General features: G+C 38.3%; 2 protein-coding genes across 3 annotated transcripts; one reads left to right on the top strand and one right to left on the bottom strand.

The window, feature by feature from the left end:
• Positions 1-14,660: 14,660 nt before the first annotated feature.
• On the bottom strand, positions 14,661-58,618 carry LOC121302164 (tyrosine-protein kinase SYK-like). 2 transcript variants are annotated; one of them, XM_041231985.1, is made up of 14 exons: positions 58,324-58,618; positions 36,434-36,901; positions 34,304-34,464; positions 28,971-29,109; positions 26,636-26,717; positions 26,138-26,184; positions 25,280-25,348; positions 21,845-21,926; positions 21,522-21,687; positions 18,648-18,857; positions 17,749-17,938; positions 17,467-17,607; positions 16,761-16,873; positions 14,661-15,856 (listed from the first exon to the last, which is right to left on the bottom strand). In XM_041231985.1, exons 2-14 carry the CDS (start codon positions 36,833-36,835, stop codon positions 15,784-15,786), a joined length of 1,875 nt encoding a protein of 624 aa, XP_041087919.1. In that variant the 5' UTR covers positions 36,836-36,901; positions 58,324-58,618; the 3' UTR covers positions 14,661-15,783. The 2 variants fall into 2 exon arrangements, with proteins under 2 accessions (XP_041087919.1, XP_041087926.1); XM_041231992.1 differs by lacking the exon at positions 25,280-25,348.
• Positions 58,619-79,117: 20,499 nt separating this feature from the next.
• On the top strand, positions 79,118-83,824 carry LOC121302152 (GTP-binding protein Di-Ras2). The gene is made up of 2 exons (XM_041231976.1): positions 79,118-79,266; positions 80,956-83,824. Exon 2 carries the CDS (start codon positions 80,986-80,988, stop codon positions 81,583-81,585), a length of 600 nt encoding a protein of 199 aa, XP_041087910.1. The 5' UTR covers positions 79,118-79,266; positions 80,956-80,985; the 3' UTR covers positions 81,586-83,824.
• The last annotated feature ends 52,531 nt before the right edge of the window (positions 83,825-136,355 follow it).

The raw sequence follows: 136,355 nt of genomic DNA, 5'->3' as shown, positions 1-136,355 counted from the left end.
AAAGATGCCATTAAGAAGCGCTGTCCCAAACATTAATGGTCATCAGTTAGAAAAATGAACCACAGCAGGAAGGGGAACCAAAACCGGCAGCCCCAGTTTCTTCTGTTTGTGCTTACATAGCCACAAACGGAAGATTTGAATAAGAAAATACAAAATCTATATAGGTGGAATGAACCATAAATCCACGGAACCGCATGCTGACCACAGTTCAAGTTTAAACTGCATTGTACTGTCAGCATGCGCGCCAGACAGGGCTACGGTTTCAGGGTCTTCAAAAGCATATTTTTATTGAGAGTTAACGGTATAGTCAGAACAGGTGCTCTGTGTCGAGTGTTTTGCTTTTTAAAACCCAACTCTCCAAAATGAAATGTAAATTCAGAACAGATAAAGAAACCTTTTCAGTCGTAATGTCACTTCTCACTGTTTGTTAAATATGAATAGAAATAATAAAGTACACCGGAAAAGTATTTGGCATCATTCACTTATGTTGGAGCATCGTAACTCTTAATAAAGCAAATCAGGCTGGAAAACAGCACAATGGATAAAACTATTAAGAAACGTAGTCAAGAATATACACTGACAATTGCACTTGCTGAAACTAGAGGCCTACCAAAAAAAATGTGGGAATCACTTTGTTTATATCTGCTACCCAGTGGAAATCACAAGGATTATACATACAATGCTTTTATTTAAAACATAAATATCTACAAATAAATAACTAGTACAGCTAGTTCAAAAGGCAAGGGCAACTAATTTTGGTAATTTCCAGTTTTATGTCTGCATGAGAATCTATTATGTCTTGATAATCAGCTTGTGTTAGTATAGCATTGCAATTCCATGCAGTTTGACAAACTCAGATATAACTCATACAAAGACAGTCTGTCTAAAAACATTCGGGGTCCAGTGGCTTTGGAAGAAGATGAAATTACCAAAAGCATAAGGACTGAGCTTCTGTGTTGAAACATTTGGGGTCTTGAACAAAAGAGTAAAGACACATACGGATACTTAAGGACATTTATTAAATATGACTGGCCTGTTCAAAGCTCAAAACTTACTTTGTCTCCTTGAAAACAAAAGTCGTGCCTCAAAGATCATCTGCTATGGAACACTAGGTTTGTAGGTTTGCCTAAACTTTATAAGAGGCTTATCATTGTATGTCTGGAAAAATATGTATGAATCATATCATATTGGCTAAAGCAAGTAAACAGATTGCTCTAGAGACTTTAACCAATAGGGAGGGCCAGAAAGGCTGAATAGAGTTCAAGAAGTAAGCAACACCCTTTCAGCCATATTTAAACTATAATAAACAGAATTCAGTTTGGTAATAATGTTTGTTCGTTTTATATTGTACATTGCTAATGAATTAATCTGTGTGTATTTTTACCTGAATCCAAGTTTAAAACAAACTGAATGTGAGACTGTGGCAAAGTGATGAGTATGTGCAGGTGAGTGCAGTGCAGAGTGGATTAATCACACAGACGAATGATTTACAGGTGCAAGGGTGTTTATTAAATGATTTATAATGTCCAGAACTTTATGGCAAAACCAGTAAACAATAGTAATGATTGAAATGGTACAGCGGCGTTTATCACTTTTCTTTGTTAATCCAACGGGTTTGACCCGAAACCAAAGATCCAGTCTTTTCTCACCAACACAAAACACAGACACAGTTCCTACAGTGCATGAATTAAGTGTTCGTGGTGCATAGACAGTTTCTCAGTGAAAAGTGAGTGGTGATATCCAGGTTTGTTTCTGACCTGTGGCTGCAGCTCCGGATTGTGTTAGTAATCTTGAAACAGACAATACAAACAAACAGCGTTACAAGACAAACTAACAAATACTCACGGTTTCTTTCACAAATAATGGGGACTCCTTCTTGGTTGTTGCTAATCATATACAAAGGAAAAAATCACTTTCACTATGGCCCCTATTTATACCCTCGCTCATGACCCCTAGGTTAACGAGCGCATCCGCTTCTCCAATCCTCGGATGCCGTCTCCTGTCCGAGTCATTGATCTTGGGTGCCGTAGCTCAGTCCCCTTCCTAAATGACTGACTTCCACCTACCTTAAGGAATAAATTGTCGTGCCATTTAGTTAAGGGTACTCTGTTCCTTTTACATGGTGCCCTGACAGGTCGGGAGGGATATCTAACATCATGAATCGTTCGATCTCTGTTACAGAGATCCAAAAAAAAACAACCCTGCAAAACTGGTAACGCTAACAGGTTCAAATCAAGTCGGTAGATTTAAAATGACATACTGTAACTGGCATGAAAAAGGCATCAGGCCACAAAAATGAACAATCATGTATTTTCATGTTTTGTGCAATACCTTCCACTGTGTTTGGATATTAATTTTAATGCAACTCAGAAATATAGAACATCGTAAAGATAGATGGAGAGTCTGAACTACAGTTGTCATGTCAGTAGGTTTTAAAAATTTGTACTGGTAATACATTGGGTCTGACGTACAAATCTTTGTATCTGGAATTCTGTAGCTGTCACATACTTTTTCCACGGTTCCAATGAATACCATACATCTTATGCTTATGTTTTATTTTTTTAATGTATTTTACTGATATTTACTACACTTTTCAAATCTTTAATCGTGGCAAACTTTATAGACTGCTCAGAATCTTTCAGCCAGTCAGAGTGCATGTTTCACCTTCTGTATCACACGACACATCACAGAGAAATCCTATTCATGATGTCATTTTTACTGTGCTGTACTATCCATATCAGTATGGTTGATGGCACCTGCTTTAAAAAATCATACCTTAGACACCTCTCGGAAGTCCATATAAAATGGTAACATCCCAATTGGCCACATACCTCAGCCACCAAACGGTATTATCTTCTCTCTTAGCTAGTGTTATAATATTTGAACTGGAGCTTAAAGACTAAGTTGCGGGGTTCTGAAAAATATTGTGTTATATGTGTTGCTACAACTGTTTAAATGATGTACCTTTTTATTTTCGTTGTTAACATCCTGACAACTTTTTACACTTATTATAAAGTCTGTTTTCAAAAGGTCTGCTCTAGTGCACTGGGGTTTGAGATCTGTCCTCTAAATCACTGCAGGAAGAGTAATTAAAAAAAACAAAAACAAAAACAAAAAAAAAGCGCTCTGGCTTTTCTGTTCCGTACAACATCATGAATTGTTATTGCTGTGTTACCTGTTTGAAACGTGGGCAGTCATTGTTACGCTATCAGTGCACTAGAGCGGCCATTTTGAAAAAGAGCTTTGAAAGAGACTTTAAAGATAAATTTAAAAAGACGCCAGGATGTTAACAATGAACGTTATATTTCTCGGAATCCTGCTACTTACTCTATAAAGCTTAGTAAATCAAATATTTTTGAAATCTTAAATGTTTTTCATAGCATAACATGTGATATGCATATGCAACAGTCATAGCTTTTGGCCACACCATAGCCTTATAATAATCTAAAGTACCAAATGTAAGAAGAAAATCTCTGTGTCAAAAATGATTAACTGCAAATGTACCAAACACAAAAGATCATTATGAATTTACATGGTTATTTTGCATGTATATATGTTACGCTCCCAGGGCAAAAATATGACCCAATCTTTTTGGGGTTCATTGTAGATGATGAAAATATAACCTAATCTGATTTTTTTTAATCTGATCGGTTTTAAGGCTTATGGCATTTTCGAGTCGGTGGGGTTATACTGTATTTCTACTTCGGATCCTAACATATGTTTATTTATGCTTTTTATATTGCACACATGATGCTGTCTAAACAAGAGCTTTAGGTTGTCAGCTTTATAAAGCAAGCATGAATAGTGTAGTATCCATGGTCACCATTAGAGTGCATCTTGTTAAAACAGAGTTATGTTTTTTCAAGCGAGGTAAAGGGCAGCAGCTCCTCTGGTGGCAGAGAATGTAAACCACAACTGCTATAATAAAGAAATCTGGAAAAGGGAATAAAGGACACAGATTCATGTTCTTACATTTATTATTAGGAATTATTAGGACATCTGTTATACCAAATACATTTAAATTTAACATTGTTCTTTAAAGCAACACAGTTTCCAGATTTGAATATCAGCATTTTCTTCTTCATTCCGTGGATACCAATATGTTCTCCATAATTATTAAATATCAAATTTGTGCTGTAAAATGAATTTTACAATAATAAACATTTTTAAGCAATTTTGTAATTATTTTGTTTATCAAAAATACATGTTTGGCTTTTTTGCTCACCTTTTCGCTTTTAATATTACTTTAAGAATTTATTATAATGATAAAAATTATTTATAACTTCTCACTGTAAAAAAAAAAAAAAAAAAACAGAAGCTGAAAGTGACAGTTGAACTGTTCTTTATAAAAAAGACCCTACTGTTAACAAATAATAAAAATATCCTATAACCAGGAGTAACAGGTGGTGAGAATCGAGCCCCTGCTGCACCACAAGCATGAGGTGCTGCTCCCACCCTGCAGCTTATTTTGTATAAAAATAGGATCTGCGTGCCAGTTTTTTTCTTTTCACACAATATTTGGCTGAGATGGAAACATAAGGGTTGATATCACCTCAAAACAGGCTGCTATCTTCTGACCAGACCTAATAAGCAAGGCTAGGCTGTGGCTTCAGCTACCGGTAGAGTGAGGCCAGCTGAGATGACTGTAGACTCCCACAAAGGGTGGCTTGTTTCCGGCAGATGTCCTAGATATCAGGGCAGTGGATCCTACCACAAAAAGTTGCGTAAAATAAATTGTGTTGTTTCTAACCTGAGAAATAGACGGACTCTTCCGTCGGCCAGGTTCGTGGAAACATCTTAAATGAAATGTGGTTGACATTCAGAAACCATCTTTTAAAATGTTTTTTATGGAAAGCAAAATGTATGACTCTGTAACCAAATTTTAAATGTATAAACTTTTAAATTTAAAGTAGGTATTTCTTATAGAATATAAAATAAACTTTATATAACAACTTCATGCAGTGTGTTTAATCCCCATGCATTTTCCATTAAACTCCATCAGCATTTATTGTAAAGACTCCTTTAAATTAAATGGTCCATGTCCACATTTGTAGTCAAATTGTAGAATTGACACACTGTGGCAGAGCAAAGCTCTGCTCTTTAGAAATTGGCAGGGATGGGGTTAACTTCCCCTACCTGCCTGGGTTTATTATGTTCAGGTGGCTGGGGTTGATTAGTTGATTAGGTTGATTAACGATCAATCAGCGCCCAGCCACCTGATATAAAAGGAGGCCTCTGCTTCTCATTTGGGAGAGAGGGAGCTGAGGAAGCAGGTTGGTTTTTTTTGGGTTGTTTAGAAATTTTGAATCCAGTGAAGGCATTGCCCAGCCTGGAAACTGTTATTTTTGTAAGTTTTGCTTTTTATCTTTTTTGTGTTTAAATTGCTTTGTTTTGGCCCTTGTGCCCTTTCATTTTGTGTTTATTTATAATAAAATAGTTATTTTTTTGAACTGCAGTCTGTCTCTGGGCCTCTATCCACTCGCCAGCCTGCCACACACACTAATTAGAAAAAACCAGGTCCAATATGTCTTAAGAAAGGATATACCATTGTCAAAGCTCTGAGCCTCTGTATTCTACATTTTGGTGGATTAAAGGCCACCTTGATTGCTGTGGTCCTGGGTACCTGCAACAAACCTAAAACATCAGATTGTTTGATCGGCAGTAGTATAATATAGGGCCTCAACAAGTCCTCTAAGTATAGGAAGATGGCAGACTGCAGTTATTAAGTACCGGTATCATGATATTCAATGATGCTTTTGTCCAAACATTTTGGAATTGTATAACCCAAGCCATCTGATCAAAAACATTTCAATGAGGGCCTTGGGTTTAAAGGGTGCAAGATCTTCCCTGGTGATAGACATCTTTTGAGATTTTCAAGCTGAATCCTTAATTGACATTTCTATACATTTACAAAAATGAACAGCACTGTGCATTGGTATGATGCATTGCTGTGGGAACCCAGTTTTATGTGGAGTAGTTGTTCATTCAGCAAAGGACGCTCTAGAATGTCTAGGGTGGGCCTCAGTGAGTAACTATTGAGTTTGTCAATCATGAGTATAAGCAGCTGGTCAGTCACAATAATAATACATGTAAAAAGCAATGAGCAGGATGGTTCACTGTCGGGTGTTGATAAAGTTGAAAAATAGACCATTATTTGGTATATTGAGCAACAATACAAAGCGGACATGTGTTGTAGGTATGGTTTTTCTGACATTATCTTTAAAACCATAGTTATCTCACTTTAGTTTTCCAAAACTCATTACCCACATTCTTTGACATCTCTTCATTTGTTTTGAGAAAACAAGCTGAGAATGCCGCCAGCCACGCTCCCAAATAATTTATTTAGACAACGGTTTCCCACATCACTTGTCAGACGAATGATGGCTAATGGCTAAAAGCGAGGAAATTGAGCTCATGGCAGCTACAAAATAACCACTTCAGAAGGGCACCTGCATTCGAAGTAGAAGGGTTGTTTCCGGAAAGAGAGCTACCGGAAAGTAGTCGTGGTTCTGACCTGCTCCTCTCTTACAGTGCGTTACCTCTCCGCTAGCTTGCCATGTCTGCCACTAGAGCACATTCACCCTAGGTCTATTTACAATTTACATGGTGCCTTAAAATGTATTTAATTATGAATAAGTAAATGGCTATGTAACAAACACTGTGTTAATAATCAACAGACAATGTACATTTTTAAAGTGGGAGGGTGTTTTTATTTGCAAAAAGAAGATAAGAACAATTTATAAAGGTTTGATGACACTCATAGAGCAGGTATACAGCTTGCAGAAATAAAGCATTCTGTTACTATTCTCAAACTCTTGTATTTGTTGTAATCATCAATCAATACTCAAACATCTTAAAATGTACTACTGACATATATGGCTGTAACAGGGCAGAAGCCCTGCACATGTAAATGGTGTTCTCTTTGTACCGCTTCATTTCCAAGTGAGAATGTGGTGGGAATTGAAGAAACTGTGGACCTTGATTGGTGCTCCAGTTAAATAATAATTCAGTTTAATAATGCAGGTGTATAAAAAGCTGCACCAGGCCTGTAAGTCCAACCCTATAGACGCTGGTCCTTAAGGAGCGCCAGTGGTTTGCTACCAAAAGCACCTCAAAAAGAGGTGGCTGTGTATTATTGTTATTTGTTTTAGAATAATTTGTTTTCGTTATGTTTTATAAGTGCTTTATCTATATATTTATTAATATCAGTAAAGAAGAGGAACACTTTTTTGATAAGTTCAGTATTGAGCTGTTGAAAGCAATTTGTTTCAGCCAGTAGGCTACTGTGTCAATGTACATGTAACATACTGTAGTCAGTATCTGCAATAACTCACTGAGGGATAGACTTGGTCGTTGAATGCAGAACTGCTGCATTGTTTGTCTGTTATTTGGTGCTATTCGATCACATTTCCCGACACAAGACATTGGACACATCCCAAAGACACAACTTCATAATAAAATGTATATATACCATGTTTGGAAAGTTTGTTTTCACGCTAATAAGGTTCTGTTTTCAATAGCTTGTGGCTGTTAAATTAAAAGTATCTCCCTGTAACAGGGAAGTTCACTGAAATACCACGATGAAGTTTGATCTGGAGAGTTAATGTATACATGATAGCTACTGCACCTTCAAGTAAGACTTTTGGAAAGTCACACAGAAAATTACTAACTACTGGCATCTAGTGACACATTGTGTAATAGAATACCAAGGTAATGCATCTGTTGCTTGTGGTGTGAGTGTAGATTTCTGCTGATTTTGTTGGTATTATCATTTTAGTACTGTTTAAATACAATCTGGTGGTTTTTGCTGCAAACTATAGGACAAAAGGCACAGTCAATAAAATGAATCTCATTGAGTAACTAAACTCTTTATGATAATCATAAACCATAAAGCTGACTTGCAACAGGGATACTAGAATAACTAATGTGAACTATTATTGACAAAAAATAAATAAATCTCACCCAGTGATTTTGCTTTGGTAGTAAGTTGATGATGTGCAGGGTGCACTTGTCATACAGATTTCACATTACATCTTTTTAATTTATTTGAATATGGGATAATGATCTTTTCAAAATGCCAAGATATATTGTAAGAAAGCAGTCTGAGTGGTGCCGCTGTGCATTATGTATCTGTATCTCATGTATCTTGTAGTTTTGAGTTTCGCATGGTCATCTCCTGTCTTCATTTAGTCCTGACTGCCACCTGGTGCTTGTTTCTTGTGACAATATTTAGCTTTTGGAAAATATATGGCAATCTACAGGGAAAACTTACATTTAATATCACTATGGCATCTTCTTCCAGTCATTGTCAAGAATATCAAGATTCATTGACCACTTTGCTACTAAAATATCATCCTTATAAAAGCCCAATAAGACCACGTAAAGGATGTTTGTTTTTTAAAGAAAGGATTACACTTACTTTGGGGAAACTTGTAAAAATCACTAGACAGTTCTTTTTGGTGGGTATTTGGCTAGGGTGTGAAAGTGTGTTTATCTCTTTGTTAACCTCACTGGTTAAACTGTTGCTTCAATACATAGCTCATATTTTCTTTCAGCCCCCTATTCCCTTCTACATCCTTTGCAGCATCATCTTCCTCTAAGAGTCAATGGGTCCACCCCCCTAACTTGGTTAGTTTCTGTTAATGTCCTCCCTGAAGGTGACATATCCTTGGGAAAACTGTCTAAACTATTCCCACATACAAATCCACTAACCCTGGTGAATTCAATCCTTAAATGATGTATTTAAATACATAGGATGATCCATTGGGACTTTCAACGATAACCTCTTGACAAAATATCTCATAGACCATTTCAAATGCCAACGTTTTATTTCCGATGTTACTCTTCTGGCAAAATCTAACAATCTTCACTTTGACCTTGCATTATTTTTGGTTACTGGATGATAGAGACCTTTGAGATATTGGCAGTTTTTGGGTCAAGTTTGATCATGGACATCATAAACATTTTTGTGGCAGTAATTTAACAGAGTCCATTTAAGGCACGATTTTTTTTAGGATTATATAAACACTACACAGCAAGAAACGAACCAAAAAAGAGCTCAGCCTTGTTATAATGTTTCTTTTTTCAGGTTACAAAGGGTCTGTCTTGTTCCCTTTTAATTCAAAGACGACTACCACTACATTAGGTATGGGATATTCCTGTCTTTCATAGGTATTGCTGAGCTCTCTATACCAGAGCTGCCGAAAGGCCTCTTCCTGTGACGATGCACTCGGTCCCGCCTACCGAGGGAATAAAACCATCATTCACAGGAAGATCCTCCTCTTTTTCCCTCTCAAGACCATATGGTAAGTGTTGAGCTGAGCGTGTTGATAGAAAAGAGCTTCTCAGGTCGATTTGAGTCAGTGCCCATGCATTCGTGCTGAAAACCGGCTTGCCACTTTCCTGGAATCAACGACTTAAAAAGACCAAGTCCATTTTGCCTTTCTGACTTTCAGCAGCCTCCCTGCTTGCATGGTAGGCTCCTCTCCTTTTATCTGTCTGTCATATGTGAGCGACTGCCTGTGCAGTCAGTCAGAGTACAAGTGTCCTCCTTGGGACTAGGCCTTGCCGCATCCTCGCTGTCGAGTAGACCCGCCATCTCAGTGAGTTGGATCTTATAACAAATGGTGTACTCTCTCTCCCTTTACTATCTTTCTACCGTGTTTTATTGTCTGCTTAAACTCGCCCACCGTGGCTCCGGCCCTGTGTTCCCCCCGGTACACGCTACGCGCTGACCAGGTGAATCTCTTGACCACGTGGTTAGGGTAGGCACATTGTGTAGCGGCCTCCAACGGTGCTGCGGTACAACGGAGCACGCATAGCCCTTGATATATTATCTCGGGGCACAGGTGCTTAGTATAAGCGGCACACGGTGCCCAGCACCTCAGCGGTAGTGCACAAGAGCACTGCACGGTACATGGTGCACTTAGTGCCCTCAGTACTCGGTGTACATGGTGCTCAGCTCACACAGTGCACGTGTGCACACATGCTGATACCTCTACCAATCTAGTGCGATTACACACGGTACGCAGTTCATGAATTGTACGGTATGTGGTACGCATGGCGCTTGAGATGAACAGTGCAAGCAGTGCACGTGGTGCATGTTGCGCTAGTTGCGTAGACATTGCTCAACCTAGCGTTTAGCTCGCAGTGCTGCATAGTACCCAGTGTAAACAGGATACTCTGTGTGCATGGGGCCCAGCATACATGGTGCACGTGGTGTACGCAGTGTTAATACCCTTGCTGCAATGCTAGTGGGTGTACACAATACATTAAAACTTTAAAACCAGTGTTCAAGGCAGTGTAAGCAATATCTCAGTGCTATGCACAAAGCCAGGCCCATGTCAGGGTCCCATCCCTTTACCGCCTGCAACTCCAGCATCTCACAGGAGGAGAAGCACTCCCTCTGCGTACGGTGCTTGGGCGTACCACATGCCACCATGACCCTCGAAAGGTATAGGGCATGTAGTATCTGTGAGGCCTTTCAGCCCTAACTGAAAGAAGCCCCTTTGGAGAGACCCAGGTTGGTGAGTTCCGCGTCCTCCACGGCTGGACCGTCAGCAGCTCTGGGTGCTCCAGACGACCTGTCCCAGGACCCTGTGTCAGACATTCCCAATGCACAAGCCGCCTGCAGTCGCTCCCCATCTCCACAAGTGAGATGGGTGAAGCGTTCTAAGCAGGCGAGGGACATTATGTACCTCAAGGCCCAGATGGCCCAGGTCCTGGAGCTCTTGGCTAGACAGGTCCAGGCCCCGTTGCAGCCCCAATTGCCATACCCCCCTCCCCCAAGGGAGTGCACAGGGGGTGGGCAGCGTCACCTCAGCTGGTGCAGGAGGATACACTGTCCATAGTGGTCTCAGGTGATAAAGCTTCCTTCTCCTCCGAGATGCAAGTGGGTGAGACCCTTGCTGAGGAGGAGCCTGGCTCTGGGAGTGCCCCTCAGAGGCCAGTACCACCCCACTGTCCAGCTCAGTCTTGGCACTCATGGGACATGCTACAGCTTTTCTGCAGGTCTCCTGGACGCCAGCGGCAGAACCTCGCCGGTCCATGTTCTGGACACTGGCGCTGGCTCCTTGTCCTCAACGGTTCCCGGCCTTCCCAGATTTTATGGAGGAGGTACGCTCCTATTGGTACCGCCCAGCCTCAGGGCCTAGTGTGCTAAAGCAGGCCACACTGCTGGCTTCCTTGGAAGACGTGGATAAGCTTGGCCTGGCGGGATTTCACTTGGTAGACTCCACCATCGCGACCCTGGTTAAGGCCCCACCAGAGGGTAGTCTTGCTAGAGACTGTGCATGCCCGAACCCTCAATGCAGGGTGACGGAGATGCATTTAAAGTGAGCCTATGCAGCAGAAACGCAGGCAACTCTAATACAGCTTAACTAATACAGCAAATGTGCTTAACGAGTATTTGGATGGTGTACTGCACGAGGCCCTGCTCCCTGAGCCTGTGGCCACGGAGCTACACCTCCTATCCAGCATGCTGCTGCAGATCTCTGGTCTCCAAGGTCAAGCCCTCTGCCGGAGCCTGGGTAGGCTGGTTGTGGCTCGTAGACAGCTGTGGCTGACATAAACCAGTCCGTGATGCGGATAAGGCCGTGCTGCTTGACACGCTTATATACCCAGATCATACTTTTGGGCCAGCTGTGGAGGATATACTGCAAAGATCCCACCAGGAATGCAAGACATCCCGTCAGGTGGCCGCGTTGCTCCCATCCCGTGCCTCTGCATGGGGTAGGTCAAGCTGCTGGCGAGAACAGAACAGTCTCAGTCCCAGTCCCCACAGCTCTGCTGGGTGACCTAAGGCATTGCCTTCAGGGCACGTCAACAGATAACTGAGTCCAACCGGCAGGCAGAGTGAATGCAGGTCATGGTCAGTCCACAAACCAGCATCAGAGGAGGCATTTTCATGGCCAGCGCCTTAAATACTCACTCCAAACTGCTCAGCCCCAGCCTCAGCAGCCCGAGCAGGGCACCTGAAGGCTGGTGGCTTCAGACCCCCTTTTTGGCACAACATCTGCAGTACTGGTATTCTTGCACCTCAGACTCCTGTGTGCTCGCCACCATGTAAAACGGCTATGCGCTTCAGTTTCGCTTGGGACCTCCTCCCTTTCGAGGTGTCACAAAGACTTTCATGACAGACCCTCTACAAGCCTCGGTACTTCAGAAAGAAATGGCTGCCGCGCTATGCAAACGAGCCAATTGTCTTGTAGACCCCATCTCCCACGGAAAGGGGTACTACTCTGGTGCCCAAGAAAGACGACGGCTTTTGCCCCATCTTAGACCTGAGGCTTCTAAGTTCTTAAAAGAAAGGAGGTTCCGAATGCTGACGCATCGTCACATCTGGGTGACAAGAACATGGTGGTGAACCAAAGGGATGCATACTTTCATGTTCCCACTCATCCAGAGCACAGAAAGTATCTACACTTTTCCTTCAAGGAAGCACATATGAGTTTGCTGAGCTGCCATTTGGCCTCTCTCTGGCTCCGCTTATGTTTTTTTAAAGTGCGTGGTCGCTATCCTGGCTCCCCTGTGTCTTCAGGGGATCAAAGTAATAAACTATCTCAACAACTGGTTGATCTGTTCCCAGTCATGAGAGGGAGCACTGGCCCACATGGTGGTTGTGACGGAGCATCTGGTCAGGCTGGGCCTCACCATAAACAATGCAGTCGGCTTACACCAGTGTACGGACAACAGCGTTGCAGCTATACAAGGGTGCCTCTCCCTGTTTCGACAGGGATCGCATGTTACCCTCAGATTGTGCCAAATACTACTGGTCTGTTGGCCGCAGCTGTCTCGGCCATTCAGCTGGGTCTGCTTCACATGTGTCCGCTACAAGCGTGGCTCAATGTGTTTCACCTCAATGCCAAACACGACAGACACCATCGGCTGACTGTGTCTTACGCGTGCTCAGCAGCCCTAGCTGGTGGAGGGTTCCCTCTCACCTGCGCAAAGGTGTGCAAATGGGAGTAAGGTGTGCTGGTCATCCCTGCACATAAACATGCTGGAGTTGCAAGCGGTATTCCACGCTCTCCACCACTTTCTCCCAGTGCTGAGCGGTACTCGTGAGCTGATCCGGATGAACAGCAGAACAGTGTTGGCATATGTCAACCACCAGGGAGGCATACGGTCCCCGGGGTTGCATCGCATAGCTTTCAAGCTGTTGATATGGGAATAGGAATCTGCTGTCCCTACGGGCGACGCACATTCCAGGAGTAGTGAATTGGGCAGCAGACCGCCTCTCTAGGAGCGGCCCACATCTGTCAGAGTGGTGACTCCACCATCAGATGGTGGAGCGCATTTGAGAACGGTTGGGGAAGGCGCAGGTTGATCTCTTCGTTTAGGCAGAGACGACTTATTGCCCCCTGTGGTACTCTCTCCACCGCTTAGGTGGTCCACTCGCCGTAAACTCCCTAGCGCACGAATGGCTCAAAACTGTAAAAATGTTTTTGCAGGCACTTGATTGAGACTGTAGCCGCCTAACCCATAAAGCACATGGGAGGCAATATCAGTATACATTTTGCGCTTTTACTTTTTTGCTATTAAAAACGTGTCGCTCTCTATTAAAATTTATTTTCAGATTTCATATTAAGCTTTTTGTGCTCATTCAATCAAACCAAAATGTAATGCTGGTTGCACCACTGGCGGCTGACATATTGAGGTCATGTGACTTTTTAGATTTCTGTTGTACTGCAGAGACAGTACCCTTGATTTTGTATACACAGCTCTTTTCTATACATAGACAGTACCCTTGATTTTGTATACACAGCTCTATTCTATACAGAGACAGTACCCTTGATTTTGTATGCACAGCTCTATTCTATACATAGAGACAATACACTTGATTTTGTATACACAGCTCTACTCTATGTATGTCTGAATTAAGTTGCATTACAGGTGTTGTCGAGTACAAAATGGCTGTAACAATTTCACTGCAACTTAGTTTTAACCTCTGGTCATAACAATGATACAGACCACAGTTTTAATTTATACAACTGATCTACAAATCACCACTGAGATAATATGCACTTGTGTCCCACAGTCTAACAGTGCATGTACATCTCTTGGTGCATTTCTATCTGTTAACATTTTAAAAATGACGGGGAGAGTCTTTTTTTGTGATTTAAGGTCAGTACTAGATCTGCCACTTTTTAGATCAATTAGTAACCCCATTTGGTATACCATAAGAAAGGCTATCCAGCACCAATGAAGTGATCTAATGTAATTCTTTTTTGTTTCTACATCGAAAGTATCTGGATGTCTCATACTTTTTTAATATTTCATTTTCTAAACTGCCCCTTTGTGTTAAAATCTGTTCCTTTGGGAGAAATGCTTTTAAATGTCTTAGTCATGCATCGGTACTTGCAATACAATTCTGTCTCTCTGTCTCTCTCTCTCTCGGAAAACAGACATTGTAACAGAAACATAAGTCATTTTTAGACACATTTTATTTTATCAAAATAAGTTGACATAAACTGTTTGTTTTTAGTCACACACATACATTAGTTGCTGATAGAGCACCAAGCATTTCGTATATATCAAAACACATGCAATGACAGTCATATAAAAGAAACTATCATATCTATATATATATATATATATATATATATATATATATATATATATATATATATATATATATATATATATATATATATTTGCTGTAAAACTTCATAGTTAAGATAAATAGATATAAGACAGCTTAATCAGATATTCAGCTGCAGGTTTTTTCTATTTGACAACGGTTTCCTTTTAAGATCTGTAAGTAGATGTGTGTGTACAAGTGAGCTGACTTTTCCTGTATTGTAGTTGTCTGTTTGTGTGTGTGTGGTTAGATGTATGCCACGACACGACAATTTTGTAAATGAGATGAGATAATGAAATCCAGATTTTAAATACAATTTAATTTTAAAAAGTCCTTTTTTCAAAAAGTAAACTTTTTAACCAAATTAACATTCATAAAAATGTGTGATGCTGTGCAGTATACAGCTGTAATAAAGTAGAGGATAGCAGGTTACAAATCTTTACCATTTTTACTTTTCTGACTGATTGTTAATTTAAACAAATATGACACAAAACAATGTGCTGTTTTTTTTTTTTTTTTTAGCATGATGGTGACAGATGTATAATAAAAATTACTTTTATAAATAACATTACAAACTGCTGAAAGGTAAATGACAACAACATATTATCAACTAAATTAACAATTCTGCATCGAGAGCAGCAGGAAATTGAATTTATTCTTAAGTATGTTTTTACTTTCTCTTAGTATAAATCTATTAAGTAGCATGTTTGTAGCTGTATACTCTATTGTATAGTATACTGTATTGAATGGTAGATAGTACCACATTTGTAAATACTGTACATATAAATCTAAACTTACTGCATTACCTTGTTATAAGCAATAAAGCAGTAAAGTTAAAACAAGCTAACAAGTGGACAGTCAAACTGAAAATGTATGAAAAAAGGGATTAGTCACCCTGTTACTCTTTTCCTGTCAACAGACATATGACACATTAAAACACATATTTACGCCACTCATTGTAAATATATTATCTCAACGGAATCATGCAATCATTTTCAAAGATAGAAAAATTGCTAAGAGGTGATAGACCTAGGTTCATCCAAGTAGTTGATACTATATTCCTAATCTGAAACAGAAGTAATGAAAAAAGCAGTGAAGCAAGAATCTTACAGTATTAACATCTGCTGAAAAGGTTTCTTTTTCTCACTGCAGATACTCAACTGTAAGATAATGTCTCAGGCATTGTGCCCATAAAAAATCAATTATTGCGAAATGTCGTAGTAGTAGTCCCGCAATCTGCGTTCAACAACTACAAATGGAGGCCTTTCTTCAATTCTGCAAAGACAAAAAAATATAACCTTGCTGAATATATAATTGTATCTTTTATCAGAACAAGGCAAGACAAAAAATATGATAAACAATATTTTAATGCTGCATAAAAGAGGACCTGTGATTTAAGTCCTATTCAGTCTACACATTCACAGATACAATAGCACGTACAAACATCCAGTGCTTGAGAACATACAGACCCTAATATTCTGTTTAACCCTGTTAGTTCCTCTGGCTTTTCCCGAGGCACATCAGCATGGCTCTGTTCCTCTGTAACTAGTTACTGGATCCTCAGCTGATGCTATATCCTTGCACTACTAATATGTCACTGTAGATACAAATTGTTTTAATTCTAAACTTGTTACATATTAAACTCATATTATATTCTAGTAGTATTTGCACTTACTGTAAACTGTACTGTATTTAAATATTGTTTTTGCACTGAATTGCCCTTTAACATCTGTAAGGCACCTTCTGCCAAATAAACAACAACTACTACTACTAGGACTACTACTACTGCTACAACTGCCACTACTGCTCCACTACTACTACTACTACTACTACTAATAATAATAATAATATAATAATAATAATAATAATAATAATAATAATATCCAACCCCACCCACTGGCAAAACAACTGCAGTCTAAATGCAATTACATTCTGGAAGTACTTAAATTACCAGTGCAGTCTGAGTTACTGGAATTAAATGATGCCCCAATTTATGGGGCATTCTTTTTTGACAGGATCTATCAAGTGGACAACTGGTAAATTACCACTGGACCGTTGTTGACTGTTGCCTCGGATGTTATAATGGGTGACTGTTTGTAATAGGCAGAGTATATTGCCTAAACAACTGGGAAAAATTGATGCTATACAGCTGAAAACTGATATTAAGTTTCAGACTCACTTGTAAGTCCAGCATTGTTTCATGAGGTCGTACATTTCAGGTGGACAATCTGGGGGAGATTCCATCCTATCTCCACGTTCAAGCATTTGCATGACATCATTTCCTTTCATACCCTAAAAAAGAAATGTATTTTGGATATATAAATAAACCATGTGCATGTTAAGTCACTTTACTTATGTGTTCAAAATAAAATAAAAATAAAACTTTAAATATTATTAATGATGACTTTGTGTAGATCAATTGTATTGATTAGATACCTTTTTTTTTTTTTTTAATTTAATTTTTTTAAACTATTTTCTGTACGAAAAAATCTACTTTAACTTTTAATTATATTGTTGAGCTTACACTTAAATGCTTTTTTAGCACTGTGGTGACGTGATGTATAATAAAAATAAGTTTTATAAATAACATTACAAACTGCTAAACAGTAAATGTTAAACAAAACAACAAAATATAATTAACTACATTAACAGCTTTGCATCGACAGCAACAGGAAACTGAATTTTATCTTAAGTATGTTTTTACTTTCTCTTTACAATATAAACGTATGTAGCATGTTAATAGTAGTATACTTTATATTGAAAATACATACAGGACATTGCAAAACCATATGAACCTATAAGGAAACCTTTTTAAGAGCTTGCTGGATAGACTAGTTTCAGAGACACTGCATTTTACACACATTCCAGTATATGGGGGAACTCACTTTGTATGGCTTCTGTCCGAAGGAAAATGCTTCCCACATCAAAACACCAAAGCTCCATACATCACTCTTGCAGGAAAACTTGAAGAAGTTCATGCATTCCGGAGCATACCACTTGACTGGCCATTTCCCATGACTTTTAGCCTACAAAAACAAGGAAATGGGTAGATTCTGAAATAAGCAAATCTCAGTACTGTACAAAATAGTTAATTTTGCTAAAGTTTCCAGTAAAGTAAAACAAAGGTTATCATTTGTGACTGATTTACAATGATAAACAAGTCTTACTTTGTAGTAATTCTCTTCCGCATTTAGTGCTTTTGAGAGCCCAAAGTCACTAATTTTGGCATAATGCTGGGTGACTAGCAGCACATTTCTGGCAGCCAAGTCTCTGTGAACAAAATTGTTCTCTTCCAGGTACTTCATGCCCATGGAAACTTGGTGAACTAACTCTGTGATATTCTTTTTGGAAATATGCCTAAAGAGATTTTAAGAGGGAGCAGGTTAGCAATACAGTCGACAAATACTCTACACATTGTCACTTTCTGTAAACAATTGTTTTTGTTTGTTTTTTTCCGGGAAAACTTGATGTGAGGAGTTATTATCTAGAACACATACTAAATTTCAACTGGCCAGGCAGTGCAGTTTTTTAGGGTTTTTTTTTGGCATATAATATCTGAAATGTACAGTTATTATATTTTCAAGCATGAATACAGATGTTCTAATATACATAATATACCAGAAAGAAGGCTGTTCAATGTTTTGAGTTATTACAAAATATTTTCTGAGCTTCTAAATTATAGTGTTCATTTTCAATCTAAATTCACTATATGGACATAAATAAAGAAAGCATGGAGGGCATACAGGGACCCATCTGTAAACTGCCAGTGGTTAAGGAAGTTGAAAGTTCATAGTAGACCCTGTTGTTCTCTTGATGATTTTTTTATTTTTACTATAGTTTGCCATCTGGTGGTAGAAACAATGAAGTGCAGCTGAATCAAAGCTTTAAATAAATAAATAAATAAATAAAATATTTCTGCACTGCTGAGCCAGGGGCAAACTGTAATTTGTGTTGCAGGGGGTGGAACATGTGGCTTCCACGGCAGCTAAATAAATAAATAAATTTCTGGCTAGCCCAGCTCTGTGAATTTGCATGGAAAGCAAACCACTAACTAAAACTGACTTACTTGTCTTTTTGCAAGAATTTGTTGAGGGGACCTAACTCTGCAAGTTCCATAACCAGCATCAAATTCTCAGCTGCACAGATTCCAATCATTCGGACGATGTACGGGTTGTCCAGTTGCTGCATCACGTTTGCTTCTCTGAGCATCTCCTCCTTGACCGCTGGATCATTGTCCTCGTTCTTTAGGATTTTTACAGCTACTGCTTTTTCAGATCTGGTAATACATTGTAAAACACATCTTTAAAGTAACTAGCTTCTAATTAAATGTTCTTATTTTATTTTCACTGTCACCCCCCCCCCCCCCCCCCCACACACACACACACATAACTTTTAGGTGTTTCCAATTGCAATATATCAAATATATGAAGCACTTTGATGTCTTGTGTATAAGTTTCAAATCGCAGAAGGCAAAAAAAAAAAAAAATATCTCACAACATCCGTTGTTCACTTCCATTGTCTATATAGATCTCATATCCATTTCTGAGATGTGTTGAATCTTGTGTTTTTTGTCATGTTTACGGAATAATGTAAAGCAGCAACAGACTTCCTGGAACGAAGGCAAGATGTCAGTTTAAAATGAAAATACATGTAGCTAATGGAAGTGCAAAATAGGTATGATTTATAGCATTCTTTTGTTGGCTGCAATTACTTTAAAAAACAATTGGTTTGTATTAATGTCCGCTCTGTGGGTGTGTGTGTGTGTGTGTGTGGTGTGTGTGGTGTGTATATATATATATATATATATATATATATATAATATATATATATATATATATATATATATACATTAAATCCATCTCAACAGAATTGTCTGCTGGGATGGAGGCACAGGAGTTGAAGGTTGACTAGTAAGCAGGTTAGCAGGTTAGTCTCATCTAACTTGTAGTCTCACATTGGTTTCCATGGACGGTTAAATTATCATGAAGTGAAGATGCGCATGCACGTTTGGTAGAAAATCTTGTGAGTGGCATTTCAGGCCAAAAAAAAACAAACAAAAAAAAAAACAAATCAATGGTCACAGAGAAGGACAAGGTAAATCTCACTTTCACTTTTAAGGGCAAAATGCAGAACACCTTTTTCATGAAAACACCAATTTCACGTGAAAAACTCAATAAACTCTTATTTCATAAGCACTATAGTCTTAAGGAATGAAGTCAGTTGAAGGAGAGTCTAAAATGGCAGCAAATAAGTATTGTTTTTGTTTGAAGTATTTTTGTCTTCATTATAATGGTGTTCAATTAAAAATGTAAAAAAAACCCAGCATTCTGCACTTGTAACTGAAATGGTTTCCTTGTGAGAAGGTCACATTCTTGTGTGCAAATTGTTGTATGCATGGAAACCACACTTTCAGGGACGTTAATCTAAAAACAGGATAACATTTTTAATTGATCGTCCATCCGTCCGTCCGTTCCTCCTCCTCTCCCTTGCCTTTCACTTAATTTGCACAACATTTTGAGAATAGGGGAATGGAAACGCTGGAAGGTGTAAAAATCTATATTTGGCCCCCACCCTAGATGTTTCAAGTGGGGGGGGGGGGGGGGGACAAAAAAACATATGTAAATATCTTCCTTGCGGGATAATGAACAAAAGCAAAATGAACTGATCTGCAGTTCCAAGGCTTGTGGCTTTTAACCTAGCTGTGATTGAACTTTTTAAAAATAAATCTCAATGATGTGATGAAAAAAATGTCATAAACCCTTTTCAAGCTTGTTGCTTAATGAGAGGTAAGAAAACCTTAGATGGGGCCAATTTGTAGAACTGTTCAAGTAAGGCAGTGGTAGGATATATTTTGCAGGTTGAAATAATGAATTAAGGGACAACGTTCTACAGTAGAATGGATGGGAAGAGCCAGAGGATGCCTATGCCTGTAGCAGTTCAACAAGCAGACCATGTGTTGGCACCTTCATTAGAAAATGTTAAACCAACTTGCATGTTGATAAAAACTACATCAGGTAAATGCAGGTTTTTCAAGGTACATTGTTAATTAATCTCTCTTGTTCCTTACTGTTATACAAAATACTTGCATTACAACTACAAAACACAAGCTAAAACAGTAAATGTTCTGTGTTTCAAAAACTGGGTCAACCTTAATTCTGCTTTACTGACATTACAAGACTACTGCGCATCAGCTAGCCCAGTGATAAGCCAGACCCCCTTGCAAATATCTTTCCTCCCTACGTCCATTTTATTTGTTTTATTTTGAATTACATCCCAACTTCAGTATTTCTCCTTGGGGTGTTACCACTGAAGACAACAGCCATACAATCACACATTACAAGACTGCACGTTGCATACTCAAACAATACATGAATAACACAGTGCTAAAACCCCTATCAGTAAGAACTGGGATTAGATTTTATTTCAACTACCCAAGAACTATTAAAATTAATGTTCAGGTTGTGAGCAGAACAAAAGAAAAGGGCTTGTAACCAAGAGATCCCTGGTTCAAATCCTGGCTCATTCATTGTGTGACCCTGAGCAAGTCATTTAACCTCCTTGTTCGCCATCTTTCGGGTGAGACATTGTAAGTGACTGCAGCTAATACATAGTTCACACAAGCTAGTCTCTGTAAGTCGCCTTGGATAAAGACGTCTGCTAAATAAACAAGTAATAATAATTATCCTACACAATAACGGCAGTTTAGTTTGAAATACCCAAATATAATCCAGTGCCAAAAAGTTTAAAAAAGAATTGATTTGTATGTAAAAACTATTTTTCATCACAGAACAGCATTAAGCGGACATTCCTGTTTGGTAACAATCAAAAATCAAGGAGGCCTGGTGAATGTGGTGGATATTAATGCTTACTTACACTATGCATGTTGATAAAGCATCTTGTCATTTTAATACATTTTTTAGAGGCTGGTAGTGGTACCTACTTCATCATGCGATAAACCCCTTTCTTCACAGTACCAAAGTTCCCAGAGCCAAGCTCCCTCTCTTCCAGTATAAGTTGCTTCCGGTCTAGATGAACAGTTTTGGGTTTCAGTTCTTCTGGGTCGGCATACGGACTTTCATAAACCGCAGTGTCCATGGGCAGAGCCTCTTTGAAAAGTGATGGTACAATGAAAAAGCAATAATCAGTGCTTAGAAAAGAAGACCTACACATTATTAACACACTACATTGACATTCAGAATTGTACTGGAGATATATTCCAAGCTTGCATTTAAATAAAAATGCAGTCACCATTTCTTGTTATACCTTGTTTTTTATTCCCTGGCCTCATTTCATAGGGGTTGAGTTGTGCAGAGCTGTTAGCACGAACACCCATATCGTTCACCTTCTGCATGGATGAAGAAAAATACATTCAAAAAATCTTCAGCAAATGGAAAGAACGTTTTTTTGCTGTTATGTAGCAAAATCATATGCAACACGCAAGGCACATGAAACAACTTGATGAATTGTTTTGAACAGTAGATCACGCATTAAGCTGGACTGCAAAATATGCAAGCACCAAAGCTGTATTAGAAATTTGAAAAGTGGTGAAATGTAAGTCAAGTTGCAAGTTAATAACCCCATTTCTCTTACAAAAGTTTACCACTGTATTTTGGCAGTTTTACCATGCATATTTACTATAGTTTACACTGATTTGCCATGTTTATTAATATGTTTACTGTATCTTGATATTCTTTATATTGCTTACCTATGCTTTACCAAGCTTTCACTGTGATTTATTACATGTTGCTATGCATTTACTGTGGTAAACTTTTATAAGGGTTACCATAAAAACTTTAAAAAATCATCAGAAATTCCTTGAAAAAAAGGAAACAAATCTTCAGTCAATGGATGGTGCGGTATACGTTCTGTGTACATGCTGCTTTCTGTTGCTTTTAATGTGTGATGGGAGCCTTCCTCACATGCTCAGCGTAAAGTCACACTCAAACAACCCAATAATGGAACGTAACAAACTCTAATTCAGCAAGGAAACCTTCCTAGTTATCATCGTGACAGCGTTCTCCCAGGCCAGTCCCAAGTAAAGAACTGTCATGAGCCGTGCTGCCAGCACACTCAAATGGAAACACACAGGGTGTACCCCCTTGACACACTACAACACCTTTCTTGTAGAAATACATTGTGGTTACTGTAATTCTATTGTTATATCTGTTCTACTGTGCTATGTCAGGTTTTAGTATTGTGCCTTTATGACATGGTACAGATGTTGAGATGGACAATAAACACATAAAGGCCTACCTAGCTTTGACCGTGAACCAACCTTTTTCCTTTAGCTTTTGTAAAAGAAAAAAAAAAATTGTTAAAGAGTTACACCCCAAATTAAGCCCACTGAAGCATGTGAAAATTACCACAGAGTTTTTTTTAAGCACATACATTTTGACAAAATTGGAAATAAAATAAAATACAAAAAGAGCTGAGTATTTTGTATTTTACCGCGTTTTAATGTCTTGTTGTTTAGTAAAAATAAATACATATAATGTGTATAGAACTGTATTCAACCAAAAAAAAAAAAGTTTGGCACTCATTCAGGACCACCTGTTTGAATTTTTGCATTACAGTATACAGTAGAACAGGGGTCTCCAATCCTGGTCCTGGAGGGCCGGTGTCCCTCCTGGTTTTTGTTCCAACTGTACTCTAAATTACTTAATTGGACCAATTAAGTGCTTATTAGAAGCTTAATTAGTTAAATTAATTAATTTAGTATAGAATTGGAATAAAAACCAGTAGGGACACCAGCCCTCCAGGACCAGGATTGGAGACCCCTGCAGTAGAACACATTTAATATAGAAGTAGTAATGGAAGAATGATGAGATTAAACAGGATGCAGAGTAAATTCCTAGAGGCTTCTACACTTTGTTCCTACACAACCTTCACTGCATATCCTCAAATGTGGTTAGATGTTTTCAGTCTAGTCCGACTGGCTCCGGATTTTAAACATTCATAGAAATATTTTAGAAAAAAAGGTATTTACTGATTTACAAATCCTGAGTTTGGTTTGTTTTCTTCTCCAGTTGATTGATTAGAAGCAGCTTTTCTTTTTCAAAGTGAAGTACCATTTTCTAACCATTTGAGACACACAATAGGAAACATACTACAGGCTAATTAACAACTTAGGCTTAAAAACATCAGATATTGAGTATGGGACAACTTACGTTAACAACGCATTGTTATAAAACTGCCATGATAATTAAACGACCCTGTCACCAGCAAACACACGCGATATTATGATGAGGTCAGGATGTTAATGTCCCATAGGACACTCGCAGCTCCTGAAGATGTTTGTGTTTTTCTTGTGTTAAGATGTAACTAGACATTGTGCAGGTTTTGTTGTCTGAATGGTTTTGTTACGAGGCTGAGTGGAACTAGTTGTTTTACAGTATAACCTGCATTACTATGCTATCCAGCTGTTTAACATCTGCACAGATTGACACATCACAGACACTCCTTGATAATAAAAAAATATGAAACAGGTGAACACTGGTATTCTGGACCATAATTCTAAGTTTTATCTACCTTTTGGTATCTGTTTGCTTTTGGGTCAATACCCAAATTATAAAATACCAGTATATACCAAAGTTTATTTCAAATATTCATTATCTCAGTTCTGTGTCATACTTACAACACAATGCATTCTATGCAACACTGACCACCATTTAGCATCCCAGCAGTACACCTGCTTGCATAACAATGTTTTACATTAAATAATAATAATAATAATAATAATAATAATAATAATAATAATATAATAATAATAATAATAATAATAATAATAAAATGCTCATGTCTTTGAAGAAAAGGGCAAGTGCCTTCATCTAATAGATGAAACCAGCAAGTATAGTACAATTCTAGACATGTGAACTTGGCTGCGTCGTACTAGGTTTGTGAGTTAAAGGGCATTCTTGCTGACTACAGTATGATTGCAAAGGATTAACATATATGATCATTTTAAACCTTTACTTTTCCAGTGAGTAGCCCAACAGAAAAAAACAAGAGTGGATTAAAGTGCATTAGTAATAGCAGGGGGAGGCCTCCATGCAGTGTGTCAGGTGGAAACAAGGTGGAACTCTGCATGCACTTGGTTGGGAAGATCTTCACTCAAAAATGTTACGCAGTCTGTTAAAACACTGGAACTGAATGCATGCAAATGAGTATTAATTTGCTAGTAAAAAAGAAAGTAAATTAACTATTTCTTAGCATATGTGAGTCTGCTTAATTTTATCCAATGCACTTTCTAAGTCAAGGGCTTTTCGCCAGTGAGGCCAACCTGCACTTTCCTGGACTCAACATAGTGTACTTGTAGCTGCAGCCAGATACAGCCAAGATGACGCAGTCCGATTTAAATGCCATTCTTGTCTCATCAGAGAGGCTGCCACTGTCTACAGGAATGCTGAAGGTTTTATGCAATATATTTTGAAGATGATTTTGATTCCGCAACAAGAGCATCACTTTTTTATATTCAAGAGTGAATAAGTATTCTGCAGTAATGATTGAAAAATACACATGCTGATTAATAAATATTGGCACAGATTGGAAGAATTAAGAAGAACACCAGCTGCCCCAACACCTTGTTAGTAGCAAACCACACATTAGTAGAAGGGTGTCAGATCAGGTTAGTTCATTGCACACATCTCCTACCGCTTTAATTTTGAGGGAAAGCAATTGTAAATGGTGTGATAGTTGCACCTGTTTGCAGCCAGGCTTTGGAAAGGAGTAGGATTTCATTCTGGAGAAAATTCCACCTGTTCCACCATTCTAGAAACCACAATTTCAAAAAGGAATTATTTTCTAAATGGAAAGGGTTCACATATTTCTATAACCAGCAAGTACTTGGTTACATTTAAAACCCAGAAAATGGACTATAGTGTTAAATGAAGCACAGTTTACATGACTTCTGATGCAAGATTCTTCTTGGTTTACTGATCTGTTAGAAACAAAGTGTTTGTTAACTCTATGCATATCTATTAAACAGAGATGAATACAAAGCTGTCCTATTCACTACAGTACTGATTGTTCACAATTTCCAAAGATTAAAAAAAAAAAAAAAAAAAAAAAAAAGAAGTTGTGTGAAAGAAAATTACATTTTTGATGGATTGCAGTTTGTGTGGCCCAGTAAATTTCAAAAGAACAGTCAAAAAGCAAATTGTATTTTTTGGAAACTATGTCTAATTCTAACAGAATAAAAAGCCACATATTTTATTTGCAAATAAATAGGCAATCTAACCCAAAGATACAGCAAGCACTTTGACAACACACACAAACTGCAAACAGAAACAGACTGTAAAAGACAGATACGTTTGTTATAAAACAAGACTGGAGTCTCATACATTGAATATCGATACAGGTGGAAAAAAATAAAAAATTTAAAAAAACTTAAAATTTAGTCACCAACATGAGTAAATGAAAAATGCAGAGTGGCATTAACAACAAAAACACAGAGAAAAGTAGCAAGATTCGAGAGAAGAAAAAACGCAATTCATGACCTCTACCAATACACTAATGGAAAAAAAAAATCCTGTTGCTAGAGATTAGAGGGATACTTACCCTGGGGTGATTATGAGGAACTGGTGGACAGCTCAGATCTATAGAATCTGTAAAAATAAATAAAGCGGTGAGTACAATTATTTCTTAATAAAAAGGCAGAAGTAAGTATCATCTGAATGAAGATTAAGAAAATAGTACATATTAATGTAATATCCATTAAATGAATATCTGTGCCTGTGGCCTTTACCATGTTTTATTTCCACCTCGCTGCCTTGCGTGTATAGCAAATGCATCAGTGTGGATCATACACACTGAGAATTACTCCACTGCAATAACCAGCTTCACTGGAATGAGTCTTGTAACATTAATGATTTGTGAAGAACTTTTATTCAAGACACTAACCTCAGCGGTGACAGTAAAGTGCCTTTGCTGGTACTTCAGGACTAATGAAGTGGCTGTTTCTGTGTAAAGGCAGCATGTTTCAACATAGAGTCTAGTGAAAAATAAACACCAGCTAATATTTCAAAAGAGAAAGAAAACAAAAGCAGAAGTACATACCAAGTGGCAAGTCAGGCCGGGGACATGGTTCTGTGAGAACCCTCAGCAGTCCATCAGGCTTATAAGAATAGTGCTCTACCAACTGTGGAAATACACCATGGTGAGTGAAGATATTTCTAGAAACAAGAATATTTCACTTACATCTGTGTAAAAACTACTGTCAGCAGGATATCAAAGAAAATACCTTTGCTTACTGTGGCACTATCCTAACACAGTTTTCATTCACTTTTTTTTAAGCTAATGGTCTGTATGATACCTTTCTATTCATCATAGTTAGGGCCCTGTGTTTTTCACTTGTTTTTTAACCTGTAATTTAGTCCTCTAGCCACACGATGTCACTATAGTCTCCATAGTAAGCCACAGAATGAGCAATCATTAAACAATAATCCCATTACATTACTTCAATCATTTGAATTGCTCATCCCATTACTACAAAGTACGTCTTGGTAGATTAATAAACAGAACGTTCTAGATGGCTACTGACATTTATTTAACCCTTACATGCCTGTGAATATGTATAACAGGATTTTAAAAGGACATTTTTTTTCAATATTATTTCAGAGAACTCAAGTATAAATACATTATTAATAGGTTTTAATTTATCATTACACTTTTACGCAAGTCATTTGTTAAACAAATAAATAACATTTCCTTGTTATCTGGATCTCACAGGCACAAACATGTAATTCGTCAGCAGAAAGGGAGGTACCGTTTTTGAATGGATTTCCTGTTTCTGGCACCTATCCCGGAACAGTCTAGTTAATATAACCATTATTGGGATCTGGACATTTGATAGATTCTGTAACACATGTTAGCCGTGTTTCTTTTCTGTTATTATTATAATTATTTTGTTTTGTTTGTGTTGTTTTTATTGGTTTTGTTTTGTTCTTTGAATATAATGTAAAACAAAAAAAAAAAAAAAAACATTCATAAGTGTTAATTATGTTTGCATGAAAGACACAAAAAAAACATTTTCAGTTCTTGTGCATTATATTTTGCTATTAAACTTATGCATCATCAGTTGGTTAACCTGGCCTTCTTTCATGGATTGACGTTGCTCTGTGAAAATGTGTCCATATGAAGAAACACTTTTTTCAGCATCCACAGAATTGGTATCAACTGACAAATATCTTTTAGCCTTTCTTGCTAAATTGGGAAATAGTACTGCATTTCTCCAAAATTCAGTGACAAAAATTCCACTACCATTTCCTTTTGCATATAGTTTATATCCCCCTGTGTAAATAGGGGGCAGGCCAAAGCCCTGCTGATAAAAATATTGTGTGATTTGAAGGTGGTGGTTTGTTTTTATTATTGTGTGTATTGTCTGGGGTGTGTAGAATGGGTGATTTAATGTTTTATTGTTTGGTTTAAATGTGGTCTGGCAGAGGTGGTGTTAGCAGCTCATGTCTGCCAGACAGCTCGTGAGAATACCTGGTCGGCAGCTAATGTTCTTTTGTTTGTCCTTTTTGTTTAATAAATACGTGCACCAGCGCTTTTAACGCATAGTACCTGTGTGTGTGCCAGTCAGCTTCCTGGTCTGGGGATGGCACCACACAGCCATCCTGCCACACCCTCCCTTTCTGATTTACAGTAAGCATCAAACCCTGGAACAGAATCTAACGGGAAGGTTTCTTTAACCAGACTACAAACTTGTTGGTCAATTTTTCATAAACCGTGGAAAGTTTTAACACACTGTTTGTTTATACTGGAATCTGTGCTGTGCCACTCTTGTGCCAGTGCTCGGTATGTACTTATTCATCCTGCAACTTTATTATACGTTTGATGAACTTTACCATTACGGCTTTCAAACCACTGTGTAACATCCACTAGTGTCTAGTCCTTTACCATGCGTTGCAATCAGGGAGAGTGGAGACACCAGGTGGATATTGCTGTGAACGATCTCTCAAAAAAATGCTTTTTGATTGCATCCATTTTTTCTAAAACAGCCAGTCTCAGGGTAAGCTTTTTCATAAACGCATCAATTTCTAGAATGGCCATAATTGTCACTTGTAATTAGGGTGCATGTTCTAATAATCCAGAATGTAATGTGTTGATTCCTTAATTATTCTTTTGATCAGTTTAGCTGGAGTGGCTACACGGACATCTGGAGGTTTAGAACTGAATTGCCAGTTAGTCTTGTTTTAATTTTCCCATGAATTTCTCAGGGCCGTAATCATAGTATCTAACAGCAGTCCTAAAAAATGTTTGTTCTCATCCGCGGCTTTCCTTGTTTTCTTCACAATCAATTTTGTTCTGTTTTCGTTGATATCCTGCTGAGCACTTGGTGAAATAACAAATTCCTTATACAGGGTTTTTATTGGTTTATTAACTTTACCTGCCAAAGTGTATCAAATTTCTTTCCATCTGGTATGGAGAGCTTCCCTGTCTTGTCCTTGTCAATCCTATAATGCAGTACTTTGCCCTCATGTAGCAGGCAGAGAGCAAATGAGCCTTTGTCATCGCGTTCCCTTAATCTGGAAAGAAAGCAATTGAATATTAAAGTATAGCCTGTTGACAACATTCCAGGATATATCATAAAACCGTCTAAGTCACTCGATCAGTACAGTCGCACTAGCAGTTCCAAATTCAGTATCAAAATGCTTTTCATCAGCAAACCAATTCTTAAAAACAGATACTGACCATTTGGTTTGTTGTCTTGTTCTCAATTCATTTCTTTGCAGTTCTAGGTTTTCAAGCTCATTCTCCGATACGTTTATATGCCATTCTGTATTTTGTAGTAGGTTTTCAACAGCAGTAGTTGGATCGGGTGTTGTAGGTGAGGATGGTAAATTGACCCACTCCGGTATAGATATGTGGCCAAATAAATCAAAATGTACATAAATAGACTCAGTGTTTAGGTAGCTTGTCATGTTGTCAGTTTAGCTTTAAGCAGGAATGCAATTTTAAAAAAGTCAGTATACATGTGGATTGATTTTAAATTAGATTCACAGTTGGTGCTGAGGCATCTACCATCTATTAGAGCCCGCTAGAGCTGGAAGCTGATTGGCTGATGGTACTGAATTGTTTTCTAATCGAACAAATATACCAATGCCCTGTTTCTATTTCAGCACAAATTCTACTAAAAAAAGGCTGGAGAGCAGCACATACATACCAGTTCTATGAGATACAGCTTTAAACTTGTGATCCCAGGTGTGTGTCTACAATAGTGCAACCTGGCAAAATAGAACTTTTGCTTCCCGTGTTAGTTAATTAATGACAATGCATCTTCACATTTGTTCCAGTACAGCCAATGTTAAAGCTGCCTTGCATAGCCAAGTTTGAAACACAATGCTACAGAAAGCAGCTGGAAGAATTGATCAAATGACAGTTAACTGCAAAGGGCATAAGGGACTATCAACTGGTGTAAATATGCAGCCTTTCCAGAAAAATAAATAAATAAATAGAAGTTCACTTTATCCTTTCTGCAGGTTTCCAAGGAAATACTGTCCTTTGCTATTGTGATAATAAGATTAGCTTATTACAGAGGAAAAAAGATAGAGCTAGAAGTTATTCAACTACAGTATTAAACACAGAGGAATAAATAATTTTTCCTGCACGTATACAATATATACCTAGGAACAGCAGACGGCGATAGTTTGATGCAAATGCCAGTGAGATACCAGAACACTACTACAGTGGTTGAAATACAGAAGTGCTCAAACTAATTGTCAAGATATTTATTTATTTATTTATGTATATTTTGCTCACCTCATGAGATACTAAATCACATCTTGTTTTTAAGCAGTGTCCCAGAGGACAGTAATCATGCATTCAACCTTACATCTGTCACATCAATGTTATATCTGCATAAGTGGGTATTTTTTGTTGTTAAATAAACATTGGGCAAAAGAAGTAATCTACTGAAAATCTACTGTCCTAGTGGAAGAAGCAATGAAAGGTTCAGTGGGTCAATCAGTAGGTGGTATCAATGGGGGAGAATTTAGATTTGAGGGGGGTTTGGTTAGAGTCCCTTTTCAAAATACTGCATTATAGCATTATATTTTTTAAAGCACTAGTTAGGCTTTAATTTCAACTCTTATACACTTTAATCTGAATAGAGGAACTTTGCTTAGAAGCCCAGAAAGCAAGTCAATTATATTTTCAGCCTTCAGTGTGGTAATATTGCCATGGCGAAATTATTTTTTTTTTTCTGTAATTCCTTTTTCTAAATATGCACATCTGAGTTGAGGTCAACAGTTGCAGTTTTTGTAAGATCAGATAATAACTGATAACAAAAGGATGGGAGATCTTAGTAAGTCTCACATGGACCCTGGAAGGCCCAAAGATAACACTGATAATAAGGTTGTTTATACAGTGAACACAATTAAAATGGTTCCCAACAGTTATCAGGTCACAAATTATGAATGACTATTGAGTACAGTACACATATTCAGGAAGTTGTGGACCTGCTACAAATACATTTACTGTAATGCTACAGTGGTCATGTTTTGCATAAAGATGTTACACAACATCTTTTAAAGGAAATAATGTTGTAATGAGGATTTGTGCAAACAACTTATGTTTTTATATATATATATATATATATATATATATATATATATATATATAATAAAATCGAGAGAGAGAGAGAGAGAGAAAACAGCAAAGCCTTTACTGCAAGCAAAAATATACGGTGCCAATGTTTGCCATAAGAATGCTTATTTTGTCAATAGCAATTTATCTTTCAAAATACCCGTAAAATAGCACACTCATTTTAAACAAAATATATTCTGTTTTCAAAATGTTTCCCAAGGGAGGTAAGTCTTCACTAGTTTTAAGACGAGACTACAAACAGTAACATTCTTTGCCACAAATCAATGTTTTTTTTTTTTTTTTTTCGACTCAAGCAGAAGCCTGTTTGTGAGCCACTGGTCAGTTCAGGAAGTCAATATGCAAAATGTCACTACGGAAACCACAGAAAACTTTTCTGCAGCACAGGCCTGAAAGCACTCTTGAGACGGTTTGCGGAAAAAAAAGAAAAAACTCTCTCTGAAAAACAAGGGTCTTAGATAAGAACACCCCATACTAAATGTTGTACCAAAGCTAACTAATGTACTTTATTGATACAAAAAGTAATAGAACACTTCAGAAAAGCTGTATTTGTAATGGAATTCAACTTCATTTTAAAAGCAGATGACAGCAGATATATTTCAATTTAATATATACAAAACATTTAAAAGGTACAAACAAACATGCAAAGAATGTTCATTTTTGCAAATAAAATAAAAAATAAATAAAATTCAATCAAATCCAAAAATATATCAGTAAAACAAAGTATACTATGGTCTACCTTCTCAAAGCTTCTCATAGCAAATATTGATTATTAGAAAGTAAAAGCTCAACCAATGTTGCTAGCAAAAAACGTAGACATTTAATTCAGTGGTTTTGTCTTAATTTGTTTACAATTCGTTTTAATTGACTTTTTTGCAAATAATAATTTAAAGTAAAAACCTTTGAAAAACGCCCCTATGTACTTCAAGTTATATTACTGTAATTTTTGTTTGTTGTTTGTTTGTTTTTCAATGTGTAGTTTGCTTTTAGTACAGTGGTAATACAGTATTATATATAAAGCAATCCATTTAAAATGATGTAATTTCTATACGACTTGAAGAGGAAATTACATATTGTATATCATGTTGAAATAAAAATTTACATTACTAAAACAATTATAATTCAAACCTGTTTTGACAATTAGACTACTTTGAAAAATGTAGTTTCTGCATACGGGCGATAAATAATATACTATTTTGATTCTACTTATTATATAGTATAATATATATTATATAATATAATATTGTTATTGTGAAAAACAAAATAAAACATTTAAAAACAAGTATGTGAACCTTAAATATTTATTAATAAATGTATTTTGAAGAAAAAAACTAAATGAGGATCACACACGATGAAGTGATAGTAGTGGTTTAATTTATAGCTGTAATTCATTCTGATAGCTCCTTATCTTCCTTGAGCAGGCCCCACTGCTCAGACTGTGACTCTTCATCTCAGGTGCAGCTGACGTGTACATTATGGAGCTTTGGCCCTGCTTCTAAAGATCTGGTCTGTCTTCTGCTTTTCATTTTCTCTGTTTATTTTTTTTTTAGTTGACGTTTATCACATTTTGTACTTTGAATTTTGAAACTGTATTTCTTTTCAATTAAAAGATACAGTACTAGTCACACTACACTTGATACAGATAGAACAAAGGACCACAAATAAATATGTTGCTCTGAGCCTGAACCTGCGGTAGAATGTTTGTTCCTTTTGCTTAGCAACACTGATAATGTTTCAGAGGACCTGGGGGATATTTTTATATATTCTGTGTTACCACCTGGCCTTGTTGGTTTTGAGCTACCTGAGTCTCAAAACCAACACAAGACATATTATTTTGTGATAATATATTCTCATGCCTATATTATTCTATTTATATTACAATTATAGTGTTTATATGGCTGGGGTTTTGTACATTATATACTTATCTAATAAAAATCTTTCACATGTTTAAATATCAACCATGAGGTACCACGAGGTGCTCACCTCTATTATATGTGCTCCGTTTTTATTTAAAAATAAACACAATAACATTATATTGATCAGGGATTGATGGAATATACAGTAACAGGTGCTAGGTTTACATTAACAGACTCAGCTCCTAGGTCCTATTAACAAATGTTTCATATCACTAACACATTACTTTAAAAACAGTGCAGTTTCAAAATAATATAACTGCACTGGGACATATTTTCAAACTATTTATGTATTATAATATTTTTTGAGAAAGAGATTTGTAAATATAGATTGAGGATGGGAACAAAGATTGTGATGATCTGGCAGCTTTACAATTTAATGCAAAACTCACAAGTTAATAAATAAATAGCAACTCACAGAAACTGAAGCAGAGTATGCGGCTCAAAATAAAAGCAAAGGCGTCACTTTTGAAACTGTAGTATTGGTATGTTATAAGTGTACAGTACTGTTCCTGATGCAGACATGATGAAAGGTGGTAGGGGACATATTCACAAAACTGTTTTTGTATGCTGGCAGTAACAGTAAATGTACAGCCATTAGTCATTCATTGCTGTTGTATTCTTTAGAGTTGTGAATAAAGTTATTTTTAGCTTTTGAGTTTCAGTTTTTAATACAGCTAATTTAAATATTGTTGTGTTAAATTCCAGGTATTAACTCCCAGAAATGTTTCACATAACTCATACATCTTTTTTAATATTTGAAGATTCATTAAGCTTCAGACTCACCATTGACCATGAATCTCAAAGTACTGTACGAGGTCTTTATTGTCTTTGGTTAATCTATTTAACAGACATTTCTATTTTTCCAGCACAGATGCTTTTTTTTCAAGCTTTGGCTCTTTACTAGCAATTATTAAAAAATACAATTCTAAGACAAATTATTCAAATTAAGTTAGTTTGTACCTTGTTAATTATTATCTACTTACCACAGCCAAGACTTGTTGTCACAAACCACGTTTTTGTTATTAATAAAGTATTGAAGGTAGGAGTGTACATTTTTGCAACAGGGGTGAGCATACACCCAAGTTCAGATTGTATATCCATATACTCAAGTCAAGATACAGTAATACAGACTAGCTTGAAAACCTAGAGTCTTCCTTCTGAAAATACAGACTTTAGTTGAATGTAATTTACTCAAACTTACAAAAATTTCCCATTGGTTCTTTGTCCATTAAGAAGGCGAGGTTCTGACTCATCCCGTGAGATGATGCCATGAAACCAGGGCATCTTCTGATGGGCTGTGGTAGCAATCAGTTTCTCTAGCTGAGGCCTTTGACTGATTATTGCTTGTTCAAGAGCTTCGCCCTATTCACAAAGACAAACAGAAAATAGAAATGCCTTTACTGAACACTATATTGATACATTTGGTGTGTTTGAATAATTTGAATACAGGGAAATTAAGTGGTTCAAATATGTTTCATAGAAGAAAAAAAGCAGTGGTACATATTGCACAAGGTTCTAAATGCTGCTTGATGGTGTCCACTGCTTTGTCTTCTAGGATAATACACCCTTCATGAAACCAGAAGAGTGTCACATCCAAATCCAAGCCTCTTTGTTCCTGTTGCTAGAGAGTTCTTTTTTTAAAGATCTCACAATTGTGAGTCTGCTTACATTTTTGTAAATTACTTTAAATTTAAATTTGTTTTATGAAAATACTGAAAATACAGTTTAAAAAAAAAAAAAGTATTCATCCTATCTATAGATGTATATACATTTAGAGCTGGTTTCTTAGACCCTGATTTGTACTAATTTAGCCATTGTTACTTTAGGTTGTATCATCAATAAATAATGAAAAGAAATGTATTAACCAACACTTCATACTGTATAAACAGGAATACTGTAAATCAGTCAAACTTTTTGGGAAGTGTATATGCAGCTTTTAATACATTTTATAGTAAGAACTATTTAATTGGTAACGTGTTGTCACTGCAGTGCGCACTTATTGCTATTGTAAGAAGCTTACTCTCTAAACAATGGTCATTTCTGAAGCCCAGCTACTACCTAAATCCAACTGAAAATGTGTGGCATGACTTGAAGATTGCCTTACATCAACACTCCCCAAGGAACTTGACAGAGCTTGAACAGTTTTGTAAAGAAGAGTGCTCAAATAGTGCCAAATCTAGGTGTGCAAAGTTGGAAGAGACCTATCCCAACAGACTCACAGCTGTAATTGCTGCCAAAGGTGCTTCCACCAAGTATTAACTCAGGGGTTATCCAATTATGATCTTTCAGTTTTGTGTTTTTAATATATATTTTTTTCTCAATAATTTTTTTTTTTTCTCCTTAACAGTGTGGAGTATGGTGTGTAGATAAGTGGAAAACAATCCTCATTTAAATGCATGAAACTCTGAGGCATTAACACAACAAAATGTGAAAAAATTAAAGGGGGTATAGACTTTCTATAGGTACTGTATATATATTTACTGGAACTTATCAGCCAAATGCAACAACAGAATGACTAGGTGAACTGCGCTGCTCCAAACTAAACTGCATTGTTAAACAGATTCAGAGCTTGATATACATAAAGTAATTAATCCAATTCATAACTTCTGGTCTGTAATTCGTTTGGAGAAATTCATGAACATTTGAACTGACACGTGGTTGGCTGAGGTTTTGAATGCTATATTTTGGAAATTATAGTTAACTAGTTTATTGATTATTTGAATACACTGCTCGATGCCACTGACCACTTTTGATTTACAGGCAGGCCCTGGTGTCAATAATTTCCTGCTTGACCAATCTTTAAGAAGGATTTTTTAGAGTGAGCAAGAAAGAATAACTAGGTAAGACCTGAAAGGATCAATGTGTGTGTGTGCGTGTGTAGTCTGCTCCAGTGAGTCATGCAACTGCCCTTAACTGTAGTTAAATTCTACATTATCTGACGTGCACTGCATATTCCAAGCTATTTGTAAATATGAGTGCCAATCAAGATCGTAAAGCTGCTGTTCACTGACAGACCACAAATAAAAAGTACAAAAGGTAGGAACATGTAGCTCTTGTCACATTATCTGAGTATAAACATGAACTTGAAACTTGAAGGTTTTAGCTCATATGTTGCCTTCCGATAGTCTACTACACTGCAGGGCTTTGTTCCATCCAGTTATTGGATTACTTTACTGAACCCACTAAAGATCTATTACATAATCAAGCACCTGGTTGGAACAAATACAATGGACTGGATTGAAAGAACCAAGGTTGCCTACCTCTAATATAGATACAACCAGGAACCAATAGCTAAAAAACATTATCACTGGGCAGAGGCATAAGGACTCACCTGTAAATTCCAGGTCTGTTTCACATACTCCCTTATCAGGTGTTCTTTTAAATCTTCGAAGGCCCCTATTTTTGGCTCCATTCCTTTGGGTCGTTTACAAGGCTTTTTGAGCAAGCAGACTAGTCCGTCTGTCTCACGAGAGTGATATTCACAGAGTTCACTTGGACTGTTGTGGGATTTTCCTCCTGCTATAACATAGGTGTTATTCATTTCCCGCTCTATGGTATAGTGGTAGCATGCTCTGTTGTAGGCCACAGACAGAGTAAAGCCTCCTAGATTGCTACGACTCTGTCGGATCAGATAAAGGCCATCGCTCATCCCGCTCTGCTGGAGGTAGCCTTCTGCATCCTCGCGGGTGATGTTACCGTAGAAAAATGGCTGATGGGTCATTCTTTCAGCCATTTTGTCAGTCTAGTTTTTGTAATTTCTAAAAAGAATGCTCAGCTTCTTAATCTTCTGGATGAACACCTAATGGCAAAGGAAAGTCAAATAAGTCATAACATGTAGAGCATAGCCAATTAATCCAGTTCAAGGTCTGATTTAGAATAACCTCACTGTTTAAAAATATTTAAGAAAGATAAGATTAGTAATTTTTTGAGGCCACACAAAATATGTAAATATATTTTTAACTTACCTTAAAATGTATTATTTAAAAACATACACGACTGATATTTTACCTAGCAGATATTGAATGAAGTGCTATACTTTCCCTTTCATTATCATTGCTTTACCAACCTTTAGACTACTGAGCAATAGTATAAAGGTTCTTCCCTTCGTTTCCAACTCAAACAATATGACAGGGTTATATTATGATTTACATTTTTAACAACCCTTTTTTATTATTATGATGATAATAGATTTTGAGTAAGGGTGTTATTTTAAGTGTAATTATCACCATGTTTCTGTAAGTAGATAGACACCCATTGAGCTTACATAACTTGAATAAAACAATTCAATTGAAGAGCTCGTAGGTGTTCTTATGTTTGTATATTTGTAGCTTTGTAATATAATATTACAAACCTGTAGTATATTTGTAATTTTAGCTTTTTCACTTTGTAATAGTGAAAGGCTTGTGAATGTTCTTATGTTTGCTGTTGCATTTGCTTTTATTTTCTCATTGATTAATAACTGGCATTGAAACAGCCTATTTAAAAAGCATGGGAGGATTGAAATCAGCTTATTTTGTAAACAGGAACAGAAAAATTAGAAAATATAGAGCCAGGTAGTATCATGAACCATTAATTTGTTGTAAACGTTCCAATAGTAGATATGTATTGTGTAATGACTGTTGTATTTATTTGTTTCTCTTGTGTGTTCTTCTTTAAATTTATGATTTGGGTTTAAGTGAAGTGGGTTATGTGGGAGTTTCAACAAACATTGCTTATGATTTAAAATGATGAGAGAAGTTCCTAAGTAAGAACTTAACATTTTTACTATTATTATCTATAGATTGTTTTTATTTGACTTGCATGTGCTATTATACAGGGCTGTGACAGGCCGAGGAGCCCTGTACAAAAAGGGGCAGGGCAAAGCTCTGCTGTTAAAGTATTGTTTTGTTTTTATTTTCTAGTATTGTAAAACAAATATATTGTTTATTTATTTTAGAATGGGGTACCTCCACCCCCCAAGCATATTTTGTATTTACTTTGTATTATGATTTATTTATTGTATTTATGTATTTTTAAATATGATGGCATGTTATTGTTTTACAGCGTGGGTGGGAAGCCTCATCTACATTAAAAACCTCATGTAGAAGGTGGCCATCCCCCAAATTAATTAAGTCATTAATTTGTTGCTAATCAGGAGATGGTCACCTGTATATAAGCCTGCAGCTCTCTGCACTCAGTGTGGGTGTTCGAGAGGAGGAACGAGAGTGAACAACAGGAGGAAAAACTGGAGATTACAATAAACACAGCATCAGTGAATACAATCTGCCCAGCCTCACCTGTGTTTTGTTTGCTAGGTTTGTTTTTTTTTTAAAGCTTTTATTTTGCTCTGTGAGCAAGTGTTTGTTTTTGTTAAAATATTGTATTTTATTTTTGTTTAAATAAACGGCTCCGCAGCGCCTTTGCACCGCAGTACTCTGTCTGTGTGTCTCTCTGGCCTGACGTCACCACTCAGGCAACCCTGTCACAAGGGCCTTATAATTGTTTGCCATGAAATGAGCTAAAGAAATGTAATCTTGTTCAAATTATCAACAAATAAGTTGAGATACTTTACATCAAAAGTAAACCAAAAATTTGCAGGTTTACATACTATCACATGCATTTAGTGATAATCCCATTTCAATAACATTTTTGTCTAATGGTTGTTTTTATTTATTTATTTGAAATACATTAAAGTTTTCTTCTTCTTCTTCTTCTTATTATTATTAATAACACAAACTAAACCTGTAAATTCAAACAATTACCAGCCCTGGCTCAAGAAATAAAAACTAAATTGAAAACTAAACTGTTAAATTAATATAGTGCTGTAAACCATCCAGCAAGAAGCCAGTAAATATATGTTCCCATGCCCAACTCTTGCTGATCACCAGCAAAGTACATTTTCCTCACAGCTTATTTTCAAGCCTGAAGTGTAGCGGCCTTTTATCCATATTTTCAAAGCCTCTTCTTATTTTGTGGCTCACCATTGGAGTTACTGAAAGACTAGAGAATACACACTGAAAATATAACCTAAAGTGTAAAAACCACAAGCACAGCAGAAATGGTGTATTGCATTTTTTTTTTCTTATTCGACATACAATGCTGTTCCTGTGCAATGACTTAGTTTCTCCTTTTTTACCCCGTCATATGAATTCCTGTAACCAAGCTTAAAAAAGGCCCCTCCAAACTATATTTGTTTCACACGCACTTCCAATTCAACAGACGGCAGATTTAATGATTTACCCTGACTAAGTCACTGCATATCCCAGCTGTTTATTTAATACGATTAATATGATGGAAACACACAAAGCTCAGAGTAAAACCTGTTGAATTAGTATCTGCTCTAGGAATATAAAACATCATCATTTTACCCACCCCTTTTTAGGATATTTGCATTAATTCCAACTTTATTGGGAGGGCTGTCATGTGCTGAAGCTTTACGTTGTTGCTGGTCTACTTTCTAATTGTATCTGATTCTATGAGTGCAGTATAAAGCATGCTCAGCTATGTTTGATGAGTGCCTAAAGAAATGTAAGCTTACTCCTATTCCTTCCTTGACAGTTTACAACCGATCAAAGTTTTTAATTAGTTTGCTTTTATACCTTACCCACAATACCAAAATAATGTGATAACACAACACCCAAAGAGCGGATGACTGACCTTCTGAGATATGTAACAGTTTGGTTATGTTGCCTTTTAATTGAATTGACATGAACTAAATGTACTGTGATGGACCAGGAATTAGCATGCTGTCAATCCACAATAACAATCAGATGGAATGTTCTCAGACATCATAACTGGTCAGTGATCAGTAATAGTAGTGTGAAGTGATAAGCATACCTCATAGATAAAAACTGTGGTCACATACCAAAACAATACAAGCCTTTTCTTTAACTAATATTAGCAGTTAATATTAACCTATCAGTGCTCTCTAGGATGTATTTTTACACTGCCTACCGAGATAACAGTTCAGCTGCCTATCCCTGTAGGTGTCTGCTGAAGGTCAACAGGCATCTGGGGCACTGCATCTCAGTGAGGTAAAACTGTCCCTGACAATTTTGCCTCTCCAGGCCCTCAGAGTGACAGGCTAATGTAACATAAACTGTGGGATCCCTAGTGAAGACCTGCAACATGTGTTCCCCTGACTCTATGACTCACATTGAGGCACACCATATCTCTTTACCAGATGTGCCATTCATGTATCAGAAATGCAAGTAGCTTCTAAAACATCCCAATGAACTGCTGGTGTCTTGTATTAATTTGCTAAAGAAATAATTAACAAACAAAATAGAAAAAAGTTAACAGCTTTTTATTTTAGTTATGACTAGCACTTTACCAACCTCCTCTCCTCTCCCTCTCCTCTCCCCCCATCCCACATCCCCCACATGTGGCTTATACTATCTTCTCTTTCACGTTAAAAATTTGCATGCAGGGTAAGAAGGAAAGTCTGTGCGCCAGTGAGCAGCTAAACCTAACAGCTAGATCAGCTCACAGTTGTGATGTTAAAGCCACTTGCCAAAAGCCACAACATACAGTTGTTCTGATCATTCACAGAGCCTTAAGAGATCAAATGACTAAACACCTACAACCTAAATAGTAATCTGCAGGTAAAACAGCTCAAATAGATCAAACCCCAAATATACTTATTTACTTTTGTACTCCTTTTTACAAAAAAAGAAATGCCAACAAATAGAACGTCCCAATGCTATCGTTCTAATGCCGCTGATATGATTCACAACAATTTTATGTTTTTTTGTTTTTTGTTTTTTTTTATGTTTTAACTGTACAAGTTAAAACATAAAATGCATTTAAATAACTAAATATCGGAGACCAACTGTTTACAAACACATAACCTGAAAATATGGTCTAGGCTAATATGAATAATATAATGTAATGTATTGTACATGTCCCTTACTGGGTTTCTTTTCATATTACTGAACCCAAATGATCTACATTTAAACAGACATGCATGTCTAACGATTCATGTTCATACTATAGTTATTATACTGAAATATTGCAAGACTGATTCTCAAAATGCAAAATATATAACATATATGTACTATAAAATATAGCTGAACTGTAGCATTCTCACGGTCATCAATTGTACTGGGAATAAATGCATATTGCTTGTGAAGTAAAAAGTGGGATTTGTGGAAATTATAACTTCAGTTTCCTTCCCAAGAAGTAACATTTATCCTAGTTATATCTCTTCCCCATTTTGATGAGCCCTAAATCTCAAATTATTTTTTTATTATTTGATGCCCCCTTAAGAGAAACTGAAAACTGAAAAGCTGCACACTTCTCGCAGCCTCTCTAATACACTCGCCACATTAGTTTTAGATTAGAGCCAGATTCCATATACCCCCCCCCCCCCCCCCCCCAAAAAAAAAAACATCTCTGTATGTTAAAAGCATCTTCAAGATGCATAGCAGCATTTTATCAAATAATTGTATTTTAAGAAGATCCATTAACAATAATTATTTGCATGCTGATCGAGTGGCAAAATCCTTTTTCTTCTGATATAACACGATTAATGTATCATAATATACACCAATGGGAAACTGTATACTATAGAAAATGTGACACCAGAAAGACAAACACAGACATACATGATTAGCTAATAAACACACGTAACTCGTTTGCAAATATTTCACCCTAAATTATCTCAATAGAGATAATGTTTAGAAAACATATTGAGAAAAGGTACATTGTATTGATTAGGCAGGTAACTATGAGCTCACTATAAATATACATATACTAAATAAATAAATAAAGGTACCAATAGTACATTGAACCATTTCTATATTTATGGGAAAATGAGATCCAAAGTGACTATGCAGCACTTTACAAAAAGTGGTTTGTTACCAGTGTCTGTAAGTAACTTAAGCAATATTTTTAGCTATGCTTATGCATACAATATTTAAAACGTTTATACTAGAGAAAAGGGGTGATTTTCTGAGGTAAGCAGCACTGAAGTTATAGCAATTATGTGACAATTGTGTTTAATGTACCTTTAACACTCCTATTATGTTCAGAATTTAGGTACCTCTGTTATGTTTTGGGCCACATTGACCTGATGCAATTCCAAACTAATACAAACAGCCTAAATTGATTAACTGTTTTTATTTGCAAAGGTTTTACTCTTTTATGCTCTTTTAGTCCAAGAGCTGTGATAAAACTTCTTTGACTGCCAACCTGGGAGCTCCTCATTTTGGAATGTCTTTACCAGTGAGATTATTTTGCAATACTGACAGAGAAAATTAGGGTCTGCCTTGTAAATATATATTGTTTTTTTGTTTGTTTGTTTATAAATATTTCCAAACAGGTGCAGCCATTTCCAGAGATAATAATAATAAAATAACAAATTGAAGAAGTTTGTTTTATTCCTGCACACATTACTACATAGATAAATGCCACGGGTCAGTGACCCGAAACATCTTAATTTTATACATGACCTGTTCTAAAAAAAATAAACAACTCAAAGGTTCTGTTTTCTGTGTATGAGTCCATGACCCCAACTTAGGAAAGGTCATAAAATATTATACAGAAAATGAAAAGAAAAATAGCATTTAAGCTAACTGGAAACTCGAGTACATGATTCACATCAGTGCCAGTACATGACAACAGTAGAATCAGTAAAAGGCTGCTGTTTTTTTGCGTTTTGAAGAATGGGACTTTAGATTATACTGGACTATATGGCACCCAACTGTACCAGTACTTGCATCAGCTTGCACTTGCACTGAACTGCTCCATACCTTGTTGTATTCTACTACATGCTCTTAATGGGCTTTATTTGTACAAGCAAATATTTATACTGTAAGTTAAGTGCTCTTAGTCGAATTCAGGAATTAAATGTAATTATTTGCTGTATTCTTTATTTTGCTCTTATTTGAATTTGTTCTTATTTTCTACTAATTTTACTGCACCTTATAACTGCTCTTGTCAACAATATGATATTCTGTAATGTGATATTTTACAATATGATACTTTATACTGTGATATTTTGTAACAATTGTATGCCGCCCTTGAAAAGCGCGTCTACTTAGAAATAAACAAATAAACAAACAAATCGATAATTTCAGTAAAAACTGAAATTTCAACACAACATAACGATTTTTGTTTGAAACATTTACAAGAAAGACAAAGATTTACCTTTTGGGAGGGAACTGAAGTTACAATTTCCCTGAAACCGCACAAGCACCCACGGTAGGAGCAAGGGGACAACAGAAGGGAAGAAACATGTATTTTGAAGATATTTATGTATTTAGAAGCATATTGAAGTATACTAGCCCTTTATTATTATTGTGGGTAAGCTATAGGATCGATAGCTTTTTCATTTTAGAATAATAATGTGCAGTCTCAAGAATGTAAAAAAGGTGATAGAAGGGGGGGGGGGGGGGGGGGGGGGGGGGGGGGGGGGGTGCAATCAATTCAACTGTTGTATACAATATTGTAACTCAGCATTTTGCATGTTCATGGTTTCGTTCCTCTAATACACACACCCACACTCATATGCGTAATAAGTGGGACTGGTTCCATTTACAATGTTAAGTGTTACAGATGTAATGTCAGAAAACGCTTTCCTTGGTCATATGTGAGCATTCCAGTAGCTCTCTCGGTCGCAATACCTGTTTCATTAATCCCCGCCCCACTCTTTTGTCCCGCCTACTTATTTGTAGTATTTATTTCAATTAATTGTATAGCCCAAATAATTGTACAGGATTTATATTCCGCCTTCCTGCTGTGGTAAGAAAGCCGAGTTTCTAGATTTCGGAAAAAAATAAAAATAAATGAACGATAAAACAAATTTTGGTTATTAATAGGGGTTTATTTTGCTAATATATATAATATATAATATATATATATATATATATATATATATATATATATAATATATATATATTTATAGGAAGATAGCTCCAGTTATTCTGTTTAAAACTGTTTACCGAGTAAAAAAATAAAATAAAAAATTCTCTCGTTGATCGATTCATGGTAAGATTGACAGAAGAACTACCGAATGGTAGAACAAATCCCGAATGGGTTGTACTTCAGTTTGGGGTCCTAATATAAACACATTAAATATTCCGAACAGTATTTTGTTTTCTTGATCACTCCAAAAACTTTTTTCGATCATGCTTTTTTTTTCTGTAAATAAACTGTTAAATCACATTTGCTGACTGTCTTGTGATCTCAAATTAGTTTATGTATTGTAGCGTGCAAGGGAGAAGGCAGCAGCAGGGCTGGTAGGTAACGTAATCACACACAAAGACAGATGCTTATTGCAAAGGAGCCGGCTCTTTTGTACAGCGGAATCGGCCCTTTGCTTTAGTGTGAGAGGTCTTAGCCTCGCACTCGCCCTCCGTCTGTGCGTGGATTGCTTCACCCTGTGTGATGCGTCTGCCTGCCTGCTTTAACCGAGATACACTACAGTATTTTATGTAGTGGGCGTGCCGCTGTTTTACTAAGTGTTCCCAGAACCCCAACACGAAACAATCACATTGCGAATATATTCAGTGTTCTATGAAAACATAATATCGTCTGTACCATTTTTCCTGCTATAAATATGTGAAATATCTGTCTTGAAATACCCTACTTGCTGGGGTGTCAAAGAATACTTACTGTCCAAAAACTCCAGCATGTCCACAATTCAGCGGATAGGGTGTTAGCCAGGTCTCGCTCCAGTGAACATATAACCCCTGTATTAAAATCTCTGCACTGGTTGCTGGTTAAATTCCGTTTTCATCATAAAATGTTATTGTTAACTTTTAAGGCCAATAGGGGAATTTCTCCTCCTTAAAGCTCTGACCTGTCAAATTACACTCCTGTCTTATTCTATTGTCCGCCGATGCTGGTCTTTCAAGTGTTCCCTTAACCAAGCTGTGAACAGTGATGGGGCTTTCTCGTCCTATGCACCAAGGTTGAGGAGTTCACTCCCGCTCAAGATTTCAGTTTCTGAGTCCCTGTTTGTTTTTAAATCTCGCCTCAAAACACATTTATTTTAATTGGCATTCTTTTAGATTCTTTGTTTTTTTTTTTTTTTTTTTTTTTTTTTTTAAATTATTTTCTTGATTTTTAATTTGTTAATAGTTTGTATCCAATTCTGTATAGGTCATGAATTTAGTTTTATTGCTATTTTACTTGTCTTCACTTGCTTTGTTAAGCGCTTTGTGATAATCCTTTATGAACGGTGCTATATAAAGTAAACATTATTATTATTATTATTATTATTATTATTATTTTCTGACAGGATGTCAAATTTGATATACAACGTCAGAAATCGGTGGTGATTCTGATTCTTTACAGGACAGTCTCAACAGATATAATTTGCAATATTATTTTTGATTTCATATGCCCCTTTCGTTTTACATTAAAGTTCAGTTAGTCCATGTAAACCGATTCCATTCGAGAACCAAGATTATCCGATCATGTAAACACTACTGGCACACTTAAGGTAACACCTCTGCATCCTGTTATTGCCATAAATCGATACAATGTAAAGAAATCAATGAAGTGGGGACTGAACTACTTAGAAAAACCTCAGACATAATGATATGTAAGAACAAATATACGGATGTACATTTTTGCTCTACTTGCAACTGTGACCACAAAAGATTCGAAAAGAAAGTAGGGCAGTTAAGTCAAAAGTTAGAGTCACCATGGTAACCAAAGCCACCCCAAGAAATGGTGCCAAGGCCAAAAAAAATAAAAGCACAAGCTCTAACGGAAAACGTAGAACATGCCATTCTAAATAGTAAAGTGGCTTTACAGTTGTATGCACGAGCCCATGAATAGATTAAAATTTGTTGAATGTTTTTCAAAGAGACAGACTGTCGTGGTGAAACATTGTTTAGATCTACCTATTTAATTTGGATTCATGTCTAAATAAGCTATCCAAATATTAAAAAGCATCAGATTTTGGAAACGCCAAAGGTTGTATTTAGATCACTTTGGTTTTATTTCAAACCCTTGTAAAACCCCTTGTTATTCAAAATTATTTTATTAGTTTCTTGAGAAAGTTTATTTTTTTAAGGTGAATAGTTCAATTTGATCTCCTTTTTGTACACAGTAATATATGTAATCTGTTTTGAACAGATTTATTGCTACTGTATTGGCCCTATTTTAAACCAAGTACAAAGGTACATTTTAGGCAAATAACGTAACTGTAAAACTAGTATCAATATGTAGTCAGAACAATCTGCTGGTGGACATGTTGAAGATGTTTTTTATATCTGACAAGACAATCAGGAAACTTAAACAGAATACTTCAGAATTCATCAAATTCACAGAGCAATTTCTTGATATCACAATATCATTAAAAAAAGTGAATCTGTCACAACTGGTTTGTATATAAACCCATATACGATTTCTGTTGATTTCACAGACCCTGATTAGCACTAATTTTGGACCAGCAGTTATCTAACATGCAGTAATGTACAGAAAGTGAGGCAGACCAAGCCAATTAGTCTGTGAACCAAGTCTGAAAGTTTGTTTTTCACAGATGTACACAGTTATACAGCTATCTAAGTCCCATTTTAAAATGTCAATTGAAAAGGTTGCATTTCAGGATATTTATTTGTGAGTGTTTATTTACAAATGCTGAATTTCAAGGTTGGTAGCAGAAATGTACATTCACAAACCTTGAGTTATGTCCCTATAATTGTTTCTCTTGCAAATGTATCCGAATAGCAAACGTCCCCACATGGTTATTAATTTCTGTGCTGACGTTCCCTAAACTACTTTGCTTTTAAATTTTAAAAAATGTGTACAAATGCAAACCATGAATTGTTACAATAATAATAATAATAATAATAATAATAATAATAATAATAATAATAATAATAGAACACAGATACTTTAATTCGAATGATATGTGAATGTTAATTTTTCTATTAACCTTACATGACTAGCATGTCATCCCATAACCTACGACCAGTTTACATTCCACAGTCTCGACAAATACCTTCACACAAGGCTCATGCTGAGAGAGTTTCCAGTGACACTAGTTTGATTTTTGAGTGAGAAACTCTGTACCCGTATGCCTTTCTTACACTGGTGCAGAACTAATTAAGAAAATGACACAAGCACATTAGCATTGGAGCAGTTTATTGAGGCACGGTACACAGTGCTTACTAAGAGTCATTAAGATTCTATCTTAATAAAATAATAAATAAAACCACTTACCAACAAACATTTATTGCAACAAACCAGCAAAGTTCAGATCATAAGATCTGTAAACCTGCTAACTTAACCGTCAAATTTACCAAACATATTTTAGTTACTGTATTACATATCACACTTTCATTGAGCAGCAAAGGCTCGGTTCCTCACACTGAGTACTATTTGACACATATTTGTGAGGTTGACACTTTGCAATGTGCTAAAAGTTTCTAATGTTCACTAAGTATTACTCTTGTACTTTAAAAGAAGGAACAAGAAATTCTTAGAAAATGATTTGGGGTGTTCTTTTATCATTTTCTGGTTGGTTTCTATGGTAAGGGGAAGTATTAACAAGGATGGGTTTAAACCTTTAGGGTTATACTGTTACTATGTTATATTCTAAAATGTAATATTATAATAGGGTATTTGTAAGCAATAAGGAATGACAGAGTGTGATATAATACAATTGTATCACGTTTTTACTGTTTTATAGGAATTATCTTTGCCTTTTAAATTTTGTATTATATTGTAAAATGTTATGAAGTACCTTGAGGGCCCTAAGATGACAGGTGCTATATAAATGTAAATACATAAATCAGTAAATGTATGTTGAATTGAATGTTGCTATTTATTTTTTTAGATTCTGTTATCTGGGGTAGTAACAGGGGACATCCATACTAGATTTGTGCTACGGCTTTTACTTATCAAAGTGACTTTCCACTTTGTGGCTGGACAACGTGGAGAACTACTGGGCCAGTGTTAAGAAACAATTTAAAACAATGCAGGGCACAGCAGAAGAGATGATACTGTCGTACCTGGATACATTTATGTGAGGAGAAAGCTATGGTGGGAATTGTCGAGATGCATTTATAAATATTCTGCATCAGATCACACAGCTACGCAGGGGGTGGGACCTGTGGCAGCAGATGCAACTGACCCGAGTATTAGAACGAACATAGACTGGAGGCAGTGGCAATAAAACAGGCATTTAATCACCAAAGTCTCTTTTAAGAGCGACGCAAATATTTTGTAAAAAGCTGAAAGTTTATTTTCAGAATGGGATAGGGAAACGCTGTAGTTCAGGAAGAAGGAACAGAGAGTGATCAGAATGAGTTTTGAATTGATTTGAATACTTTTGCTTTTTTTCACTACTTTACTCATTCGTGTCTGATTCAGACTCATTCAGTATCACATGTACACTTCGGTTTCCCAAAGGGTCAATATTTACATAATTTACATAAATCTCACCAGTCATGTTTATTGCGATAAATTTCAATATGTCTGCCCCCCCCCCCACATATATATATATATATATATATATATCAGTGCCTTGCAAAAGTATTCAGACCCCTGACCAATTCTCTCATATTACTGAATTACAAATAGTCCATTGAAATTTCGTTCTGTTCGATATTTTATTTTAAAACACTTAAACTCAAAATCAATTATTGTAAGGTGACATTAGTTTAATATTTTTAAGAAAAATAAAAAACTGAAATATCTTGCTTGCATAAGTATTCAACCCCCACACATTAATATTTGGCAGAGCCACCTTTCACTGCAATAACAGCTTTAAGTCTTTTGCGGTAAGTATTTACCAGCTTTGTCGAAGTGATTTTGGCCCATTTTTCTTGGCAGATTTGCTCCAGGTTGTTCAGGTTGGTTGGACGACGCTTGTGGACTGCAATTTTCAAATAGTGTCACTGAGATTCTCAATGGGATTGAGATCAGGACTTTGACTGGGCCATTGTAGGACATTCACCTTTTTGTTCTTGAGCCACTCCAATGTTGCTTTGGCCTTGTGCTTGGGATCATTGTCCTGCTGAAAGGTAAATTTCCTCCCAAGCTTCAGCTTTTTAGCGGACTGAAGCAGATTCTCTTGAAATATTTTCCTGTATTTTGCTCCATCCATTCTTCTTTCAATTGTAACAAGATGCCCAGTCCCTGATGATGAGAAGCATCCCCACAGCATGATGCTGCCACCACCATACTTCACTGTAGGGATGGTGTGTCTTGAGGCATGGGCAGTGTTAGGTTTGCGCCACACATAGTGCTTTGAGTTTTGGCCAAAAAGCTCTATCTTGGTCTCATCTGACCACAAAACCTTTTCCCACATCGCAGCTGGGTCACTCTCATGCTTTCTGGCAAACTCAAGACGTGCTTTCAGATAGTACTTTTTGAGTAACAGCTTCTTTCTTGCCACCCTCACATACAGGCCAGTGTTATGCAGAGCTCTTAATATGGTTGACTGGTGCACCATTACTCCACTCCCAGCCACTGAACTCTGTAGCTCCTTCAAAGTTATTGTTGGCCTCTCTGTGGCTTCTCTCACAAGTCTCCTTGTTTGAGCACTGAGTTTTGAGGGATGGCCTTTTTTGGCAGTGCCTGGGTGGTGTGATGCAGCTTCCACTTCCTGATTATTGATCCAACTGTGCTCACTGGGATATCCAAACACTTGGATATTATTTTGTACCCTTTCCCTAATCTATGCATTTGTATTACTTTATCTCTAACTTCTGTAAATGCTCTTTGGTCTTCATTTTCCTTCAGATTCACAGCCTTACCAATGATCCTTCAACAGTGGGGTTTTTATCCAGAAAATGTGACAGCAACTTTAATGGTTCACAGGTGGAGGCCAATGGTAAGGTAATTGTGTCCTCGTTAGGGCAATTTCTTTCATCGGTGCAAACTGGGAGCTTCCACAGCACAGGGGTTGAATACTTATGCAAGCAAGATATTTCAGTTTTTTATTTTTCTTAAAAATATTTCCCAACATAAAACCAATGTCACCTTACAATAATGGATTCTGAGATTCAGTGTTTAAAAATAAAATATCAAACAGAATGAAATTTCAATGTACCGGTCAGGGGTCTGAATACTTTTGCAAGCCACTGTATATATATATATATCATATATATATATATATATATATATATATATATATATATATATGATTTGCCCCCCTTTTGAAAAGAAGTTTGACCCATGGTGATATGTGTAATATCAACCCCACGTGACCTGTTTTGACCAATTTGTTTTATAGACCGGTTTATAGTTTATATTTGTTTTATAGACTCATTTCAATTATTTATAATGATGGTGGATATTACGTTGTATATCCTAGCGAAATGTATACTTTATTATTCATATTTCTAATTCCAGGAACAACAAATCCAACTTACATGCCGCCATACATGCCAATACATTTCAAAGAGCTTTACAAAAATATAATACCTTCAATCCTGTCCTACAAAGCACTCCTAGTTATTTAAAAGCAACATAAAACAAACAAAACTTTTTAAAATGTTAAAATCCTCAGGAAGAACTTTCCGTAGATATTGTGCACAATGACATAAGGGGCAACCACCCAGAGTGACATGCTTTGGCACCGTGGGAAAAGGGAGGAATTTGTTGACCCGAGATGTAAGGAACTGCTAGCTTGGGTCTTGGTCTTGGAGAGCTTTGTAAATTAGTAGAAGGATAATATAACTAATACAAAACCTAATCTGCAGACAATTTCAGAACAGGAGTTACATGGTTTGTGTGCTTTTTAATCCCATCAGCCACAATCTGGACTAACTGCATTCTATTGGTGACATGAGCAAGGAGACTTCAGAAAATAACATTATAGTAATCAAAACGTGATGGACCTTTATAATTTGGGGTCTACTTAAATTGCGGAGAATTTAAATATTAGGTTATGGAATAAAAATTAGGATTTTGTGAACATTTCATTTAAACATTAAATAAACCTAAGTAGATAATATTTTGGAGCACTATAATTGCCTAAAAATAGTGGCACTTGCTTACTTACTAAAATGGAGTGCTGTCATTTGTTAAAGGGAAGCATACAACATCACCCAGAAGTTGTTGCCAACATTCTCTGTCTGTGTGGAGACTTGCTCATACATTGAACTGCACGTTCTGCCTCCACTAAATTGGTTGGAGTGTAAGGCAAAGCTTTGCCAAATGCAGATGCGGAAATCGATTAGAAACATTCCCAAAACTTGGTTACCCAAGGGCAACTGGCATTCTTTAATAAAGGCTATATATGCAGCATGTTCATTGTCATGTTGTTTGTCCAATCCATGAATTTACTTTATTAGTACAGAGTCAAAAGAAAGAAAACGTGCCTATCTGGGTATAAAATTCTAACTGTGTTTAAAAGTAAGCAGTAGGTTGTTTGAAGCGAGGTGACTGTGCTAGATCGTGCCTGTAGTGCTGATTTAACTGGGCTGCAACCAATAGGAATACTTTGTCTGTGCTGAATTTCAAGTTTGTTTTCTGAAAGCTGTTATTTGTTTTATCTGTTTAGCAGCCTCTGTAGTATTCGTTCATGTAATCTGTGACTATGAAGCTAAACAGTGATCGATCGTGTTTTCTCCAAAGTCACATTACAAGATGTGCAAAACAATTTACTTCAATCTGCATGTAGTTTCTTTGGGACATTTGTTGACATGATCCTCAGCCGAAATATACTTTGCTTTTTTTGCTTTGTTGTCCATTTTTGGTATTTTACCTCCAATGCTGAAAACCAGTAGATTTTAGCAACCTAAATCAATATAATGTAGCATTTCACAGGAGGCAGAAAACAGCTGGTTCCTTTTTCTGTCAGCAACACAAGATTCACACACAGGAAAACAGCAACCGTGACAAGCAGCACAACAACAACCCCCTGAACGCACTGCAGTGCCTTCTTATAGGCTTAGCCCGCCCCCTTATACAAATAGATTACCAGGCTTTGGACATATCTCATTGGCCCTCAGCCGCACACCAGAACCAATGGGCACAGATAGCCAAACAACAACCAATGAGGATGCACAGATAAACAATGAAAACAGACCAGGGAAGACAAACAGACTGCAATTCACATGACACGGGAACACACACACACAAAGGTAGATAAGCAATGGAGGAATACAGCGTGGCGGGAATAACACACAGCATGCAAACACAAACAGACAGCAGGGAATACTGTACATAAACATAAATGCATGGATCATTACATTGCCCCCACATCAGTTTCTTTTTGTCCCCAAAAAGTCAGCAGGGCGCAATGCAGCACATGGTCGTAATTGACCACCTCCCCCTTGAAACACAACCCCACTCCCCTCATGTCTGTTTTTTCCCCTCCGGATTGTACGGGAGTGTCTGTTTAACCCCCTTTCTACCCCCTAAGCCCAACTTTTGCCCCGTAGGGGCTCCCTTACAGAGAGCTGCAATGTTGACAATGGCACTGGGCACTCCAACAGCAACGATGTTGGCAGTGGTGGTGGTAATGGCTGTAGCACAGGCCACTCTGGCGAAGAAAATGCTGTTGGTAGCGTTGTGATTTCAGCACAGGGGCACCAATGGGCACAGACAGACAAACAACAACCAATCAGGACGCACAGATAACAACCAATGAGAACAGACCAGGGCAGACAAACAGCGAGTCACATGGTATGGGAACACACACACACACACAAAGGTAAATAAGCAATGGCGGAATACAGCTGGGAGGGAATAACATGCACAGCATGCAAGCACAAACAGACAGCTACAGTAACAAGGCAACATTGACTTTGTCCCACCTCCTGTACAGGTCACAGAAAAGACATGCACTGATAGGCTGATCAGCCTTTGTAGCATTTTTTTAAAATGCTATTTGTCAATGCAATGCACACAGCACAGCGATAAAAAAAATAAATAAATAAATAAATAAAATCTACAGAAAGATATGTAGTTTGTGTTAGCTTGTGGTGTGCAGTAGTTAATTTAAATTAGATTTCTTTTTTTTTTTTTCTCATCGTATTAGGCCGGTATACATTGGCCTCCAAAGAGATGAATTTTGCAGTGACCCCTAAATTTTCCAAAAAAAGCCAAGTTATCAAAAGTGCCAAGTCATTTAAAGTAGAGATATCAAAAACACAAGCCAAGTTTCAAGAAACCATTGGAGCAACCTTGCCCAGCACAAAGCAAATAGGCACAACTGTAAAACCGTAGGGCGCCATGGTTGCCCCAATTGTTTCTTCTAACTTGCATCAAAAACACAAGCTAAGTTAGAAGAAACAACTGGGGTAACCTTGGTCAGCACCACTTTGACAGTTGTGCCTATTAGCTTGGTGCTGACCAAGGTTGCCCCAATTTCCCCAAACTCCACTTTAAATGACTGGGCACTTTTGCTAACTTGCCATTTTTTTTTCACATTTCCAATGTGTTTTCTTTTCAGATATCACTTCTTTTTTCACTTAATGGATAACACCAAACACATTACGGGAATAGCAAAATTGTTCAACCTATAGTGAGGCAATGAATTGCCATTTGGATAGGGTAAATGTAAATAGTAACCTAGTCTGTTGAAAGGGTTATGTAGCGTAGCGGTTATGAAGTTGGAGAGAAAGTATGACTTAAGGTTCAAATCCTGCCTTTATATTATATGTTAAAGTTGTCTGTGCAAAAGTATGTATGTTCAGTGAAAGTGTCATTCATATCAACTATTTTTTTTTTTTTAAAGTTTGCAATATAAATCCTGTGTGAGAATGAAACACAAGACACGCTTCCAATGCAGCTTGCAATGTAGACACCCTAGCTTTCATGCCACAAAGTTGTCACCTCCATTTACAACATTTGCAAGTAGTATAGCTGTAAAGTTACAATTTAAGATTTTGTAAATATTACTTATGTGTTATCCCGATTGCATTGTAATCTTTCATTTGATTTTGCAAACTATCATAATAAGCTTGATTAGTTCATTTAGTATATTGTAACGTTTTCATGTTTAGTAACCCAGGGAGACAATGTTGAATTCTCAAAATGTTTGTTTTATTTTAAACTACAGAACATACGATACAAATATGTTTCTTGTAACTGAAAGCTTGCTTTGTAAGGGAAGTATGTTTTTAGTTGGAAGTGCAGTAAGAAAGTTATTAAATGTTGTTGTCTGAGGCCTCATCACAGAAGCTGAAGTAATATCCTAACTTATGTATCTACTACGTTCTCCCAGTGGAAAAATACAACATATAACATAAGTACACTGTAATGTGAATGCAACTATGTGAAATAGGTCACATGTTCGGAAGAACATCAGCACTCTCACATAGGAAAATACCCATCATAAAATAGCTTATAATATATGTTTCATATTTTGTTTTTATTCAAATACAATTAGCTTTCATTTATTTGACAGGGAAATGTCAGATAAATGTTCTCCTCAAATGAAGATGGCAGAATAACCAACGAGCCTCCAAAAAAAGTTCATTAAATGCTATAAAACTCAAACCTTGCTGTACTGTATAATACTCTACTAAATTTTGAGATTTGAGCCAGGAAATCATCATGTCATGGTGGGCATGTCAGGGTACATCTAGGGTAGTGGTCCTCAAAGTGGTGCTTGCGAGGAAATTCGTGCCTGCAAAGCCAGGCCATCGTGCCCGTGGCAGCTGTTCTTGAATTATGGGTCGTAAACACATTTCTGGCGGGTTTTAGAATGGGAAAATAAATAATGCTTTAAACACATTTTTCCAACAAAAGTGTCACAGCAGTCTGTTGACAATGCTGCTTGCTTATGCTGTGCTTGTACGCACTCAACATATTGTTTTTTCCAGAAGGCCCTCTGCGATACGATCAACCAATGAATATCTGCATTTTCCCTGTGGTAGCCCAATCAGTTAGTTGGATGGGACATAAAATCTGTCTGTTTCAGTTGCAGGTACTAAGAATAAGTTTAACCAATAGGAAATTTAAATATCTGCCAAGTTTTACGCAACTGTCCAATCATAAGCAAGCAGAAGCCATTCACGGTATTCTACATGAAAATTGAAGGCGAGTGAGTAGCCAGTGGTAAAGTGAAAGGTCTGCCAAATGTCAATCAATCATAAGCAGAGGCGGGTGTTAATATGCCAGTTAAGCACTGAATTTCACTGATGTGTGTACATACTGTATATGTCGCAGGAAGGCATTGTTTAAGATAAGTAAGATCAATTTATGCCAGTGACCAAATTACTTTGAGGACCACTGATCTAGGGTGACATCTCTTACATCCAAATGCCCTGGTTTTTATTCCCAGACCCATAAGCTCTTCTTTTAGAAATTCACACATGGAAGTAAAAAATATAAATAGAGACATCAACCCACTGATCTCAGCTGCACATAGGGGTGTTGCAATGTGACAATAAAAAGATAATTGTGATAAAAATTCTGACAATTATTCAACTGTACCATCCAAAAAAACAAATTAAATCAATAATATGGAATTATTTTGGTTTTTAAAAAAATGACTACTGTGAGATTGTTGAAGAGGGGGGGTCCAATTTGTAAAGTATGCAGAGTTAGTGTCTCTGCAAGAGTAGCAACACAACAAATATGTTCACGCATTTAAGAGATCACCACCGAGCGCTTTATAAAAAAGCAACACCATTGAGGAACAAAGTATGAACAGTTTAAAGTTAAAGGAAGTATTAATAACAGTTGAAATGTGTTTAATTACGTTATGTTTTAGCTGGTGTAATTCTTTCAACGTGATCTTTCTGTGCACTATACTTGAACATAACTTTACTACTGGATATTTAAATGAATATGTTACTCACTGTATATCCTTGAATGCCATTTTTTTTTTTTTTTTTGTTTGTTTCAACTAAATATTAGTGTTTTCAAACATCTTAGTTTAACACATATTTGATCATGTAATGTCACAAATTAATAATGTCATGAACAATTTACATTTTGGACTCCCTGTTTAAAAATAAATAAATAACGCAAACACGAGCACTGGTGTAACCCTTGGCCAGATTCTATTTTAATTAGCTCTGTACTGTTAAACAAAATGCATCTCCTGCTTTTTAACAGCAACACCTGCAGCAGTAGGCCATGTATGAAGCCTCAGATTAAATTATTAAGCAGACCAGCTGTGATCCCTCAAGCTAAACAGAGAAAAACTTTTTTTCTTTACGATTGGAGTGACATCATGACAATACGAAACCTGATGACGTATTTTTGTTTTTAAAGAAAACAGGAGAACGAAACAAGTGAGAAGTAATAAAATGCTGCAGCACAATTAATATGCACTATAATAAGAATTTAAATTTAAAAAAGTAGTAAGCAAAATAATGGTTTGTGGAACTGTTAATAATTATAGACATATGGCATGACTGCAACATTGTTTCAAATCCAGTTTTACTTTGTTTTTTCATAAGTTTAACTTTGAGGTGCATATATTATAGATACATAAGCAGTAAGAAAAAAAAAAATAGTATAATTTTGTTCCTGTTGAAATTTGTTGTAGTTGTTCAAGGGTTTTGTTTAAATGTATTACTTGAAAACAAAAAACTTTTGAAATTAATGATGTATGTTAAGATCTCATAAAGTACAATGTGCAGCCCAGGAGCTTCAACTAAAAAGGTAGATTATTTGAAAAGTAATTTATAAAGGAGCTAACAACATGTGTTTTAAAACAACAACAACTCCATAGGACCTGACAAAGTTATAATGTGTCAATGTAATATTTTAACTGACAGCTATTCCACTTTATTTATTTATTTTTTTAATGTCTCCGAACTGTCAAACACATGCACATATGAACCGTTTATCTACATAAGAACCCTGTGATCTAATTGATCTGACAGAAAATCTAAAAATATAAACATAAATACACTCTAATGTGCAGATTATTCATTTATAGTCACAATGGCCTTATGTTAATAATCTTGACAATGGTGATTATTTATAGCCTATGATAACATACAACAGCCTATTTTTTATATTGAACTCACATGCAGTAAGCATTCATTTGTATTTGTATTTGCATATTTTTGTTGTTTATATTATTATCATAATTATTTTCATAAAACAACCATGCAAATGTTACATGGCTTCTGCAGTGAAAACTCTGCACACACCGTGAATTATGTATATTAATATATCAAGCCAAAAATAACACATTTTAACACAGATAAATTAATTATGGTATATTTACAAAAAGTAAAGCTCTGTAGTTGTATAATATAGCAACACTGTCACTATCTACACAAATACATCTGTTTAAAAGTGCAATTACAGCTAATAACCAAGGAAAAGTTAGAAGCTAATATAGTACATGCAGTACAAAAAAATTAAATACAGACACACACCTTCCGTATATAATGTTATATATTCTACTATAAATAATGAACAGAATTGTTTGAGGTACTTGAAAGCAATGGACTAAATAATGTATGAATACAGTTTTGTACAATAATTTTCTTGTCATGCACTCAACTGTAATGATTAACAAAGGGTTTATTTTCATTTGGATTGTAGTACATTCCATGTTATTACAGAGTGCGCTCAGTTCCACTTTTCTACACCTCGTATCACAGAGTTTATCATTGCATTTTCAAAGTTATAAACAAGTAAAATGGCTCCACAGTGTAGGATAATTGTTTTAAAATAGATTGTACTGCACACATATTCTGGGACTTTCCAAGCAAATAAAAACATGCATAAAACTGCCAGGCAATAAGTGACTGTAAGCTTTTACTGTGTATCTAAATAATGTCTCAGCATTTAATGTAGTATAATAGTTTTATTATACCACATGAGTAAGTAAAATACTAAATGAACAGAGTGATAGTGAAAAATGTATTTCCATGTACCGTTTTTGTACTATGCCTCAATTTAAAAGATTAAATTGAATCTCAGTTTTAGATTGGTTTCTGTGACTTTGGGTTTCCTATGAAACCTATATGAAGAAAGATGAAAGAACAGCTGTTGGTTCATCTTGGTAGATTTTATGTGTGTGACTGTTTCCATTCTACTGTTAAATGTTAATATTGTTAGTCTTATCATACAGAGTAAGATTGCTTGACATTTACATTACAGTGTAGACCTAGCAACCTGCAAACTGTAGGCTAGCAAAACAACAATATGTAAGTTCACCCGTTCTTTATAGGAAGAGATATTGTAGGGTTATCCAGTGTATATGATAGTTACCTCCACCCTCCAAAAAAAATAAATAAATAAAATAAAAGCACCCCTAACTTGCAGACAATAAATATCGAAACAGTCCATGCCCTAGATATTTCTTGTGCAAATCATTTCCAAACAATTCAATATTGTATAAATCTCCTTTACCTTTTAAGAATCTCCCAGGCTTGTCTAGTTGCCTGTCTATAGCCAGACAGGATAAACCATGTTCAAGCAAGACAAACTGAACAGGATGTGGGCTAGTTCTTCTTGGATAGCTGAAATTATAACACCATGAGAATGTGTTAATGTTTGATACTTCAGGTTAAAAAATCTTCGCTCTGTCACGTTTGACCTACAAAGTAGTACGTTCTTAATTATATTAAATTCTATTATCAGCTGCTCCTAGAGACCTACAATACAAACACAGCATTAATGTGGATGAACTGGTCTCTTGCTTCCTCATTTTCAGAACCTTGCAGCTACTTCCTTAACTGTTTTTTTTTTTCATAATCTAACTTCCCCTTTTGACCACAGTTTATATAGAAATAAAATAAAAAGCAAATGAGTGCTTACTGCACATTACTGAACTTACTGCCACATTCAAAATCATGTTTAATTCTAAAGCCTATATATTTACAATAGAAAGAATCTGCCAAGGTAACATTTTCAGAGAGAATACAATAATTTGAATGGTATGAAATCACCAAAAAACAACTTAGAACAACATTGTAACTGTCCTTCCCTGCTACAATATAATTTCTTGGTACAGTCAACCAACTTTACACACACACACACACACACATGCAATAAATTCAAATGTTTTTCTGGTTTTTTTAGTGATACAGTTACAGTATCTCCAGGCCATTTTAATAAAACCATTCATCTTTTTAAAAACTACAGTATTACTTCTTAAAGCAATAGTAGGTCTATCTGTATGAAACATACATGGTTAGTTTTGAGGAACAGTTTATAGTAAAATATATTAGTAAAAAATACTCATTTAGTTTAGTGGGTTTTAAACAACAATCCCAACAAAACTGTATATATATATATATATATATATATATATATATATATATATATATATATATATATATATATATATATATATATACACACACACACACAGTGGCTTGCAAAAGTATTCAGACCCCTGACCAATTCTCTCACATTACTGAATTACAAATGGTACATTGAAATTTCATTATGTTTGACATTTTATTTTGAAACAATGAAACTCAGAATCAATTATTGTAAGGTGATATTGGTTTTATGTTGGGAAATATTTTTAAGAAAAATAAAAAACTGAAATATCTTGCTTGCATAAGTATTCAACCCCCACACATTAATATTTGGCAGAGCCACCTTTCGCTGCAATAACAGCTTTAAGTCTTTTGGGGTAAGTATGTACCAGCTTTGCACACAGTGTTGGAGTGATTTTGGCCCATTCTTCTTGGCAGATTTGCTCCAGGTTGTTCAGGTTGGTTGGACGACGCTTGTGGACTGCAATTTTCAAATAGTGCCACTGATTCTCAATGGGATTGAGATCAGGACTTTGACTGGGCCACTGTAGGACATTCACCTTTCTGTTCTTGAGCCACTCCAATGTTGCTTTGGCCTTGTGCTTGGGATCATTGTCCTGCTGAAAGGTAAATTTCCTCCCAAGCTTCAGTTTTTTAGCGGACTGAAGCAGATTCTCTTGCAATATTTTCCTGTATTTTGCTCCATCCATTCTTCCTTCAATTGTAACAAGATGCCCAGTCCCTGATGATGAGAAGCATCCCCACAGCATGATGCTGCCACCACCATACTTCACTGTAGGTGTGTCTTGAGGCATGGGCAGTGTTAGGTTTGCACCACACATAGTGCTTTGAGTTTTGGCCAAAAAGCTCTATCTTGGTCTCATCTGACCACAAAACCTTTTCCCACATCGCAGCTGGGTCACTCTCATGCTTTCTGGCAAACTCCAGACGTGCTTTCAGATGGTACTTTTTGAGTAACGGCTTCTTTCTTGCCACCCTCCCATACAGGCCAGTGTTATGCAGAGCTCTTGATATGGTTGACTGGTGCACCATTACTCCACTCCCAGCCACTGAACTCTGTAGCTCCTTCAAAGTTATTGTTGGCCTCGCTGTGGCTTCTCTCACAAGTCTCCTTCTTGTTTGAGCGCTGAGTTTTGAGGGATGGCCTTTTTTTGCAGTGCCTGGGTGGTGTGATGCAGCTTCCACTTCCTGATTATTGATCTAACTGTGCTCACTGGGATATCCAAACACTTGGATATTATTTTGTACCCTTTCCCTAATCTATGCATTTGTATTACTTTATCTCTAACTTCTGTAGAATGCTCTTTGGTATTCATTTTCTTTCAGATTCACAGCCTTACCAATGATCCTTCAACAGTGGGGTTTGTATCCAGAAAATGTGACAGCAACTTTAATGGTTCACAGGTGGAGGCCAATGGTAAGGTAACTGTGTCCTCGTTAGGGCAATTTCTTTCATTGGTGCAAACTGGGAGCTTCCACAGCACAGGGGTTGAATACTTATGCAAGCAAGATATTTCAGTTTTTGATTTTTCTTAAAAATATTTCCCAACATAAAACCAATGTCACCTTACAATAATTGATTCTGAGTTTCAGTGTTTAAAAATAAAATATCAAACAGAACGAAATTGCAATGTGCCATTTGTAATTCAGTAATATGAGAGAATTGGTCAGGGGTCTGAATACTTTTGCAAGCCACTATATATATATATGTACTGTCGTTTGGACTTTACAACCTGCTGAATACTATGCCCTGTTGAACGATGCCATCTATTTATTTCATAAAGCAATTTAAGCTCAACAGCATTCTTTTTTAAGCAGTTTAAAAAAAAAAAAAAAAAAACTTTGACTACGTACAGGCAAACACTTTTTAACAATGAAAAGTAAAAAAATAAAAAATTCTGCTGTTTACAAAACTGATGCTTAAGTTTAAGTCAGCCTTCATCTGTTTTTATCCGTTAGAATGTCTTCAATTGTCCTTCGATTAACAGTATATGCCTCACTTAGGAGAGAACACGTATGCAACGTCTTGCTGTCTTGCTTTCTTATTTTCAGATGCAGACATGCAGATTTTTTTCTTTTGCTGTGGTGTTAAATGTGGGGTTGACTCGCCATTTTGTCCTCTCTGTTTTGCTTTGGGAGCGGGAGTGTTGATGACATTGGTATGAACGTTCAGTTAACAATGAATTAGGAAAGCGAGTCAAAGGTTAACTGCATAACTTTTTTTGTTTTAATTGGCCATGATTATTTTGCAGGCACTACAATGAGGGAAACTAAAATGCTTATATTTACGTTTTGCTTGGCTTGAGAAGTTGCCCGGTGGCGGACAGTGTGGTGGCGATAAAACAGGTACAAATAGCACTATTTTTATATTGGTGACATTTGTTCAGAGAATAGCTGGCGGTAGTTTTAAAAGCTTTGTAACTAACAAAAATAGGGCCCTATGAATATCAGTACTTTCTCTGACCAGTTTCTGGGGTAAGTTTTCAGGATATATTATCAGGGTTAGGTTGGCACAATAAGCTCATTATGATTCCTTCAGGTTGTCTGTAGAGAATGCATAATAAAGGTGTCAGTGGGCATTCAATGGGACCCAATGGTGGCCGTTAGAAAGGGTCCTCTACAACCTGTGTACCAAACTGGTGAGTGTGTGGGGCTTCCTTGAGTGTAATAGGGATTGGAAAATTGGCATGCTATGGGTTTATATGTGGTTGTCATTATTGAGCTCAGTTTGTGAACTGGGGTGGGCTGGGACTGGGGGATGGTGATGATAGGAGTTTTTAGACAGGGACCTGCATAGCAGTAAGAGGAGCTAGCTGTAGCCAGGATGGACAACCTAAAACAAACTACAACACAGTTTTTACAATTTATCAAATTGTCTAGAGTCTCCTTAACCCCAGTGCTACAGTACAGCCTGTGTTATAATACATATTGGATGGGAGTGTAAGTGTCTTTTATAATAGGAGTTTGGGAATCTGCTGCAAGTGAGGGAGGGATTGCAGTCAAAATACCACACAAGCGCCCAGGTTTTATTTACAATGTTTGCACAATTCTGATTGTAGTAACAGGTAGTCACCTCTAGGATACCAGCAATGGTAGTCCTAGTGCAGGGTTGCTCTCTAAACATACATTAAACAGAAAATGGAAAACAAATCGCTGTTGTAAAACAAAGATAAGAAAATATAGGTTGCCCCAACAGTGGCTGAGCTCTATTCGTACAATCAGAGAGGCCCTACTTCAGGAGTCTTCTACACAGACACATGCTGTCTGTACTTGTGAGATGAAAACCCTCTGAACTATTTCCTTATTTCTTAAACACCAAGGGTGACTTGCAATGATCCATTTAACCGGTTTAACTGAGATTTAAACCTGAAAACAAGTCTTAAAAAAGACTGGTCTATATACACTGAGTGTACAAAACATTAGGAACACCTGATCTTTCCATGTAATAGACTGACGTGGTGAATCCAGGTGAAAGCTATGATCCCTCATTGATGTAACCTATTAAATCCACTTCAATCAGTGTAGATGAAGGGGAGACAGGTTAAAGAAGTATTTTTAAGCCTTGACACAATTGAGACATGGATTATGTTAAGAGTGCCATTCAGAGGGTAAATAGGCAAGACAAAAGATTTAAGTGCCTTTGAACGGGGTATAGTAGTAGGTGCCAGGCATGCCGGTTTGAGTGTGTCAAGAACTGTAACGCTGCTGGGATTTCACGCTCAACAGTTTTCCTTGTGTATCAAGGATGGTCCGCCACCCAAAGGACATCCAGCCAACGGCAGGCCAGTAGTTGAAAACAGCTCATTGATGAAAGAGGCCAAAGGAGGCTGACACGAATGCAGTTAGTCAACTGACAGTCCAGTACAACATTGGTGCCGAAAGACCCATAAAAGATTGCACAACTCGTTGTACCTTGATATGAATGGGGTATGGCAGCTGACGATCTAACAGAGTTCCACTTCTTTCAGCAAAACACCGAAACTACGGTTGCAGTGGGCTAAGGAACGAAAACACTGGACACTGGAGGATTGGAAAAACGTTGCCTGGTCTGATGAATCCCGGTTCCTGCTGTTTCACGCTGATGGGAGGACTAGAGTATGGAGAAAACCACATCAGTACATTCATCCATCATGCTGCATGTCAACATTGCAGGCTGGTGGTGGTGGTGTGATGGTGTGGGGTGTGTTTTCATGGCACACATTGGGCCCCTTGATAAAATTGGAGGAACGTTTGAATGCCATAGGATATCTGAACATCATTGCCAATCAGGTGCATCCCTTCATGGCAGCAGTGTATCCATCTGCTAATGGATTTTTTCAGCAGGATAATGCCCCATGCCTCAAGGCTAGGATTGTCCAGGAATGGTTCCACGAACATGACAGTGAATTTACCTTACTGCAGTGGCCTGCCCATTCACCAGATCTCAATCCAATTGAGCATCTGTGGGATGAGATGGAACGAGCTATTCGGAGTAGAGATCCACTACCAGCCAACTTGACACAATTGTGGGAAGCATTGGAGTCAACAAGGTCCAGCATCCCTGTGGAACTCTTTCGACACCTTGTAGAGTCCATGGCCCGACGAATTGAGGCTGTTCTGAGGGCAAAAGGGGGTGCAACTCAATATTAGAAAGGTGTTCCTACTGTTTTGTACACTCAGTGTGTGTGTGTGTGTGTGTATATATATATATATATATATATATATATATATATATATATATATATATATATATATAATATATATATATACTGTTTTAATTAGATATTCTAGCATTTGTTTTCACTTGAACGTGTATCAGTTGTTTATGTATATATAGTATATTCCAATAAATGAAATACTACAAATAAAATATGTAAAACGTATTAAAAAACAACAAAAAAATATCATGGATTCAATATATTGTTATATTTCCAACCTAATCCATAGGGTGTGCATTGTTACGGATACTAAGAAGACAGAAATACCAGAAGCCCTTTCACAACATACAGCGACAACAAATTCCAGATTAGGTATCATTTGTCCAAAGTTTCCACTCCACTGGGACATCTTTTTGTTCAGTGCTTTAGTTCCCCGCTAGTTTTACAGACATTGCTGCTAAATTGTTTAAAAATGTACAATACAGTAATTTATAAATGCTATGTTAAACTGTATTTTATGTTTCACATAAGCATATTAAAAATTACAAGAGACAATGTAATTACTGTGTAGATTAATTCACAAGGAAAGGTTAATTTGTGGCTTTAGTCATTAATTGGTTTGTAACGGGTCTAAAATGAAGCACTAAGAAAACAATTAATTGGTTTAGTTTGGTATGTTTGAATAGGGTTTAATTGAGACCAATTTAGTGGTTTAACAGGGGTTGAACCAGACCCAAATTTAGTACCAAGATAGTGGTCTATGTATGTGGTATGTTGCAATTCACCCCCATGTTCCTGGTGTACACACGTTGATCATCAGTTGCTGGTTTCCTTTTGTCCTGGTGTTACCAAACACACAACAGGCCATCACCTCCAGGCTTGGAGATCAAGAGCAAGGAACTAGCTTCCCAGGTCCTCTTTTATTGCACATGGCCAGGGCTAATTGCTATTCAATACATCAATTAGCACACAGACACATTTCTCATTTGTATTAATGGGGAAGGCATTCTAATCCTAGTCCTGTTATATTTAACACAAACATATATTTTCCACCTCCAAATGAAAAGAAACATAACACAAAACAAAGTATTTCCCCTGTGTGCAGGGCCTCAGCTCTGCCACAGTCTGTCTGAAACAAAAATGACCAATTTAAGAGCCCATTTAAATTACTGTACCAGACATTTATGGTAATGCCAGTTTGGCAAGTATGACACTTCTAAGACTCTTGAGGTTGTTGTCTAACAGTATGAAACCCAGTAATTCCATTCTTAAGTAGGATATAGACTACTAACACAGCTGGCCATTTCAATAATTTACCTTTTTTCTCCTTATTTCATATCTGATTAATGCATTTAAAAAAAAGTAACATATTGAAAACAGAGAATTAGCGAAGGGTCCTTATAGAGGAAAATATGCAATTATGATGTACTGTCAGCATGAATTAATCAAATTAGGGAATTGGTAAATAACATTTTTGAAAAGGGTAGGCATGCAATACCATGTCCTTTTCAAACGATATAATGTTACGTTGTTCAGCTCTTGCCTAACATTACCTTTTAATATGCCCACTGTATGTCCTAATAGTGTACAATATAATAAAGCAACCCCTGCCTTGTCACCCATACAGCAGTTTGTGTGCGATGCCCTCCTCCTTGTGACCAGTCCTGTCTGAGGGGAGGAGTGCTTAATGAGGCGGGGAATGGCGAAATCTGAAAATATATGCTATAAATGACTGAGTAACATTTTCTTTTGCATTTACTGTATTTCACTAGTGAAAGTGGTTGTGTTAAAAAAAAAAAAAAAAAAAAAAAGTATATCTATTTTTATAAGGATGTGACACAGCCATTTTCTATTATGAATTAAGAACTAAAAGAACATGAATTTTGAGCTGAGATAGCTGAAAATTGAAATACATACATGATACCGAAGAGATCAAATGTATTCATATAAAAAAAATCATGTTTTAGTAACTTGCTACATATTTAACCATTTAAAGATGATTTAGTAAGTTGAATAACAACCACATTTAGCTTTTTTAGTACTCAACTTATAGGTTATTGCTATTGCCATGGATGTCTGCATTAAAATAGACAAAACATAATGGCAAACTAAATGTGACAGTTCTATTAGTTCTGTATAGTAGAGCACAATATAAACCTGCAGTTAAAAAGTGCATTTAGCAGGTTGTGTAAAAATACATTCTGTATGCTGACCTCCGGTGGCTATTACTGCTGCAAAGAATTTACAGTTATCAGCCTTATTCCCGAAGGAGATAAAATCCCTGGCAACGGGGGATGTAGTGGAGGTGGTGGTGCTTATATACACACTTTATATTTCTCCAGGTATCTGGCAAACAGCTTGTCCAATTGCAATTAAGTTTATTAACATTAGTTATTAAGATTATTAGATTCTGGAGCTATGGAGCACAGTTTGTCACACTTACATTTTAGACCTTTATAGAACACATTTTACAACAACAGCACACACACACCCTACCCCTCCACCATTACTTACAATTTTGTGCAACATGAACACACTTGCTGGAATAACAACGTTAGGATGTGTGTGTGTGTGTGTGTGTGTGTGTGTGTGTGTGTGTGTGTGTGTGTGTGTGTGTGTTATTTTTATACCTCTGCTCATCCATTGTACTTCGTTTTCCTGCCAAGTCTACTGTAATAGTTGCATTTCTGTCTGACTAATGGGAAACAAATGACAGCCTCAGCAACTTTCTGTCTCATCTTCAAACAAATTGTGTTGGGAGTCCACAGGGAAGTGCTGGAGCCTGGCCCTGCGGCTCCAGGTGCACACTAATGATCCACCTACAGGCTGTGATGCTGATGAGATACAGATAAGGCGAGAAAGAGCAATTATACATTTCACTGGGGAGATCATTTTTACTGAAAGAGGAAAAGGTTTTAGTTCATGGCTGGTTTCACTATAACCTGTGATAAACAGGAGGTTCATTATGTGGCCACTTTGTTAGGACAAGGGGTTGTGGGGACTGAAAACCCCTCCTGATTAACTCTGAAATGCTGCTGTTAATTATACTATACTGTAGGACGCTCACTACCTCCCTCCAATGCTTATCTATCTGTGTTGTGCTTATTGATTGGCTTCTCAGATGCTACTATCCTCTGCTACACTTTTATTCCCCTATCAGTCCTCTGTCGCTTTAGACTGTCTGGGAATTGATTTGAGTTTTGCTTTTTGGATGCATGCCAACTAGTTGGGCTCCCACTATAATTCCCATTTCAACTGTAGATATATCTTTACCTATTTTACTGCCACAGCAGGCCTTATATACAGCCAATTGCATTCTGTAGTCCAGCTACTGTATAATAAACCGACCACACCCTGTGCATGTTCAATCTTTAAATGTTGTATGGATGGCTTCTCTAGTAGTCAGTGGACCATATTTGAAAAGCTTTTTTACTCCATCACACTTTCCTAAAGGTAAAAAATAAACAACAATTCTAAAACTAAAAAAAAAAAAAAAAAAAAAAACTTAAGATACTTCCACGGTTTGAATGATTCATGCCTGAATTGTTCATTTCTGATTTATTAACTTTATCTCCTAACGATAATTTGGAGTGAAGAGCTTTGAAATTCTAGCCCATTGTTATTATGTGTACATAAATCGCCCACTGCAAAAAATTTTTTGTGTGCATTTTAGTCATATTCAGCAAAATATCATATGCAGCAATCCTTTCTAAACATTTTGGACCTAGTACTTAAAGCTGTACTTTTTTCTGAGAGGACAAAAAATATATATATTATAATCAGAAAAAGGAAGTGGAGAGTTCCTGAGTGATCACCTATACATAACCAACATTGAATTTCTAACTTTTAACTAGTCGCGGTCACCAGAAATGACATGCCTGGTCTCCTTTACACCAACATTTTTGATAACTATCACTGAACTGCACACACACGCAATTTACCACTGTGGTTTCAACCTCTGGAATTCAATAAATATCAATTATATATATATATATATATATATATATATATATATATATATATATATATATATATATATATATATTCGTTATATTGTTTTGCCAAGTCGTTCATTGTTGCAGATGGCTTTCTTTTTTACTGTGACAAGGCCTTTTCCTGCCGTTCACTAGCTTTGTGAAGCATTTAAGATTGTACATGCTATTTTTAAATAACTATATTTAGTTATTGTGTGTTACAGCTGTGTTTCGTCTGTGAACACTATGTACAGGAAATGGTTACAAGTTGCAAGTGGAGGTATGGTGTTGTGTCACATTCTAGCTATAGCACCAGCAGATGGCACGCTAAGACTGAATAATAGCTGCATATCGTACCTACCCCTGAAATTATCTCTCAGCTGCATAAATTGGCCAGTGGCTTTCAGTTTTATTCACAGAGCCTCACAAGATGGACTGGACTGCATGTATCAAAACACAATTTTCATTGCTGTTTTGAATAAACTTGTTACCTACACATTAACTCTCTAGCTACTGCTTTATTAACGATTTCTTATTGCTGCCTGCTGTTAGAACAGGCCTTACTGTCATATATACTACAATACATTGCAATGTTTATAGAGCCTGTATTACTGTTTTAATGCTTACTTAATATTATAGGGTCATTTATGTGTTTTTAGTGCTGGCGTAGTATATAAAGTGAACCGGAGAAAAAAGAATGTGTTGGTTGTTTATTTTTAAATGAATGATTTACAAAATGTTGCATTATTAGACTACATTTTATTTCTAAAGGATGATTTAAAACATCTACTGTATATGTATGTTTGCTTTGGTTTCAAACAAATATGATTTCCAATAGCTGTTACTGGGCTTTGTTGTTTAGAAGTCTAAAGAATAAGCACAAAACAATCCATCTTATAAACCGTGTATATAAACAGTGGTGTATTTAACATAAGGTTCTACATAGCTCCTGCCACAAGGTTTGCAAAACAGGTATATAAACAGATGTACTGCCACCTTTGCTTTACCCATAACTAAAAACAACAGTGCTTGCATAGAGTTACAGCACAGTCGGCTGTTATTGCGAAATGGATCACGTGCTATCTGTCATCGGGGAGAGCCTCAATGTGGTGTAATTGAGTGCTTGCTGCTGACAGCATTAGCCCTCTGCCTGTGCCCAGATCAGCTCAATTCCACTCTAATGCTCACCAAGGGACCATAAAGGGTTGCATCACACACATCTTAGAAAGCAGTACGGTCCTCCTCCTTGACTTTCATTGGTAACAGTGATTGAATACCTTGGACATGTAATGCTTAGAAAACTGCAGTAGTATCCCTGTTCATTTGAACACATATTGATTTAAAGCGGTATTTATTGACCTGCCATTGATTATCAGAGACCTTGGAATCTAGTTAATAAGCTGATCACAGCATTACAAAACGGTACAAAATGTAATGACAGAATAAAGGTTCACAGTTTGTATGAGAATGATGGGCACCTTTTTAGTGCTTTGAGTACCTTGGAGAGATGTACAGTACAGATGAGTTGCACAGCAGCTTACAAAGCACTGCCATTAATAATGGGAGGAGATGATTCACTTGTATACTGATTATATATATTTGCATTTACATTAGTACAAATAAAGGTCACAGAGTACTAGGATGGGAGACTTAAACATTTCCTAATGATTTGTACCTTGAAATATGCTTGTGAAAAGCCTGAAGACAACTCATGTCTGTTTAACACCTTTTCTTCATATCCACCTATGCTTTTTCCTGTACTATCATACCAAGCTAGACTTTAATCTAACTACAAAACAATTATTTCAGAAGCGCTATGTCAACTTAGTCTATAGCTTTCCCCAAGAGACTGCTGCCAAAGTCTTTAATCAATGTTAATTGTAATGGGGTTATAAAATAGTCAAATGGACATTTGTTTGTCCACCAAGTACTGTGGCTAAGTCCAAAAGAGCTCTTATCACAAACCTCAGGTAGATGAGGTAAACAAGAGTGGTGGTTATGAATGACCGGAGCTGGATCTGAATCCATAGAGTTCCACAGCTTTCTAATTCTTCCAAGCTTCAGCTGTGTAGCGTATCTTTATCTATATCTACTTATTGAACAACTCAGGGTGACTAGCTTATCCCATTGTTTCCAATGTGGGAACTGTTATAAAATAACCCTAATAAATTAAAACAGTAACAGTGGTCAGTAAAGGTTTGTAAAAGGTGACAGAATGGTGAACTTTGGTCCCTGTGAAAGATGCTGGGATGTGAAATCAAAGCACAGGCAGTGACAGTGTGATCACTGACCACATTGAAAGTGATTTGATACCAGTCCCTTGAGTTTCTATAGGCAACAGATCTAGAGCAAACCAATTTGGTTTGGGACTTTGGCAGCCACAGTATTGATTTCTGGCTGGCAGAACTTGCTTTCTCTGACTCATAATGATGAAGGCAGTATATGAGGATTTTTTTCCACTTATCTACACACCATACTCCACACTGTTAAGGGGAAAAAGGTTTTATTGAGAAAACTGAAATATCATAATTGGACAAGTCTCCACCCCTCTGAGTTAATTCTTGGTGGAAGCACCTTTTGACAGCAATTACAGCTATGAGTCTGTTGGGATGGGTCTCTACCAACTTTGCACACCTAGGTTTGGTAATATTTGACCATTCTTCCTTGAGGAGTGTTGATGGACAGCAATCTTCAAGTCATGCCACAAATTTTCAATTGGATTTAGGTCAGGGCTCTGAATGGGTCACTCAAGGACATTTACCTTTTTGTTCCTTAGCCACTCCAATGTAGCTTTAGCTGTGTGCTTTGGGTCGTTGTCACGCTGAAAGGTGAACTTAAAAGGTGAAAAAAAAATAAAACGATTTTAATGCATTTTAATTCCAGGCTATAAGGCAACAAAAGGTAACAATTTTGAAAGGGGGTGTAGACTATAGGCACTGTATATACATATCACTTTCTCACACAAACAGATGGTATTAAAACCAGCAAGGAAGTCCAAAAATTCTAGGTCATACAAAAGATTACTAGGCTTGCAAAGTTCTCTCTCTCTCTCTCTCTCTCTCTCTCTCTCTCTCTCTCTCTCTCTCTCTCTCTCTCTCTCTCTCTCTCTCTCTCTCTCATGGAGGATTGTGGGAAGGACTTGCAGAGAGGTGGAACGCCGGTGCGGTAGGACCAGGAAGTTTAAAACTTTCTTTCTTTCTTTCTTTCTTTCTTTCTTTCTTTCTTTCTTTCTTTCTTTTGTTTGTTTTGATAGTTACTTAGTTGTTCTTTTTGGGGTGTGTGTTTGTTTGTTAATAGGTTAGTGGTGTGTGTTTGGAAATCCTGTAATGGAGTCTCATCTAGGAGGGCTGGGGGCTCTCACCCACCAACACGGGGTCCTTGCCTGCCTGAACCTGGCGTTTTGGTGGTGGAGTGTCTGCTGGCAGTAGGAGAAGTGGTGGGATTTGAAAATATTAGGTCAGCGTCAAGAATGAATAAAGCGCTGGTAATATTTTTAGTGGAGGTGTAGCTGGTAAACAAGCTGGTAGAGGAAGACTTTACAGTAAAAGATGAATTTGTTCAGGTTTCCCCTCTAGTAACCCCGGTAACAAAAGTTATTATTTCTAATGTGCCCCATTTTTAAAAAATGAGCCATTAGAAAATAATTTAGCATGTTATGGTAAACTTGTATCCCCAATTAAGGGAATCCCGCTGGGTTGTAAAAATAACAATGTTAGGCACGTCATGTCATTTAGAAGGCAGGCGTTTGTGTTACTAAAATCCAAATCAAGTAATAAATGTAGCCTGGAATTTTAATGTAGAAGGGATGAATTGTGTGGTGTTCGTCAGTTCTGAGATGATGAGATGTTTTTACTGTGGAGAACAGGGACAGCAGAGGAAAGCCTGCCCGAGAAGGGAGGCTAGAGCGGAGACAGAGCAGGATCAGGGCGATGCTGGCGGGGAGGAAGTCGGGGGTGTTGGGGGTGAGCGGGATGAAAACTCGGCTCCCCCAGCGCAGCCGCAGAGCGAGCCCGTGCTGACTGAGGAGGAGGCGATCCAGTTGTCAAAGGAAACTGGAGAAGAACCACCAATACCAAGGCATCACGCAAAGAGACCCAGCCATAGTCTGTCACTGACGGGTTCGGAGGATAATACAGCTACTACTGAGAATGGTGAAGAACCATTCAAGGTAGTAATTAAAAAGAAAAGATTTCAACAGAAGGCTGCAGAGCTGCCGGATGGCAGAGCGCAGCCTGTAAGAACTCTGAACCTGTGCAGACAGGGAGACTGCGAACTCCAGACAGGGCGTCAGTCCCTCCCAATGTGGAGGAAAAGCACACAATGGACGGTGAGCTGGGCGTGAAGCAAGACTTTCCGCTGGCTGAATCTCAACCACCTGAAATAGTGACAGCTGTGGCAGACCGGTGTCGAGGAGTCGGAGGGAGCTGCGGAGGAGGGGATTCTCGGGGGCGAGCAAGAGGACAGCGTGGAAGAGATGGAGGGGGAGCTCTCTGACTCCTTGCTTATCTCAGACATCCCTGATAGCCAACCCGTCAGTAAGAAAAAAATTATACACGCTTGAGCATGTAAATGATTTTATGACAGAAACAAAAGGGAAAAGGGGAGTAGAAATAGAGTTTTTTTCCCTGATTTAAGGTTATTTCTCCACTCCGCTTACGTTATCACAAGGAAAGCAACAATAGAAGAATTTGATCAGCCAAAACGTTATAGATTAAAAAAAAATTGTTCAGAAAATTAAGAAGGTTGTTTTAGTCTGTTAGTTTTTTTAGCCATGATGGAAAAGTGCGTTTTTGTTTCTTTTAATCTAAACGGCTGTAGACAGTATTTTAAGAGGGCACAGCTAGTAGAGTTTTTAGAGCAGAAGCAGGCGGGGGTGGTGTTTCTGCAGGAAACGCACTCTGATCAGGAGAATGAGGAGGCGTGGCGAGCGGAGTGGAAGGGGTTGTGCGTGATGAGTCACGGCATTTGTACTAGTGCAGGAGTAGCCGTGCTTTTTAAACCCAGCCTAGGGGCAGTTTTACTAGATATGGAAGAAATCTAGAAAGGGAGGATTTTAAAAGTAAGAGCTAGGCTGGGCAGTACAGTGTATGTTTTTATTAGTATTTATGCCCCCAGTGGGGGGGGGGGGGATTAATTTTATTTTTTAAAAATTAAAGCAAGTTCTTTTTAATATTAATAATAATGATGTGGTGGTACTAGGAGGAGATTTTAATTGTACTGTTAATTTTAATATTGATGATAGAAATAATGATGAACCACATCCTCAGTCCTCTAGAGAGTTGGTTGCAATGTTAGAGTCCAGTGACCTGGTTGACATATGGAGATGCCTACCCCAGTTCATGACAATACACCTGGTCTCAATATCACACAAACTGTGTATATAGAGCGAGACTAGACTGGTTTTATACTTCTAAAAATGATTTAAATAAATTCATCAAAGCAATAATCATCCCCAGTATTCTCTCTGACCACCACTGTCTATTAATTACAGTAATAATTCAATCAGAACCCCACAGAACTTCTTACTGGCATTTCAATGTAAAATTATTACAAAATGTAAAATTCAAGCAACAATTCAAACTTTTTTGGATAATTTGGAAAAAAGAAAAAGCACAGTATAAAGATTTAAGACAGTGGTGGGACATTGGCAAAATACAAATTAAATGTTTTTGTCAACAATATACTACAAATGCAACCAGGTCACTAAACACAGCCGTGAGAGAGCTGGAGTCAAAAATCCTCCTCCTAGAGGAAAGTTTAAATTCAAAATTTAAAGAACAGACCCTGGAGAACCTAAAAGAGCAGAAACTCATGCTAGGGAGTTTGCTGAAGGAAAGGGTAAAGGTGGTGATTGTGCGTTCCAGATTCATGGAGTTGAGAGACATGGATGCCCCACCAGTTTCTTCTTCAACCTGGAAAGGAAGAGAGCAGCTTTTACAAGGAACTTTATAATAAAAAACTATGCAACCTAGAGGACACTGAATGGCTGCTCCAGGGGTTACCCAGCCTCAGTGAGGAAGAGCAGATTCAGCTAGATGCACCACTGACCCACCAGGAGATGACTGCCGCTGTCAAGCAGCTCTCCAGTGGAAAGTTTCCCAGGATCGATGGACAGCCAGCAGAATTTTATAATATTTTCTGGGATATAATGAGATATAATGCTCCAGGTTCTGAGAGAGAGCCTCAGCCACAAGAAAATGCCTCTTAGCTGCTGTAGGGCAGTGGTTACACTGCTGCCCAAGAAAGGAGACATTTGCCAGCTTAAGAATTGGAGACCTGTGTCACTTTTATGTTCTGATTTAAAGATTTTATCAAAAACAATTGCTAATAGATTAAAAACAGTTATTGGAACTGTGGTACATATGGACCAAACATATTGTATATATTTTTTAACTGTAAATGATATTTGTGATTTTAATGTAGGAATGGTCTCCCTGGATCAAGAGAAGGCTTTTGATAGAGTCGACCACACCTACCTCTTTAAAACACTGGAGGCCTTCAGGTTCGGCCCTGGTTTTATCTCTTATATTCGACTTTTATATTCCAACATTTTTAGTATTTTAAAGATCAACAATGGGCTGAGTCAGCCCTTCCCAGTGTGCAGGGGTATAAGGCAGGGCTGCGCCCTGTCTGGTATGCTGTATTCGCTGGTTATAGAGCCCCTGCTGCAGCTGCTGAGGGTCAGGTTAGCTGGATGGACAGTGCCCTCCTCACCCTCCACACCCTCCTCTGCCACAGTGAAGGTGTCTGCCTATGCAGACAATGTGACTGTGTTTGTGAGTGGGGATGCAGATGTCCAAGCACTGCAGCAGACTCTAAATGAGTTCCAGAGAGCATCTTCTGCCAGAGTAAACTGGGCAAAATGTGACACCTTCCTGTCGGGCAGCTGGGATGAGGGCACCCCTCCTGTCCTGCCTGAGGGGCTGGAATGGAACAGAACAGGCATTAAAGTGCTGGGGGTGCACCTCGGAACAGAGAACTACATGAAAAAGAACTGGGAGGGTTTGTTGGACAGGGGGAGGGGGCGGCTGCAGAGATGGAAGGGACTGCTGGCCCAACTGTCCTTCAAGGGCCAGGTGCTTGTTATTAATAATTTGGTGGCCTCTAGCATGTGGCACATGCTGGTATGCCTGGACCCACCCCAGGGCCTGGTGAAGGAGATCCAGAGAGTGCTGCTGGAGTTCTTTTGGAGCGGGAGACACAGTTTGAGGCCGGCAGTCCTGTACCTCCCTAGTGATGAGGGGGGGGCAGGGGCTAGTCAGCATTTTCAGCAGGGTGGCAGCCTTCACACTGTAGGCAGTTCAGAGACTCCTGTACACTGAGGAGGAGGCTCATTGGAAGAGGCTGGCCTGTTTTCTTCTCAATAGAATTGGGGGGCTGGGGTTATGAAAACACTTGTTTTTAATTGAGACTGCCTCCTTTTTATCAAAGTATTTTAAATTCTTGGCAGCTGGTGAGGGTGGAAAGGGATGTGGAGTCCTTGACAGGGCAGGACCTGTTTGAGGAGCCCCTATTTTTTAATCCACTTTTTCCAGTTAAGTTCCTCCAGTCAATGACGCTCTGTGCCAGTTTTTTAAAAATAGGTGTAACTAGGATGGTCCACCTGTTAAACCTTGAGCTCTCCTGCTGGCTAACTGCACAGCTAGGCTGGCACTCAAAGAGGCTTGCAGAAAGACTAATGGGTGAGTTGAGGGGCTGCCTCTTCCCATGGCTCAAGGCAGTCCTGAGGGAGGAGCTGTCCAGAGGCACAGAGCAGAGACAGCTTTCCTTATTTCCAGGGATGATTGTGTCACCAGCAGTAGGTGAGGAAGGAGAGGGGGGTGGAGAGAATGGAGGGACTTTGCTTAAATTGCAGAATGTGGAGGAAATTGTCTTTCACACAATGAATAGCAAACATATATACAAACTGTGTGTTAAAGCCACAGAGTATAGTAGGCTAAGGGGTCTGTTAGACTCCAAGTGGAGAGATTACATATCTGTAGAGGAGGGGCACAGGCCTGTGTGGAGGGTGCTGTACAAGCCGCCCCTCGCCAAGAGAGTGGGGGACCTGAAGTGGAAGATTCTACACTGCATTGTGTCCACAGGCAGGTTTCTCCATAGAGTGGACCCCAGTATTAGCGAGCAGTGCGCTTTTTGCTCAGCAGAGGAAACTCTCTTTCATGCCTACAGTGAATGTGAGAGGCTGCGGCCACTTTTTAATTTACTGCAGGGATTCCTGAATAATTTAGGGGTTGTTTTTAGTAAGGAGCTTTTTATTTTTGGGGATCTGTACAGTTTTAAAATGACAAACAGGTGTGTTCTTATTAATTTTTTAATTGGACAGGCAAAATTGGCTATTTTAAAGACAAGGAAAAATCAACTTTCTGGTTCTGGACTGACCAGTTTAGTGGTTCAGTTCAGGTTGCTGTTGGTCAGCCAGATCAGAGTAGAGTTTGAGTATTTTAAACTGGCCAGTAACCTGGAGGACTTTCAGGAGAGGTGGTGTGTGGGAGATACCTTGTGTGCTGTCAGTGAGGAGGTGGAGCTCCAGTTTTTGTTCTAATTTTAATTTAATTTTTTTACAGTGTTTTTATTTTGGCTTTAATCTGTTTTAAACAGAGAAAAAACACTGTGTTTCTTATTGATTTTTTAAATGATCCTTTTATTTTGTTTAAAATCTGTTTTTAAGGAGAACATGATGTATTTTAGGAAATTTTTTTTATTTCTGCTGAGGCAGTAGGAATCTTAACTTTTGTTGTGTTTTACCTTTATTTGAATTTTAATGGATTTTATTTGGAATGTTTAAATAAAGGATCTTAAAAGTCAAAGTGTCTCTCTCTCTCTCTCTCTCTCTCTCTCTCTCTCTCTCTCTCTCTCTCTCTCTCTCTCTCTCGTACACACACACAGCACTCTGTCTCCGCCAACTCTCTCTGAACTGGCCAAATTGGGCCCTATTTATGTGAGTTGGCCTCACCCTGTGCAGATATGCTGACCCGATCCTGTAGATTCACCCGGTTTTCTGGTAATTGTAGCTCTACCGGGTGGCCATTTTGTCTCTTGTAGAAGCTCTGGTGTTGGACATTTTGTTCAAGGGCACAATCCCCTCAAAATATCTGTCCTCACATATCTCCCATTGATTACCCTGCCCCTTGGTCTGTCATATATATATATATATATATATATATATATATATATATATATATATATATATATATATATATATATACACACACACACACACATACATTAATTCATACAGGTGATCTTTGACATGCAGATGGAACCAGTGGACAGACCCAGATGGAATGAGATGCGATTGTTTTTTACAGAATGTTTTTATTGGTGCAGATGGAAACATGGCATCATGCCAATCCAACTCTACTGGTGCCAGTAGTATCAAAAATGAATGGTTACATTTTGCGATGTGGGGTACTGTCTACTGAAGTCAAGCTCAGGTGGTTAAATTATTTCACATGAGTGCTTTAGCACACTGACTGCACACTGGCTGCATACTGGCTGCACACTGGCTAGCCCCAGTAGATCTTTGCTGTGATTTACTGCACTGCACCTTGATTTTACCAATAGAAGGCCACCTATCCCCTCCCATGCTACATTTCAAATGAAGAATCCCTGATTCCAGCAATCATGCCAACAAAGAGATGATTCCCATGGGTTTTCTTTCTTCCCACAGTATTCAGATGCCTACTGCTGATTTACCCATTGCTTTCATTGAAAACTACATGTTAAAAATTCTAGCATTGAAGCTCTTGGTACCTTCCCCACCTGAAAACATAACTTATTGTAATTATTAATTCCCCAATAATAACTGTAACTATCTTCCCAGTGCAATGAAGTGACACCTCTAAAACTACAAGGTGAAAAATATCATCTTCTCTGAGAAATCGAAGGACATTAATTTATTTTCAAAACTACAGGTGAGAAAGATATTCCGTGTTGTAATGAAAACATAACTAGTCTGGCACGTTCTCTTATTTCTGGAACAGTAACATGCATCAGAGGTACCTTGCAGAAAATCTGAGAGTTACAGCCCTACTGGTGCTATTGAGTCCATACATCATATTGATTGGCCTCAGAGTCAAAGTCCAGTGGCAACAGTAATTCCAGATTCAGACAAAGACTATTGTTCCTCATTTCCTATCACTCCTCCACTGGGAGTTTGTTTCGGGAAAGTTTAGTTTTCATTTTGTTGGCACAGTGTCTGTGAGTTTGATTTCCTCCTGATCCACACCCACCCCCATCCTATATAGCAGTTCTATTAAAAAATCATTTCACACGGATGGGTGCAAAGCACATGCTAATGGATATTTTCTCTGCTTCGCTGTTTGTGAAACAAATCATTAGCATTGCCAGATATAAAGCTGCTTTACAATTAAAGAGAATGAACTGGAAAGCAGAAGAATCTAATTAATCTCAAGAGTCCCATTTAAACAGTCTATCCTATAATCACCTTTGTAGGAAGTTTGATGATAAATTAAAAAAAAAAAGAAAAGAAAACCTTTTTAAAATTACAAACCAACCACTTAACCAAGTGTGGTTTTGACCAACTGACAACTGTCATTTGATTAAATGGGTCAGTCATGTACAAGCAAGGCAAACTTTACTCTTTCTTTTTTGTGGATTTTCTTTTGTTTAGGGGTAAAGTTGGCATTAATTAATTGCTTAAATGATTGGGAATGGAGACAGTTGTCCTCTCACAAGATTTAACATATTTATTCTAATATCAACATTTAATTTTGTATTTATCAAAGGGACTTAAAAACATTGTGGTAAGTGTCAGTTACATAAGTTACACAATCTAGTGTAATTACAACTCCACAGTTAATTTTGCTCAATCATCTTACATAATGGCAATCCAGTATTTCTGCAACACAGGCTTCAACTTCTATGGATCAGTAAGTGAGAACACTACATTATGCTAATGCAGGCTTATTAACAGCTTTCAATTATTCTCTAAATTCAAACCTAGAAGCTTAATTACACAACTACCAACCTGGTTGCATTAAATTGACTTCTCATTTTCATTTTTATTATAATATTTATATTGCAAAGGATGCATCTCAGTCATTGTAATTCAGCTTTTTTTTTTTTTTTTCAGCTTATTATGTTTGCCTCGAGCCCTTAGCAGGTGTAGTGCAGAAGGGGGGGGGGGGGGGGGGGGGGCGGGGGGGGGGGGGGGCGGGGGGGGGGGGGGGGGACAATGAGCTTTCTCCTACGTCACAAGAGTTATCTCTGACACGCGTAAATCTCCCATCCACATGTGTCTGCGCCTTTAAATATCAGAGAGAGAGAGAGAGAGAGAGAGCAGGAGCAGGGGAGTTTGGAAGGAAACAGTGCAGACGTAATTGTGAGAACGACTTAAGAAAAAGCGAATTTGTTGATTTGGAACACTTGCAATATGAGACCTGAAGACTAAAATCGCCAAAATATATATTTCCCAATATTGTCACAGCGCTGGTAAGTTATTCTGAGTCTTTAATTGTGTCGTTTAGTATATTTTTTATGTCTTATGAAGCATAAAACTTCACAGTATTGTATTTCTATTACAATCTGATTTGTCTAGCACAGTAATTAAGCTTGTGTTACTTCACCGAATCTGTTATCAATATGACATGGTCTTTGTATAAAAAATTTATTTAATAATAGTTTAGCTCGTCATTTTAAAATGTAAGAATTCTACGCAATTCGTATATCAATTCGTCTACCGTATGGACCCGGGCGATTTCTGTGAACAAAGTGTATTTTATTAGACTAGCGGTGATCGTACAATGTCAAAATAAAGTGTTGATTTATGTTTTGTATTAAAACGCAGATGTGTTCAGTTCAGTTGCTTTGCCTGGCTGACAAAAGCAGCGGCTGGTAAAAAGCACAGCAATGTCTGCAGGTGTGATTTAATTACTCCAGACGCAGACGCAAGCAAGTCACTTCCATAAGCGACACATGACCTTTGCATACGGCATCTCTTTCAATAAAATATATTCTGAAATGTAATGCAACCAATGATAGTTATAATACTCCGTATATACAGGCATTGCGGAAAAAATGACACCCGAGTGTGAGGAAAGATGGGATCAGTAACTGTTTTGTAATAGATTGCTTTGTTTATTGTAGACGCAATATTCGTCATTATTTAATTGCACTGTATATAACCTCGCGTGATTGAAATAATTTCGTCTCCTCTTGTTAACCTGCCGCAAAAATATATCAAGAGACCAAATGTGATGTAAATGTCCCAGAGCATTCAGAAAATAAGCTACAGTAGGCTTGTCAACAGTGCCTGTCATGTGTAGATTAGTACACGTCTTTAAAACCGTCCGTTTAACTCTGTTTTGATATTCATTTTGACTTTTTATTCTAGGCAGTTTTTTTTTTTTTTTGGGGGGTATTTCACTCGAGTAAATATAACACTTTACTCCTCTTTCTTATTTCACTCGTGTACTGCACTTTTAGCCATATGGAATTGCAAGATGGTATTGACAGGATGAAGAGATCTGGTTAGATATTTATAAGCCATGTCATTAAATGCTAAATTACCAGAATTGCTACAACTCATTTAAATCTAGTGCTGCGACGAACACGGAATTTTCATGTTGGGATATTCTCTCAATTTAAAAATTCGTTCAGATATTCGTTCGTTTTCAAAAAGTAATAAAAGCAGTTGTATTGTTCAGAACGCAGGCAGAGACAACATAGCAGCAGGGGCAGGGGGCGTGGCCCCGGTGTGTCTTATTTTACAGCAATACGTTACAATGTGTAACACGTTAAAGTTAAAAAAAAAAAAATAAATAAAAAATAAAAATCCCAGGAGTAAAGAATAGGTTGTGTAGCCCTTACGTTACCCCAGTAAATTAATTACAAAACAAACGATGCCAAGTAGCAGTTCAAGTTAAACGTATTTATTTATTTATTGATTTATTTAATAGAGGCTCAAGACCTGCTGTGTTGATCCTGTGTTTTATTTTGCTATTATAAAATGCCTGCAATGAACTGCAGTTCATTGCTGTACTTTACTGTAATTAACAAATACTGTATTTATGCAACTGAGAACATATTAGTAGTTTTTCCATAAGGATTTGAACTCACAAACTTAAAAGTAAATGCACCTTTTGGCATCCTAGGATTCATAGTTGTGTTCTGACTTTCTAGGTTATTACCAAATCTTTCAGAAGAATCATCATGCCTGAGCAAAGCAATGACTACCGAGTGGTGGTGTTTGGAGCTGGAGGAGTGGGCAAGAGTTCCTTGGTTCTGAGGTTCGTGAAAGGGACCTTTAGGGAAAGCTACATCCCCACGGTTGAGGATACCTACAGACAGGTGATCAGCTGTGATAAGAGCATCTGCACCTTGCAGATCACAGACACCACTGGAAGCCACCAGTTCCCAGCCATGCAGCGCCTGTCCATCTCCAAGGGCCATGCATTCATTCTGGTCTTCTCCATCACCAGCAGGCAGTCCCTGGAAGAGCTAAAGCCAATATTTGAACAAGTCTGCCAAATCAAAGGGGACGTGGAGAGCATCCCTATCATGCTGGTTGGGAACAAGTGTGATGAGACTCAGAACCGTGAGGTGGAGACCAGTGATGGAGAAGCCATGGCCAAGAAGTGGAAATGTGCCTTCATGGAGACTTCGGCCAAGACCAACCACAACGTCAAGGAGCTGTTCCAAGAGCTGCTGAACCTTGAAAAACGCAGGACTGTCAGCCTCCAGATTGATGGGAAGAAGAACAAGCAGCAGAAGAGGACAGAGAAGCTTAAGGGCAAATGTGTGGTCATGTGAAACTTGTAGATAAACAAACCTTTGTGGATTTCACATAACTGAACTTTGTTACCATGATGACCACCACCACCACCAACAATAACAAAAGTACTAAATCAAGCTAAAAGGAGATGGGAGCTGTGTTGCTCATCCTATGTATAACCTTATTTAATTTAATGCAGGACAAAAATAAGCATCACTTCCTCTGCCTCTGCACAGAAAGGCTTTGCATTAATCAATAATGCTAAGTGCAACAGAGGAAAAAATAAACTCAAGGGCAAGTTTGACCTAATGCAAAATATCAGCTTTCAGCAGCAAACCCCCTCCCCCCCCACACACACACACTTTTGTTTCATTATATGAACCAGTTATATCAAAGGGGGTGTAGAAGTGATCCATCCATCTGTAAATAATGTAACACCAGTCACTTTTGACCTGAGGAGTAGATGAGATGTTTGAGAAACTAAACAGAGCAACCCTGTTTCTAGAACTGTTTTAACGGAACAGAACGAAACAAAGAACATCTGTTAGATTTAGAACACCTTTTACATCGTTTTCAATAATACTGTGGTAGGTTAGAATAGCAGTACTTGTGAAGGGCTGGTGAGATAAGCATCTGTTTGGAAAGATGTAAATAACTGGTCATTTAGGAGGCGATTTCAGAACTTTCGTTTTCAAATTGTTTTTGGAATGTTTTTATTTTCACCCAAATATATATTTTGTACAACTGCATACATTAAAAAGAATATGTTTTTATTTTTTTTTGTGGAAATAGAAAATTGTGATAAACCACCCTACTGATGCTTATCAGATACAAAAATGCCCAAAATGCAGAGGCACTGATGCTTTACACAATGCCATATGTGAAAGTTGCTGTAATTTTGGATTTTTTGGCAACCAACAATACCACTTTTACATGAAGTGAATGATAAAGTAATATAAGCACATGTATTTGTTTATTTACATGTACAGATTAACATTTGCAACACATTGCATCTAAATGCAATGATAGACAAGGACTATGACTTAAACTGAGCTGTAGTTTCTGGGAATAGGGAACCACAGCCATAAGCTGGCAATAACAACAGGGAAGCTTTGGTAGAAATTAAACTAACAAAGTGCTGTCACAGGCTTATTTTCGACAAACGTTGGTATATAAAATGACGGCAGTACCCAAAAGCAGAGCAGTCTTAGACAGCTGTAAGTGATAAGAAGTATTTGCTGATGTTTAGTCCATCAGTATGCTTTTTGCTGATGACATGCTTAAAGAGAATGGAGTTCTCGATTTAACAGCAATAGTAAATAGATTAGTTACGTGATTTTATAAGCACACTTCCTGAATAGTTAATGTATGAGTTGCCGGGAGTGTCTGTATAGATCTTTTGTTTCTATTGTTTTCTAGTCTAGTCAGCTGCCAAATGTCAATATAGTTCTGTGAGTTCTGACTACCAGTAAGGGTACCAGGTATATGCTTTTACTGAAACAGTCTTAACGTTGGTGAAGCTGCATAGCATTTTTCTTTCCATGTACTTAAGGCATTTCTTAATAGCTCTGTAAAGCAAAAGAGTAGAGTAATAGAAAAATGAATTATTTATGCTGAAGAAATGAAAAGGGACTTGCCATTTTCATAGATTGAGGGGAATAGCACACTAATGTATATATTTTTATTGTCAGCGAGACCCTGTTTATTCAACAGCTACATAATTCTATTGCTAAATTGTATGGTTGCATTGGGTGTCTTTGTAACGTCACTTTAAAACAAAAATAATGGCCAGATACTTACCTGTCTATAAATACTGATATAATTTATGTGCAACAATGTGAAATGGATAACGCTTTTTAAATTATGTAACACAACCCAATTTTATTTAATATACGTATAGGGTTCATTTAGGAAATTTATTCTCCAGGAGAAAAAAATGATACATTTATATGGACTGGGAAAGTGCTCAAAAGCATGATTTCTATAGCTATTTTTTATATTATTATTATTATTATTATTATTATTATTATTATTATTATTATTTTATAAAGGATATGCATTGGTTTTAAAAGCTGAAATGGTGTTATTTATCTGAGTTACAAGGTTTTATTTATATGCCTGTATATAATTCATGTGTGCCTACAAGTTTCTATATATTTTCCAGTTATATCTTGTATGTGTTATGCCATTGAAATAAATTAAGTTATGCATTTAATAAATGTGTTTTGGGTTATTAATTTTTTTTTCTTTTGTATTTACTCCCCCTCTCCCCCACCATGAATCCAAGCCTCAACTGCATCCATTTCTCATGAACGGTGATGGGTGTTATTAAGTGGTGTTGTGTTTTTGAGAAGGAATAAATTACTATTTTATTTCAGATTCATGTCATATGTCCTTTATTACATTATAGATGGATTAAAGAAATGAAACATTAACTCTCCAAATACACAGCAGTGTTACAGAATGCATTTACTAAAATGCTAATTTATCAGTACAAGGTGGATTTCCATGTACCTCAGCACTGTACTGCACCTGCAAAAAGAACAAAAGATTTATTCCACCTTCTGGAAAATGAAATAGGTCACTTACTGTTTATATAATTGTATTGCAATTATTTAGCTCAGCCTTGTTACTCTGCCAACCATTGTGGTTTTTAAGCTATGTTTATAAACACAATCACATCATGGAATCAGGTGAGATTTGTCACCAGGAAGATGCAAGCATGGAACATCTTTTATCTGATTATATGCAAACTGAGTGGAGGAGGGTGTAAATAAAAACAACTTGGATTGCCTTTTGTGTAGGTCTCTTTATTGAATAATGTAAATAGAAGAGGAATTAACAAACACAATTTGTTATATTTGTCATATGAATACCAATATTTTCCACGATTGAATACAACATACACTTAATTGAAATACGTATTTTCTTTTTCACGTGAAAAAAAAAAAAAACCCTGCATGGATAGAATGAGAAAGCAGAACAAAGCATTTAAGATTCAAACATTTATAACAAAGTGCTTCGTCTTTCACTGAACACCCCATTACACGAAATCTCCAACTAGCAAGTGATGCGAGGAGAACCCTCTGCAGGTGAAAAATGCAGTCTACTGTACGTGTAACTCAAATGAGAAACCAATAGGCAGTGTTCTTGCCGGCCTGACTCCTCGTCGCAGGGAAGATTGCTTATATGTGTGTGGGGGGGGGGGATGAGGAAGGAACGAGAATGGCTACTTGAGCAAAACAGCCTCCATTACAGTATGACAGTCTAGAATGAACCTTTACTACAAACCAGCACAGCCTTTCTTGGGTCGTCCCAGGTTGTGCTAATGTTTTTTGGTCCAAAAAAATGATGTTGCAATTAACTGCACATCCAATTATGTGCCTTTCCCTTGTCTTATCAACACACATCCATTTTTTTTTTTGTTTGGCATTTTAATCTACAGTAATCCAGGATTTCAGTTCTACCTATATTGTGTAATTTCACTTGTACTGTTTAACTATAATCAGATAAACAGAGCCCTGGGTGTACTCTTTACCTGTGTAAAATATTTATCAAAGGAGAGGACAGCTGTAAATGAGGCTCTTCCTATAGCCTGTTGGCAGCAATGTAATAATGTTTCACCCCTTTAGTAAAGTTGTTCTCCTGTCTGGCAAGGTTTTATAAAAAGTGATGCAGTTGTAATAGTATGATTTGCTTTAAGAGGACCCCTGTGACAAAGGTGGCCTAACATATTCCCCTGAAAACATACTGCATTTTCTTTAGCCGTAATCCATGGATTGAAGATTGGCTGATCAGACCTATGCTAACATCACTAAAGTCTATTTAATACAGTAGGGGTGCCTTAATGCTGGTGTTGTGAACATCACTAAAACAACTAAATACCATGTATTGAAGACAGCATTATCCCAGTATTAACACCTAATAATAAAATCAGTTGTATAGTGTTTTGCAAGAGCTTTGTCATTAGGCTGGTTTAGTTATAGGATAATGTTTTAAAATTGATACTCCTGACAGTGTGTACAGAGTGCTACTTAAAAAAGTTTATTTGCATTGCATTTTTTGTCACTCTGAATAAGAAGCTGCACACTGCAGCACACAGTGGAGTGCCTGTTTATGGCAACTGGACCTGCGTGATAGCCCAGTAATTGTACTTTAGATCAAGCTCTCAAAGATTTGCACTGACATCAAATCTCTGAGCAAGGAGCTGTCCACAGTGCTGAATCTGCCTCTGATGTGACACGGTAAGTGTTCCCCTAGAAGAATTTAAAATGCCCTTCTCGACATTCAAAAGGGATCTCGACCTCAGTTCTAAGTACAGACACACAAACAGAAGAAAAATCAATAGCATCTTTTAGAAAATGTAAGTAACCTTTGCAAAAAAAAGAGACACTCTGCAGGGACGTCCACTATAGTCGTTTGATTCCTACTCAAAAGGTTGTACCGTATAAGATTGGGGTGGGGGGTGGGAGGGGGGGAGGGGGAGATTTGTGATTTAACAAAAACACTTTTTGATTTTGTCAATCAGTAAAAGCTTATTGCTGATTAAAATAGCGTGGATTAATGTTGTTCTATATGCACAGTATTTTCCATGTGGATAATAATGCTTTTCCTTTATACATTTAAGCTGTGTTTTAAGGCCATGTTACATGTATACCCCTGGTTTTTTCTGTAGGATTGCATTGCTGTATATTTGATTCAATCAGTATTGCATTTATCCATGGCTGCTATGCTTCTCACTAAATGTTTGTAAAACACAGCAGGCTGAAAGATACAAAGCCCTGGTTAATTGGTGGTTACATTATAGATTTGATTTTCTTTTTGGAGAGAAAAGTATATTCAGCATGCCATACTGTTTCATATACTGTGCAAACCTTCCACTATGTAATTTATAAATCCTGCTTTAGCAGACTGTTAGAGTAGATTTTAAAGAAATGCATTGTATGAATAATAATCAACCAAACTAAAAATGTATCAGTAGCAATCACAAATGATGTGAGCTGAAACATTGTTTGTAATAAATATCTACAAAAAAATGTACAGATGTATGCAGGGTCATTTTTTGCATGCAGTGCTTCTCTTCCTGACTGATCTTGGATTTTGTAGCATACTCATTACATATGCAGAGTTTGTGCTGCAGTTAAGTCTCTGAAATGCCCATAAAATCAATCTTGCCTCAACTTTAACGAGTGCAGCAGGATATGGTTACTGCTCATTTTTACCATACCCTTGTTATCATCTGCACACTCCAAAGAAGAATTCTTCCTGCTTTTGCTGGTTGAGCTGTGTTTAGTGCACACAATTTCATTATCACATCAAAGAACCCTACAAAGTAACACAAATTACTCACTCTAGTGGACTCAACACGTGGTGAGTTTTCCATGCAGATAAAATGTAGGACCTTGTGCTTACCTATCAAACAAGCCACACCAACCAGAGTATGGAAATCTAATATAAAAAATGGGCATCACCATTTGTCATTGCCAGTCTAATAATGATAGCCTTTGGAAATATTCCGCTATAGGGACAGTAGCTAACACCTCCCACTTATTCTAGGTTCAATTTAAACATGATATATAAATAATGAAAAAAATGACCACATTCAGGATGTGATCCACCAAAGAAACTTGATATGATTTTTTAATTACAAAAAATAATCAACATGTTACCAGGATCATGGATCTGTAAATGTGTCTGGGACTTTAGATATTTATTTATTGCATTTATATAGTGCTTTTTGTACAAAAGTATCACAAAGTACTGGACAGTACATTTGTATAGCCTGTCTCACATACAATTGCCATAATTAGACCATTTAAATAACAGATTTAAATAAAAGTATACACATAATACAAAAGCAGCAATTTTAAAGTTACATTAAAACCCACTAAGATAAGATTTCCATTACATGAGAGTAGATGTTAAAACTTCATACTGATTTAAACTCGGCTCTCGCCAAGATAAGCATCGACTAAGAAGTAGCTTTACAGTAAACTAATGTGATCCATCTGCATCTCCATCCATTTGTGTTTACTTCCATCTGATGATGTAGATATTCTTATCCTTGATATTGATGGCTGAAGTGTAATGCTGGCTCCAGGGATCAGCTTATTTTACCTCCCCAGTGCATCAGCACACACAATGGCTGCGATGCTGGCTCCCCAGCATATAAGCATTACAGCAGTCTGCAATGAGCTGAGTAGGGTACATCTCTGGGGTCTTCAAGTGGTCACCTTCCATCCTCTGTGTTTCACCAACTAGCCCACAATACCTCAAGAGGGCTCGACTGTGATTCTGGTGTTCCGGCATCACCCTCCTCTGTCCACCACTCAACTCAACCCAGCTTACTTACCTGTACAAGAGCGTTTCTATTGTGCTTGAGATCCCCAACCAGAATCTTTCCACAGCTCCTCTCTGCTGCTTCAGATAAGTTCTTCACTGTGTGACACAACTCTTGGCCACTGAATTTGACATCTATGAACAACTTGGTTGTAGAGTGTGCCAAGATTCCTCAACAACCCACCTGCACTGGATAAACTTGGACTCTCCATCCTCGCTGTTCTGCTTCAAAAGCTATTTGAGCATATTGAAGTTTCTTCCTCTCATACAGCTCATGCACAGCATCCTCCCATGGCATTGTTAACTCTACCAGGTGAACAAGGCATGCTGATCCAGACCACAAGAAAATGTCTGGTCGATGGTTAGTGGTGGCAATCTCAGGTGGAAAAATAAGCCGCTTACCAACATCTGTCAGCTTTTTCCAGTCTCTAGCAGCTTCCAGCTATTCTGGGCAAGGCTTGGTTTTAACACCTTTTCTTGGCGGTTGGTCTCTTGGGCAGAGGAATGTTGTCTTTTGTGTGTCATGTTTTGATGGAAGTGGTTGCATCTTATTGGTCAGGTTAAGCTTGTCTTCCAATGTTAAGGCCAAACATTGCAGCACCTGGTAATGGCGCCAAGTAAACTGCCCTTGGCTAAGACCCACCTTACATACTGTCAATAACTGTTGCTGTCAATCGCCCACTGCAACTTTGGCCCTTGTGTCTCCCTGTAGTACGCTACGCACTGCTCAGGTATGTGACCACGCAGTTAGGGTAGGCACTGTTATATAGCTGCCCAGGGTGTTTTTTAAATACTGTGGAATGTGCTGGGCCCATGCTGCTTTGATACCACAGTGCGCACGGTGCTCATTGACACATAATACTCTGTACAGGTAGTGCCTGGCGTTGCACAATACTGTACCTGATGCTGCACGGTAGTACTCTGTGCATGTGGTGCATGTGATGCGCACTGTACCCGGCACTGCACGGTACTCGGTGTGCATGGTACGCTCGGTGCATGTGGTACGTACGAAACTACAAACCAGTAGTACCTGTTTCTCCATGCTTAGTTCACTCATGGTATGCATAGTACTCGCCGCTGCACGATACTCGGTGCACATGGTGCACACGGTACACGGTGCACACTTTCCCCGGCGCTGCACGGCATGCAGTGCAAGCAGCGCACATGGTACTCGGTGCACATGGTGCGCACTATACCCAGTGCTGCACAGTCCTCGTGCACGTGGTGCACATGGTACTCGCTGCACGCAGTACTCACGGTACTCGGTGCATGCGGTATGCATGGTACTCGCTGCACACGGTGCACACTGTACCCGGCGCTGCATGGTACTTGATGCACGTGGCTCACACGGTAGTTGGTGCACGCGATACGCTTGTGCTTGGTGCAAGTGGTACACATGCTACTCGGTGCATGTGGTGCATGTGGTGCATGTGGTACGGTGCACGCACTACGTGAGGTAGCCAATACATTGTGCGCGCAGTGTTTTACACTTTTGTGCATGGCTCTAGGATCCCTGTGTTACGCACTCCCACTGTGAGTACTATGTGTCACCCTTAGCATGCTGTACGACCCAGCGATGACAGGCAGGACTGGGTTCTATGTCTGCAATGCCTGTGGGACTAAGATCCCGCAGGAAGACAGGCATACCCTGTGTGCGCAGTGCTTAGGTGCCAAGCATGCCACTTCAGCCCTACAAGGAGGGGTCTCCTGCAGCAGCTGCATGGCTTTTCAGCCCTGGGTGCTCACCAGTCACCTGGAGAGAGTTGCCCGGGGGCATTCTGCATCCCCCATAGCAGGTCCTTTCCAGCCACGCCCCTTGACGCTGTCACAGGGATCCTCTGGGGGGGTTCCTTGTGCGCAGATGTCTGTATCCACCCGCAGCCGCTCCCCGTCACCTAAGGCAAAATGGGTGAAGAAGCCTCGGCAGGAGCGAGACATTATGGACATGAAGGCCCAGATTGCTCGCATTATGGAGCTTCTGGAGAGACAGCAGACCCCAGTGGCTCTGGCCGCAGCCCCGCTTGAGGCTCCTTCCGCACCCCAAGTAACATTGAGGGTCACCGTACTGCCCCCTGGCCTCCCCATGGGCAAGCAGGGCAAGCAGGAAGAACAGGCGCTGTGCTCTGACGAGGACGTGCTTTCCATCGCGGCCTCATAGGGGGAGACCACCTTCCAGGTAGAAATGGATGTTGAGGCAGAGCCAGAGTTCCCAACCGACGCCTTGGTCAGTGTACTTGGTCACTAGTGAGCCACCGCTGCCAGGGTCAGTGTCTGCGCTCATGGGGCACGCAACAACATATCTGCAAGTCCTCTGGGCAGCAGCAGCAGAGCCACGACACTCCGTTTTTTGGACGCATGATGTGGCTCCTCAGCCACAGCCCTTCCCCGCCTTCTCTGACTTTATGGAAGAAGTGCACTCCTCTTAGGATCACCCAGCCACAGCGTCTAGTCAATTGAGGCAGGCTCCTCAACTGGCCCCGCTGGAAGGTGCAGAGAAGCTGGGCCTGGCGGGGTTTCCCCCTGTAGACTCCACCATTGTGGCCTTGGTGAAAGCTCCACCAGTGGGAGGTTCAGCAGGGGCTCAGAGTACTCCTCTTACAAGCAAGTCGGGTATGCTGGTTGCATACATGGGCGGCATTCTACGTGATACCCTGCTCCCAGAGCCCGTGGCCACTGAGTTCCCCCTGCTGTCTAGCACATTGCTCCAGATCTCCAGCCTGCAGAGGCAGACCCTAAGCCGGAACCTGGCTAGCCTGGTGGTTGCGTGCAGAGAGCTGTGGCTGTCACAAGCGCTGTATGCCTGATGCTGATAAGGCTGCACTTTTGGACGCGCCTATATCGCCAGGCCATACCTTTGGTCCAGCAGTGGAGGAGATCCTGCAGCTGTCTCACCACAAACGCGAGGCATCTTGGCAGGTGGCTGCGTTGCTCCCTCCACTCGCTCGCTTTCAAAAAAATACAAATTACATCCTGTCACTTTGGATGAATCTCCATAGAGAACCTTGCCTTTAAGTTCTAAGAATCGTGTGTGCGTAGAAAGCCTCAAAAAGGCAAACAATTACTTATTTCCCAGCTAACTTATTTCCTGTGACACCAGTATTCTGAACAAGCTGCAAGCAGGATACCAGATGCTTTGGGATACCAGAAAAAAAGTGCACTACAATAATCAATTCTAGATGAAACAAAGGCATGCATTCGTCTCTCGGCATCAGACATGGATATAAGTTTGGCTATATTACTCAAGTGGTAAAAAGATACTTCAACTTCCCTAATATGAGTCTCAAATGATACATCAGGATCGAAGATGACCCCCAAACTCTTAATTTCTAGTTTAAGTTCTGAGGAGAGACTGCAAGAGTCAAGCTCATGTAATCCTGCATTTCCTTTTACTTGGTTCTGTGAGTCCATTAGCATAACCTTTGTTTTATCTGAATTCAACAGAAAATTCTGTGACATTCAATTCTTGATGTCTGTAGGGCAAGTAGCTAATAGCACCCAGGCAGAAGAAATTCTTGGCTTTAGGGACAAATATAGCTTGGTATCATCAGCATAGCAATGGAAGGTCACTCTGTGTCTGCGGATTATGTCACCTAACAGTAGCATATATAATGAAAACAACAAGGGACCTAGAATGGAGCCCTGTGGAACACCATAGACAACTTCCAATAATTCCGATTTTTACCTCCACAACAGAGAAGAACTAAAACCTATCGAAAAGACAAGATTAGAACTAGGATAGGACAAGGCCAGACAGTTCTATTGTGCTTTCAAGACGACTCAGTAGGATGGAGTGGTCTACAGTATCAAAGGCAGCACTTAGATCAAGAAGTATTAAAACTGATGGAAAGCCCTAGTCAAAGCTTAACAACACTCTGACAAGGGCTGTCTTGGTGCTAGGTGCAGCATAAAAACCAGACTAAAACTTCTCGAATATATCATTAAGTGTTAGAAATGTTTGTACTTGAATTGCAACAACTCTCCCTAGAACCCTATCTAAGAGTGTTAGGTTGAAGATTGGCCTATAGTTATTAAAGACTTTAGGGTCCAAAAAGTGAACCATTTATAATTTTTAAAATGTGGGTATAATAACAACAAGAACATATTTTAATAGTTTTGTAGGAATAGGATCAAGAGAGCATGTAGTAGCTCTCATATATTGAACTAGCTCTGTCAGTTCCTGCAAGGTAATCAAAGAAAAAGACTCCATAGTAGCCTTAATAGGTGTCTCTGGAATCCCATTTCTGATGTCTAGTATTTTATTTTTAAAGAGATGTAAGAAGACATTGCAGCTGTGAGAGGAGCCATTGTCAAGGGTAGGACTACTAGGGATTAATTAATTTATCTAGGGTAGCAAAAAGAAATCTATGATTATTTTTATTTGTTTCAATTAAATTAGAATAATATGATGATCTAGCCAATGCCAGAGCCTTCCTATATTTAACCAGGTGGCCCTTCCATGCGTTGTAATGAACATGCAATTTAGTTTCCTGCCATCTCTTTTCTAGTTTACGACTCTCATAATTCATTTCAAAACCACAGTGAGCTTTTTTTTTTTTTAAAAGACTTTCTCCAAGTTTTGATTGGTGCTACTCTACTGATAAGGACTCAGAGAGTGGCTCAATACTGAGCTCAATACATCAGAAAGCTTAACAGCAGTTGAAGAATTAATTACCCAGGATTTAAATGTACGGTCCACAGTCTTTGTAGATACTGGCAGATTCAGCTAAAAAAGAATGGCAAGATGATACTAGGATCTAGGGTTATGATGTGCTTAACAGCTAAACCACGAGAAATTACCAGATCTAAAATATGGCAACAATTATGCGTAGAACCTTTGACATACAGGATATAATCTAAGGAATCCAGTAGCCTCAAAAATTCCAAGGAGTTAGAATCAGAATCAATGTCCACATGAAGGTTAAAATCCTATCATATTTGACTGTCAATATAGATAGCAAATCCCCAATTTCAGTCAGAAATAGCGGGTTTGACTTAGGTGGTCAATAAATAATTACAATATGGTAATAGACTGTTTAATGTCAAGGTTAAAACTTCAAAAGATGAATAGCCTTCAACAATTTCCTGTTTCATTTTAAGTTCACTGTGGAAAATAGTGAGCTTTCTGGAAAAAAAAAAAGAATAGTTAGGTGGAGAAACCTCAATCAAGGAAATATTCTGATTCGATCCAAGTCAAGTTTCAGTTAAGATAGTTATATCAACGTTGTAATCCTAAATAAAATCCCTAATTAACGAAGCCTTATTAGACAGAGACCTGACCATAAATAAACCTAGGTGTAAATTGGTCCAATCAAAGAGCATGTGATTGAGCAGGGGTGATAGGAATTTGACGAAGGTTATTGTAGCACACACCTCTGTGTTTACTCACTGGGTAGTGGGAATGCCAGGATACTTTAACCTGAATTTTTCATGCCTCTTTAGATTCCCCCCCGTCTCCAGTTCCTAGTTTAAATACCTTGTTAGGTGAATTTCGATGTTATCAGCTAGCCTGTTTGCCCCTGACCTATTTAGGTGAGGTCCATTTTTCCTGTAATATCTACAAGATATGTATTATCTACATCTATCTATCCAATTGTCATGACACCTGGAATTAACATTGTTTTGTTTAGCTTAAGTTATTGAGAGTATTATATTCTAGGGATATAGATGATTTCTGTCTGTTCATCCATCTGTATGTTTGTCACACTTGCATATATTTGGATAATACCATACCTTTCTGTACACAAAGTTTTTTTTTTTTTTTTTTTGTGTATTATACAGATAGCTCAAATTTTGAATTCACAGTCATGGTGCGGGAATGTATGTCATACTGTACTTGTTCATTTAGTTATTTAAGCATCATTTAAATGTGCTGATCCACTGAGAGATTCTTTCTCTATGTTATGCATCCTGATAAGCAGGGCTGGAGATTTTTCAGAAACCACATTTTGAATTACAGCCTTGGAATAACAATACAGTAGGATTAACATTTTTCCTTGTGTAAGTATTCTCATTAAAATGTATATTTATGCAAAAATTAGGCATATTTGTTTCCAGCATTGTTTCAATGTAAAGGCTGTTTACAGGGATATTCTATTAATCTATTTAAAAGATCAAAAGATTTAAGTGAGTCGAGATCTAATAGCTTTGTGGTAATTATCCTTTTGACTGCCTGCCCAAAGACATTTTTATTGCTACTTGTTTAGTTTTATGAAGAGCCTCAGCATTTTAATGTGCTGATAAATGCTAATTAAAACAAAATGCTGGCCCAATACCATAGGTGAGTATGAACCTGATCAGAATGTAAAATATCTATACGATGCATTGAATATAAAACCATGGATGATTGATGCTCAGCTGCTTCAAGGGAGACATCGGTTCTGTAACCTTTGCTGGGGGATTACACATAAATCACAATATATTACAAAAAAATCCTGTGACATCTGTAGACAGCCAGTGATGTCAAATAAAATCTTGATGAACAGTCACAGCTCTAGATTAATAGGAAAATAAAGCTATGGGTGTTTTTTTTCCCCTTCTTGGAGAAATCTCTTAAACATAGAGGAGCAATCCCCACTAAAAAATCATTATTAGACTGTGAAATTGGGATCTAGGAAATGTAAAATTGTCATCTGGTTAAAGATATATTTAACTACATGTTTATGTATAACATGCTTGCAAATTTGTGATCCATATTCATCAGACATAAAAAGTTAAGCTGCAAATACACACTCAACCTCCACTTCTCATGGTAATAAGGCTTAATTACACTAAACAGTTTATGTCAGTTGAATGGGTGGAATAGAAGGAAATGTGTCCGTGTAAAAATGTGAACACTGTCATCTGTTTGTGAGACACTCTCCAACGTTCTTAAAGTACCCATTGATCTTTCCCAACTCCTAGATGCTACAGCTCCCTCTGGTGTTGTGGCCAGCGACACGTTCTTAAGAAAGTTACAATTGGACACCCTGATTCTGATAGTGTGGAAACAAGCTGCCCTACCCTGTCACATGCATCGGGTTAAGGATCTCCTATATCTCCTGAAATTGCAAAAAATCTAATACTCTGAGGGGATCCGGAGAGTAATTCTTCAAGCTATGGTAACCTTTTCTGCTGTTTGTTGACCAACTCAGGCTGACTGTAATCCCATAATCTTACAATCTCCTGTCACTGACTCTCTCTCTTGTCCTTCTTCTCTTATCTTCCCTTCCTTCTATTTCTTCCTATTTTTATTTTTTCTTTAGTTTCTCTTGAGATTAGCTCGTTTTTCAACTTCCATTCCTACATATTCATGAAAATTAAATTAAAATATATTTAAATAAAATGCACCAGAACAAAGGTTCAATAAATTTGTAACACATAATCAATTATTTCTTTTTTTTTTGTATTTGATGTATTGATGTTTTTTTAAATGTATATACAGATGTATTAATGATTTTGTTATTTCTTCTAAAACAGTGAACATCTAACATTAATTAAAGAAGAGAAAGACAGGCTCTGCAGGAGGGTACCAACAAGGCAGCACTGAGAGCTGCATACATGGCTTAGTATCAAGACGTTAGGAATTAGTTGCCCAACAAAAGGTTGAATTATTCCTGTATAAAGTCTGGAATGAAAACTCTGGGGCATAAGACAATGTAAATCGCACATGGAAACAAAACAATCTCCAAGGAGACCAGACGATGACACACACACACACACACACACACACACACACACACACACACACACACACACACACACACACACAAAAAGAAAATGTGTCCTCCACAACTCTGCCTAATATCAAAACCAAAAACACAATTAGAATTCAAGAAGAAATACTGTACAGATTATGTTTTTTTTTGTTTGTTTTTAATATTTTAAAAAATATTTTGATCAAAATGTTACCATTTAATAATTACCATTGGGAGTAATTTGATACTGGCACCAAAAGTTTGAATTCACAACACCAAAATATAAAAAAAGAACACATTTAAAAAGAAATCTGCACTGATCTTTTACTATCCCTGTTGAGGATGAAATCCCCTGAGAAGGGTACACTTCGTGTTTCCACATATTTATAGAACCACTTACCTAACTGTCATAAACTCTGTATTAACATTACTTATCATAACTTATTCAGAAACAAGGGGATATATGGAGATGTTCATCCATGCGTCTGTATTTCACTCTTACATTTTGGATGGATCTTGATAGCCGCTTATCAAATTGTGATTAAACATGTCATTGCCAGTTATTATTCTATACTATTTGGTAAATACTGTTAATTTATATATAAGCAATATTTTCAAGAAATTGTAAACACCATGAAAAAAATAGATTTTTTTTATCAGTGTATCAATCCCAAGGGGGTGTCTTATTAAAAGAAAGTGTTCTAGCTGTGGTCGCATTTAACATACAGTAGCTACTCTGTTAATAAAGGACCCAAGCCTGAAGTGCTGTCAGTATTGGAAAGTATTTATCCAATTAAATGTGAGATTGTTGTTCGTGATGCACTTTTCACCTATGAAGGGCTTGTGTTCTTGTGTCTGCTGTGTATTTGACCACATTTGTGTGGGTAGTATACATTTCTGTTCGCTCTTCACTTCTTATACATGATTTGTTTTTTGTCACGACTAAGTGGGTGGGCCTACACTATATAATCAGCTTTGTAGTGTTTGAAAGAGTAGCGTGGGCATGCAACTACAAGATCATGCATCTGCTGCAATTTAGGGTTAACTCATTCTACACTTTATAGAACCTGCAATTTATTTTGCTTGAATGAATCCCTTCTCAGCAGTCAATGCCAATGCCAAACAAAAAACACATTTGTTATAATATACTTGTTATAGCCTGATTTATTCAGGACAAAAACTCACCACGTAAAACAACCGCCTCTGAGTGCCATTACTGCAGAGGATATCCCCATGCATGGACTTTTCTTTCACCATTTTTTTTGTGATGTTTTGAACAAAAAGAGTGAGAACCAGGACACTTACAAGCAGTTAAACTGCCTTTTCAATGCTTGTCTGACAATGAGAGGTCCTGTATTAATTTGCTTTCTATGGTGTCCCAGAAATTGTCCCGTGTGAACCAGGCTTGAAACTCACCACATAAAACTACCTACATTACAGACAACCCCCTGTGTAATTGAACAAGGCATGACAGATATTGCATTTCTGGGCCTGGATGCCATGGAAAGCTAATTAAAACATGAACTGACATCTTGTTACAACTTTGAGGAGCTGGTATGAATTGCTGCTGGTCACATGAAAACATGCTGGCTAGCTAGACAGAATAAGCAGGAGGCAGTTTAGTTGCTAATAAACATCTAGGTTCTGATTTGACAGTTTACTCATTGGTGTAGAAGCTTTGTTGAAAATGCCGTTGATTTCACAGAACAAAAAAACAGGTTATAAAAAAAGCACACATGTGGCGATTCACCAAATATCCCCTGCTTCAGAAGTATTTAGAGAGATAGAAGCATCCGGCCCAAATTGGGCTTTACTTGTCTTGCTTTGAGTTTGAACATAAGAACATAAGAACATAAGAAAGTTTACAAACGAGAGGAGGCCATTCGGCCCATCTTGCTCGTTTGGTTGTTAGTAGCTTATTGATCCCAAAATCTCATCAAGCAGCTTCTTGAAGGATCCCAGGGTGTCAGCTTCAACAACATTACTGGGGAGTTGATTCCAGACCCTCACAATTCTCTGTGTAAAAAAGTGTCTCCTATTTTCTGTTCTGAATGCCCCTTTTTCTAAACTCCATTTGTGACCCCTGGTCCTTGTTTCTTTTTTCAGGCTGAAAAAGTCCCTTGGGTCGACACTGTCAATACCTTTTAGAATTTTGAATGCTTGAATTAGGTCGCCACGTAGTCTTCTTTGTTCAAGACTGAACAGATTCAATTCTTTTAGCCTGTCTGCATATGACATGCCTTTTAAGCCCAGAATAATTCTGGTCGCTCTTCTTTGCACTCTTTCTAGAGCAGCAATATCTTTTTTATAGCGAGGTGACCAGAACTGAACACAATATTCAAGATGAGGTCTTACTAGTGCATTGTACAGTTTTAACATTACTTCCCTTGATTTAAATTCAACACTTTTCACAATGTATCCGAGCATCCTGTTAGCCTTTTTTATAGCTTCCCCACATTGTCTAGATGAAGACATTTCTGAGTCAACAAAAACTCCTAGGTCTTTTTCATAGATTCCTTCTCCAATTTCAATATCTCCCTTTTGGCATAATGAAGTGACACAAGAGATACAGTACCCATTTGGATTTTGTTTTCCATTCCTTCCTGTAATTCTGTCAACCACTGGTGTTTTCTAGCTCAGCCATTCGACACACGGAAGCTCTTCACTTCAGTTATCCTAGTGCCATAAATAAACTTGATAAGAGAGTCATTTTCTTCTGTGACAGAGGTAGAGTCTGACTTAGATTTGAAATACTTTTTTTTTCCTGGTAAAACTCAGATACAGAAGTGACACTAAGAATAGGAGTTGGCAGGTGGCGGTTGGGGGTGCAATGGCAGATGCTCCAGTGCTGTCTGTTCCTGGGTGTCTTAAACAGGATAATGCCACCATAATGCTAGGTTTAAAGCTCCTGAATTATTCTTTCAATATGAAGAATGACATGGCCAACTGAAGTGGGATGGGAGGACAACTGCAACCTACCTGCTGCTTGTACAACAAAAGTAGATTTTTTTTTTTTTATTTAACTAGTAGCAAAGCCTCTTCAATTTTTATGAATAGAACAGGAAATACAAGAAAGACAGATTCCTAGAAATAACGCCCTTTGTCAAAGGGTCTGATGTCACTTGATGGATTATTTATTGTGACTGTTACATTAAAATGAATTAGTGTCACAATGTATGATTGCTAGATTGGAAGGTTGCACAATAGATTTGTTTTCTAACTTTCGGCAAACAAAACATTTAAAATGACAATGTATTTTCACCCTGTTGGAATATTTTACCAACCTGCCCTATTATTGGAAATTTGTTTCTGCACACATCTTTCCCTTTAGGTTTTTCATTTTAGTGACCTGAATGTGAACTTCACCCAGATATAGCTATCTAGCCTGAGAAAAGGTGTGGCATATATTTAGGCGTGGTACCCATTACAAAACCTCCAAGTATTGTTTTTAATCAAAGTTTCAAGCTACCGATGAATGAAAAGGAGTGTTTTCTGGCAGGATGCATGATGGGAGGGGCTGCTCTTCACATGCTGGAAAGGAAGTAAAATGTTACAGTATTTCTGAGCTGGTATCAGTAGTACTGAAAAGACAAAAAATGAACTTATATATGAACTGTATATCTATTTGGCCGATCTGACTGCACAGTGGCAAATAAACAAACAAACACAAATAAATAAATACTGTAAATGAATAAAATAAAAACACAATACTACGAGGAGGTACTGAACATGACAATGGACAAAATAAAATCCTAAAAGTTAAACATTCAATTACATTTCAGAAAGAAGACATCCACTTAATAGTAAAAATAACAGTTTATTGGTTGTGAAAGATATGCCTGATGGCGCATGAACAATTGACAAACACAGATACATAATACATTCACATTACAATTGGCCCATGGCCTTATCCATTGGAGCTCGATAGCCGCCCCTATGCTTGCCGAGCTGAGATGAATGCAATACAGTGATTAAGAATGGCTCAGTCAGAGGGCAGGACAAGTGGCACATGGGGCCACCTTCCCCCAAAATAAAAAAGGCTGCTGCCAATTTTCTGCATAGTTAACCATCACCCATGTTGAGGAATGTGAGTAATGTCCACTGATAATGTGTAAAATGAATTATACAACCGATCAATAGCCCAGACTGATAAATGCAGGATAGAATGATATAATAGAATAGAGCATGATTATTACTTTGGTCCTGCCTGGTTCAAGGAGCTAAACGCTGCCCAATACTAATAGGTATGATATGAATGCATGATGAATGTGGATGTCAGCTGCAGGACAAGTGGCACTCTGGCCACCTTCCCCCCAAAAGAACGAGGCAACCTAAGCCACCCCACCCTGCAGATCTAAACCACTCAGCGCTCAGGTAAGGAAAAAAAAACCCTACTCACCAGAAATAGGGGGAAACCTTAGGGAATCCATGGTAGAGGGTTACCCTTTCTCCGGGTTCTAAAGTAATGACTCCACTAATCCAGTTAGCCACATAACATGTTTTGTGCTGAAAATAAGTCTGCGACATTCTTCCGAATGTAGAGTATGCACTGGAAGTTCATCTCCCCATAGCCTTGATTAGGTGAGGAGTGATGTTCCTAGAAGAAGCAGAAGTTGTGGCGCTGATACTGACCGAATGTTCGGAGTAGTTGTCGGGAGGAAGCCCAGCGTGAAGGAGACACCGTTGAAGGTGGTCGCAGAACCAGTTCCTGGACACGACTATCACTGCTGGGGTGAGAAACAAGGGATCCTGTTAGCTGGCCACTGTACGCTGTGACAGATAACTGAAAAGAGCAGAAACAGGACAAATAATACATTGTGTTTTGGATAAATAAACATGCACACCTTTCTTTTCTCGGTCTGATTTTGAATGTTTTAAAAGTAAGGAGTACATGACCTGGGATTGGTGATGGAGATCCCCTATGCAGAGGTCCAAGGATGAGTTGAATGACTGGCTTTGGCATGGGATCTCACCTCATCGTAGGAATACGCAGAAGGCTGAAGCGAACATTGCTTCCAGCAGGGCATCTTTGTAAGGAGAAAAGCAGCCTCAGTGTAGAGTGTTGATTATGGATTCCAGGACTTCCTTAGTGATCGGCAACTTGGAGGATGAAGGTTTGAAGCAGTTAGTTGAATCCCACGGAGTAGCATTTGTATCCGAGGAAGATGAGATGGGGGAGGGATACTGATTCTGAGCAAATGAAAGTGAAACTGTAGTCTTGACAAGTATCATAAGAACATAAGAACATAAGAAAGTTTACAAACGAGAGGAGGCCATTCGGCCCATCTTACTCGTTTGGTTGTTAGTAGCTTATTGATCCCAAAATCTCATCAAGCAGCTTGTTTCTTTTTTCAGGCTGAAAAAGTCCCTTGGGTCGACACTATCAATACCTTTTAGAATTTTGAATGCTTGAATTAGGTCGCCACGTAGTCTTCTTTGTTCAAGACTGAACAGATTCAATTCTTTTAGCCTGTCTGCATATGACTTTTAAGCCCGGAATAATTCTGGTCACTCTTCTTTGCACTCTTTCTAGAGCAGCAATATCTTTTTTATAGCGAGGTGACCAGAAATGAACACAATATTCAAGATGAGGTCTTACTAGTGCATTGTACAGTTTTAACATTACTTCCCTTGATTTAAATTCGACACTTTTCACAATGTATCCAAGCATCTTGTTAGCCTTTTTTATAGCTTCCCCACATTGTCTAGATGAAGACATTTCTGAGTCAACAAAAACTCCTAGGTCTTTTTCATAGATTCCTTCTCCAATTTCAGTATCTCCCATATGATATTTATAATGTACATTTTTATTTCTTGCATGCAGTACCTTACACTTTTCTCTATTAAATGTCATTTGCCAGGTGTCTGCCCAGTTCTGAATCTTGTCTAGATCATTTTGAATGACCTTTGCTGCTGCAACAGTATTTGCCACTCCTCCTACTTTTGTGTCATCTGCAAATTTAACAAGTTTGCTTACTATACCAGAATCTAAATCATTAATGTAGATTAGGAATATAGCAGAGGACCTAATACTGATCCCTGTGGTACACCGCTGGTTACCACACTCCATTCTGAGGTTTTTCCTCTAATCAGTACTTTCTGTTTTCTACATGTTAACCACTCCTTAATCCATGTACATGTGTTTCCTTGAATCCCAACTGCGTTCAGTTTGAGAATTAATCTTTTGTGCGGGACTTTGTCAAAAGCTTTCTGGAAATCTAAATAAACCATGTCATATGCTTTGCAATTATCCATTATCGATGTTGCATCCTCAAAAAAATCAAGCAAGTTAGTTAGACACGATCTCCCTTTCCTAAAACCATGTTGACTGTCTCCCAGGACCCTGTTACCATATAGGTAATTTTCCATTTTGGATCTTATTATAGTTTCCATAAGTTTGCATATAATAGAAGTCAGGCTTATTGGTCTGTAGTTACCTGGTTCAGTTTTGTTTCCCTTTTTGTGGATTGGTATTACGTTTGCAATTTTCCAGTCTGTCAGTACCACCCCTGTGTCAAGAGACTGCTGCATGATCTTGGTTAGCGGTTTGTAAATTACTTCTTTCATTTCTTTGAGTACTACTGGGAGGATCTCATCCGGCCCAGGGGATTTGTTTATTTTAAGAGCTCCTAGTCCCTTTAACACTTCTGCCTCAGTTATGCTAAAGTTATTTAAAACTGGATAGGAACTGGATGACATGTGGGGCATGTTGTCAGTATCTTCCTTTGTAAAAACTTGTGAAAAGTAATCATTTAATATATTTGCTATTTTTTTTTCTTCATCTACGATTTTGCCATTTGTATCTCTTAAACATTTAATCTCCTCTTTGAATGTTCTCTTGCTGTTGTAATATTGGAAAAACATTTTGGAATTGGTTTTAGCTCCCTTAGCAATGTTCATTTTTATTTCTCTCTTGGCCTTTCTAACTTCCTTTTTGACTTGCGTTTGCAGTTCTGTGTACTCTTTCTGCGTACTTTCTTTTTGGTCCTTTTTTAATGCTCTGTAAAGTGCCTTTTTTCGCTGAATATTTTTTTTTAATTGATCTATTAAACCATTTTGGCAATTTAGTTTTACATTTAGATTTGTCTACTTTAGGGATATAATTGTTTTGCGCCTCTAGTACTACATTTTTGAAGAACAACCATCCTTCTTCTGTGGGTGTTTTCTCTATTTTACTCCAATCTACTTCTGTTAGTCTCTGTTTCATACCTTCATAGTTTGCTTTTCTAAAATTGTAAACCTTAGCTTTAGTCATTACTTTTGGGGTTTTAAAAAACACTTCAAATGAGACCATGTTGTGGTCTGAGTTTGCCAGTGGTTCTCTGACCTCTGTTTTAGTTATTCTGTCTTCGTTATTTGAAAAGACTAAATCAAGGCATGCCTCCCCTCTAGTGGGTGCCTTGACAAATTGTGTTAGGAAGCAGTCATTTGTCATTTCCACCATTTCTATTTCATCCTTCGTGCTACCCACCGGGTTTTCCCATTTTATTTGGGGGAAGTTGAAATCCCCCATTAGTATGGCTTCTCCTTTGCTACACGCATTTCTAATGTCATTGTATAACAGATTATTGTGCTCACCGTCTGAATCTGGCGGTCTATAGCATGCTCCTATTATTATGCCTTTTGAATTTTTGTCCGTTATTCTGACCCATATTGATTCGGTTTTATTTTCTTTGTCCAGGTTTAACACCTGGGCTTCAAGACTGTTTCTTATGTATAGCGCTACCCCTCCTCCTCTTCTGTCCTGCCTGTCTTTCCTATACAGTGTATACCCACAAATATTATATTCGTCCCCATCACTCTCAGATAACCACGTTTCTGTAACACCTATCACATCATAGTTACCTGTTAGTGCAGTAGCTTCAAGTTCTAGAATTTTGTTTCTGATACTTCTAGCATTTAGATAAATACATTTAATGGTTGTCTTACCTGAGTTGTTGTTCTTGTTTTGATGCGGTCTCCCTTCTGTTTTTTTGTTGATTTCTCCCCCCTTCCTTTCTAGTTTAAATGCTTCTGAACCTGCTCGAGGATCTTTTCTCCAAGTAGACTAGTTCCCTTGTTATTTAAGTGCAGTCCATCCCGTCTATACAGATAGTCCTCGTTGTAGAATGTGGTCCAATGATCAAGATAGGTGAAGCCTTCCCGTGTGCACCACGTCTTCAGCCATGCGTTTTGATTAATTATTTCCAGCTGTCCATATGGTCCTTTGCAAGGTGCCGGTAGTATACCAGAAAATACCACAGTTTTGTTTTTCTCTTTTAATTTCCTTCCTAGCTCTCTGAATTTGTTTTGCAGGGATTTTGGTCTGTCTCTTCCAATGTTGTTTGTACCGATGTGGACGACTACTACCGGGTCGTCTCCTGTTCGTTCTAGGAGCCTGTCCACGTTCTCAGTGATGTGCTTGACCGAGGCTCCCGGAAGGCAGCACACTGTTGTAGTAAGGGGGTCCAAACTGCGAATTGAACTTGCTGTGTTTCTCAATATGGAGTCCCCAACAATCATGACCTCCCTTCTTTTTGCTGTCTGGTCACCACTGTCAATGGGATCCTGGATGTTGTTCTCTTGTTGTTGGTTCTGCTCATCAAAATTCTAAAGTGACTCAAATCTGTTGGTTGTTTTGATTTCTGGTGGTTGTGTTTGACGGAGTTTCTTTTTTTCCCTGCTTCTGCCTACCTGAACCCAGCTGTTCTGACCTTCTATCTCCCTGGTGGCTTTCAGTCTGTTAGGGGTGATGCAGACTTCCATGAATTGTGGGTGTGCCAGTTCCTCAAGATCCTGTTGCTGTCTCACTTCTTCCAGCTCCATTTCTAGCATACTTACTAGTTTATGCAAATCCTGGATCGCGCGGCACTTTACGCACACTTGGTTTAGCTCCGCTGGGTTTTCTCGGATTTCCCACATCAAGCAGGTGTCACAGATTACTGGCTTGAAGACCATGTTGAGGGTTTTTTTTTTAAGTTTAGTTTCTTCTGCAGCTGTCAACCTGCTTTCAAACTGCTTCTAAACTGCTCTGTACTTTTCCACGCCTGTACTTCTCCCACTCGCTGTCTCTGGGAAGACTGCCTCGTTTAACTGCATTGTTCTGCTGTGCTGTTGGCTCCTCCCCTCGCCCGTGTCTCAGAACGGCGCTGAATTTGAATCAGTTGCTCCGATTTTCAGATTGTTTGTTATCAGAAAAACACACTCGGCTGTTTGACTTTGAGCTGCTGCTGTGTTTCCCCAATGTCCTCTGTTTTCCGATTAAAGCAATTCAAGATGCAATTTCTCCTTTCTGCTTCTAAACTGCTCTGTACTTTTCCACGCCTGTACTTCTCCCACTCGCTGTCGCTGTCGGCGTATGGTGTAAAGGGAGAGATTGTGATTTTAAAAACAATAAGTGATGAATTCGATAGTGGAAGATTCGGAAGTGAGGCATGAATGTGACATGAAGCAGAATTTGGTGTAAGACTGCCACCCTGTCTTATAAGCAGCTCCGGTGTATTTTAAAACTGATTGATTCGTTTTGTGAAATTGATTGATTGACTGCAGATTCAGATATCTGGATGTCGGAAGATGCTTGATTTAATACAGTATGAGGGCCTTGAACTGTGTACATGGATGCTGTAGGGGGTCTCCTGAAAACAGAGCGTGGAATTTCTGGAAATTAAAATGAGTCAGCAATTAAAATTTTTGAACCCAGAACATGCTTTGCCTGGATTCTAAAGTTCACCAGCACTGAAACCCGGGTGAGTTTTCTTATAAGTTTCATAATTGTAGGAGATGATCTGCCCTTACTGATGATAGCTACTGTGGAAAGGTTGTCACAACTAAATGTTATGACCTTTTTGACCATTTATGCCCCCAAATTACGGATATGACAATAATAGGATACAATTCAAACAGTGCGGAAGATTGTTCTGTGGAAGGTAGGGACAAGAATTCGGGGGACCAATTCCCATAGAACCACTTGCAATACCACCGAAGCCCCGCGAGGGGGCAGCATCTGTATAGAGACCAAGAGAGTCTGCAGAAGTAAGCAAGTCGTTGAAAAGTAGGGAAATACCATTCCAGATGGAGAGGAAGAGGGACCATAGTTTAATATCTGCCCGGCACCCGGCATTGATGTTGACATGGTGTTGCAGTTCGACAACAGAAGATGCTAATTTTATCAGAAAAGAAACAAATAAACGTTCTTGTGGGATGATCCTTGTAGCAAAATTAAGATGACCCAGTAGAGAGAGGAGTTCGCGTTTTGTACAGGATTTTATGTCCTGAAAGGTTTTTAAGACATCTAAAATACTACGTAATTTGTCTTGGGGGAGACGTGCCTCCATTTCCTTGGAGTCCAGTTAAAGACTAAGCATATCCATTCCTATCCCCAAAACCTACCTATAGTCACACATACAATAGATACCTATCGGAAATCCTGAGGTATAGCCTGAAGAATAATTGGCAAACCACACTATTATCTGAAATGGAGGCGCAATTCTGTTCTGGAGTCTAGTACTGGATAACAGAGTGTGATTGTTAAGCTTATCAATGTAACTTCATTCACTACAATATCATTGTCACTTAGTTCCTTTGTTGATTTGGTGAGTGTCATTTTCTTGTTTGTTTTTTTTAAAGTGTGCTTTAAACTTTGACAGTCAAACATTTAAGAACAGAAGGAAAGAATTTAGGATGAATTGGAAACTTCTTGTCTTTCCGAAAGGAGACTCCACTGATCAATCTCATACGTTACCAGTTTGACCAGTTAAATAGGGCTCTCTGCCTATTAACCCCTGTCATTTCTTTGTTTGGTACACTTACCTGGCACTATGGATTTGACTCCTTGATCCGGTAGTCGTGTTTCAGCTCCTGAGAGCCCTACTCCTGTTCAACCCAGCCACAAGAGAACGTCTCGGACGCCTCTTCAACGCGCTGCTCCAATTAAAAAAAACTATTTTTTAAAATATTTTTTTATAAAATATTTATTCTTATTCTTAAAATAAACAAATCCCCTGGGCCGGATGAGATCCTCCCAGTAGTACTCAAAAACATGAAAGAAGTAATTTACAAACCGCTAACCAAGATCATGCAGCAGTCTCTTGACACAGGGGTGGTACCGACAGACTGGAAAATTGCAAACGTAATACCGATCCACAAAAAGGGAAACAAAACTGAACCAGGTAACTACAGACCAGTAAGCCTGACTTCTATTATATGCAAACTTATGGAAACTATAATAAGAGCCAAAATGGAAAATTACCTATATGGTAATATATTTAGGAAAGGGAGATTGTGTCTAACTAACTTGCTTGATTTTTTTGAGGATGCAACATCGATAATGGATAATTGTAAAGCATATGACATGGTTTATTTAGATTTCCAGAAAGCTTTTGACAAAGTCCCGCACAAAAGATTAATTCTCAAACTGAACGCAGTTGGGATTCAAGGAAACACATGTACATGGATTAGGGAGTGGTTAACATGTAGAAAACAGAAAGTACTGATTAGAGGAAAAACCTCAGAATGGAGTGTGGTAACCAGTGGTGTACCACAGGGATAAGTATTAGGTCATCTGCTATTCCTAATCTACATTAATGATTTAGATTCTGGTATAGTAAGCAAACTTGTTAAATTTGCAGATGACACAAAAATAGGAGGAGTGGCAAATACTGTTGCAGCAGCAAAGGTCATTCAAAATGATCTAGACAAGATTCAAAACTGGGCAGACACCTGGCAAATGACATTTAATAGAGAAAAGTGTAAGGTACTGCACGCAGGAAATAAAAATGTACATTATAAATATCATATGGGAGATATTGAAATTGGAGAAGGAATCTATGAAAAAGACCTAGGAGTTTTTGTTGACTCAGAAATGTCTTCATCTAGACAATGTGGGGAAGCTTTAAAAAAGGCTAACAAGAAGCTCGGATACATTGTGAAAAGTGTTGAATTTAAATCAAGGGAAGTAATGTTAAAACTGTACAATGCACTAGTAAGACCTCATCTTGAATATTGTGTTCATTTCTGGTCACCTCGCTATAAAAAAGATATTGCTGCTCTAGAAAGAGTGCAAAGAAGAGCAACCAGAATTATTCCGGAGATTAGACAAAGGGGCTTTCAGAACAGAAAATAACTTTTTTACACAGAGAATTGTGAGGGTCTGGAATAAACTCCCCAGTAATGTTGTTGAAGCTGACACCCTGGGATCCTTCAAGAAGCTGCTTGATGAGATTCTGGGATCAATAAGCTACTAACAACCAAATGAGCAAGATGGGCCGAATGGCTTCCTCTCATTTGTAAACTTTCTTATATTCTTATGTTCTTATGAAATATCAGTCATGGAAAATTCCTCGGCTTCTCAATATTCTGTACTCTGGAATATTTCTTACACCGCTGGTGCTTCCCACAAGGACCTCCTTGCTAATCAATCAGAGGCATCAACCTCCCATCTTCATTCGGCAAGGCCTCCACCGTTCAAGCAGCCCAGTCTGGGTCCGATTCCCCCAGCATCAGCCTTAAGTTCCCCACGCATGCAGCTCTGTCTCTAACGCGGACAGCCTTCAAGCCCTGCAAACAATGCAAGCTTCAATCTCTGGGCTGGACACTCAACTCTCCCACCTTGAACGCCACCCCATACGTCTCGGTCCCTCTGCATCGGCTTTCCTCGCCACTCCATCTCCTCTTCCAACTGCGGCTCCCTGTTCAAGCCCACTCAATTCCGGCCCTTCTTTTAATCTTTCCACAGGAATAGCCAGCTCTGATTTCCTCAACCCAGCTTCCCTGCTGCCCAGACCAGCCTTGGTATCCAGCAAACTCCGTACTCAAATCCAAGAAGGTGGAGACATAAATCTAGTCCTTTTGCTTATCTGTTCTCTCGAGGTACATGACAACAGAGTTTTAGACTGCAGGGAAGTATCCATCGTTTTGAAAACTTACTTTGGCAGAGTTTGTTACAGCATTCAGTCTGTACAGAGACATTCTCTGTGACGCTTTTCCCTCACGCCGTTAGGAACTGGACATCTATCTTAGTCTTGTAACTGACCAGTTTTCACAAAATTAACCTCTGCCCCCTTTCAGCGCAGTCTGTAAACCAGCAAATGCAATCCCACATCTTGCTTGAAGTTCCATACAGCAGTTCCTTCCAACCTCAGTTTTCAGTTAATTTACCTCGCTAGTCCCAGGGTCCTTATAATCCTTCTCTGCTCATTCAATCAGCCCAATCTAATGACAAGCGAGGTTCTCTTTTCTGGCAGGAGACAAATATGCAATAACTTTAATAAGAACGTCTGTGCATATTCCCAGTGTAACTTTCTTTCTGTAGCTTCTGCGGCGATAGCCACAGCAAAAGCTTCTGTCCCAGACGTGCCCGAACTGTGTCTGTGCAGAAATGACTAAGCCTTCCGTCCACCCCCATTAATACAGTAGCGATGACAGTGGCTCTCGCAAATCACCCTGATAGAGTTTTTGTTAGTTATATTATTTCAGGTCTGAACGATGGGTTCACCACTGGTATTTTAACTCCGCCCTCTGTTTCCCACATTTGCAGTAATCTAAGATCTGCACTAAACAATCCCGATTCTGTTGAGATTTTACTTAAGAAGAAACTTCCAAAGGGTTCGTGATCAGCCCATTCCCTAAAGCCCCCTTCTACTCATTCCATATGTCCACTGGGGGTCGCAACTCGCAAATATTCAGGAAAGAAAGGGTTAATCATCACTCTATCCTCACCTCATTCAGGTTCTGTTTCCAGCATTAGCAACCTAATTCCCCCTGATCAGTTTTCGCTACACTATACCAGAATCGATGATGCTATCCATTTTATCAAAACAGCAGGTCAAGGGACCTGGCTCTCCAAGGCTGATATTTCAGATGCATTCAAAGTCATCCCCATTCATCCTTCCCAATGGCATCTATTTGGAGTTCAATAGAAACAACAATTCTATTTATCAGTTCGCCTCACGTTTGGTTGCAGGAGCAGTCCTTACATCTGAAGCATTATCTGAAGCATTGTGTTGGATTCTACTTAATAATTTCAAATTGCCGTTCGTGCTCCATCTATTAAATATAGTTTTGTTAAGTGCGATTAGCTGGTTGTCAAAGTTTTGATTTGGTCGCAGCCTAACTATGGTAAAGAAGGGTTTTTATATAACCATAAACCATAAAACTACACTGACTTTTTTTAAAATCAGGCTCCATCTTTGATACAGTCCATATTTTAATAAACCAACGCTTGAAAGTCTTTATTGACAGCATATTTTGTCTATACAATTTAACCTTTAATTTTTTACTTTCTTTTTTGTTGCATGAATACATATCAGGTCTATTTCTCTTTATCACGCCGTAAACAAAACCTGATAGATTGTTAAAGGTCACTTTTGTGACCTTTCCAAGTTAAAAATGAGCACTCTAGTTACCTGCTGGTCACAGACATCCCATTATTTACAACATTCTGTTGTTTGTGTTCCCAGTTCTCTGATAAGAGGCAAAGGTGCCAGATTTCCTGCAGTTTTCCACATGCTTACTCTGTGTGCCACCCTTTATAGAACCCCAGGAGAGGGGACCTGATGGAGGCAGCAATAGGTTTTGTCATACAATGAGTCTCATTTGTCATTTTAAATGACAAAGTATGCCCCCATTTTCCATAATTACTGTGCCACCCTGTTGTACTGAATTTGGGGACAGCTTAATTAGTTAAATATTTACAATAAAAGAGGAAGTCTGGCTTCTTTTGTCTTACTCTTAGTGGCAAGAGAGCAAGTGCTTTCCAGAGGTGACTAATAGATGCACAAAGCTATTTTATAGGCTGTTTCTGTGGCTGCCTGAAATATAGTGATATAGTTTCTTTCCTGAGAGCAACTAGCTGAATCCTTAAATATCTCAAATATACAGTATAGGAATTATAGAAGCAGCCATAAAACTATTGAATCAAAGGAGAACTGTCTAAATAAATAATACCACTATATGCTGTACCAGTACATAAAACACCACAGTACCTTTTCTAAAGTGGACATAATGAGGAAGATGTATGCCAGCCCTCCCCACTTTGGCAGCTGTGGTTGCCATAGCGATAACAGTGTAGCCAATATAAGCAGCATTGAGCTGGGAGTAAGAGAAAACCATGACTCATTCTATTTGCTCTACTTGACTTCATTGGTAGCAGAAAGGAAGTAGTACACATCTGGCCTGGGATTATCTTTGATATCATTTTTTGTTATCTCTTAGTAGTGCCTGCTTGGAAAATATATATGGCTTTTGTCCACTGTTTAAATGCAATTTCACTTCAAACAAATGTTAACATATCCAATCTCCCTTCCTTAAAGTGCTACAGAACAGTCTAGTCTTTAGAAAAAAAACAAAAAATCAAAATATTACTTTTTTAACATAGTGAATGCTTTTTTTTTTTTTTGTCATTATTCAGTTGGGGGTAGCCAAGAAATATAATGCATGATTTAATATTCCAATCTCTTATTAATACATTTATTTTTACAAAATCACTGTAGTGTGTTTTATACACTCAGTTGAATAAAAACAAGTAAACAAAAACAAATGCTAATTTGTTAACAAAGACATTACTTCTGCGATTCATAATGATTTGCTCTGAACAAGGAGGGACTGCTGATAGCAATAGTTAAGCTTTTTTATGCAGCTTTTTGGATAACTCTGTTGATCTGCTGAGCTGTATGGGGAATTGGTGCAGTGAGGAGATAAAATTATTGGACATTCCAAATTGGGGAGAAGATTGGGGTTAAATAATTGGGCATGCTAAATAACACACACACACACACACACACACACACACACACACACACACACACATTATATATATATATATATATATATATATATATATATATATATATATATATATATATATATATATATATATATATTCAACTGAAAAAACTAGGGTGGTGTTAATATTCCTTGTGCACTGGTCAGGTTGATTGCAGAACAAGATGCATATGGTTCTCAGCTGGAAAGTCTTTTTTATGGAGAATTGATTATGAGTCTTTCAAGCTGTAAGTGTTTATATGCTGTGAATCTAAAAATAAGTTACCACTCATTCTCTGATGGCAATCAGCTGAGGTATTTCTCTCACCATCTATTAGGCTCATTGTTTGTAAGAACAAGCACTCAGAATTCATCACTGTGCCCAATTAATCACTTACCTGAAATTCTATATCAAACAGATATGAATACCAGTGTAAACAGTGAGTCTGTACAGGAGAGTGCAGCTAATAACAAAAACTTAATGGTCAGTGGTCAGGGCTTAATGGGTGTTCCAAACAAATGCAGTCAATTATTTTCATATAACCATTCCATATGGTGCAAGAACTACACTGGACTTTTTCAAAATCTGGCTTTTTTTTCATACATTATATTTTAATAAACCAAAGCTTCAAAGACTTTTCTAACCTGGTTTATTTTCTGTCCATTTTTCGCAGACCCTGATTAGCTCTCATCTTGGATTGCCAAATGTTACTTTAGATAAGGAAGAACAAGATTAGCAGTAATTGAGGAAGACAGCTGTTGTTGTATTTGTAAATTATATACAATTCTCCCTGTATGGTTATAACATAAGGCACATATATTTGCCATAAATGATAAAATACAAACTGAGCACAACAAAAATTAGCCACTCGTGTTTTCATGTACTACCTGATGTGAGTGCAACTTTAGAGCAGGCTCACTGATTCCCTCATATGAGTAAGGCACATATCATTACCAATGGTCTCAAAATCTAAAATGGTATTTTGTTTCCTTTCTTTATTGCTGGCAATACACTTTAGCTGTTTACTGGATGGTGTCTGTTCTTTAATTGCACTTCAATCACACTTTATTATTTCAGAGAAACATATTGCAAGGCAACATCTTGAGAGTATGCTTGTATTATTATTATTATTATTATTATTATTATTATTATTATTATTATTATTATTATTATTATTAGGTGCTTATACAACTTGTTTATCACTTCAGTCCTCTCAGCAGCATTACCACAGACTTCTCCACAATATGAAAGCCTGGTGCCTCCTGCAATTCTTGAGCAAATAACAACTTTTTCAACCCACTCTGCCTTCCACTCCAAACAGTCTACAAACCCTGGCAATACAGACACCCTTACATCAATCCAGCCCTTATATACAGGTCATTCAAAGGGCTGGAATACTAATCTGGCCATACTGAAAGTTTGATTGATTAACAACAAAGGCTTGCATCGCTCTACAAAATAATCAAACAAATATTTCTCAGATGACACGATTTCAGCTGCAGTGTTTTGTGATCTCTGCCTTTATTTTAGCTATTAAGAAAATATTATGGGTGGGTATTGCTTAGTATTACGCAATAGAGTCTGAAGAAGAAGGCTTTACCGGGTGTTAAAGATGGTAAAGTCCCCCTATTGGGTTATATTGCTATTAGAAAATTGTTGTTTTAAAACAAATTAAACGTTTAAAGTAGTTTTTTTGTTGTTGTTTTTCGTGATATTATGCAGTATTAGTTTTTAGTTGCTACAAACACAAACGTTTTCCTCAGTATTTCATGATATTCCTCAGAGTTCCATGTGTGGTCTGGCAGTCTTTAGCCTTCATTATGGCAGTTGAAATGATTAATTCTGAGGTCTTTACAATATTAGAATTGAGTTCCTCAGTATTTTTATTGTTTTGACATACAGGTACCACCTGCTTCGCTACTGTATATCTTCATTTTAATTAGATGAGAATGGGGTGTTATAGAAAAAGTGTGCTATACATGTTGAACTAAAGCATCCTTCTTTTTTATTATCTGAATGTGCACAGTTCTAAAGACAGCATTTAACCTTAAAACATTATATCAGAGGTTGCTGCCAACTTGGAATGATGATGAAAGTTAATCAAACCAAGAAGCATATTCACCTGAGCCAGACCTTCTCTAACTCTTGAGGCAGGATTCCAAGCAATCTTGCTCAGTATTTTATGATATTTATAGTATTTTTCATTTGCTTAGTTAGCAATTATTATCGTCTAGTGTAACCCTTGTTTTCACAACCCTGAAACAAACCAGCAAAGTTTCAATAAACATGTCATAGCTGTTTGTGACAGTTTTTAAAGTATAATATATCCCAATTACCTAGGCAAATTATTATTTTTTTTTTTTAAATAAATTAAATCCTCATCTTGTTTTTCCCACAGCGAAGATGTTCTAATTGACATGTTCTTTCCCAGATAAAAAGTTGGAGACTGTTAAGCGAAGGCTCCAAGCAGCTGGTTGTCTAGGGAAGACAATGTTTGAGGTGGAAATTGCCAATTAGCATCTAAAAGAAAGAAAAAAAAAACTTTTGCTGAAAAAGTGTTCTATATTGCACGTATAGGGCAATATTAAACATCATTATATCGGTATTTCCTAAACCAATGTCCAGAACGTTTTCGGCAGGTACCCTCATAGAAAACACCCATGTACTCTCCTCCTTCATCTGTGCAGACATAGACAGCGCTTTAGTCTTTCATTTGGGGAGGTTATTCCACACTTTCTCCCTGCATTTATTAAACCAACAATGTACAAGTAAGATACACACACATTATATATATATATATATATATATATATATATATATATATATATATATATATATATATATATATATATATAAGGTATAAACCACGATGGGCCGTGCGGTTCCCATGATATATACCACTCCTGGGGTGATGACAATCAAGCCAGAAGTGGTCTATATCATCGGAACTGCATGGCCCAAAGTGGTTTCTACCGCTTCTAACATGGCTACCTGTCATTTGTGGAAAGAAAAATAATAAAAATAATTAACATACATTTAAAGAAAAAAACAGAAACTTGTATTGTGTATATATCCACAGTGTAATATAGCCCCAAATATAATTTAATTTAATTCATTGTTTTCTTATTAAAATTAAATTGTACACGTTAGTTTATTGTGAATTTCTGCATCGAAAGTGTCATCTCACTAGAAACTGGAGGACTGGATACAAGTGATGATGGGCAGAGTTTCAAATGACACTAAGGAAGTAAGGAGAGCAGCTGCAATGAAGTGAGTTTGTAAACTTGTTATATGCGAGGCACACTTATTCATCCTTTTGGATCTCAAAATATGTTTTTGTTAGTTGTCGGACACCCTCTCGTCCATGTCATGTCAGATTAAGTTGACGATAACCCAGACTTTACGCACCAATCTGACCACGGTGTCAGGGGACAGTGTCTCAGTTTCCCACAGATACTTAAAATCCAAGTCGGCAATTCAGAGGGTTGTGTCTGGCCTTGTCGTTACCTGCTTTCTAAGATTTCCTGACTGACAGGAATACATTATTGCTGGTTTTAAACTTGCTTTCAGCAGAGATGTTAAAACTTCTACTGTTAAAATATGTATTTAGTCCAGTTCAGTATGATAAAACTAGAGACTGAATACTGGTCCTCAGTTGAACGTCTTGCACTGGCATAAAATCATCTTATGTTGTTGATATTTTTTGGATTTTGGCTCTATATTTTTTTCTTTAAGTACATTTTATATATATATATATATATATATATATATATATATATATATATATATATATATATATATATATATATATATAGCTTGTTACTAGTGAGTCTGAATACTAACTTTCATTCATTGTGTTGAGTTTGAAAAATAGTCAGACTAATGGACACAAATAAAAGCTGTAAACCGGATTCATTCTCCTGAGTCTTTGTGAGAACTTGTACTCTGTAATAGTTTAACGCACAAAACAGACCTCAAAACCACTCATGGACGCTACATATATATTTGACATTGTTTATTTTTTCCAACATAAGGCAGCCAAATAAATGATGTTTAACATAGCACTAGCTTGTACTTTAAAACATCCATTCATCCATTATCATTAACCGTTTAATCCTTTTACATGGTGAGCCGGAGCCTAACCCGGCAGACAGGACTACACCCTGAATGGGATGCCAGTCCATCACAGGGCACCACACACACACACACACACACACACACACACATTGCAATTTAGAGTGACCAATTAACCTGAATGGTATGTCTTTGGACCTTGGGAGGAAACCAGAGTTCCCTGAGGAAACCCATGTGAACACAGGGGGAACATGCAAGCTCCACACAGACAGACCCCTAGGCTGGAATCGAACCCAGGACCCTTGCGCTTTGAGGCAGCCACCCACTTTAAAATACATTATGCCTATTTACGCGAATTAGAAAAACAGTAAGGATAACGAGCTGCATTGTTTTTTAAAACCTTTAAATCCGTTAACCTGTTCTGCAGCCCTACAGTACCTACTCCAATTTCAAACACCATTTCCATCACTTCACACCAATTTAAATCAATTATTAATACTGACTATTAACCTTCTAAACACACACTTACTATCGTACTTAAAATCAAGGGTATTCAACATATTTCATAAGGTATATTTGCACAAAAGAAAAAATAACTGCACTCTTACTGTAAACTTTCAAATATCTACATAGGGCTCAGATCGGCTGGAAGAGTGGATGTCAAACCAGCCAAGCATTGTCTCCTCAATGACACTGAAATGCAACTAAATCCTGTATTTTGGGCCTTGGTGATATTGCAACAGGACCATCATAGCCTTGTTTATCTCTGTATCTTGAAACTGTCTTTGATAAGCAAAACCATTCATTTTCATCAGAATATTAAAATACTTTTTCATATTTAGAGTACAGTAAGCAGGCAGTTGAGGTTTTCTGCTTTCCTTGCAGACACTTTTTTAGAAGTTCAAAAGACCCGCTTTCACTGAAAATGGAGTGAAGGACTGGAAAAATCTAAAGAAAAAACTTCAGAAACTTTCATAATCTGGCACCACAAACAATGTTCTGAAAGGTGGCATTTGTTCAAACAGTTGAAGGAAGTAGATTTTGACTGTAGCATCACAGTTCTCAAATTCTTACAAACGGTGGTGTGTGAAAACAAACAGTATGGTACGAAAATATTTTACCAGAAGTTCTGCAAATTCAGATTCAGATCAAGCTGTTTTTGTGTGTGTATATATATATATATATATATATATATATATATATATATATATATATATATATATATATATATATATATATATATATAATATAACAGCAATTCAAATAAATGTAGAAATGTAGAAATTGCGAAGAGGATGTTCCAGGCAAGGGAATGTAAGTGTATTTTTATTTTTTTTTTAATGTTTCCGTTCCTACTAGTGTTATCAATATTTCTTTCCCTCCCAATCATGCCCCGAATGTCTCAGCAGCCGACGAGCCTCCGGCTGAAGTAAATAACGACAAAATTTTTCAATACCACCATTTTCAATATTTATTTCCCTCCCAAGCACAGACTTTCAGTTTTGCTTCTTGCCAGCAAAGCTCCTGCCTCTCTTAAATTTTGTTTGGTTTCTTCGTCACAAATTGCAAAAGGTTTCATAAAGCAAAAAATTGACTGCCACTTTCGCTATATATCAGAAAATGAGTACCTGTTTGGCTCCGGGCAATACAATCCCTGTCAGTCAGTGTTGTCCTTCCTCTGGGGCGATAATTTTCTGATATGTGACGCAAAGGCCGGTCCATATTTGCAATAAAAGAGCTATATCTGCTTAAAGTATGGCTTTTGATTCTTTGGCAACAACGCTCACTTAGTTTTATTTAAATCTATTATTGTGTTTGTGATATAATTTACTATGTAGTTAATGATGTAACAATCTACTATTACTTTTTATTTAAACCTTCAGGCATCATGGTATTGAGTATATTATCCATTTATTTTTCCTTATATCCTTCTGTATTGTACATGATCAAATTTTATTTCTTCTAAAACTACACATTGTAGGTCATTCATGTTCATTTTTTTATGTTTGATAGATGATACTCAGACACTGATGTTGTTCAGGAGAAGTTAAAACATCCGGTGTAAAAATAAGGCTTGCATTGTTGTTGAATGGCCACATGGCGTACGTTCAGTAATACAGTGAAATACCTGTGGCAAGGAGGGTAGATAATTTACCCTCTAATTAATTAGTTATAGACTGTGCCACTTGCAAACAAGGGTGGGAGATCTATTAACAATGAAACCACAAGAATATATCCCCACTGCAGATACTCTTCAATTAAATGAATATAGAGAGACTTGAAATAAAGAAAATATAACAATTTTATTTACAAATTCACAAAAGATAAAAGCATGAGGCAATGATGACCAATCAGCAAGGTTGAAGCATTTTAAACTAAGTTTCAAGATAGTATAGATGTTATTCTGGTATTGCACAGTATAAAATTAAGGAGCTTAGTAAAGGGGGGGGGGGGCTTTCTAATACTCAAGCTCCAAATACAATCTCCATTAATGAATGCAGAAATGGTTCAAGGAGTCTCATATCCTTAAAAATAAGACAGAGTGATCAGTTGTTCCAAATACACTCCATTTACTGTCAAATGGCAAAGGACAATGATTAAAAACATGCAAGTGCCCCAAACAGAATAAACTGCAAAATACTTTCTAAAGTGCTGGTTTTAACTGTAATCTTAATTGTGTGGTATTACTTAATGCCATAAATATAATTGTAAGCAAGTAGGATATATGTGTTCATTATAACAGCTAGCCAGAATCGTAAATCAATAGACTTCAGTTGCACTCGTATTATAATAAAAGAAAAAAAAAAACAATCAATCGAATAAATTAGTGTAATTAACAATAAAACTCGTGCACCACTGGACTCGCAAACATGCATTGCCAGGTGTGATGAGTGGTTTGTGCACTGCAACCCGATTATGGTATCCTGCTCTATGGAGTTCTCAGCAGACCGTTTTTGATGAAACTGGCTGCTTGCGTCCCAGGTTGAAATTTGTAGTAAATTGATCTGCAGTTGCTCGCTTGTTTTGCCTTGAACTTCGAATTAATGCACGGACATCACGATCCTGGAGTATGCACTTCCGCCCACTGTTGTCCTTTGCTGATGATGTCTTTCCCTCGGAGTTCCATGCTGACATCACCTTAGACATTGTTGCTCATGTAACATCAGCAAGTTGAGCTGTCTTGGTCAATGAAGCTCCTGCCAAATGCGCCCCAACAATCACCCCTCTTTCAAAGTCACTAAGGTCTCTTGCACCCATGCTAGCCATAATTATAGGTAATCAGGCCTGTCCAGCATTTTTATACATGACCTTAAGCATTCTGGTATGTTATTTGCTTAATTAACGCATAAGCCACACCAGTGTGGAAGCCCTTGCTTTCAATATGCTCGGTGTCCCTCATTGACCCAGGTGTTTCCATTTGTTTGTCCACTACCTGTACATACATTCACCAATACTGGATTGTCTTGTTATCTCAGTAGTAAATGGCACACACAGGAAATGACAAACAACTCTCATGACCTTCGGGGATCCTGTGCCACCCACTCGTTCAGGCTCTAGCTCAGTGGTGGGCAGTTCCATACTTGCCAACATTTGGAAACTGTTCAGCGTCCCGCTCATCTCGGGAGGGGGGGTGGGGGTCATATGCATCATACACGTAAGAGTCATCATAGGCAAAAAAAATTATCATGTAACAGACGTACTCCCCCCCCAACTCAACACGACGCGACCATCGTGACAGTAAAAATAGACATAATGAATCGTTCTTACCTTTGTATAAGTTAGTGATCACCAGATGTGTCAGTCGCACAAAGAGCACAGTGTGTGGTTTTCATTACCTCTACTGTGCATAATAAATGATTTTATGGGTAAACATCGGGACTTTCCTCCTATGCATCAAGACGCAGGACATTTGCTAGGAAATCGGGACTGTCCTGACCATATAGGGACTGTTGGCATGTATGCAATTCCGGTCCTGGAGAGCCGGAGTTCCTCAAAGTTTTTGTTCCAACTGTATCCTAAATAACTTAATTGGACCAATTAAGTGTTTATTAGAAGCTTAATTGGTCCAATTAATTAATTCAGGGTACAGCTGGAACAAAAACCAGGAGGGACACCAGCCCTCCGGGACTGGAATTGCCCATCCCTGGTCTAGCTGCTCACTCCTGTAAGTAACCACCCCTCCTTATATAGCACCACCAAGGGTGATGCTCTGCAAGCACAGGGATCAATAGGGTCCAAATGACTTATGTTTTACATACCTTTGAGTTTACTTACCTGACTCGTCTTTGAGAAGTTATGAAGAGCTACTCTAGCTGATAATCTTGCATATCAAAATAAAGTGTTAGAATCAAAGCACAACAATTCTGTATTATTTTATACAATGCTGTACCTGTCTCTCCCTACATATTTAAAGTATAATACATGAGTCACTTGGTGACTAAATATATTGACTCAAAGGGCCAATAATGCAATGGAAATTCAGTGATCCAACAGTGAACAGCAGCAAGGTGTAATTGTGAGTAACCTAGGTGATTTTTATTGATACCAGATAACACCAACAGTGGTAGCGCTTTTCAAAGGGTTGTGATGTCACTGTATTTTCAAATAGTCTCAAATAGATCATATGACAAAGGTCTTGACGTACTGTGCTATTTTAAGCAACATACATGGCAAATGAGTCCTATACATATTTGAAGTACAGAAATAAAATATTTCCTTATAAAAGTTATTTAAAAAAAACTATTGACATGTCTTAACAAATACTAAGCAGATTACCTAAGGATAATTTAGAGTATAACTGATAGTATCCAGAGAATAACACAGTGTTTTAATTATTAATATACAGTAGAAAAATATATCTCACAGATCATCCTATGTATAGTACAGTGATAGGTCATTGATGTTAAGGTCAGATCGAGTTTGTTTAAAGGAATTAAACTGTATATGATTAATTGAACATTCTAGGCATATTTGCACTTTGATCTTTGTCAAACCAAACAGGATATAATTCTCCTTAAAATAATCTGAATTTATCATTAATTTCCTAATTTACCTTATTACTAATTTTAAGGGAAAAGTAACTGATTTTTTAAAAAATGTGATTCCGTTGGTGGTGGAATCTCCTACTTCCATCCCTTACTTGTGGTTTAACACTTCGTCAGCAGCAAAGGGTACAAATAATGCACCCCTGCATGTTTAAAAACTCTTTGAAGACCCCAGGCTATTGATGACCTTTATTTTGATTCCAAGCATGCACTTGCCAACTCGAGAAATGCATTTGCACTCCTTTCTGCCTTCTGGTGGTTGCAATTTTTTTTTTTTTTCACAATCACAGCTCCTGCTTACTGGCAGAACAGATTGTTGAGAGTTGTGGGAGAGCTGGGGGAGATGTAGAAATGGTGTATAAATGTCTAAAATTACTGATGTAGCCCCACATATTCATTTTTTAGCCAGTAGTCACTTTAATGAAACGTTGTGTTTATGTGTATATAATACATTAGGTTCCAGGCACTGTATTTGATAACTGCCTTTTTAAAGTATCCTGCATATTACCAACCTCAGTACAGTATTTTAAAAATATGATACTATTTTCTCTACCTTCAGGAAGTTGCAAAAAAGATACTTTATAGGCTACCACACGCAGTTCCTTTTTATTTGAAGAATGGATTGTTGAGAGTTGCAGGGGAACTTGGATAGATGTAGAAAAACCACTTCTAAAATGGTTGATTTAGACCTACATATTCATTTGTAGCCCTACAGTATATAATCCAATCTTGAGCATCTATGTGGGCATAATACATTAGTTTTCCAGCAATGTGTTTGATAACTGCATTCTTTACAATGTCCTGATTATTACCAGATTATACACCATACTAGGCTACCAATACTGTGCATCCCTGTTGACTTGTAGAGTCAATGCCTGAGAAAGACGACAGGCAATTCAGAGTAAATGTGCCAGGACACTGAACCATTGATAAAAGCGGTATTTGGATTGGCATTCTTTTTTTTTTATATGTATGCAAGTTCTCTTTGTACATTACGTTTTTTAAGCACAGTGCAACTGCATATTGAAACACGGGTATATGTCGACAATCTTTTATTTATTTATTTATTTTTTACAAGATTTTGTACATGTTGAGTTTACAAGTACAGTATAATATTTATTTTTGTAGTTTATATTTATGTTTGCTGCATTTTAAACATATGTAGTGTCAATAGCTTGGTTTTGTATTAAAATATCTAACAAAAAAAATTACAAAACAACATTTATTAAAAAAAGTAATATAAGTTAACTAGCAGGTGTGCATCCCTGTGATCGTGTGGTTTGCAGTGCTCAGGTGTACAGGTGATACAGGTGCTCCAACAACGACGGGCACAAAGTTCACGGTTCAAAACAGTTCTTTATTTTCTTTCTTTTCTGCTTAAGACTGTTAAATAATAATGCTTGCTCTACACAACAATGTGTATTGTCAGCATATAAACCACAGGGTTCAGTCCCGAAATAATAATACAAAGAACAACACATAGCACAGACACGATCACTTCTCCTGACAGTGAGTGCTCTGAGTGCAGGTGCGGTGCAAGGTAATCGCAGTGACAATGGTGCAGTGTAGTCTGGGCATGATGCTGGCATGTAGCGACAGCTCCCGGTTCGTGTTAGCCGTCTAACAGTGACAAACACAGACAGTTAATTTCCGCAAACCAACAAAACACTTAACACTCACGATACACTTTTCACTGTCTGTTTCCTTTCTTGGTCATTCTCATAACCACATCAAAAGGAACAGATTACATTGTCACATCCCCAATTATACCCTTAGTCACGCCTCCTGCGACAGCTAGTTGAGTCACGTCTCCTCCAATCCATGAGGACTCCGTCCCCTTCCTGGATGGCTGGCTTTCGACTGACCCTGGAATGAACTACTAGACCAACTAGTACGAAGTACTCTGTTCCTGTTATACTACTAGACCAACTACTAACTACTAAACCAATTTAGGTATCCGTGGTATCAGAGGCTGCTTATGACAAGAATTTGTTCAGGACATGCTTCACATTGCATTGCATTCCTTATGCCAAAAAAAAAAAAAAAAAAAGCTGGTGACCAACAAAAATAATAAACACCATCCACAATGGACCTGTATTACTAATTGCTCCCCGCCATCCCCTTCTGCCCACCACCACCATACTGACACCTTATAAGTGGAATAATGGGGTGCTATTTTAGGGGCCATTTAATAAAAAAAGACTAGCTCTCACTTTAAGCCATCTTACTAGATCTGCGGCAGATGGATAGACCTATTTTAACCTAGGCAGATCATAAATACTGCTCTCACTTAAATCATTGTTCACTGGACAGGAGCAAGGGCTGCGTGGAGTAAGCCCTGGGACTTGAAATAGGAGTTGTGCTTGTAACTTTAGGAAGATGGCATGCTTTCCCCTTGACTCTCTGAGAACATTCCTGACTGAGGACATGGCCAGCGTGGCTGGGCCACAGGTTGGGAAGTGAATGTCACTTGCCCCCAGAGGGAGACCACTGTGTTTTGGAGGAGGAGAAGGGGAGGATGATGGAGGAAAATGAAAAATGCAAGACAAAGAATGTGTTTGACCCAGGGCTTAAATAGACAGGTGTAATTGATAGATTGGCTGAATGAAACTAGGGAGGAGCCCTGACTTCTGCCTCCCGAACCATACTTTCAGGTTATAAAATTATTCAATTTTTTGAGATTTTTTATAACCTGGACTTTATTAATGAACAGTGGTGGCATTTAGATCTGCTATTAATTTAGATCATTTGAATATTTGTATGCATATCTCCAAGTCAACGGCAATAGACTCTGACAACATATTGTGCAACCTTTATGGGCAGTGGGGGTGGAAGCAGAGCAACAGGTACGGAGGCTTTGTGCTTTTACAACAAAAGAAGTTAACACTTTTCAGCAGTTTAGGGTTTTGCAACAGTCAGTGAGCAGATTGAAGATACCTTGTGTTTTAAAAGCATTAATGTGATGCTCCCTAGATATGCAACTGGGAGCATATTGTATTCTTATTGGTTTCCACTGTGCTGCTGGAGGCATTATCAAAATCCAATCTACAAAGTGTCTTGGTTTATTGTCGACATACAGTATTGGATTGATTTAGGGGTCTTCAACTTAATGTTATTTTAATAACCTTTCCAGAAGCTTAACTGTTTTACTGAAGAATTACTCAATATGAAGAATGAGAAGAGTTTTCCAGAATAACTGCACCCTCTAATGAGAAAAATGTAAGCCTCTACAGCTAGTGAATGATCTCAGAAATGCCATTGGAAAGACAGTGAGTGAAAGCTTTGTCAGCACAGTGTAATTTAAGTCCAAGAGATATGGCTAACAAAATAACACCAATACTGCTGTTTTATTCTCTTTACTTAGCACACTGTCAGACTCTCGCTATTTCAAATGGTAGAGTTCACAAAATAATTCTCTTTTTTATCATGCAGATTATATTTGAAAACTGGAGATTCTGAGACAATTATTCTTGTGATCTCGATATTAAATATTCTTTGTGTTATTTCTTTCCAGGCCCTAAATAAGTCACTGTATACATGTACTCTATTAGTATAAACAGCACAGAAACTGACCGATGTTTACAAATGTTTTTGGTAAAATAGTCAGACAGGAGCGCGACATCACCAATATGAGACACCACGCAGTACCCCGGGGTATAGCTATATTTTGGTCTCTCTCGTTCATTTTATATCAAGAGAATATTGCAAATAGCTCTCACATAACTGGTAAAAACACAAAATACTGTGTAATTTGTACAGACAGCCATATTAAATGTAAACATTTACCGTTTTATTCATAGCTAAAGTAAATGCAATACAGTCAGTTTATTTTAATTTAGTGTTAACTGATTATTGTATTTTGATAATGGTTTTGGGGGAAACTGTTTCAGTCTCAATTTATATTAGCAAAGACAAGCAAGTGCAGTGGGATAGCCTACTTAATGATTTTGTTTAGAGTTTTAAAAAAGTTTTAGATAAGTAAAGTTTTTTTTTTTTTTATACAAACTCTTTGTAACTACAATGGAGGCTTACTTGTGCAATGTCATGTGAACTGTAGACATAAATCTATAAAACATACAGTAGGTCTTCTTGTTAAATATATAGCTATGGTTTTACTATATGTATTTGTGCTCCATGCCAAAAATTAATAATTCAATAAAGATGTTGGATTTGCACAAGGTATTCCAGGGTACTGCGTTCAGTCTTATAGTTAATAATAAAAATAATAATATTATTCTCCTCCCCTGGTTAACTATGCTGTGTTTTTATATCTTGGTATGACCCTCAGATTTTCAATATATGTAACTACATGTACAGCCTCCAGTTAGTCCTTGTTTGTTGCCATAAGTAAGGCATGTGACTTTCCTTCCCAGAATCCTACAGGAAAATTATGCTAGTGTGATCAAGTGTTCACAGGTTTTAGGGATAAAATAAATGTTACTGTCCAATTAAGCCTTCTGAGTTTCATGCACAGTGAGAGCTCAATGACATAACATGCCAGATGCCTGCAACACAGTCGTCATGCCAATAGATACAGTATATCTTGTAAAGGAGAGCACACATTTTAGATTTTCTTTTTGTAGCACCTACTTGGGGGCTGAGACAAGAGAAAGCACCTACAGTAAATGGCATTAGATCAAAATCAGTAGCCTGACTGCGCCACCGATGGAATTTCGCCCTCAGAATTTTAGTAATTTTAATTAACACATCTGTGATGAGTCAAAGGGATTTCGGTCTGTGATTCAGCCTCCCGACAGTAGATGGCATCAAACCAACTCGGGACTTCCCTTACCAAGATCTCGTGACCATGGCAAAAGTCATCTTTTGAGGGGCGGCACCTTGGTGAGGGGCGGAAGTATGAGTATGTAAATTCCAGCCACTGGAGTCAAGTGAAGGATAAGGACACTCAGTTGGGGATTGGTGTTCCACTGACTACAGAGGCGGGACATTACATACTAAAGGGAACGTACTACTGTGTTCGGGGTTGGTCCGAAAGTAAAATAGGAGGAGTAACGGGTGGAGGGAGAGACTGGTTTGGTGCAGCGGGATTTAAAAAAAAAAAAACACTAACATTTCTTTTGTCTTTTTTTGTTTATGTATGGTTTACCACGAAGACGATAAAAGACGAGTTATCACGATCTGTTTTGGATTTCACCCCTGCACTCCTTCCCTCACACCATTTTGTTTTCTTTTGTTATTTAATTATTTTGTTGTGTATAGATAATAAAAATAAATTATTTTATTTCTGTACACATAAATTACTGTCTGGACATTCCATTTAATACACTCTCGCCTCACAACATCCAATTAAGTTCATTATAATTCAAAGTTTCTCAGAGGTTCATTTTATAGGGCAGTGGTACATAACTGGGATGTAACCAGAAAAGGAAAGGCACACAGACAAGAATAAAAAGTCATACATAACCCTTTGCTGTCCATTTGTTCAGCACCTGTCAGGTGCTTCAGGTCCAATTCGTTTTCTCACACGCTGTTTGCATTTTATACGCTAAACTTTAGAAGATTTAAAAGTATTTTTTCACAGACCTCGGAAAAGGAACATCCCGAGGACACTCAGTACTGCAACTTTTGAGAGAGTGGCAGAGGCTGCCCCTAGGGAACCCCTTGTTCCCTGTATTTATCCTGACAGGGGAAGCTCAGGTGCATACTCGAGCCCTGACGGCTCGTTTTATCACCAAACTCCTCAATAATGCAATCCAAGTCATTATTGTATTACTACAATATCTCAAAAAGCTTTATAAATGTCTGTGTGGCAGGCTGGCGAGTGGATAGAGGCCCAGAGACAGACTGCAGTTCAAAAAAAATAACTATTTTATTATAAATAAACAAAAATAAAGTGCACACGGGCAAAATAACAAATACTCAAACACAAATAAAGCAAAAACAAAACTCACAAAAATAAAGTTTCCAGGCTGGGCAATGCCTTCACTGGATTCAAGTTTTCTACACAACCAAAAAAACCAACCTGCTTCCTCAGCTCCCCTCCCAAATGAGAAGCAGAGGCCTCCTTTTATATCAGGTGGCTGGGCGCTGATTGATCGTTAATCAACCTAATCAACTAATCAACCCCAGCCACCTGAACATAATAAACCCAGGCAGGTAGGGGAGGTTAACCCCATCCCTGCCAATTTCTAAAGGGCAGAGCTTTGCTCTGCCACACACCTCCCCCCATGTACAACGTACACCGGCCGCAATCGGCCAACTCCCCCCCCCCCCCCCCCCCCACCCTCCTCCCCCCAAGAGTCCAATTATGTCCCTTGGGTGGGCTGTTATGGTGGGTGGTGGTGGGCGGGGTTGATGTCGGAGCCCCCAAGCCTTCTTTGGTTGAGGGGGCCCCGAATGTCCAAGGTAGTACTGGCGCATTTGCCCGGCTCCCTCTGGTGTGCGGAGGCGGCGGCCGGCTCCCTCTGGTGGCGGAGGCGGCGACGGCGGCCCGGCTCCCTCTGGTGGCGGAGGCGGCGACGGCGGCCCGGCTCCCTCTGGTGGCGGAGTAGGCGACGGCGGCCCGGCTCCCTCTGGTGGCGGAGGCGGCAACGGCGGCCCGGCTCCCTCTGGTGCCGGAGGCGGCGACGGCGGCCCGGCTCCCTCTGGTGCCGGATCGTATTTTAGGTCGGGAAATGGTCTTAGTTCCCTCTGGTGGCGGAGGCGGCGGCGGCAGGAGAAAACAATTGGCGAGATTTTTCCGTTGCGGCGGCCCGGCTCCCTCTGGTGGCGGAGGCGGAAAAACGGCCCGAGAGCGTCTGGTGGCGGAAAATATGACGGGAACTCGGAGACGACAAGTGGAGGAGGCGGCGACAAAAGCCCGGCCCCTCTGGTTAAACGGCAAGGGCGGCGGCCCGGCTCCCTCTGTGTAACCGGGGCTGCGGAGGCTCCCTGAGGTGGAAGGTCATGTAGCGCGGCGGCTCCTCTCCCCTCTCTGGCCATTGGGACGACGGAGATCCTGACTCTGGCTCTGGGAGCGACGGCAGATCCCACCTCCCTCTCTGGCTCTGGGAGCGACGGCAGATATATCTCCCTCTCTGGCTCTGGGAGCGACGGCAGCTCCTATTTCCCTCTCTGGCTCTGGGCACGACGGCGGCTCCTCCTCCCTCTCTGGCTCCTGGGAGGGACAGCAGATCCTCCTCCCTCTCTGGCTCTGGGAGCGACGGCAGATCCTCCTCCCTCTCTGGCTCTGGGAGCGCACGGCAGCTCCTCCCTCCTCTGGGCTCTGGGAGCGACGGCAGCTCCTCTGGCCCTCTCTGGCTCTGGGAGCGACGGCAGGCTCCTCCTCCCTCTCTGGCTCTGGGAGCGACAGCAGATCCTCCTCCCTCTCTGGCTCTGGGAGCGACGGCAGCTCCTCACTCCTCTCTGGCTCTGGGAGCGACGGCAGGCTCCTCCTCCCTCTCTGGCTCTGGGAGCGACAGCAGATCCTCCTCCCTCTCTGGCTCTGGGAGCGACAGCAGATCCTCCTCCCTCTCTGCTCTCTGGGAGCGACGGCAGCTCCTCCTCCCTCTCTGGCTCTGGGAGCGACGGCAAATCCTCCTCCCTCTCTGGCTCTGGGAGCGACGGCAGCTCCTCACCCCTCTCTGGCTCTGGGAGCGACGGCAGGCTCCTCCTCCCTCTCTGGCTCTGGGAGCGACGGCAGATCCTCCTCCCTCTCTGGCTCTGGGAGCGACGGCAGCTCCTCACTCCTCTCTGGCTCTGGGAGCGACGGAGGCTCCTCCTCCCTCTCTGGCTCTGGGAGCGACAGCAGATCCTCCTCCCTCTCTGGCTCTGGGAGCGACGGCAGCTCCTCACCGGGGTCTGGCTCTGGGTTTCAGCAGCTCTCTCTGGGGAGCGACGGCAGATCCTCCTCCCTCTCTGGCTCTGGGAGCGACAGGCAAAGATCCTCCTCCCTCTCTGGCTCTGGGAGCGACAGCAGATCCTCAGTCCCTCTCTGGCTCTGGGAGCGACGGCAGCTCCTCACCCCTCTCTGGCTCTGGGGACGACAGCAGCTCCTCACCCCTCTCTGGCTCTGGGGGCGACGGCAGCTCCTCACCCCTCTCTGGCTCTGGGAGCGACGGCAGCTCCTCACCCCTCTCTGGCTCTGGGAGCGACGGTAAAGGCTCCTCACCCCTCTCTGGCTCTGGGAGCGAAAGCAGCTCCTCACCCCTCTCTGGCTCTGGGAACGACGGCAGCTCCTCACCCCTCTCTGGCTCTGGGGAGCGACGGATCCTCACCCTCTCTGAGCTCAGGTCAGCCGGAGGCTCCTCACCCCTCTCTGGCTCTGGGAGCGACAGCAGATCCTCCTCCCTCTCTGGCTCTGGGAGCGACGGAGGCTCCTCCTCCCTCTCTGGCTCTGGGAGCGACGGCAGCTCCTCACCCCTCTCTGGCTCTGGGGACGACGGCAGCTCCTCACCCCTCTCTGGCTCTGGGAGCGACGGCTAGGCTCCTCACCCCTCTCTGGCTCTGGGACGACGGCAGCTCCTCACCCCTCTCTGGCTCTCGGGAAGGTGGCTCACCTCTCTTTATTGGAGTGACCGGTGGATCTCCCATGTCTACCGCCAGGTAATTAACCACCATGAGGGCAATCTCTGGGAAGGAGGCCGGGTGGTGCTGTTCCTCCCACTGTTCCCACCTCTCCCCATCTCGACGCCACAGCGTGTTGATAACTATGGGGAGATCGTGGACGAGGTCTGCCTCAGGGTGCATCAACCAGTCCCAGATCTCCTGGGACGGTGGTGAAGGTGGTGGTGCTAGAGGTAGTGGGGTGGCCCCTGATGCCCGGGGTGAACACTGCACCTCTTCCTGGGCCTGGTTGTAGGGGCATCCTGCCCAGTTGTGGCCATCCTCCTCACACCGGCCACACCAGTTTGCCGGTGGCACGTCTGGGCAGGACCGCCAACGATGGTCCTCCTTACCGCACCAGGAACACCAGGGGAAGAGGCTGGCCGGGTCCTCCAGCGGTGGCTGCAGCAGCTTACATTTCTTCAGCTGCTTTTCCTGCCTTTGCCGCTGTCTGCTCTTCTTTCCCATTTTTTTTTTTTTTATAGAAAAAAAAAAAATAAATAAAAATAAATAAATACTGCTCTGAGCCTCTAGGTGGCGCTATCCCACTTCTGACACCAAATGTGGCAGGCTGGCGAGTGGATAGAGGCCCAGAGACAGACTGCAGTTCAAAAAAATAACTATTTTATTATAAATAAACAAAAATAAAGTGCACACGGGCAAAATAACAAATACTCAAACACAAATAAAGCAAAAACAAAACTCACAAAAATAACAGTTTCCAGGCTGGGCAATGCCTTCACTGGATTCAAGTTTTCTACACAACCAAAAAAACCAACCTGCTTCCTCAGCTCCCTCTCCCAAATGAGAAGCAGAGGCCTCCTTTTATATCAGGTGGCTGGGCGCTGATTGATCGTTAATCAACCTAATCAACTAATCAACCCCAGCCACCTGAACATAATAAACCCAGGCAGGTAGGGGAAGTTAACCCCATCCCTGCCAATTTCTAAAGAGCAGAGCTTTGCTCTGCCACAGTCTGTGATATTCTTTGAGCGCTGGATGTGGATGCAGCTATCTTGTTTGTTTATGTCCGTGCTATCTATGTGGTGCAGGGTATTGTTCAGATCCACCCCCTTTTTTTTTTTGGCTTCTCTCAGCTCCTATGGGTCTCACTCCATTGAAAGGTTTTCTCTGCTTTTTCCGGAGAAAAGACGACTAGAGACCAGTGCTTGACATCTTTTTGATGATGAATTATCACCCGCTAACACAGTACAGGTGTATTTAATTACCAAGTCCATTGTAATTATATATTTATAGAAATTACATCGAATGCTTCACAGGATATTATCATTAAAAACCAGTGCACTAAGCATAATAACATCACAGACTAAAATCAGGGGCGTTTCTTTACAATGAGGAACGGAAACTAAAATAAACAAACAAACCGTTACTCTAATGAACGTCGGGGATAGGCTGTCGGGGATAACACCAGTTATTAACCGTGTGTATCATTTTACAAGCAGCCGGCCACAGTAAATGTAAACTTGCTTAGTTTTGAACAGTACATTTTACTAGTCACTTCCCTTAGGGATTTACTCCTAACAGCCAGTTATGGCTGTAGCTAAATAACCAGTTACAAAAGACACATCCAAACTAGTTTACACATACCCTCTCATAATTCTGAGAATACTTTGCCCACCACTCAGAGATCTCACAAAGGCAGTGTCATGAGTGACCCTAAAACTGTCTTCCCTTGAAAGGTGTATGCAGCAGAGATGTATTACGCTTTGATAGAAACAGCTTAATTTATTTGAAGCTTTCCCACTGATGATGGGAATGAGAATGTAGGATGGGAGTCAAGTTAACACATTTAAGTTTTTTGCAGGTATCAGGCTTTTACAGACTGTCACCCACACCTGTGGTGGCTTTGACAGACTCACTGAGTGCAGAAACTGACCTAAAACTGTCACTGCTACTGAAAGCAGGCTGATCTTTGGGATACAAACTGAACATTTGTGTAACTGCATTAGCTCATAGTAATATTGTAAGGATGCTGTATTCCTTTGGAATAAGTCTGTGTAGCCAGTAGAAAAATATTATTAGTGAATCTGTGTAAGATCTGAAAAGAACAGCTCCTTGTCTCAAAAGGTCAGGCCAACCTGCTGAAAGCTCCAGACCCACCATCAGGCAAAAACATCATTTTTAATTAGACTCAGAGCCTCAAACATTCTAATCCAGTGAGAACAGAATGGAGCAGAGTTAATATACCAGAAGCAATCGAATTAGGATATGTGTGTGTGGTTCTATTGAAGTAAGAAAAAACTGAAGTATATAAATAAATGGAAAACTGTGAGATTTTAAAATAAGAAACTTAATATAATAACTTTAGTAAATGCATGAGGATGTTAGACTGTATCAAAGTCCTAAATTTTAATACTCAAAGTTGCATTTGCTGCCAAGCAGGTGCCTTATTAAAATTAATCTCTTGCCTTCTGTTTATACCAACGGAGTAAAATACAATTACAATTTATAAAAGAGACTGCTGTATTGAAGTATCTGAATTACAAATACATGTTATAACATAATTTAAAATTAAACTGTTATAAAAATAAAATATTTATTGTTGAAAGAACATGTTACAGTTAAAATTAAGAGAGTTCACTACTAAGTGACAAAGTTAAAATTTTGTAATAACTATACTGTGTTTTAAAGAATATAAAACCAGCAGAAATATTAAATATATTGTTAAAGCACACTTAAGAAAAAAAGGTTATAATGTACTCTGTATTTGTCTATGAGAATATTATAGGATTCTATATTCCTGTTCATTCTAGTATAACAGTAGAAATTATTATTACAGAAATCATTGTAAGTCTAAGTAAAGAAGGAGCTGGGTTGGGGTCACGCTGACCAGAAATACCTGTGAAATGAGCTAAACTCTCATTAACTGAGAGCTACTGGTGCCAAAAAGCTTATAGCCTTGAGAGAAAAGTCAGAAGCGAGCACTTCATTAATTAAATTAGAAAAGTTGTCTACAGTATAAATTCTTATCAGAAGGGTAGCGACTTTAATTGGGATGATTGTTTGTGAGCCAAAAACACAGAGCCTTTTAGCTATTGCAAAAGCAACCCTTTTGAATTATTTGATTTATTTCAGGGAAACTGTTAAGTTTAAAAGTGAAACAATTTAATACAAAGTTGTAACCTAGTTTATTAACTTGGGCAGATGCATACAGCTACAAGCTTTTGTCCGTAAATTTACTGCAGGGTACTCCTCAACTCTGCTTGTCTGAACGAAGCAATATTGGGGTATTTAAAGTTGGTTTGCTGTTTAGTTGCATCAAGACCATTGCCTATGTATAAACTGTTATACTAACAAAAAGTATTGCAGGAGCAAGGCAACTGGACACTAACAGATTAAAGAACTCTAGATTAGAAACAGCTTTTAAACTAAACACAAAGCCTCTATAAGAATAACACACTCCATGAATATAAGACAATATAGTGTAAACTGGATTTAATAACATTAAAATACAGTAGATTTACTGAAGGAATATTATTGATTTTAACCTTGCTTTTGCCTGCTTACAGCAAAGCAGTGCAAGGTGTGGCTAAGACAGTAAAACAAATTAGTCTTGGCAACTGAAGAGGTATTCATGGGTCATCAGCAGTTTAAATTCAAGTTCTCTATAATGAGTGATTTTTTAACAAAGATACTGTCCATTACTTCAATATTTTATAAGAAAATAATGAGAGCTTAGTTATAAAAAATTACGATGTATGTTGTTTCTTATCTGTAGAGATACCGGTCCGATTCTCTTGAATCTGGCCAAAAAATCACTTCATGCGGTGAATTTGGAAAAGTGCTTACAGTATAGTTTCATACTAATTAAAAAAACTAACCTTGGCAGGTAAACGGTGTCTGAAATCTGCTTGCACAGGGTATTTTTTTAGAAACAGAGAGAGGTCAGACTTAGTCCAAGAATGGTACAGTTAATATGAGACTATTATGTTTAACATGTTCATTATAGCCTGAATTTAAATGAAAATAACTGGACTTGCCACTGTATGCTTAGTGGTTGTATTCAAAGTCTTATTCTAAACCCCTACAGTCTTTGTCCAATATTTTGTTAACACACCCACTGACCCACTGACAACACACTGAAAAGGTACTTTCTACTGTTGAGAAGGAAATATATTTTAGACCAAGGCTTAAATACTTAAACAGAGTTGGTGTTATATATTACAAATCTCTTTATATGTATTTATATACTATTTTATTCACCTGTATGCTGTATTATGAAACTCTATGGTACTGAGAAAAAATAACATCAGTTCAAAAGTTCACTTCACATGTTTTGGAAATGAAAAAGGGGTGGAACATGAGACAATAACCAATTAAAGGAATTACCGGCACTTTTTAAACATATTATTTACTTAAAAGATATTCGTTGTAAAACAAACCAAATAATTAGATTTGATTTGGACTTATGATATATTAAATGGAGAAAAAGCAGAGGTAAAACCCCAGTCAGTATCACTCGACTTGCTAACTACAATTTGTGTGGCCCATGCTCTGAGGATCTAGTTGTTGTTTAGTCATATTCAGAAGTCTTCCTTTGAAGACCGCTCTTGTTTTTATGTTGTACTCTACAACTACACTTCCAGATAGCAGAAGGTAATAACAACTTTTATATCTCATTTATATTGATGCATTGCTATAAATTATAGGGATTATATTTTAGCTTTGGAGAGTGATATATTGTAGGTTTTAGGATTTAATAGTGGGCGTTTTAGCTTTTTTGCATGGCTAGCCTAAGGACTAAGCATATGATAACCATGCTTGCATTGCTGTATTGAAGTATTAATGCTGTTAAACGTGTAAAGGCAATGGAAACACCCAGATTGTCTGTTAGCAGGGATCCAAAGTGGCTTGCAAGCACTCAATTCAATATTAAGCATTTCATAAACTGAAGGAGTACTAATACTGCTCTGATTTGTTAAAACTTCAAATTAAATGACACTCTGATTTTCTTGATTATGTAAATGCTGTCTGGATATGTAGCAAGCCCAGTGCATGAACAATCCGCTACAGGAGTCCAAAATTCCTTATATGTCTCCCTTGAGTTTAAGAGTGTGCTCAAAGCAATAAAAGGAGCACGTAGAATCGATAGCCGATCTACAATCATACACTCACAAAAATATAACAGTCATCTGATTCTTTTGTGAGGAAAGTTACACAACACTAGTGCTGGCAACAAAACACATATATGGAACACAAGCACTGCTGCCCCAGCTGCCTCTCGTTCTCTATATTTTGTCCAACCCCCCGCCCTGCTGCCTGGGAACCCAGTCTTTAAAAAGGTCCAAGTGAAGCAAATCAACCTATTTCATTGAGGATGGGAAAGGAAGGACAATTAGAGAGGGTCATCCTAAAACAAAAACATCAATTACAAAAAATAAACAAGCATAGTGGCGACCCGCACATTTTTAATATTGTAAATGAATATGCTTTACATATATGATTATAGTAACAGTAAACAGTCCCCAATGAGACTTTCCCTTTAAACCATAAACCTAATATAAACCAAACCATGTTTTAACCCTTAGTGGTCCGTTTATTCAGCGCTTGTCAGGTGCATCAGGTCCAATTTATTTTCACACGTGCTATTTATTTTACACACGCTGTTTACATTTTTTTTCAGAGTAAAACAGGTTTAAAAGACACTGCATTGCAAAAGAACACTCCGTCTCCAGCCAAGTCCCACTGTATTTTTCACATACCTCTTTATAAACATGCATACTGATAAATCCTCTCCTGATCACTCGTTTTATTCCCAAAATCCTTAATAATGTGATCCAAGTCATTATTTTTTTTTTACTATAACATCTCAAAAAGCTCTGCAAACGCCCATGATATTTTTTGAGTGTTGGCTGCGGAAGCAGCTATCTTTTTTGTTTGTGTCCATGTTATCTCTGTGGTGCAGGGGCTATGTGTATTGCTCAGATATGTCCCTTTCTTTCAACTTCTCTCGTCTCCTATTGGTCTCACACGGACATTGAAAGGTTTTCTCAGCTTTTTCTGGAGAAAAAACTACTAGACCCCTGTGCTTGATGTCTTTCTGATGATGTCGGACAGGGTCTGACATCAGACTGGAAAAGGAAAATTGTAATGTCGGCCCGGTCCGACATATTACAGCAAAGGGTTAAAGGAAGACATTTTTTCACAAAACTGCAATGCAGTGAGAGAGGAATCTAACATATATCCTATATTTAGCCACTGGTGATTAAAGAGTGCTCCCATTTGTTTTAGCCATATTCTTAATTTGTATCCATATGTTCAGTTGCCTGAAGGAGAGTATGAGGATAAGGGGGTGAGTTTCAATCAAACTGAAACTTAATTTAACAGCAAGCATGATTACTTTGGTGATTACTTTTTATGTAGCTGGGAAGAGTTACTAAACACAATGATTGCAAAGTTGACAGTGGCTACATGTAGTACAAAAAGTAAATGGTGCCATCAAGCTTGGATGGATATCCTATTACTGTAGTAACGTTTTACAGGAAACATCTAAAAAGATTAGATTTTCAAAATGTTCATATACAATACAAAGTGATGTTAAATATCTGTAATAATATTGAGCTGGATTAGAATAAATCAATGTGGTTAGAGAAAGCTGTTGAACTGTTTTGTGAACACCATCCTTTATAACCAGCAACACAAGATGCAAGACTTACAATTAAATCAACCTGATTCAGGGGAAGTCAGACACAAAATCTGAAATTAAGAGTTATTGGTTTGCAGCTTCAGTGATGCCAAGGATTCATCGTATCATTTCTTTTTTTTTTTTTTACCAATGAATGAGCTTCACAGCCTGGCAGCACTCTATGGGGGCAAAACAGCTAGCAGGCAAAGCTAGCAATATTAGGCCACTAGGGACCGAGTGTCAGGCCCTTGCTTAGTTTTGATGTTTTTATAATGAAAAGTTATTTTTGCAGATAAAATGATGTCTATCCTCTCTACTGATCTTTCTGTCAGCCGTTGATAGTCCTGTACAAACAGGTCTCACAGTCAACATAGCACTTTGTCATTTCTCGCCGTATTAAATAAGATGAATTATCTGAGTGCTGCACCCATATCAGTAGGTGTGCATACATTCCATCAAATTTTGCTCAAAATAATATATGTAATACTATATATAACTATATTTGCTTCACAGTGTATATGCTATGATTAAAAAAAAAAAAATCTACAATTGCTGTAATGTATTTCAATTTTATACCATATTCTTGAAAATCTGAACCTAGGTGGTTTATTTTCTCCATACGTGATAGCTGAGATCCAACACAACCCCGTTCCACCCTGATATCAGATCCTGTAGTTTGGCTGCATTTGGTCTTTAAGCTTGGGCTCTACTGGCACAATCGCCGTTGCTGAACATATTAAGATTTTGA

The sequence above is a fragment of the Polyodon spathula genome, chromosome 2 (assembly GCF_017654505.1).
Source record: "Polyodon spathula isolate WHYD16114869_AA chromosome 2, ASM1765450v1, whole genome shotgun sequence".
NCBI classification, from domain to species: domain Eukaryota; kingdom Metazoa; phylum Chordata; class Actinopteri; order Acipenseriformes; family Polyodontidae; genus Polyodon; species Polyodon spathula.
The sequence above is the reverse complement of the archived record's forward strand: the minus strand, read 5'-3'. Positions and strand labels throughout refer to the sequence as shown.

Excerpts from the sequence above, each read along its gene's own strand:
- LOC121302152 (XM_041231976.1), top strand. The coding sequence starts at position 80,986 with ATGCCTGAGCAAAGCAATGACTACCGAGTGGTGGTGTTTGGAGCTGGA.
- LOC121302164 (XM_041231985.1), bottom strand. The coding sequence starts at position 36,835 with ATGGCTGAAAGAATGACCCATCAGCCATTTTTCTACGGTAACATCACC. Across the intron at positions 26,718-28,970 it reads AATTTGATACACTTTGGCAG|TTGGTAGAGCACTATTCTTA; the intron begins GTAAAGTTAATA and ends GTATTTCCACAG. Across the intron at positions 17,939-18,647 it reads AAATTCTTGCAAAAAGACAA|GCATATTTCCAAAAAGAATA; the intron begins GTAAGTCAGTTT and ends AAATCTCTTTAG.